This window comes from Columba livia, chromosome 14, assembly GCF_036013475.1.
Source record: "Columba livia isolate bColLiv1 breed racing homer chromosome 14, bColLiv1.pat.W.v2, whole genome shotgun sequence".
Lineage (NCBI taxonomy): Eukaryota > Metazoa > Chordata > Aves > Columbiformes > Columbidae > Columba > Columba livia.
The window spans coordinates 238,868-339,976 of record NC_088615.1 but is presented as its reverse complement, the minus strand read 5'-3'; the positions used below and the strand labels follow the sequence as shown (position 1 = coordinate 339,976).

The 101,109-nt window shown below is 46.1% G+C and overlaps 3 protein-coding genes and 1 long non-coding RNA gene across 11 annotated transcripts; 2 read left to right on the top strand and 2 right to left on the bottom strand.

Annotated features, from left to right (window-relative positions):
* Positions 1 to 742: 742 nt before the first annotated feature.
* On the bottom strand, positions 743 to 51,284 carry KDM3B (lysine demethylase 3B). 7 transcript variants are annotated; one of them, XM_065029348.1, is made up of 25 exons: positions 50,971 to 51,279; positions 39,757 to 39,924; positions 37,489 to 37,602; positions 36,951 to 37,056; positions 34,992 to 35,116; positions 33,548 to 33,616; positions 32,465 to 32,635; positions 32,060 to 32,380; positions 29,257 to 30,499; positions 28,698 to 28,899; positions 27,333 to 27,547; positions 25,623 to 25,775; positions 23,111 to 23,218; positions 21,415 to 21,542; positions 20,763 to 21,042; positions 19,499 to 19,755; positions 18,549 to 18,815; positions 12,039 to 12,210; positions 8,926 to 9,016; positions 8,709 to 8,839; positions 5,972 to 6,091; positions 5,331 to 5,470; positions 4,817 to 4,993; positions 4,169 to 4,303; positions 743 to 2,077 (listed from the first exon to the last, which is right to left on the bottom strand). In XM_065029348.1, the coding sequence occupies exons 1-25, from the start codon at positions 51,139 to 51,141 to the stop codon at positions 1,997 to 1,999; spliced, it is 5,145 nt and encodes a 1,714-aa protein (XP_064885420.1). In that variant the 5' UTR covers positions 51,142 to 51,279; the 3' UTR covers positions 743 to 1,996. The 7 variants fall into 7 exon arrangements, 6 of the variants coding, with proteins under 6 accessions (XP_064885420.1, XP_064885422.1, XP_064885421.1 ...); XM_065029350.1 differs by adding an exon at positions 43,920 to 44,053 and having other exon boundaries at positions 32,060 to 32,635; positions 50,971 to 51,099; XM_065029349.1 differs by lacking the exon at positions 50,971 to 51,279 and adding exons at positions 47,650 to 47,798; positions 48,045 to 48,158 and having other exon boundaries at positions 32,060 to 32,635.
* A 271-nt stretch (positions 51,285 to 51,555) lies between these two features.
* LOC135575391 (uncharacterized) lies at positions 51,556 to 52,525 on the top strand. Its single transcript, XR_010466012.1, has 2 exons — positions 51,556 to 51,798; positions 51,952 to 52,525. It is a non-coding gene; the product is annotated as an uncharacterized LOC135575391 (long non-coding RNA).
* Positions 52,526 to 53,587: 1,062 nt separating this feature from the next.
* Positions 53,588 to 69,349, bottom strand: LOC102096394 (C-terminal-binding protein 2). Of its 2 annotated transcripts, XM_065029338.1 has the most exons (9): positions 64,471 to 69,349; positions 63,732 to 63,886; positions 63,505 to 63,649; positions 60,763 to 60,969; positions 59,933 to 60,147; positions 59,029 to 59,159; positions 58,739 to 58,866; positions 58,065 to 58,185; positions 53,588 to 57,057 (listed from the first exon to the last, which is right to left on the bottom strand). In XM_065029338.1, exons 1-9 carry the CDS (start codon positions 65,051 to 65,053, stop codon positions 56,886 to 56,888), a joined length of 1,857 nt encoding a protein of 618 aa, XP_064885410.1. In that variant the 5' UTR covers positions 65,054 to 69,349; the 3' UTR covers positions 53,588 to 56,885. The 2 variants fall into 2 exon arrangements, with proteins under 2 accessions (XP_064885410.1, XP_064885411.1); XM_065029339.1 differs by lacking the exon at positions 63,732 to 63,886 and having other exon boundaries at positions 64,471 to 64,574.
* Positions 69,350 to 73,766: 4,417 nt separating this feature from the next.
* On the top strand, positions 73,767 to 85,428 carry GFRA3 (GDNF family receptor alpha 3). Its single transcript, XM_065029343.1, has 8 exons — positions 73,767 to 73,917; positions 77,520 to 77,795; positions 78,495 to 78,587; positions 79,012 to 79,357; positions 79,431 to 79,540; positions 80,625 to 80,759; positions 81,722 to 81,852; positions 82,149 to 85,428. The coding sequence occupies exons 1-8, from the start codon at positions 73,875 to 73,877 to the stop codon at positions 82,281 to 82,283; spliced, it is 1,269 nt and encodes a 422-aa protein (XP_064885415.1). The 5' UTR covers positions 73,767 to 73,874; the 3' UTR covers positions 82,284 to 85,428.
* Positions 85,429 to 101,109: the final 15,681 nt, after the last annotated feature.

Below are 101,109 nucleotides of genomic sequence, written 5' to 3'. Positions count from 1 at the left end.
CATCTGGTCTAAGATCTGGATTGCTACGTATTTCTTAATTTTCATCTGTAATTTTTGTGCTGATAATTCCTTTCATTTTGGCTGAATATTGCTTTAGGTTGATCGTACTCTACCATTAATGAAAAAGGAAATTCAGGAGACAAGCAACAATGCTTGACAGACTCAAACCAAACAAGGGTTCAGCATGAGATGCAGAACTTCTGGTGTAGATCCCTGCACTGGAAATGCCCGAAGCTATTGCGTTACACACAGCCAAGTCTGTCTTTTTGATCTTCACATAATTCTAATTGCTGACAACACAGCACAACAGATGAGGGAAACACCTCAGCCACAATTAACCATTCAGAATGGGGTGTGTGCGCAGAGCACAACAGAAGCGCACAGGGAACTCTGCACAACAGAAGGGCCCGTGGGTCTGGGATGACCCTTTTCGTGTCGCAGGGACAGCCGAGCCCGGCCTGGGGGGACGGCGGCAGCCGCAGCCGGGCAGGGAACCACTCGCGGCCGGCGACCACCCCCCACAGCAAACCAGCTGCTGGCGTGGCCGATCCCCCACCACAGCAGCTCTGAGAACCCAGACCAGCTGGACCGGCGCGGCGCCGGCACGGACTGGGGACAGCGGGGAAACGGCCCCGCCCTCCGGCCGGACACAGCGAGAACCGCCAGGCGCCAGCGCCGCAGCGCTGAGAGGACTCCCGGCAGAACAGCCGCGCACGAGCCGCAAAGAAACTGCCCAGGCTGGTACAGTAAATGACTTTTATTTTAAAAAAATGAAATAACCGTGAACATATTAACAGGCCTGCAGGCGGCACTACAGTACAGCTGGATATAAGGTAGATACATTTCCCCATGTACCCGGACAATGAAATCCATTGCATCGATGCTGACATTAGTAAATTCTGAATACAGTTCTATCAAGCGGGAACATTTGACTTAAAACAGTTCTGGACAAGGTTGACACTGAAAGTTAACTTCTCCTTCGCTTGGAAAGGACAGATGTTTTCGGCTCGCACTGGTATCGGGTGAACTATTGCCTGCAGCCACCAGTGCAGGGCGAGATGCACAACATCTCCACGTGAGAACAGAGTTTATACTCCTTTCACTCTCATTCAGAGGAAGCGGGGTGGCGTGGGGCGGGGGAGATGAGTGAGGAATACAGGTAAGGGAGGTGGGGGGTCAATTTCTATTCACTCTCCTTTGGCTGTTTTTGTGCTATTTTGGACTGCTTTCTAAAAATCACTTCTTGATTTTATTGAAAGGAAGACTAAATGTAATGCGCCTTTCCTTGAAAATCCAGGAACAGTTGTGGTACTTCAAAAATACTAAAAATATCTACTTTCATGAAATATTAACTGTTTCACTACAAACCTAGTTTTTCACTAAATACACAACTCTCCTATTTCTGGAGTCTCTTGGGGGGAAAAAAGTGGGTTCTCCCTTTACTTTTGCAACTCTACAGTGTATAGAGAAACGGCTACAAGAAGGGGAGTGCGGAGAACAGCTCTATTTCTTTTCCTTGGCCTGTATCTCACATGGGAAGCTTGCTTTAATTTCTGCAGTTGGGCTACGGCTGGTCACGCTCCCTCAGCAGCTGCCAGCTAGGCCTGCAGCAGGACAGCCGCCCCAGCACGTCCCCTCCGCCTTCGCGGAGACTAACTAGGCGTGAGGAAAACACCCTCCACACTCTTTATACCATTTCTAATCATAATATGCAGGAACACCAACCGGTTTCCATGTTGTTCCAATTTGCAAAAGGCCACAGGAAAGGGGCATGGCACCTTTCATTAGAATCTGGAACTCTGCGTGTAACAGCGCGACCTTCCATTAGACCTTCAGTGTTGAGGCAGCGTAGAAAACAGTGGCTGAGGAGTGTGTGTAATACTGAGCACACCAGCTCTCAGTGAAAGCCTCTGCCCCTGCAGAGACAGTCGTGTGCAGTCCCCGTGTTCACCGTGAGCAAAAGGCTTACTTCACAGGGTTGTGGAATCAGCCGTTCCTACGATCTCGCTAGCTTGGACTCGTGAGCTTTCAGTGTGCCAACAGCATCCTTCACTGCATGGTAGATAATGTTCTTCACCTGTCACAGGAAAAAAGAAGTCAGCTTCTCGGGACCAACAAGGAGAGTCTGACATGCCTACACAGTCAATGACGGCAGAATTCTTGCCAGCCAGCCAGTATACACACCGTACACACTGTCACTGCTCCAGGATACCGGCAGCACACATTTTAACTGTCGCCGTTAGACGACAACTGTTTCAGACACCTGCACTGATTTATTAACTCATTTTCTGGTCACCCAGCAGCACATATTTACTCATGAGAGCTAGGAGGAAATACACTATGGAGTCACACATACGAGTTTGTTCTGAAGAAGTCCTTGTCATCCAAGTCACTTACAGATTCACGTGAATCAAACCCAAAAGGAGCAAGAAAAAAAATATGGTTTAACTCTACGTAAATTAAGACGCCGCAACAAATCATCCTGTTGTCTTTGTATGGGGGCCAGAAATTCTTCCAATCTGTGCACCTTCCAGAAATGCAAACAAGATCAGAGACAAAAATCCCACCAGTACTCGCAGCGGTCTGCTCCATCCTTAGCTTTTTAACCAAAGCTCTGATGAGTTTTCTGATCTAAGCTTATTTGAATTCAGTTTCTAGGTACTGAACAGAACGGTTTCATCTCTGAGTTGCTTCACTGCACTTCCTCAAACTGCCAAGCAGCATCATTTTTTCCTGATGTACATATGATCTTAGTCTTTCGTATCATTTATGTGACAGTTATCGTCTCTGTATTTTTAAATATATATAAAAATACAGACAGATGTTTATGTGAAAATACTATAAAATATACATGAAAAATGACAAAAAAAACCAGTAGGGTTTGGCTGTAGGCACAAATACACCCAGCGTCCTCTCCACAGGAGTGCTCAGTTCCACTCTGCCAGCTGTTGCCTTTTTATATTTTTAAATAAAAAGTATTAATTTGCAACCTATTCATTTACAGAAACGCTTCCAGATCCGTATCACTACAGCTGAGGAGTTGGTGTTAGAAGCTGGATCCCCACAATAAGAACTGATCCTACTTCTGCTTTCCTCTAAGATCCCGTGCAAACCCATACAGAACCCTGCAGCAATCTCTCACGGCATCGTTGTGGCACTCTCGGGTGATGTGCTGGAGGACGGCTATACAGGGTCTTTCAAAAAGACGGACCCAGTTTCAAAGCAGTACATTTCATGATGGCAACATGCTACAATTACAAAAAGATGTACAAATGGTTGAATTCGTTATTAAGTTTTAGTAACCTTTTTATAAATGCTCTATGTTCCTTCCACCTGCTGCAATATTTCTTTCAAAGCTTTTGAAAGGGAACACCCTGTACATCGAGCACTCGCTTCTGTAAGAACATCCACTCTGCGGATCTCCTTCACGTTACAGGCAAGAGATCACACGAGAAATGCTGACAACAAGATCTGCAAACTAAATAGGTACTAACTCTTCTGAAGAATATGTAGGTGAAACCAAAAAAGGTCTCGTATGATCTTCTCCCTGCAGATCTTACTGTTTTACACACAATGTACTACTGCAGCACATACGTTCTGAGCATCATTAGTTCAAGCAGTCACACTCCTTCAAATTTTAAAATCACAGAATCATTTAGGTTGGAAAATACCTTTAAGACCATCAAGTCCAACCACACACCTAACACTGCCATGTCCAACAATAAAGCACAGCCCTGATTTTAATAAAGACGCCTTCACTTTCAGAGCAATTTTTCTTTAGGCAATGAAGAAACAAATGCAAGAGTCCTTGGTCAAACAAACACGTCTCTTCTCAGCAAAGCACTGCCTTTTCCTTTGTAACATGGTTTTGTCCTGCTGTGCTTCACTGTCACTCAGGATCAGCCACTTAAAAACTATCCGTACCGATGCAGGCACCGCTCCGATACTGGGAAAGTTCTCTGGAAACCCAAAAGTTTATTTCTATTTTTGTTTACATAATACTGTAGACACAGGTGCATTAATTAGTTTTGAAATACTTATCAAATGAGAACCTCCAAAGTTGTGGGAAGTTGTTACTTTTTCTTACATTATTAGCTACACGTTTCTAGTACTGAACAAAGCTGTCAAAACACAGGACGTGTTCAGCGACCACTGCCATAAAGCTTACCTGCAGCTTATCCTCGTGGTTCGTGTGAGTATTAGACAGGTGCCTGAACTCCTGGGTCAGACGGAAACAGTGCTTCACGTGCTCCGGAGATACAAAATCTTCTGCCACTTTAATGCAGCTGTACAAGTTATGGACCTAAAACCCCCATATCGAAGGACAGATGGATCAGGATTGAATGACTCACACAAAACCCCCAAAGTGCCCTCACCACACATGTCAGGTTCTTCCCCATTTACTTATCAGAAACAGGAATGGAAGCCTATTTGATCTCACAGAGTTGTGTCCAACAGTAAAACCAGAACAAAATACAAGACATCTCACGGTTCCCTTTCTCTCCCATGCACTAGTGTTCTAAAGCCAGCTCTCTACTGCTCTCCACACGTTTCTGAATGCTGTTCTCTGGGCTCAAGCGTCATGACACAAATGTTTCCCACCATTCGCCCTATTTTTTTTTCTTAATTCCATCACAGTACTGTACACATCATTCAGGTATTTATATAATTTTTACTCATTTAATGGCTAAGCTTAAATTCAAATAGCTCCTGTAAGAATGGCATACACAGAAAACCTAAGTCAGCAATATCAACTACCAGCCATTTCGAAGTCGCAGTCTGGTCGTGCCTCGGACTCAGCTCTGTTTGCACCCACCTGATGGGGAGCACCTGCCGGAATGAACACAGCGTCTCCAAGGAACTGCACTATTGCCCAGCCTTGTACACCGTACTCGTCGTAGAGTCGCTTACGTAAGGTCTGGTCCAGGTACCAGCTTTGGTCATGAATGGGGTCATGATCTGGGGGATTTTCTTGGCCTTGCTCTTCTCCAACCTAGGGCCAAGATATGGGGTGGGGGGAAACCATGACACAGCACCTTGGTATTGCTGGCTCACAAAAAGCTCTGTACCAAAAAACATAAACAAACTATTTCAAGGTAGGACATTACTTTCATTAAGCTCATTTAGGTCTTAACTAGTGACATGTGCAGTAGTATGAAGGTTCTAGCCAAGGCTGAAGATGTGGGAATGCAATAACTATTAGTGTTCTCAAAGACGACATTAGGATACCCATGCACTTGATGCTGACAGCCATTTGTTATCATTCGGCTGCTGCAAGTAAACTGCGCAAGGAATCGTGTAGGTTCAAGACTCCCTTGTACGCAACATACCTTCCGGAGAAGCTCCCGTATCTTTTCAGCATCTTTGGCAGCATAGATGTGCCACAATGCTCCAGGTTTCTCTCTTCCCTCATGGATTCGCTGCTTTGTTACATCATCAGCATCTCCCTCATCGATTGTTTTCAGAACCTCTGAAAGGGAATCCACATCAAAGTGCTATGATTACATGGCTTCTGACGTTTGACATACAGAAGAGGAAGGAGCATTTTTAGCCACTAAATCCAGTCACGTTGCCTCTGCAACTGCTGCATCACCCAGTGCCCTTTGAAGCCCATCAAGCTTCGTTTTAACAAAATTCAGTAAACTGACAGCTAGTCACAAAGCTCAGCAATGAATTCAAACTGAACTAACCCCATGATTCAACACAAGGGGAAGAAGAGTAACTTATCACCCTTTCTACTCCTTTCTTCAGGGAGATACCTTATTTCTAGCAAAACTTTGCTGCTTCCACAGTTGGGAACCAATGAGGTGTTACTGCACTTTTAAATATATGCTGTAGATGTAGCAAACCGCCTTGTATATTCACGTTACAACTCATAGAAATGACAAGCTTAAACAATAAAAGATAGCCGTCTTTCTCACACACACAATTGATTTTTAATGGACAGAAAACAGCTTTCCTCAAACATTACCATCATCGTGGGTCCCCTCCCCAATGGGAATCCCAACGTACACCATGACATTAACAGCATCGGACACATCCAAGTGCAGGTTTGTGGTACCAACTCGTCTGTCTTCTGCAGTAATTAAGCCTGTAATAAAGTGTAAAATAAAACAACGTTCTATTTAAGCTCTAATAGCAACAGCCTGCCTAAAAGGCTTTTCTAGAACGCTAACTTCACACAGCAGTGAGAACGGAAGCCGCCGCCCAGGGGCAGCTGACGTAGTTATTTTCATGTCAGGTGTAGGGTAAGTAAGAATTTTACTGATAACTAGTATTTTTGTTTTACAGGAAATAGAAGTAGCAAATATAGTTCACCCAAGCCATGAGAAAACAAGCATTTTAAAAACAAAGCCTGAACTTCTACCGTACAATTTTGTCTCTTTGAGGGTCATTTACACAGCCTGTAGCTATGAACTCAGCTTTCGTAATACAAAATCAGTGGGCATCCTCCGGCGCTGTTTCCTTTGCCCGAGGCACAGGAGAAGCGCAGCTGCTGCTCCGTGGCGGCGGGAGCACGCAGCCAGCAGCGAGCCACCGGACGCGGACGAGCCTCCGGCGGTCCGTTATCTCCACACACCGGCTGCAGAGCCCGCGCGATCCGCTGAGCTCATAGCAGTCATTTTCCAACCCATCATTCACAATTCAGATTGCAACTGAGTAAGGAAAAAGACCTGAAGACTCTCTAGTTCTTATACTTTTATACAGTGGATGATCTTACCCCTCTCAAGAGGCTATGAAAGACTTAATGTTTGCTTTGCTTTACCTTCTCGTATAACACATTCTTCTCTCTTCCTCTGACCCTTCAATAGTATTCTCTCTCTACTTTGCTTTACCATCTCCTCTAGCAAGTAACACGGGGAAAAAAATTAAGATTAAAAAAGTCTTTGTATCAGCAAACACCAACGTAAGTATGACCACAAGACTACTGGTTATATTTTAGCATCACCATCATATTTATCTAAATACTATTTAAAATATAAGCTCCTGGGGACAAGAACTCAAGTCACCATACAGTACCTACCAGACCAGAGATGGCAGCTCATTTAGACAGTTTGCAACATGAACTTTAAGAAAGCACAACTGAAATACAAACAAGGGTAAACGTAATATATGGGGTCAAACCAGGCCAGACAAATTCAGAAGACAGGTTAATCAGTGAGCTCAAGTAAGGGCCCTTACAACTCCACCTCAAAACTGCTTCGCCCCCACAGCGGGGTGTAATTTAAGAAGTGTCATTCTTTCCTTAATTATTTGCTAGTGGTCTAGCTCACACAGAATACGCTGAGAAATACAACCACAACACAGTTTTCTACCTTAACGCTAAGCACATCAAAGACTTTACCTCACACCATCAAGAACCTTTTTTTCTTTTAACTTGAAGGTAAACCAAGTTTAATACTTTCTCTCTTCAGACCAAGACCTACACATTTAAGATCAAATAGCAGAGAGTTATGTTCTATGCTAAAAAAATACCACCAACACTCCCTCCACAAACTCAGATATAAAGAAAAAGAAAACTTTGCCATTAGGATGAATTCAACAAAACGAACGCATTCCTTCCACTGCGAGCAACCGCCAGTGCGCCAGGACACGCCAGCAGCCCCGAGCACCCCGCTCCTTGCTGCGCTCAGACTACACTGCTCGGCGGCATTCCAAGTCCTCTGCTGTACCGCTTATGTGCCAAGTAACATATAAACCACTCTTAAATACTGAGCCAACCCAACCTGCCTAAGTTCACAAACCTCTGTTCTTTTAACTCTTATTTGTGGTCATGATGCTAACAAATTCCAAAATAACCCTACAAACACTTTATCAGAACTGCAGTATGTCAGCTGACAGCTTAAGTCTAATACGCATTTGGTTGCTGAGCTTTTTTTTGAAAAACACGACACAATGGAAAATCTTCCATGCCCTCGTGTGAGTTGCTACTCTAAGTGTATCAATGATAGAAATACAAAACCTTAAAACCTGCTGCATCCCTGTCTCACCAATATTCAAAGACAGCGACAGAAGTGACAGTGGGGTAAGCTTGCTCCTATGTATTTGCTTCGCGGGGTGGCTGCATCTTTTTCTGTATCAGTATCACCTGATGTTTTGGGCAACAACTTTAAATGTTACTTCTGTTACTTGGAAAATGCAAAAGCACATACTTCCAAATCAGTTGGTTATTTAAAAGCATCCTGGAACTTTTGGCCATGACCTCAAAGTCAGTACATTCAGGAACTGAAATAATTCAGGTTGATACGACAAGCATTAAATTGTTCACATATTCTCCACACTCTGGTACACGGACAATCATTTGAGTTTAATGCTTCACAGCTCAATGCAGGGGATGTGTTCAGAGGTTTCCTCCATTCCTATGCTATTCACCTACTACATAGTTCCAGACTCAAGAGGATGACCATACCCAATTCGGGTAGCTGAACACGGTGACAGTTATGTCTTGCATGTTGCCTGTGGTCTGCGTTGTTAGACATGGATGAAGAAAATGACAAATCATATGTGCATCTCTTGGAAACCACAAGGCAAAAAAGGGCACATCTGACAAAGGGGACTAGCACAGGAACAGATCGCAGGAGCAACCGAAAAAATGACAGCGTGCTCCGGGATAAGCATGTTTTGATTAACACCACAGTCTTGCATGCGCCCTGAAAGTATAACAGAAAGTCACAAAAATCAACATCTGCAGAACTGTTCTCACATACCATAGGCATTGTACATTTTGGGACCCAAGTCAGGACGGACAAAGTAGCTTGGCAGCCTAGATGCCAAATTCAGTCTGCCGTCCCTCTTGGTATACTCAGGAAGAGGAAGGTTTTCCATCAAGTCCTCAAACCTGGAGAGCAAAAAGAGAACAGAGGCACGTCTTCCTCCTGCAGCGCCCACCGCAGCGCGGCAGGCACTGCACTAAGGTTCACTTGCCTTGTGGGCATCATATCTCTGAAGTCCTCCCCTGGAGGCCAGTCCTTCAACTTCAGTACCATGGGCTGACCATCCTCGGACCTGAGCCGCTCTGCAAGAAACAAGTTAACATTTCATCATGTTACACTGTCCCACCACAGCCCATTACCTTCTTCAAGCTCTAAGTCTTTTGTACCAAGACGTCTTACAGTGCACAGCAAAACAGATCCCGATTTTCCTTTGGGCTTCCAAGCATTATCATAGTACAACAGTTCTACAACTAGATCCGCATACCGTTACCTAGAGCAGAAGTTTGCCAGATCTTGTGCAGCTGCTGAGTGTTGGAATGGTTTTTATTCAACTTCGAAAACGGGCCTTTCCAAAGCATTCTGCCTTACTACTTTTACCAAAGTTTAAAGGAGTTCTATCTTTCATTTCAAGAGGAGTGGTGCTTCTATCAAATTAAATTTATGGGTCCATGCTCTGAAATCAATCCTAACCCCAGTATAAAGCAAGGAACCATGCTAGAGCACACTCAAAAGAGCTAAATGGCAGGTGTTACTGAGGAAGATAATCTCTGGCGCTCAAATTAGCAGGACGTCAAATTCAACCAGTTGCTCTTCACTTCAAGAGCTGTACACAAGTCCTGACCGGTACCACAGAAAGCTGGTGGCACACAAAGATGCCATCACACGCACAACGGTGGACGCACAACCCGAGGGCAGCGGCCGCAGCAGCTGCTGCTCCGCGTGGCGCCCGCGCTCAGAGCAGGCCGCGGGGCGCGCAGCGCACGGCTCAGCGCGGCCTTCAGAGAGACAAGGCCACGCTTCCACCAGGTTCCTCACTACGCTACACGAAGCCACCAGCTGGAAAACAGAACACGCTGCAGTCTGACACCTTCGCAGCCCCTTTTCCCCAGAAAGTAACATTCCCCGCTCACCGAGGACTGTCGGGCAAACAAAAAGCAACCGATTTCACCCAGGCCCAGCAGAGCCGCTGGCCGCTCCGAGAGGGAAAGCTGCTCCAAGAAACCAGGACTTGGAGACCTGTGAATCACATCTGCGTTCTATATCAACAGACTACAGAAGACAGCCTCAGTCTGCAATACAACAAATGATCTTATTGACATTACAAAGAATGCAGAGCTACAGATATATAACTAAAGTGACGGATTTAAAGAAAACAAATTTTGATGAGCTACAGATTTTAGAGAGGCAAATGAACTTGCTCAAGGACTTGAATTTAAAGATGTTTCAGAACTGCCCATATTCAAGATTTTGAACTCATCAAGGATATTTGTTCCAAACAAGGAGAAGAGACTTGTAGGAAGGATATTCCGAAAGGACAAAGTGAAGAGCTCCTGGAAGAGAACACACGGACCGGACAAATTACACGAAACTGGACAAAACCGAGGAAACATCTGATCGGTAAAGAAAAGCAGGGCTACGAAGCATCGAAACAAAAGGCCACACCTGCCAAAAGTCCACTAAGAACTCAAAGATGTTAAAAGTAAACAGCATAAGGTTAAAATTAACTAAAGTGTCACATAGAATAATTATGGGATTATCTCAATTCTGCCTCCAAATTCAGGGGCTGTTCCAAATCTCTCCAATAACTTCATGTGAGTGTGTGTGTATGGCAGCGGGTGCAACCAGCCACACGCGACACATCTGCAATTTGTGTCATGCAGAAAAGGCAGAGCAATTTAATTTGCAAACAGTTTTCATAAGAATTAGTGTGTGAACTCTCTGGACTAGTAGCAAATAATACTTTACTAAACTGGGGATCGCACATGGCTGAAAAACACTAAATAAAATGTATTTAAAAGAAACTAGCACAAGTGATCAGGTGTTCCAGCCTAAATCACAAGTGCGGTAAAGGCACCGTCCCGAAGAAAAGCAGCAGCTGATTCTGCTGGAAGGAGCGTATCGCTCTGGAGCAAACTGCAAACAACCGTCTCCAGGCTAACTGACCCATACGAATTTACTATTTTCATTAATGACCCTAGCACAAAAGCGAAGAGTTTGTGAACTTTCCCAATCACCTTTAATATACAGAAAACCCACAGCGTTATATCCTTCTAGGCCATTTATTTCTGAGCAATAACAGAAATAGCATGAAATTTGACAGCGCAAAACAGAAGTCTCTGTGCTCGGAACCATATAAAAAACAAGTCAAAAGCTGGGAGCTTTTTGACTGGAACTAGGGAAGGGAATATTCTTGGTCTACAAATCTATCATTTTGTTCGCTGTTGAACAAACATTCCAAGAAGTCACCCAACAGTTCACCATTTTTGCTACGTGCCGACAGCAAAAAATACAGAAAATGTTTTACGCGCAACACTAAAAATCAGCAACACTGCAACGAACCTTTACAACTCTAACACCTGTACACATCAGAACGCTCTGATTTATATGTGTATAATCTAAAATAGAACACACTGCTTTTTATAAGCTCTTTAATCTGTCCAGTTATATCCTCAGGCATTTTAACCGTTTAGCTTCCACATCCACACTTGACAGAAGGTTTTCTCAAAGAACTCAAACATTAATTAATGTGTTATCACAACAGGTACCCATAAAGCATTGCTGTTTGTAATACATATAAACCTGTGTTTGTACTTGCAGATGATCTACTACAAAAATTCTTTGCAATGTCAAGTTTACTTGGGTGATGTATTCCACCAATTCTGAGCTTTAGCATTAAAAGCCTCAGTCTGTTGTTGCTCTGCAGATTCCCTTTAGTTTGACAATAAATGTTGAGGTGGGAAGGAGAGTAACGGAAGCCAAGTTACTTACTGTCTTAATAATGGCAACTGATGATTAATTTCACTGAGGAAAGTTAAAAAAAAGTAGTTTCCCACGAAATGGATCACGTTTTGACACAAGAAAGTAACACCCACCAACATGCCCTGTACAAAGTTTTCTTGGGCAGCCCTGCCCTAATCTTCACCAATAAAGCATTTTCTAGGGTGCACCACATGTAAGGAGCAACGGCTTCTTTGGATGAGACCAACAGCTATTCAGATTTTTTTTAAATTATTATGTTTTTTGAGAAAGTAAGTGGAAAAGGAGGAGTTGAAGGTAGCGAGACAGACTGCTCAGTTAAACTAGTCAGCCATAGATATTACTTACTAGATATTATCTCAAAGCCATCCCAGAAGTCACGCACTTTCACGTCTGAAATTATGGCACAGTTCCTGCAGTTCACCAAATCTACATCTTGATCTCCAAATTCGAGGCTGAAAGCTTCTGGTTTCCAAAGCTCTGACTTCAACTTCTTATGGACACCAGATACCAGCACGGGCTGAGAATACAAAGATGAATGCTTACTCCACCATAACCACATTTCTTACACATGCAGCCAAACTTTCTTAGAGCTGAGACTCCTGGCTACCATCATACAAAAGACAGCACAAACCTACTTCCATCCATGTCTGGTTTTTGTGCATCAAACAAGTAACCAGAGTCAAGGCAAACTTAGTTCCAGGCCGTGTGCAGTTGCCTCAGAAGCGGGATTGGATTGGATTGGATTGGCCTCGCTACGGCGAGCGTGCCGGCTCTGCAGGAGGTGTTGGCAGCTGGGGTGGGCGCGGGACCTGCCTTGTGCTGGACACACACGGTTCCACCTGGCTCCAGCAGACCCATTGCTGGCCAACGCTGAGGCCACATCGTGATAATAGGAAAGGGTAAAAAATGCTCTGCAGCTGCTGGTGGGCAGGGGGAGGAAACGAAGTAAGAGAAACAACTCTGCGGACACTAAGGTCGGTGAAGGAGCGGGAGAAGGCGGTCCACAGAAGAGACCGTGGCGACAGCAGGTGGCTGCCCTACAGCCCACGGACAGCCCCGGCGGAGCAGATGTCCGCGGCGCGGCCCGTGGCAGAGGGAGACGCTGAGGGAAGCCGCAGCCCATGGCGAGCCTCTGCTGGAGCAGCTCCCGAGGACGGCGTCCTGCGCAGGGACAAAGCGCGAGGAGGAAGGAGCGGCGGAGATGAAGTGTTATGAGCTGACCACAACCCCGGTCACTGTCCGTCCCCCCTGTGCCACTGCGGTACAAGAGCTGGGGAGGAAGGAATACAGTTGAGCCTTTAGAAAGCAGGAGGGATGGGTGGCATAAGGTGTTGTTAGCTTTGTCTCTATTCCCCACCATCCTACTCTGGTTTTAATCGGCAATAAATTCAATTACTTTTCCACAAATTGAATCTGACAGCAATCGCTATGTGATCTCCCTGCATTTATTTCGACCCACAAACTTTTCCACCCTGTTTTCTCCCCGTCCTGTTGAGGAGTGAGAGCGCGGCTGGCGGGGCCGGAGCCGGCTGCGGTCTGTCCGCCTGTGACGGACAGCGGGGGCTGAACCCCACCGCCTCTCCCTTTTTTAAGCACAAATGCAACTACCATGAGAAACAGCATTTGTAGTAAAGCTTTCTCATAATAAATCTTCATATCCAAAATGAGTTTTTAAACTATTTCACTCATTCTTTAGGTATAATCATGGATCACCATTAATTCCCTAGTACAAAACCAAGTAGCAGAAAAGTGACTCCTCACTTGCAAAAGGGGTTTTAAGATGCTTCGGCTAACCATGTATATAACTTCCAGATTTGAGTGGCCTTTCCCCATAAATGTTCAAGCTGTTTGCTAAACCAACAATACCAGGAAAAGGCAAACTGGACAATCCTCCCAGCACTGGCCCAGGCCCTGGCAGCTCCTCTCACCTCGCAATCCCTACAGACGGTTACAAGACTTGAAAGAAAAGGAAAAGAAGGTACGAAGTAGAGTCTATACAAGTAAGAATCAGTTCCAGGCTGTGCTCTATATCTTAGCAAAGATCTGAAGATGGATCTTGGGTTTACTCACATGAAGAGCTCAGCAGAACCCTGGGGAGCACAAATGCCCCTAGATGTTCTAGCAGTATCAACACATCAGGCAAAGCTCTACAGAGCTATAGACAAGCAGCTCCCGAGTCACGCTGCTCTAAAAACACCCCGCTAACGAACCACTGCTTCACCTGGATTGCCCAATGGCTTCTACCAGAGTACCCACTTTAGTCCCTAAAGGGAGGACAATGTTTCATTTGGAAATGAATAGGGGGGAAGAAAAAAAAAAGGGCAACTTTGGGGATAACAGAAATGGCCTTGGTTTTCCAATATAACACAACATAGTCCTTACATTCTAGAAGGCAGCAAAGAGACCTCAACTCCAGAACAGTGAGGTTTAAGAAAACAAAAAGGGGTCGTTACTTTACTCCTGTCACCATCAGGAAAAAAAAAAAAAAAAGGCAAGCAAAAGAACCCCAAAGAATCATTCAGGCTGAAAGGGACGGCCCTCACACCGAGAACCGGGGTTTTAGTCTGTGCCCCCTGCATCTTCTCTTGCCAGTGGGCACTGCTGAGAGGGGTCTGGCTCCCTCTTCCTCATTCCCTCTCCTCAGGTATTCACACATGTGGATAAGATCTCCTCTCCACATCCTCCCAAGCCTCCTCTTCTCTAGGATGAACAGTCCCAGCTCTCTCAGCCTCTCTTCATATGAAAGATGTTCCAGTCCCTTAATCATCTTTGCGGCCCTTCGCTGGACTGCTCCAGTAAGTCCCAATCTTTCTTGTACTGGGGAGCCCAGAACCGGACAGAGCCCTCCAGGGGAGATCTCCACCAGTTCCAAGCAGAGGGGAAGGACCAGGATCACTGCCCATTGCCTGCTGACAACACTCTTCCTGATGCAGCCCCGGACGCCACTGTCCTTTGTCACACGGATACATCCTTGGCTCCGTCGCCTCCTTGTCCACCAGGACCCCAAGGTTCTTCCGGACAAAGCTACTCCCCAGCTGGCCGCTCCGCAGCACGCACCGCTGCAGGGCGCCGTTCCTCCTGAGGTGCGGACTCCACATTTTCCTTCGCTGAACATCATAAGAGTCTTCTTGGTCCAACTCTCTATCCTGTCCAGGTCCCTCTGAATAGCAGCACAACCACGCAAGTGTATCAGCCATTCTTCTCAGTTTTGTATCGTCTGCAAAGCTGGTGAGGATGTATAAGTTCTGTCCCATACAGGTCAGTAATGAGGATGTTAAATAGCATTCAACCCAATACCAGCTCCCTGTGGTACAGCACCAGTGACTGCAACCACAACCCTCTGAGTGTGGCATTTCGGTCAGTTTTAGATCCATCCCCCTCTCTGCTTATCTAGTCTGTACTTCATCGGTCTGTCTGATGACGCTGTCGCAGTGTCAAAAGCCTTACTGAAGTTAGCATAAAAGACATCCAGTGCTCTCCCCTCATCCACCAAGCCGCTCGTCTCCTAATCAGGTTGGTCAGACTGTTGGCAAAGACGTTTCTGCCCCACTTAGATGGATCTCATCTCTTCTAAGCCGTCCTCAATCCTCGAAGAGGCTCCCATGACCATAAAACCAAAAGTCTTCTTGTTGAAACCCTCTGCAGAAACAATGGATGACATGCAGGATAATTCCACCGCTCTACCTCTCATCAGCAGGATTAAGAAAACCACCTGGGTTCCACGGCCTTGACCACCACAGTCACTCTTGATACTGTTCAAGTCGCCATATGGGGTGGTATTGTTCATGCCAACACAGAAGAGCAGCACAGGGTCAATGTCTGAGGGACAGACAAGCTTCGTCAGTCTTTTGACTGTGTCCCAAATGCAAGACCCTAACAAGCAACAAAGCTCCTAAGATGACAGAACAGACACACTGATCCCATGTTTAAATATATTCCCTGATCCCAGCAGGAACTGTAACATCAAGGCAATGGAAAGGTTTTAAGCACACTCTACAAAAACCCAGTGATCATGGATGAGGAGTAAAATAGCAGTACCTTTCACAGGATGGGCAGAAACTGCTGCCAGGTAGACTTCAAACTGATGAATAAACTAGTCTTCTTCAGCCCAGGAAAACAGCGACAGATTTTGATCCCTTGACCACTTGAACATAACAATTAAAAAACCTACTTAAGCTAGCAGAACCCTTACAGCTTTTGAGCAGAGAACTTCTCATGTAAGAAAGAAAACGTTCTCTCTAGTGAAGCGCACAGCTAGAGTTGCAAGATAAAGGGACAGCACTTAGTAGACTTGGTTGGTAGACATTTCCTGCCAGATCTGCTCTCAGATTGCAGGGAAAAAACAAAAACCTCCAACATCACCCCAAATCTTCAGCATCGTCAAAGAAGAGAAAGCCTAGCATGAAAATTCAGAAAAGAACAGGTTGCTGTAGCGTGAGAATCCTCACAGTATCTCCAGATGAGCAACCACCATGTTCAGGAGAGCAAAATGCTCTTGAAGAACGGCTTCAGAAAGAAATAATCCTGTGGTCTCCCAGAAAATTCTGGGATAGGACAGAGTTTAACTTATTTCTGACAATTTCTAAGACAAAGGACTTGAAAAATGTTGCTCTTTCTGCATGACACTGGAAGCATGGCATTCGTTATCCAAACATTAAGCTAAGAGGTTTTTTCCAAACTAACCTTTTCCAGCCCAGAGAACGGGAAGGGGAAGATGGTGGTGGAATTAATGTTCTTGACTTCACTTTTAAAGGTGCAGCTGGGATGTGCAGGAGGATGTCAGCCAGGAGAGAACTGCCACAGAGCAGTGTTTGCGGAGAGAATCCGTGCGTGAATGAATTCTGTTTAGAACAGCCTTGTCAAGACAGCGATGCCTGCCTGGGTTACCTCTTCTCTTGGGTGGGAATGAGAGAGGTTCAGGTAGATCGCTTTCCACATTTCAGCAGGAAACTCAAGTGAGTGCAACATCACTGGAGAATCCTTGACTGAGCAAGGGACTTGCCATGCAAGGGGTCCTCTGAACGATAAAGGCATCCAAAAGCATCGATAGCACGTCCTAGACCGAAGCCTAAAACAGAGTGTCACAAACGGTACATGAGCACAGCAGTTGTGGCCAGAGCCTCAGGGCGTGCACCAGCTTTGAAGGCAATGCACACTGCCAGAAGAGCAGGAATCCCAACTCTGGGCTCCATAAGGAGTCTCCTGGGATTCACTAACAGTGAAGAACCCCAGGGCCACGTGCAGCATCTGGTACCTGGTGATTAACCAGTCTCATGTGCAGAGGAAGTGGCGAGCACATCTTTTTAAGTATTCCCAAAATATTTAGGATCCTCCTTGGAGAGACAGTATTAATTGATGACAGAGAGGGCTGAGAAAATTATCAGAGTATATTGACCAGAAACTAAGGAGCTCTTTGCCAAGTCTGGCAAACGACTGACAACACAACACTGCAAAAGAATGATCTGAAATCCCTCATAAATTAGAAAGATGCAATAGGTTAAAAAAATAAAAATAAAAAATTAAAAGGGACTCTTGTGCACTTCAAAAAAACCAGGACAGGAAGATAACTGCCACGAGGGGGAAGCTGGCAATACCAATAGCCAGCTGAGTTCCTAGTCAGGCAAGCGAGAGTGTGCTGCCCAGTAGCCTCTTCCACCCATTAGGAGCTGACTAGAGGAGTCAGAAACGCGAACTCTGAGGTTGGTGGTGCCACGGTCCTCATGGCTACATGTCAGTTATGCTTGTGCAGTCCCATAGGACACACTAAACTGAACTGAAAAGTACTGTACTTCTGGCAGGAACGGACTCTGAGTGCCAAAAGAGGAACATGCAGCCTGAACTGTCCCTCCACTACAGCTCAGCAGTCCACGTCTTGTGAGCAATCACAAATACGTATGGAATGTGAGTGCCAAGAGCGTTCGCACTGTACCAGCAGAAGAGCTGACAAGGACCTCCCCAGAAAAGATGATGAGGCACACAACTGCCTAGCAACAATGGTCTCAATTCTGATCCCCCAGTGAAGGTAACGGTGTCAGGTGTTGGCAGAACCAAGTGCCAAGAGCACAGTTTGACCACTGATGGACACGACACTCTGTTAGAGCTATGGGTGCACTTCCCCTGCAGCAGCAGCTGCGCCTCCATTTTTTAAGATTCAGCTTGTCTGACCGGGCCAATCGTAAGGACTCTCTGGAGAAGTCTAAGCCTTAGCACTACAGGTCGAGGCCTGGAAAAGTGGCTATGCTGGCAGCAGGTCTAAGGACCAGTCTCTTCACTGAAGGCCTAAGAGTCTGACGACCCCTCAGACAAACCAGGAGATGCTGAATTCAAAACAATAGTTGGGTTCACACAGTCTGTAAGCTCATGATGAGACACTGCATCAAGTACACCCATAAATTTCAGCAGAAACTCAGCAAAAATTACTGCACACAGTACTTTTATTCTTGTACATGCTGCAGCTGGAAGGAACGGACCTTTTGCTGAGGCTACAAAGCATCAAGTACAGGCTAGAGGCCAGGATGCACGCAGAGAATCATAGTGGATTCACTACCGGGCTGCAGCAGCACAGGCTCAGCACGCACCACACCCCAACTAAAGAGACTGCCACTGCAAACACCCTCATACCGGTGAGCTGAGAAAAGCTCAGCGTGCAAGGGCACGGGGGCTCGAGTCAGTACAGCCTGGAGTGGACAGGGCCACTGTGTCCCTGTTTATAGTGCTACAGTTGAAATCTTTATTCATCATATTCACTCAGGAGCAACTGGCTAAAGTCTGAATGGACTTGTCCATAACCAAGGCACAGGTTAAATCTTCAGGATACTTATCAACAGTAAGAGCTGGCTATTTGTTGTCACCCACCTGGCCTTGTTTCCAGCACTCCCTGAAGATCTTCCAGTTGTTTTTGTTGCTAGGATCATGAAGGCAAAGCAGTCTACCATCACAAAGCCACGAGTGGGAAGTGTGTGGATCCAGCACATTTAAGCCCATTACCATTTCCTTCACCTCCCTCTGTGTATCAGCTAGATTACTGGCTCTTTTGGCAGCATCAGATGTCTTCTTATTTTCCACCACAGAAGCAATGATATGGTCTAAGAAGTTAGGCAGGCTGGCTTTACCTTTGGCCCCCTAAAAGATGTGAATCCAGAGGTAAGTTTAATCTTGCAACAGCATATATATTAATGCATATCTGCTCTCATTCAGATTTTAGTCATAGACATCTTGCTATCAGAAAACCACACAACAGTAAACACATCAGCTCAGTGACAGGCACGTATCCAGTAAGAACAGAAACAGCTATGGCCCTGATTTATAACAAACAAACTTAAAATGACCTCCTAGAGGCTAATCAGAAAAATTCTATAGTAAACAGTCATGGAATAGAAAACTTAAGTGATCTAAACTCTGCTACTTTAATGGTAAAAATGGTTTATACTTTCCTTAACTTCATTCACATCTCAACTCTATTTCCCCATTATCTATTACTAAGAAAGTGAATTCAACCCTGGCACAGGTAAGCTGATGAATACGGGAGCATTAAGTAAATACTGACAGAGAGGAGAAAGTGCTTCCTGTATGCAGAACGTCAATAGAGCCGCTGGTAGACAGCCTCTCTGGTTGTGGTGTCCATGCTCAACAAGGGACGTTTAACAGTCACAAGAGATTAACGACACAATCTTTTTTTTAAAGGCCTGCCTACAGGCCTTGCCTATGGCAAGATACTTAAGACACTAAACCTATTTCATATATTCAACAGGAGATAAGCACTAACTGGATCATTATTCGCATTGAAGGAAAACAAAATTATTTACCGTAGAAGCTGCAGAAAAGACCGGAGGAAAGGGGACTCCTGTGTCTAACGGGACCTGAGGAAGCTTCCCCGGCCCTGTGTGTAGCAGATCTCTGAGACTGGAGCCTTCAGCTTTGTTGGCAGATGTCACCGGGCCCAACAAGAGGCTGTTAAACAGCTTTGGGGTTAGTGGGGAAATCTTGGTGCTGGAGTTGAATGAATCCAGTCCAAAGGGTGAATGGGATTCTTTATTAAGCACTGACCTCAGTGACCCCGACTCTGCAAGACAAATATCAACATCAGAGGAGGGGAAAAAAAAGCAACAAAAAAAGAGAAAAAAAATGGTGAAGTTCAAATTATCACAAAGTACTCTGGAATTATCTGCTCTTGTATTAAATAGGATATTGACCAAATCTTGTGGTAAAGGTATATCATCACTGCAACAGTGAATGGAGTGCCTCAAAAGGAATTAAAGACATCATATATTTCATACGGATTTTACCCTTAGTATGCCGTTAAGTTTTGAGTAACATGGGAGATTTGACCTGAAAGTGTTTGATACACAAGAAACCATAACTTTGTAACAGATTCAAAAAATATTTCTTTGACTTTCTGAATTGTTTCAATATGAAATACTTCAAATTTTAACCCTGGTCAAAATGTTTCAGTGACTGAGCCCTGCGAATCTAGTGAGTCATGACCAGCTAACTTTGACATATAGAACAGCTCCTGCTAGACACGTGGACAGGAATAAGCCCCGTGTCAGTCACGCTACCTGACGACCGGGAGGTGTATTCCGTAAAGCTATTTCAGACGGAGAATCACACTCAAACTATCGGCTACTAGCGAAGTTCTAAGCTTTCATCAGACCCTCCAAAGCGGACGCCACTCTCTCAGTTTTTTGGAAATACACTCTTCAGGTGGCAAACAAAACAGTTTTATTTACTTCAATAGTTATAAAGTGACAAAGCTGCATCTGAAAGGAATTACCATAATTTTACATCAGAATACCAGCTGCTTATTACTTAGAAAATAAATACAAGAACTGGTACAGAAATAAACAGAGAGTGACAAGACAGTGTTTTTATCTTCAGCTGTATCATCATCTTCCCAGCTCTGTGTATTGCTAAGGCTGTAAAAGAAACCTGTTTCTAAGGGGCGAAGGAAGAAAAACGACCACGTTCTCTTCTATTTAGGGCTAGGCACTCTCGCAAAGAACAGCAACCAAGCAGTATGCCATCATCTCTCTTTTAATTCCAACCCCAGAGGGCATGTCTTCTGCTCACCTTTTGTTTCTTCTTTTGCTTTCTGCGTTGCTAAATCTGCAAGCCAGTGTAAGGCCGACGACGGAGCTGTTTCTGGACAAAGTGGCCTGTTAGTCTTTATTTCACCAGTGTTATTCGCTGGTGACGTCTCCGTTTTTGCAGATTCTTCTATCCTACCATCAGTTGCTTCAGATTTTGGAACAGTGTCCACTTCTAGTTGCCCCACTCCTGCTGTCCCTGCTCCAGTGGAAAAGGTGCTCTCGTTCCCAGAGACTGACGCACCAGGATTTACAGCTGGAAGCTAAAACAAAAATATAAACACCTGGTAAACGTTGAACAAAGGGAAAAGTTCAACTCGGGAGACATATCAGTTGTATCATGCATTTGGGTTTGCTGGTTTTCTTTTTCATTTGCTTTAACTGTACAGTAGAATTCCTTTACACTTACGTACCAGCAGAGTCCAGGAGCTGCTTCTCCAGGCACGTGAGACCTTGCACTGTGGTGTGAACTCTTACCACGTCATCTTCAACACTAGCCCAGACTTTTCAGTTTCTTTTTTTTACAGGAGGACTTTTTTATGTGAACAGTAACAGAGCTGCTCTAGAGTCTAACATTTTAACAGATCTTAAAAATGTGATGTCAAGCACGGTAATTTCAGCCTCAAATTCCATACCTGTGATATTCCATTAGTGACAGCTGGTCTCAACACCGATTTGTTCTGCCGGCTAATACATGGACAGTTGGCTTTAATACCCCATTTGCCTCGTGCTGCATGAACCATGTCTCCAATATTGTAAAGCGCTAGAAATAAAGTTAAAATCTTTAATATCCCATGTAAAGAGATATAAAAACAAGGCCTTACCTATAATATATATTCAGAGAGGCAGGGTTTTTTAGTATTACTGCTAAATATCTTTAAGATCACATGCTATAACAAGACACTTCCCTCTGAATAGTGTAGAGGACCGTACTAACAGCGCAACGTCACTAAGAGGCTGTCAAACCTGGCAAGTCCTACAGATTATCATCTGCTCCTGCTGTTCCATGTCGGGTCCAACGATACTGCAATGAGGCAACTTCAAACCATCAAGAGAGACAACATACGTCTTGGAGCAATGCTAAAAGGATCTGGAGCACAGGTGGTGTTCTTCCCTGTCCTTCCAGTAAGAGGAAGGAGGTATCAAACTGAACTGGTGAACACCTGGCTGCATGGCTGGTGCCATACTCAGGGTTTTCCTTCTCTGATCATGAAATCGACCTTTGAGAAGCCAGGTCTCTTGGGAGCTGATGAGATTCACCTGCCCAAGCAGGGCTTGAGAGTCCTTCACAACAAGTTGGCCAGGCTTTTATGGAACCACTTATATGTGACCGCTTCCCTGGGGAGCCCGTTCCAGTGACCAACCACGCTCTCAAAGAACCTTTTCCTAATGTTCAGTCTGAACTTCCCTTGTCGCAGCTCCATTCCATTCCCTACGTCCTGTCACCGGTCACCACCCCCCTGCTGCCCCCCCATGAGGAAGGTGCAGACGGCGATGAGCTCCCCCCTCAGCCTTCTCTTCTCCAAGCTGAACCAAACAAGTGAGTCTTGTCCTCGAGACCTTTCTCTGTCTTGTCGCCCTCCTCTGGCCACACTAATGGCCCGAAGCCCTTGCACGGAGGCAGCCAAAACTGCACAGTGCTTCAGGCAGGGCTTCACCAGTGTCAGGTCTGAGACCACCCGAGGAACCTGAACAGGGCCTGCAGTGTCAGGACAAGGGACAATGGTCCTAAACTGAAAAAGGGTGGCTTTGGATTGCACATAAGGAACACAGTTTTTTAGAGTCAGGGTGGTGAGACACTCGAACAAGATGCCCATGGAAGTTGTGGATGCCTCAGCCCTGGAAATGTTCAAGGCCAGGCTGGATGAGGCTTTGAGCAACCTGCTCTAGTGAAAGATGTGAAAAGTTGGACTAGATGATCTTTAAAGGTCCTTTGCAACCCAAATCATTCTATGATTCTATGATCTTCAGGATCAGTTATGTAAACAAGTCAAGTAAATGCTCAGCACTGACCACATACTTTCCCTCGCGCCAACAGAAAAAGATCTTTCTTGCAAGTTAACCAACTTTATGGATACAGCTAAGAACAGCTGGGCAGAAGAAGTCACAGCTAGTATCAGAAGCGTGTTCACTTCAAACCCACAGCTTGATCTTACTTGGGTTACCTTCCCTTCAACCCTTCTGCTGTAGCAAGTTCAAGTCTCCTCTACCTCTGTGCTAGAAAAGTTATCAGCTGGAACACCAACCATCTCAGTGTTTTTTCCACTTGCTTGCTCAGAATTGAGACAAAAATCGGAATTTTTCTCTTTCCTTTCATGTTTCAAGCATTACCTGCACCAGGAATTATCTGCGTCGGCATAAGATTCTCAGGTTCATGAGACTGACCCTTTGCACACTTCAGCCATGAGAAGACTTCCTCATCACCGATCTCCTCTGTCTCTGGAAGAAAGACATAAAACAAGTAAAATTCTATATAAAAGACAGAATGTTTCTGCATCAATATTGTTTCTTTAGGTTCTTCATAGTGCAGAGGATTAACCTGGTGATCTCAGAAACAGGCTATAAATACAGACCATTAGAACAGGACCTACAGCAACTTCTTTGCCTCTTCAGATTATAAAACCACTACAGTAATTCTCCTTTCATCTCTAGTAGCTTGTTCTTTTCGGTCACCCAAAATCTTGGCTTCTAGCCTCGATTTCTATATATCACGCTCTTGTTCTCATTATGCTTTCCTAAGTTAAAGAGTGAGTCTATCTTTTCTTGTCATCGCCTTCCAAGCTTTTTCAACCAAAAGTATCTGCAGGTCAGTTCCAGGAGAGGAAGCTATGCTCTCCTGACCCTGTATCTACCCAGAAAGCTAACAAATGAATAGTTCGGAAAGTAGTCTGAAAATTTCTAATTCTTCACATTTTAAACCAAGTTAGGTCTGCAAATCTGAAGCTGCATAAACCGCATGGCGTTCTCTTTCTTTGAAAAGGAAGGGGAGTGGGAAGGGTGAGTGGGGTAGAATATGAGAAGGATCACATAAAACTTTATTTCAGGGTCCTCTAGACCTGGTACCTGCATAAGTTGTTTCTACAGCACAAAGTTCAGAAGCCCCTTGAGACAAGTAGTTGTATGTAAATAATGCCTCGGTTCTACATTTTGGCCCATTCCAAATTTTCACACTTGATTAATAAACCATAATTACAATACTGTTTTTAGGAAGACATCGAGAAGCACTATATACACACACATGCTTTAATGTGACACTGTAAAACATCGGTCCTCCTCAGAACAACAGTGGGTAAAAACTTCTCATATGCCCTGGACATATCTTCATTTTCACCTGGCACGGGCTGGGTTATTCTATTTATTTCCTTGCTGTGAGAAGAAAAGGGGTTTAAGAGACTGTTGCGCTTGAACCATGGACATCTTTATACCACATTCTGCCAGTGATATATTCAGACCCAAATGTTTCTTCCAAACATGTACAGTACCAGATACAAGAAACCCCATTCTACTTACTTTCAACTATTTCCCTTGTACACTGGCTAATCATCTTAAAGAACGATCTCAAAAGATCATTATGTTCTCTTCTGGTGTATTCTGGCAGTAATTTCACGGGCTTCATTATCATCGTGGGGCTGGCTGGGATGGAGTTCGTTTTACTCCTAGCGGCTGGTGCGGTGCTGCTTTAGACCCGTGAGCAACGCGGTGCTGACAGCACCCGGCGGCCGGAGCTGCTGCCAACGCGCGTGCAGCGTCCAGGTCTGCTGCGGTGCTCCCTGCGCCCCAGCCGCGAACGGGCTGCGGCGGAACACGAGGGGGGGACGCAGCGCCAGCACAAGAGCGGAGTGCAGGAACTGCGGGGGGCAGCCGCCCTGCCTGGGCAACTGCTGGGCTACTCCACCCGTGCGAGGCGGCCAGCGCTCGCTTTGCAGCGCTTGCTCTGTTTTGGTTTCTTTTTCTTTTCTTCTATTTCTCCTTCGCTTATTAAACATCTTTTATCTCGACCCACAAGTTTTCTTGCTTTTACTCTTCCGTTCCTCCTTCCCCAGTTCCATTGCTGTGAGGAGTGAGCAACTGGCTGCCTACTGGGATTAACCCATAAATATGATACAAAAATAGGTGACTCTATCTATGAAAAAAACTCAAAACACACTGCTTTTATGACACATGCAGTGTTCTCTGGCACCTTTATAATAATGAATAGACAGCAGTACTCACACTTATTAACATCCAGTATTTTGCACATCTGCTCCATATAATAACGTAACTGTCACTAATAGCCTTACACTCAGTAAGTCTGTCCACTGTCCACACCCGTGCTACCAACGGAATCTCAATACTGTGAAATACATTAAAAAGCCACCAGGTATTCACTTTTGTAAGCACAATGTGCCTCTATCCATTAGAAACTGAACTTACTGAACTTTTTCCTGAATTACAAACACTAGTGCATCAAGTAACAAAAAAAAAGACCTTTCCAATCTAATTCTTTGTCACAGAAAGGAGTTCTCTGCCACGTCTGCTTACTGCTTCATTTCATGACGGTTCTGAACCATTAAGATACTACTTAATTTTTCTTGTATACCCTCTGAGGAAAAGGTGGAGGTATCCAGAAGCCCGTCTCAGTACACAGCCAAATTCTAACCGAGAGATAAAACACAGGCATCTAAGGAAACGAAGAACTGAAAAGCAGCATATGAGACAGTAGCGCCCAAGCTACTGTCCTCCAGCCTCCCAGGCTGGTAATCACCAACTCTCCCACAAAACCCTCGGCGGCCTCCCCGGAGCTGTCCCCACGGGAGGCGGCCAGTCCAGAGGCACAGGACAGGCAGAACAAGCCAGGACTCACCGCTACGGGGACGATTCTTCCTCAGCCGGTAACAGTCCAGACAGACCCCAAAGCCACACTTGCGACAAACCCAATGAATATTGAAGAGTGTTGTCTCGCACACGTCACACATTTCCCTCACGCCACGCACTGCTCGCTTCCATGCCACTTTCTCTATAAAGAGAAGGAAGATTAGGAACTATTGCTTTAATGTTTTGCATTTCTCCCACCTCATTTGGCAATATGACAGTAACATTGATTAAAAAAAACGCACAGAAACGTGACCTGAGGTTAGAGTACAGAAGCACATACTTTTTTACATCCAGAGACACATTCTCGGAGTTGCTAGTCTTGCAATGCTATTAAAATCCCCATTTCTAAGAGTGGCTGAAGTCAAGCCCCAAAATGCACCCACTACAAAGAAATGGAGCACCTTAGAGAGTTCTGTAGAAACTGAATGTCAAAAAGCACTTACAAATTACAGCAAAATTAGAAAACTTCTGCCAGTTTTAAGAACAAATAACATGAACTTATAAAACTACAAAGAATGTATATTAAGCTTCACTAATTAGATGCCTGTTAACTCATTGGATTACACCTGGAATATTGTGTCCAGCTGTGGCCCCTCAGTTCCAGCAGGACAGGGAACTGCTGGAGAGAGTCCAGCGCAGCCACCAAGATGCTGAAGGGAGTGGAGCATCTCCCGTGTGAGGAAAGGCTGAGGGAGCTGGGGCTCTGGAGCTGGACAAGAGGAGACTGAGGGGGGACTCATTCCTGGGGATCAAGATGGAAAGGGGGAGTGTCAGGAGGATGGAGCCAGGCTCTTCTGGTGACAACCAGGGACAGGACAAGGGGCAATGGGTGCAAACTGGAACACAGGAGGTTCCGCTTAAATATGAGAAGAAACTTGTTCCTGGTGAGGGTGGCAGAGCCTGGCCCAGGCTGCCCAGGGGGGTTGTGGAGTCTCCTTCTGTGCAGACATTCCAACCCGCCTGGACACCTTCCTGTGTAACCTCATCTGGGTGCTCCTGCTCCATGGGGGGATTGCACTGCATGAGCTTTCCAGGGCCCTTCCAACCCCTGACATTCTGGGATTCTGTGATTCTAAACCAGCACGTTTGCTGAGGAAGGGCAAGTCCTCTTCAAATGTCCACCCCTGCACATTCCAGAAGCTAAAGGGAAAAGATCAGCTAGTCAGAGCTATCCATGCAATAGGCTGAACTGGATACCTCCAGGAAATTTCTTCTAAATCCCTTATAGTAGCAACGCTGGCAACTATTTGCTCAGCTGAGCCTCTGCAGGTGCTGCTCCTCCCTAGAGAATCCTGAGCTTTTACGTGATGTCCCTGGAGCATAACAGCAAGGGAATATGTAAGAAAAGCTGCTCATTAAAGCATAGCTGGTCAGTGTGATAAGTGTTCTGGACTTATTTCTATTTTCTTAGGAAAATGGGTCAGCTTATTTCTGCATTTATTTATCGAAAAATAATTTAGAAATGCCTGGGGAAGTTACCATTGGCTTCTTTGGTAGTAATGTTGCACTGACCCAAAAGAAAAATCCCAATGGTGCTCCCACAATTACACCCCAAAGAAGTGAATACACCCTTCTCCTTGGAAGAAAAGGAGAAGCACTTTGACCAGAAATTATACTACACTTGCAACTCTATTCCACTGCACCATACACATATTGCACAGAGTAGGCGGGCAAAAAACACGTCAAAAGCCAAGCTTACGATGTGGCTCCACCATCATCATCGCCTCCTTCTCTGACATAACAAGCTGGCAGAACTGGTCCCCAACATTGGCCAGGATATATTTTGAAGTTTCCAGGTCGATCCCCTCTGCAGGGGAGGAGGAAGGAATCCACAGGCTCATGGCATCAGGGTCACTCTGCTGTGGGTTCAAGAAACCCTCTACTCGTAGGATACCTTTCCGGGTAAATATCAGCCTGCAGAAAACAGGATGGAATAGTTGAGAAGTTGCCTTTAATTAACTTATAATGCCATCTATGTCAGAATATAAACCTAGAAAAGGGGGAAAAAGCTTCAGCTAGAGTGCTACACTCTGCAGCCAGTATAGTTACTATACAAATCCAAATAACACAAAGACTAAGGTACACAAAGGCAACAGCCGCAAAACCCAGCAGAATGAATCCCCAGGTCCCAGTAAGTGTCGTGCATGGTTCTCATTCTCTGTTTTAACGTGGGATAAAGTTATTCCCCAGCTTTTGGTAAACCAGTATTCCAGTTGTGGCTAGGGCCGCTAGCACTTGCTCTGACGGTTCACATCACTAGACACACAACAAGCCTTACTGTACCTGCTGTTCTTGCCACAGAGACAAGCCACAACTGTTTTATCGGTAGCTTTGATCCTCCCACTCTTTGTTTGGTAAAAGGTGTAACAACATAAGTTACAGAACCCTGAACATCTCCTGTTAATATTAAAGGTAACTTCATTTTTGAACAAAAACAATCTTGCTCTTAACCTCAGAGCTAGATTAATTTTTAACGAGTTCAGGAAGAGAAGCAGCTATAATCGTTACTGGATGGGTGGCACATACTAGGAATTCACTTCATCCTTTATACACCAGAAAGTGAACAAATATATATTTTTCTAAACAGATGCATAGCACTTGCTAGAACAGGCAGTTAAGGACGATCAAGAGAAGCGTAACAGGTCAAAGAACCGTAAGACGTGTATGTAACACAGAGAACACACAGGCAGCGTTCTACTCCTAAAAAACAGTTCTGTACTCAACAAAACCCAGTCAAACGTTTGCCTTGTGCTGGCAATGTTTAGTTACTTGTTGACCAAACTAAAATTGTATCTCTGTAAAATTCTACCCAACAAGGCAAATTTGACCTCCTGAGGACGGACTGGAGGCTCAGTTAGTATCGCATGGCTGCGTCTTCCATCATCAGCTCTTCCTGCCCCAGCGAGGGAATTCCAGTCAGGTGATGCAGGGAAATGGAAGACATTCAAAATCTTCATTATTGCGCCCAAATACATTAAATAAGTAAAACATAATTACTTTGTGCTTGGACATGGTCCAAACTCTGCACATAGACTACACATGAAGGAAGGAAGAATTTGAGCACCTCCGGAAATGGAAGAAGCGACACGCCACAGTTGAGTCATCCTGTTCTTGCTCCTTAAATTTGCGGTACCGCTCCAGACGGCACTCCCGGCACTTGTGCAGATGTGGAGCTACATTGATGCAAGAGCCATCCTGGAGAAAAGGCTCACCTGACTGCTTCAGCTTCCTCACCTTGCTCATATCTTTCAGCACAGACTGGCCAACTGGGTGAGGCAAAACAAAAATCCATTAGTTAACTGCAACAGCAAAAGGATGCTGGCCTAAATAAGCAAATTTTCAGACATCTGTGTGCTCGCACTCATGCAAAACCACTAAGCTTGTCCAAGTCTGCAGCATACCACGCTTTGGTCCTGACAAATACGCTTCAACATTTCCCAAAGTGAACATGTTGATTCAAAGACAAGAAGCATTAAGCTTTAGCCTTGTAAATATCCTGTGTGCTGCCTACGAGCATAAATCGGGGTTTACACCTGTGGCTGGTTCACAGAGTTCATCACACAGGAGACACCCCAGTATTCCACCCCACCTGTGCTTCCAAGACACCCTCACCAAGTCCTCACCCTTCAGGGGGGCTGTGCGGGGCCGGCCCTTCGGGGCTTGCTTGCCCTTCCCTTTCCCCAGCAGCAGCTCAGCGCTGCGCTCTGCACTGGAGCCCAGTTTTGCCATCAGGTGGTCTGGGATGCCCTTCATACAAGCCTTGGCCTGCAACTGGTCTTCCGAGTCACTCAGATCAGACAGGTCACTATTGGTACTGGAGTCTGAGTCCTGTTTGGATGTCAAGCTACGCTCATCTAGAGAGAACCTTTTCACAGCTTCAAAAGGGGCTCTGCTCTCCAGTGGAAACTCTGCCTGTGAAGAGAAAAAGCCATGTGGATGTCTGCCAAACACATTAGAAAAAGTTTTCAGAAGAGGATTGTCCTGCTGCCCAGGCCCAACAGCTGGTTTTTCTTCTGTTGGGCTGGAGGAGAGCGTGGGCATCTCAATCGGCTGTGTCAGGTTGCTGGTGGGTGAGCTGGAACGGCCATTGCCCATAGCGGAAGGACTCTGAACACTGGCAGCAACCGCTGAACCAGGAGCACTGGAGATCATCTTGGAAGAGTCAGTTGTTATAAACAGGGTTTTCTTCTTAGCTAGAGAAGAGTCCGTAGAGGTGAGTGATTCTGGCCAGCCAGAAGTGGCCTTATGACCCACAGGTGCAGAGGGAGTGGAAACCCCTGTCTGAGATGAAGATGCGAAGCCACTGAAAGGACTAAGTTCTGCTTTCTCAGCAAATGCGAGGAAAGGGTTTGACGGTTCCTCTCTTGATAGCTTTGGGGGCTGTAAAAATAGGTTTTCATGACTATCTGGGGGGCGAGTATTCAACAGACTTCGTGAAAAGGCCGGAGTGAGGGTAGGCATGGACTCCACAGGCAGCTTCCGCTCCACAGAACTGCCAGACTGGGCCCCCGGTTTAGTGTCCACTGAAATAATTTTACCTTTACAGATCCCGGCACCCGCACTATCTGTACACTGCTTGAACGAGTCCCGACTAGAGGCATCTTCAGCCAAGCTCTCAGAAATGACCGTGAAGTAGTTACTAGAAGGTAGATTTTGGGACATGCATTGAAAAAACAAGTTCTTGGACAGATCAGAGTCTTTCTGAGCCTCTGGTCCAGTACAGCCGAAAGGAAACCCAGAAGACTTGCTTTCTGGAGTCACCACTCCATTTGATTGGTTCCTTCCACTCCCAAATACCGAGGACTGGGAAGCACTTGGGAGAGAGACTCCAAATCCAGAAGAAGCCAAAAGTGAATTTCGGGAATTCTAAAACAAAATTTAAAAGCATTAGCCTATTAGAGGATTCCTGTTTGATTCGGCAATACTTTGGCTCATCTTATTGCACAATTAGCATTCTACTTACCCACCTGTAACAGAAACTTCCAGCAGAATTATCCACAATGACAAAACTTCTTTAAAAATTCTGCTAGACTCATTCTTCCTACCTACAAGCTATTGAAATTAATGAGCTAATGGTGCCCATTACATACTAAAGACACATGGAGAAAACGAACACTTAATGTCTTATCAGGCTTTAGAACAAAAGTGAGACTCAAGACAAAGTGAAATAATTCACAGAAAAGCAAGTTATTTAAACTGCTGATTGCTTTAATTCAAATCAGCAGGAAGGGAACCTTAACTGAAACTGCTTTTCAATCATCTCCCATTTTCACCCTCCCTCAAGATCATCCTGAAAAGCTTCTCCTTCTTAGCCAGCACCCTTGAAATATCTGTCAGTACAATTAAAGCGCTTCCTTAATACCACTGATGACAGATACAATTTTGACCATTTACCTACACAATTTGTAGTTGTTTCCAACTTTGAACTTTTTTCAGTCTATTTTTAATATAACGATTTAATTACGTAACCCTCCTGCCTTCTACAATTCTGTTTCTCCTTTACACCTTACCATTTAGGAACCCTTATCCCAATTTCAACATCTCACCCTTCCCCCCATTCTGTTAGCTAAAACAAAAGAAAGAGATGAAACTAAGCCCTTTAACCTCCTGGCAGTTACCTTGGGCCCTCTAACGTACGTCCCATTTTCTTCTTTTTTTATTCTGCAGACTATGAGTTTCTTAATTTTTGGTGTACTTACTGAGGTGGGTTTTTGGTTTAGTTTTTACAAGCATTCATTTGATTACGTAAAAAGGCTTTTACTTTGTTTTTAAAAGGGCTTCTCTTCTACTTTTCCCCTTGAAAACAAAGACATAACTAAAAGGTTTTCAAGCTGCTTCCAGACTGAGCTCTTGATCAAAATTGATTCTAAAGGTACTCATCTCAAATGTTTTAATTATTTCGGTTTTCAGCCCTAGACAGGACAGGATGCGACTGGTTCATTTTTCTACTGCAGAGATGCCACAGCTGTAACAGACCAGCTGGTCATCTAAGAGGTTGTCTAAATGTAGTCTCTTTGTTTTTCTGGTTTTGAGGCTTTTATTTTAAGAATCTCAGGGCACGTTTTCATACATATTTGTTTATATAAAGGCAAGAGACATTAAGCAGGTTATCTTCCATATGACACAACAAAGGTAATACAATTAAGTTCAGTGCTTGTGTGACTTTAAGGCTGCACTCCTCAGACTAAGGCTGAATACAGGCGGGAGTGCTAAAAAAGTTCTGCCTTACAACTCCACCAAATACCTTTTCTTTTGAGTTCTTAGACCAGATAACAGAAAGGTTTCCTTTGGGAAGGGAGGAATTAAAAAGAGAAAAAGTAGTTTTCTCAATTCCATGGACACACTTTTTCAACAGGAGCATGTTGCAGAACACCTGTTGCAAATATGCATGTATGCCTTGAATATGCTGGGTCAGGGGCTACTCACCTCGCCCTGGGCTTGTGACCGGCCCGTTTTCAGTTTCTCCTGTCCAGTAACAGCTGGCAAACTGGTATCAGAGATTCTCACGGTTGTTGGTGTCAAAGCACTTGTAGTAACTGCAGCTGCAGAAGTCACCGTGCCTTGGCCAACTTGTTCCAGTGACTTTCCTGCCTCTTTACATCCAGATCCAACTAGCAACGCTTGTCCAGCCACAGGGGAAAACGGAGTGAAGGGCAACGGTGTGTCACCACCAACTGGCTCATCTTGGACTACTAGTGTTCGGCCATTCTCTTTGGTGTAAGTGGCAAAGCGAATATTGCGATTAATCTGAGGAATGAATGAAGGCTGTTTGGCCCTTGGATCCAGTCCTGTGTCACTACTGGAGCCTCCTTTCCAAGGACCTCTGCTTACCTCGCCTCCATCACTACCATTGCTATCCACCTCACCCCTCTCCTTTAGCTTCTTTGTTGCAGGATCAAACCCAGAATCTGAAGCATTTTTCCTCCTGCGTCCATCCTTTCCCTCCAGACTTTCTTTCTTCTTTTTCCCTTTCGATGATTTAGCTGCTTTCAGGCCCCCTCCCTATAATACACAAAACCACGCAATCACTATACAGAACAATCAGGAAACCAGTTCAAATAATATTCTTCTGTTAGAACAGAACACATAACGCTACTCTCACACTTAGGAAAATTTAAATGCAAACTGAGACATCTAAGATACCAAGTGAACACAGAGCAAAGGCGTAAGCGCAGTCTTGTCTTTTCTCTGCTAAGACAGGATCCTCGCAGTAAGATTTTTAGCTGAGCTCCTTCGCTGTAGCGTGCTCCACATCATGGCAGAGCCTGGGAAACGTGGCGCACAGCCATACTCGGACACAGTTCTTGCTCATGTGTAGAAACCATGTGCATACTACTTTTTGCTACAAGTCTGATGCTCAGAGTTCTTCTGAAGGGCACTCCTTCTGTCCACTACCCAAACCCTACAAATTTAACTACAGGAGATAGTCTGACCTTTAGCCTAGGGTAAAAACACAGGTTCAAATGTTATCGTGGAACCTCTCCACTAAAGCAATGGAATGCCACAAGCACACACGCCAGCTTCAGAGAAGCCAGACGACAATTTTTAGAAACGTCTGCACAGGTCTGCGAAGCAGCACAAAGTGATCCTGTCAAAAAAGGCACTGAGCAGAGCGACATTCTCTGTCAGAGCACTACCCCTCAAACCGCAGCGCAGCCACCACGGCCACTGAGCCCCTCCAAGACCCGTGCTGACCTCTGTAAAACAGGCCTCAACGAAAAGAGAAGATCGTTTAAGGAAAGCTGTGACCATTTCTCAAAGCGGTAAAGAAATTTTTCCTCTTCCAACTACATTATCAAAAGCCAACAGTGAACATAACATCAGCTTTCAGTTGTTCCCATGCTTTAGATATTTTATATCTAAATCTTTATGAAGTTTCACACTGTATATGCAAGACCTGAATTGCTGCAGTACCTCACTTGGAGAAGTGTTATCCATCACCACATGAATCAGTCGAGGATCCACCGACTTTATTTCACCACTCTAATTTTTTTGCAGATTGATATTGAGGAGGTAGGAGTAAGAAAAGAGTAGGTTAGTTTTTAATTCAGAGCATACAGTATCAATGTAAGAGACCTTAAGCACAGCGTTTCTCTGCAGCTCCTCTCCAATTTGCCTTTTTTTTCTGTCCCACTTTCTTAGCAATACTACAACCTTCCTATTTACCTTCTATCCTTTTGCTCCTTCGCTATTTCAAACACTTTCAGATTTGATTCCTACCACTGATCCCTTGTGTATTTGTTCTACTGAGCATTTCTAGAGGCATTCACTGCATTTAACACCGCTCTTCTTAAATTTTAGTGTTGTTGTAGTCTTCTGCACATCCGCTCTGCTAGATGTAGAAAAGACTAACGGAAGGAAGCACATTAATTTATGCTAAGCAGCACCATCAGCTCCCCACAAGGAGCAATTAATCCCCAATCTCTATAACTGCGCTTGGGTGTTACCTTTTTATTTCACAGTAGACACACAGTTAGATGGGTGCTTCCCGGCATGTATCTGCTGAAAGCACACACTCCACAATTCCAGTGCCTCTGCAAAGCTCTACACTTATCTACCACACATTTCACAAATTTCACTTATTTACCATTGCACTTCTTTCCTGTGTACCAGCAACAGATCCAGCAGTCAGAGTGCAGGACCACTGCAGGGTACCCAGGACTCGCCGGGCGCGTCCAGTGCATTCACTCTGCCCGTGGAAAAGGCTACGGGGACACAGGACAGGACCCGCAGCAGAGAAGGGCGCTGCTGACAGCGCGATTCACACGCAGCACCCCAGCCCTGTTCCCAGCTGCTCCTGCAGAAGGAGCAGGCTGCTGGCGAGGCTGAGCCACCGGCCGGACCGCTCAGGACGCCCCCAGCCGGCCCGGCGCCGCACACATTTTCTGTGCTGCTGACAACGCTCACCAGGTGTCCCGACAGGAACAGGACAAAAGTAAACAGCCTAAGGTAAAATACAGCAAGCGGGTTTGTTTTGACTATGACTTGTACTGCCTGAGAAAAGGCACAGGAAGATCTCAGCATTCCAGACCCAGAAGGCGGCTTTCTGTACATCAGCACGCTCTCCCATCCAGAAAGACACTCCCAATGTTTTTTCATATAGCATTCATTTCCAAAGAAATTCTTATAGCTTCATTTATAGAAATGGGCCGTATATCATCATTTATTGTGGGAAGTCACCATAACAGGAAAAAAAAAAAATAAATCTGTGAATTACAACATGGATAATTACGTATTACTCATCTTCTAAAGCAAATAACAAAGAACCAAAAGCACAAGTTTTGGTGAGGCTGTCACTGTCCACAAGATACTGAGAAATGTATTTTCGGAAACACAAAGCAGTCCTTCATATTCTTACCTCAGTCACAGACACCTCCATGAGACGAGTTACGGGGTCCTGATGGCTCACGACACCACAGAGCCAGCTGTTTTCATCCTCTGGTTGGTAAACCTTAACCCTCTGGCCTTTGACACTGTAAGGACCTGGAAAAGAAGGATTTTGAGTACCTTTTCCAGACAGGCTTTGTGTCATACTAATTAAGAGTAACACAATTAAAAAAGAGTTCTGTGCACATAATTAGGGCTTGGTGTGTGATCCTTCAGGTGGAAGGAAATTAAGACACTAGGGCTTCTGCTGCAAATCCTGCATAAGCCAAGCACACTGTTGTAAAAAGTGAACAAGCCCTCACTGCTGCGACTCAAAGCTATTGTAAAGACAAAATTAACACAGTTTGCCAGTAGAAAAAAATGCAGAAGATCAAAATAAACTCACTCCTTCGACAAAATCAAGCTACATGGGGGCTCCTTGCTAACTAAACTCTTTTGTTTTCTAACCTACAGGTCAGTAATTATGAAGCATCAATCCAGTGGACAGTCCTATCATTCTGACTCAGTTCAGATGTAGCAAATCCCAGTATAAACTGCACGCAGTTCAGAACAGAAACACGTATTTGTAACTGTTGAAAATGTAATATAATTGCACAAATATCCAATATCTCTAAACCAACGAGTCTTAGTTATTTGACACAGGTAATGAACCATCTGCAGAAATATTTCCCGTGAACCTGCCCTCACTCTCCGCATCAGCACGCGGAGCTTTCATCCTGCCCTAAATGCAGACAAAAAACCCGTTAATATTAGATCATCAAAACCCACAGGACCATAGAATCACAGAACAGTTTGGGCTGGAGGGACCTTCACACAGCCCCCCGGCCACGACAGGGACGTCTTCACCAGCTGAGGCTGCTCAGAGCCCCGTCCAGCCTGGCCGGGGGTGACTCCAGGGACGGGGCATCCACCGCCTCTCCGGGCAACTCTCACAAACATACCTACTTCTATATCAAGATATATAGGAGTTTTATGTATAGTTTTTCAATTGCAGCCTGTAATTGGCCTGATACAGACAGCACCTGAGACATCCCCAAGGCAGGGACGATGCTCTCTGTCTGAATCTAGTCTTCCAGAAGATCCCAGCTCCCAGTGATCCAACAGCCTGCATCTGACACAACCTGAGCAAGGTGCTAAGGAAGAAGGCTCCAAACCGGACAATTCTGCAGCTACTTGCCCATGTAAGAAGTATTGTCCCCACAGCATTTTTAGCAATAAACATTTTTTTAACCAAAAGGCACCAAATCCCCATTAGAATTACATCATCCTTCAAAGGTAACACGGCGGGCTACCTCCAGGGTGGCCACCTGGCCCAGGAACTCAAACTCTGCATAGAAAACTGTTTTGGCACTTGACCTAGAGGACCCCAACCTGATCACAAAGTCGCCACCAGGCTTAACCCCAATACACAATCCAGACAACGGTGAAGGTATTAACTCTACACTGAGCAGCCACAGCCTCATCATATTTTCAACTTAAACAATTCATGTATTAATTCTCAAAATGCCAATATTTGAATTTGACATAAGAAATCTTTAAAGATCAGCAACTAGAGAGTAACTTCACTTCTAAATTTCCAGAACTATAAAACAGAACCATAGAACAGGACCAACACTTTAAAAATTCAGAACTAAAACTTAAAAGAAGGGAAGTTGTAAATACATGGATGTTATCGATAAAATGTTGTCCTACTTTAACTACATCTTCAGTGATCATTCCCAAAAGGTACTTCTGGTTCTATCTCAGCAACTGCTTACCTGTATCTATGATAAAATAATGCTTCTTTGTAAAGAATTTGCAAAACAATAGAGAAAATTTACCTCCCAAATCAAACGGTAACAGATACTATCACTATTCTTCTTCACAAATCCCAGCATGTTCTACCTGTTCCACAACAAAGCAGACCTGAGATAGAAAAACACAGTCTCACCTCTACTAAATATCTCCTGAAGTTTCTGGTCACTGATCAACGCATTGACAGATTCTCTTAGCGAAGGCTGCTCCTGAAGAATCTGATTTTGGCTCTCTGTTCCCATCTGCCAACAACAAACTGTTTTAACATAACGGTATAGTCTTTTAAGATAACAGAACCATTAGTTGTTAAAGGCCAGCTCTTCTTGGACTGCTCTCAGAAACTGACAAACAAAAAAACCCAGAAAAGTTAAGAAAAACGTTGCTAAACATGCCAGGAGGAAAGAGAGACCAACTACACAAAAGCTGTTGCAGAACTTCCACTGCAGTTATCAGCTACAGCACGCCTGAGAGCTCGCCCTCCATCTGAGCAGGGTCGGGAGGGGCCCGGAGGAGGTTAGTGCGAGCCCCGCAAAGGCAGGGAAACAAACGCAAACACGTGGCAGGAAAGGAGGAAGACAAAAATCTATAAGGGTAACGGTAAGAAAAAAGTAAACTTATCTACGAAGCACAGCACCAAGTTAAATTTGCACTTTAACTGAACACAGTACAAATACCTGAAACAAACGTAATCCACTGGCATCAGACAGGAAACGTAAATGTCTGTCCAGAAGAAACTCGACTGGGACCACAGAGCCTAAACCCAGCTTATCTACTAGAGGAGTGAAAGTCTGTGATGGACAAAACACAAAGGTTACAAAAATGACTGAGCGCACATACAGGCCAACCATAGTTATCTCCACATGCTATTTAAGTATCACAAAGAATAAAAAGTTTAATTTCTCAACTTGCACCACCCAGTGCCTGACTTTTAATGCCAATTATTCATTATGTCTAAGTCAATAATTCTTGAACATGTGGCATAGTACAAGAAGGAATTACAGAAAATTACCTCCACTTCTTCATTAGAACGTAAAGCAGAACTGAACATACCTGTTGTAGTATTCATTTTTTCACAAGTAAGCACCTTCCGATGCTCAGGTTAAAAAAAAGCTTTGGTTAATGGTTAAAACTATCCTACGTATTTTGGGTGTAGCCTTCTGAAAGCAGTGTTTTTATTCCTGCAAAGATGTCAGGTGTCAGTAATTTATATGCATATTATTAAAGGTAAGCTTTCCTCGCTAGTGTTTTGTGCAAAACCGAAATTCATAACAACAGTACTATTGATATTCAAGCTGCAGGACAAATCACTAAAAATATCTAGCAGAATCAGAATGACAAGCTTACAACATAACTCGGGGATAAGTGGAAGTTGCCAGCCATCAGTCTTAGCAATGTGTTATCTGTCCCACACTCACACAATTTTAACACGAGCGTTCATGACATTTTTCCATTAACAGCTCTCATCAAGTTTGTTCACACTCTGTTCCCCTGTACACAACAGTATGAATATAAGATTTATTTTCTCAGTTTACGTAAAACTATTTCCTAAAATTCAACAGGACTAGAATAAAGAGGTAATGAAGGACTAATACACATTCACAAGTGACATATCTCAAAAAAAATCTCAAAAAAGCCCCAAAGCCACCAAGCAGCCCCCAAACCATCCACCCTGCAAGGCCGAGCAGCTGGCTCTCCAGAACCCCCGGTGCTGCGGCTGCCTCGGCCCGCGACCGCTCCGCGGCCCGGCAGGGCTCCGGGCGCTCGCCTGGCCGCCCAGGGCAGCGCAGGGCACGGCCATGCTTCCTCCAGCAGGGCTGCAGACACGGCTTGAGCTATACAGACACACTCCGGGGCCTGAGTGCACCCACACCTGCTTCCAAGAGGCTCTGACAAGTCATTACACAATCAGTGTGCGGACTACAGTGACGCCCCCAAACTACCCAGATACTGAGATACTTGGGAATCACCTGAAAGAAACTGATCCTGCAAAAGTTTCCCAGATGAAATTAAACTAGAGTTCACTCTTGCAGACAAGCCAGAAAAAGGAAAACTCTGCCTGTGGAAAAAATGCCATACGCATAATCTCTGCTGTAAAGGCCTTGTTCTCTTCGGCCTTAAGACAAAAGCAATGAAGAAGCACCCAGAAAAAGAGGCAGTGCTGAACTTGTTGCTTTGAGCCCAAGTATCCATTTTAAACACTAAATTAAAATTCAGCCAATGCACAAGGTCCATGACTCGAAAATACATGTCAGCATGCCTGTGCACAAAACGTGGTATTAAAAAGCAGACAGCAGGACCCCGGCAGTCCAAGGACTGCAGGAGGAGCAAAGAAACAAAAGAAGGGCAAATAAATACAAATTAGACATCATGACCACAAGGGTAGGGTTCTCGCATACAATGATCCTTCCTCTTCGGAAGCTGCTAAGAGGAGGAGGAGTATACGGAGATAGCGCTCATCAGGGGGTCTGCGGAACGGGCATACCCAGGTACGCTGGCTACAACATATTTGCTTTAGTCTCCATGACGCAAAAACGATGCATCAGCCTTTACCATACAGAGCTCTAGGGAGTTCATAGTAAGTCCAAAAGGCCTATTCTCACAATTCGGAAAAGCCTAACACGTTCCCAGTTCTACAACAGGGGAAAAAATAAGATTTTTGGATGTGTACCATATTTCTTCAGAGACCCACTAGTAAACAACATCCCGTGCCCGTGAGGTAACAGCTCATACTTTCTGGGGCAGGACCCGGAATCATGCTGCCCCCCAGCTGCTTTTCCAGAGGCACTCTACTTCCCAGTTAACTCCTCTACTCACCACTTCAAAAAATCCATCCCCAAGCAATTTTTGGTACCTGCAGAACGGTACAATATCCAAGCCTTGTGCTTCACAGCTGTGCTGACGCAAACCTCTGAGGATACGAGAGCGTTTGGCCGCATACTCACCAGTGCGGGCCACTGGGTCAGGGACACTCGCGTCCCCTGAAGCGTCACCGGATCATTTCGAGGTGCCCAAACCAACGATCCTTCCAGCAGCAACACGATAACTTCTTCAGCATGGACTTTCACCCAGGCGTGTTGCTTCCAGTTACAGCCGTCAAATTCCACAAAGATCTGATTGAAAAAAATTCAGAAGGCATTTCAGCTCTTTTCAGACACTGAATAGAGAAAAAATAGATTCCTACAATCCCTACGGATAAGGAGACAGCAGCTTTAGTCAGAAAAATCAGAATAAGTGTTGTAATGATAACACTGAGATCATCACATCTACATAGCTGTCAAACATTATAAAAGAAACAGGAACCAAACCCACAGCAATTATTAACCTATGAAAGATTATTTATCCCCAAACGCACACCACTGCCTCCAAATGCTATTTCCCCATACAAAATTAAAGATGTAAAAAGGGTTCATCACAAAATACAGCTGAAGACACAAAGCAAGCCTCTTTCACATGGGAATTGTGCAGGGAATTTAGACAGCCTCTACCAGCACGGTAACCGGCATTCACACAATTAAACCCTTCCGCCAGGAAAGCTTGTGAAATCCCTCCTAAATCAGAAACTCTGTGGTGACTTGTCATTACCGAACTCCCTGAACCAAATGCAAATACTGAGATTATGCAGAAACAGCTACTCGCCAGACTTTTCACGACCTTATTTACAGTGCGACAACATAAACCAGACTACAGTTCTAAATCGCTGTTCTGAGATACCATCCTTGTTTTTTCTACCACAAAGGACAAACATTAAAGCCTTATGAAACTGCACAGTAAGAATGCCAAGAACAGGAACACGGTTACAAGTCTCATTCCATGTTCTGACAAGTAGGGCTGTTAAATTAATATGGCTGCATTCCAACCCTTCATCTACAGAACTTACGTACTACACAAACATAATCAAGTATGTCAGATGAACAGCAAGAAATTCCTAGTCAGTTAAGAAACACCATAAGCTGGACAGTCAAAACAGAGTTCTGTAGTAATTCCACGACGACTGGGGGTATTGGGGCACAACCCACAGCCCTCTGATCCCCACCAGGAGGCACCAGACACCCGCACGCTGCTCCCCCAGACCCAGCTCAGTAAGGGAGGGCCCGGACGAGCCGCCCTCCCGAGGGGCTCTGGAGCTGCACCTACCGCTGGGCACGCCGAGCAACAACTCACCCGCCCTCCAGCTCAACACGTCCCAGCAACACGGCGGCAACGGCGCCAAACGCCTTTTCAGTTTCAGGGGGCCTGTACCTTTCTCAATTCATTGGAGCTACTTCGGCAGCAGTATGTGAGACAAAGAGAGGACTACCACACAAGAGTAACAAAACGGTACTGTTTCTTTTTACGTACAGCATTAGTGAAGCAATCATCTTGTTGCGATTCTCTTATCACAGAGGTTATATGAAAAAAGGCTGACGGAAAGACCTATTAGAATAATGTTGACTTTGGAATATATTCCTTTTTGCAAGATATTTAAGAATTTGATGAAAAGGAAGGGAGATTTTCTACATAACTACACAGACAGGACCCATCACTAGCACATGCCCTCAACTGACAGGCATCTCTAAATGCAGACAAATTCAAACAGGCGACACAGTGCAGGTTACCACTCCGTCCCCATCAAATCAGGACAGCTGTTATTTTTCATCTATTGTCTCACACAAGACTTAAACGAGTCAATTTACCTTGTCACACATGTGAAGTAAGACTATAAGAGAGGAGCGGTTGGGGAGCAGCCCTGCAGAACAGGACCGGGGTGCTGGCCGGCTGCAGGCACAGGAGGAGCCGGCAGCAACGCTGGCACCAAGAGGGCAGACCACGTCCTGGGGACACCAAACGCGGCACGTCTGGCCGGAGGCGGCTGTCCCGCGGTGTTCAGCGCTGGCGCAGCCTCAGCTGCAGCCCTGTGTGCAGTGCGGGCCCCACCGCGGCACAGGGATGGGAAGGTCCTTGGACGCAGCCCGGGGAGGGAACAGAGCTGGGAAGGGCTGGAGGGCAGGTCCTGTGAGCAGCTGCCGAGGGCTCTGGGCTTGTCTAGTCTGGAGAGAAGGAGGCTGAGGAGCCACTTCCTGGCTCTGCAACTCCCTGAGGGGACATGGGATCTGCTCCTGGGATCCAGGGACAGGATGCCTGCGAATGGCCCAAACTGTGCCACGGGAGCTTTAGATGTGACATGAGGAAGTGAGGAAGCATTTGTTGACCAAGAGGGTGGTCAAACCCTGGAACAGGCTTCCTGGAGAGGCGGTTGCTGCCCCGAGCCTGCCAGTGTTTAAGAGGATTTGGACAGCGTCCCTAATAACCCGCTTCACCTTTTGGTCAGCCCTGCAGTGGCCAGGCGGTTGGACGAGGTGGTCACTGTAGGTACCTGCCAACTGGACTCTTCTATTCCACCACTCACCTCAGGAAACAGACCTTACAGAATAGTTTCCCTTTCTAAAACCCCAGAGCCATGAACTGGTTCAAAAGGAGAAAAAAACCCTTACATTGTCACATTAAGATCATCTCTCTCCCCTTCAAAACAGAAAAGTAAGGGCAAGTTTGGTTTACATGCTTTACATTCAATATTCGGTTTTCTTACATCTTTGTGAAATCAAGATAAGCAATGGGGTTCTGCCAAACTTGGACTTACAGCTATTAAAAAGGTGTTACTAATTCAAAGTCCACAGCTAACGGTACTTTCCTCCACGCAGATACGCACGGCAGCTGCTCCAGGTCCATGCAACTGCAGCGTGACATTGTCAGAACTGTCAGTAGTTTCCAACAGCTCACGCAGCAATAAACAGCACGAAAGCCCCAACGTGAACAGCTACATTCTCAGTTTCTGTTTCCAGAATGTGCGACAGAATCACTTTGTGCAGGAAATCACTTTGTGTCGGAAGCAGAAGCACAGCACACTGCATGTTTGTGTATACGCCACTTTGTATTACTACAGAGAAGATCTACAGCACATTTATGAACTCACGTGGAACATACTTAGATTGTACAAGAGAAAAACACTAAAGCAAGGAAAGTGAGAACAGATGAGACAAACTTGAGAGCGAATAAACATACTTTCTTTTGATATTTAAAGTGGTAAACAGAAATACCCCACCTGAGTTGTAAAACCCAGAAGCCTTAAGCAAAGTGGCCACATTATAACTGAGAATTTCCTGGCTTTTTCCCACCTTAATTTGAAAATGGTGTAGTTCTGAGTCAAGAGAGAACCGTGAACGCTAAAGCCCTGGCTGCATGAGAACAAATTGCCTCTCAAACGTGTGGATGGCCCTACAACCCGCCGAACGACACGAACCGACCCTCCCAGTCCTGCCCGGTCAGTTTGCACTGACCAGAACAGCAGCGGCGCTTTGTTAATACCATTACTTTCAAAAGCGCTGCTGCTTATGGCAACGAGATCCGCAGTTAGCGCAGATTAGAATGTCTGTATCACATTAAGAAAATTATGCTGCTTAGAAAAAAATGCACGTGCAGGATTTCCCAAGTTCTGCTATGGGGAAAAACGCCTTCCCTAAGCATTTCTAATTGCAAACAATAAACATCTTTGTGTTTTGTTTGTTTTTAAATCTACAAGACCTTTTTTCCCCCAATATAAAAAAAGGATGGTGCATAAACACCTGTTACTCTTTCCTTCCCGTCCCCATTTTTTGCCTGTCCCAACAAAAAGTGCCACTAGAACGCAGCTGTTGCTCGGCTTTCTCTGATACACAAAGACAGCCTGAACCATTTTTTTCCAGGAGACACATTCTTGTCTGGCTGCTACCCTCACCTTCAGGCCTTAATACGTCCTAAAGACCTAGCGGCTGGTTCAAATGGAACCTCCCCGTAAGTTTTCCAACATCAGTTCCACTATAAAAGCAGCAACAACAGGAAGACCATAGGGTAGATAAGACAGATATATTGGTTGTTTTCATCGCATGACACACAGGCTCTAAACACGATTTATAAGAGAAAAAATACTGCAGTTTATTGCATTAGAAATTGCACAATGTAGATGTCTAATGTAGATGCCATCTATTAGAAACAAAACCTTTACCTTTTATAGTTTTATATATTATAAAAAGCAGAAGATGGCAAATACTCGAAGTTCAAAAATATCCCTTAAAATGGTCTTAAATTTTACCTAGTTTGGAAAGGAAGGATGGTCCATCAGTTGCAGAGAGCAGCCAGAGGCCCAGGTTCAACTCCCTGCTTCCTCAGAGGCTTCCTGCATGACCTTGGCCAAGCCACTTAGTCTCACTGGCTGAGCTTCCCCATCTGCAAATTGGAATAATAGCACTTATGCCCAGAAAACAGGCACTGGGTAAAACTGGGTAACAAGTCAGTCCATGACCTCTTACGCATGATGTAGAAAGAACTACATTGTCAACACGTGGGAGAAGAAAAAAGGGAAGGTAGATAGTGAGACTTCAACTTGGGAGACACATTGGAGATCTCACGCAGCTAGCAGCACCATGAAATGAGATTAAAAAATTAAACTACGGTAGTTTTCTAATGCAATCAAAGTATTGTTTTGGAATCTGTTATGTAAGACAAAGATGATGTCACACTGATGCTTAAAAAACCTTCAGCTTCCAATACAGTAACTAGGCTTCAAAATATTTCTTACAAGGAAAGGCAAAAACCCCAGTCTGAAATCCCACTGCTCGCCCCGGACTGCACAGGGTGTACGTGTATGAACACGTGGCCCAGAAACGAAGCACACACAAGCAACCGGTGATTTCCTGCAGCCTTCCTCCATGCTGTTTGCTGAAAGGTCCAGGGAAGCATCATGCACAAGACACAGGAGGGAAAACTACGTTTTTATAGCAGCTAGCTACTATATTGACTTAATAAGAACACCAGACCAAACGCTTCCGCTGAAGTCTTCACCAACAAGTTTTTTCTTACCCATGAAGGAAAGCAACACAAACGGAGCTACTGCCTCTTCACACGCTGCACGGCTTTTTTGCACTTTATCCGATAAGACCCAGGACAACGGTGAAGCAGCTGAACGCTTCCAGATATGAGCTGATCCGGAGATCTCCGGTTAGCGCCAAACCAGAAAGTGACTGTGCCAGGTCTCTCTCCTGGGTAACAAACACTACCCAAGCCGCGTTTGGGACCAGCAGTCGCCTCCCAGCCCCGCAGCCGCGTGGCCAACACACGCCAGCGACACCAACCGCCTCCGACGCGCGGAGCCGTGCCCGACGTGGCACCGCGCGCTGCGGCGGCCTCCAGCCCCCGCCCGAAAGCTGTCCAGTGACCACGGTGCATTTCACACCCGGCACAGCCAAAGGCATCAACCACCACACCGCGCTTTTTAAGAGGAACTTTATTTCAGAAAATGTTTGCATTCCTACTGAAACCTCCAGCCCCTTCTGTACACCAAGAACCGAATCTCAACTCCCCAGGCCCGTCCTCAAAAAGTGACACCTTTTTTCCTTAATTTATACTAAAATTAACAGTTTTAAATGTTCCCTGCTATTAGTAACTTGAAATATTTGAGCTGTTGGAAAGTGTGAGTTTCACACATACATATTTTTGTCAAAGCAAGGTGAAAATTATTAGTTTTAACACTGAAAGTATTGGAGCAGTAGAATTATTATCGCAACATAATTAACAATGCCACTGATAAAGCTGGCATAACAAAAACCAAGTTTCTTTAGCCACACTCCTGGCCTCGAGCGTAACGGTTCCTCACGCAGACCAGGGAAGAATCCGAGAAGCTTGTGGAGTTTTTACCATCACAGCCCCTTAAAATTTGCTATTCTAATTGCTAATTCTGGTTTGCCTCATGCCCCTTCCTTCCCTTTCCAAGTTCGGCACCTTCCTCAAAAAACCCGTTAGTGATAAAACTAGCAGTGTATCTCATTTTTCCCGAGATTCACAGATTAAACTGGACACAGTAAAAACTTTATTTTAGGTTATTAGATGATAGACCACACGACTATAGTTAAAGTAAATCCAATCTCAAAGAAAAGCTTTAACACGAAGCTTAACGCCACATTCTCAACAATCTGAAAATAAGAAACCAAAGTTATTCATCTTAAGTAGAAAATCACAACATTCTTTAGAAGAATGTCTAAGAAACTATCAGCCCCTTTCCAAAACCACCCACCTCAATGTCATTTAGCACACTAAGCAACCCTAACAAATGAAATTAATCTCTGAATACAGTTATTAACGTCAAAATGGACAAGGTGGACATGGACAAAACCGTGGCTTTTGGAGGAAATTCAGGAAGATGGCAAAAGGTCTGCAATGCACACGAAAACTGCAAGGAAAACCTGGCTCCACAAAACCCTTCCCACCTGCCTCTGCGCGCTGCGAACGAGCATCGGCACCCAGCGCGGGTGAGCCGGCGAACGGGGCCGAGCCGCGAGCCCGGCACGGAGGCAGCGGCTGCCGCAGGACCGGCTCACCAACGGGAGCCAGACACAAGTGCTAACGCTTCCCAGCTACATACCAGCCTGCAGTAAGGACGGTTTCAAAATAAAACAGAAACTACAGAAGAAAATAAATCTGCCACTGACTGAAAAGTTGGGTGCCTTGATTAGACAGAGCACTAATCAAGAAGAGGCAGCACAAGCGAGGAGCTGCGGACACCAGCGGCCTCGCGCAGGTACCAGTCACAGCACAGCGGGCCCAGGACAAGAGCTACGTGGAGGTGAAACTGAGTTTGGGTTTGGTTAGAACTGGAAGCATTAAGACTACTGAGAGAGCACTCTAACACTGCAGAGAGAGCAAATGTATTTTATGACCACATTAAAAAGCTATTCAGCAAGCAAACATAAACATGATATCCAAACTTTCATTAAACTGGCTGAATGTCTTGGAAAGACATTTCTTCAAATGTTTCTATAAGAACATGATGTGGCTAAATAGAAATATTTTTGAAGCCACCAATGACCAACTAATGATCAAGGAATTCACTGAAGCATGGAATAAGACCAGCCAAAAGAAAATAGCTACTCGGCACACAGCACTTGCCCAAGGAATGTGCGTACAGACACTACCTGCAGGAGACGGCTTTCCTGCAGAAACAAACACACACACTAACGCTTTGCACCTCAAGAAGTAAAAACTACAAACCAGATGTCCTGAAGCAGTTTCTCAGTTTAAACACCGGCCTACTCTCTTCACGCAAAATGTTTAGGAAGTGGACTGCCAAAGCAGAGAGACGTAACGCAGTAATAACTCCAGACAAAACCCCAAAATAACTTTGTCATAACCACTTGCATTTCGAGTAGAAGTTGCTCCATATTCACAAGTCCCTGTATCTTCACCTTCTACAAAACTATCAGTCTTCTATTTGAAACCTGACAGAAAAGGTATGCGAATGCAGTCCGTGACTGCGTGTGCTCCACAGGAGCCCCTGCACCAGGCAGGGCCCTGAGCTCACACAGGCACACAAACAAAGGGACCTTTCAGACTCCTGCGTCTCCCCCGAACACTGAGAAGGCATCTCGCTACGGACACTACAGAAACCTGCACTTCTGCAACCACCTCAACGACAAAAGGGACTCACAGCTGCCAGCCTGAGGCTCTGAACCCGCACCAGCCTCAACTACTGCCCTCACCCGCGTGCGGTTCAGCCTTGGGTTTTGCTTGGAGCGTGACACAGGCATCCGCCTTCGAGAAAAACACACCAACAAATGCGTCAAGACAGGAACCTAAATTATTATTATACCTACTAGTATTCAACTTTCTAAATTTTACTCTATTTGCACAGCTGTTACTGAGTCTACTGCTTCCTGCAGCCATACCTACAAATTCAGCTACACGAACTGATTATATACTCACCAAACAGACCGTTTCTACATTCCCAGCTTATGGCATTTTATTTGGTAAAAAGCAAGCCATGTACATACCATGTCAACACCGTGCACCCAGGAACACAAAAAGCCAAAGGAAAAAATACACTATGTTTTGACAACGACGGGAAAAAATCTGAGGTCTCGCCAAAGGACACCTTGTTTTCCTGGCCTCTTCTCCGCGTTTGTGTCGTTACACTTCAACACTACAAAACAATATACCAAAAAGTCAAAACAAATAATCAAGGAGGTTCCTGCAGACAAACTTTGCGCAGTATCTTTCACCTTTCACTTGCAAAAGCTGGGTCTGAATACGTCTATGAATCAAACACGCAAGAACGCTACAAGTTTTCATACTGTTTATCGGTATAAATAAAACGTGCAGAGGCTATTACCGCTAAGTGGGAAGAAAATGGGTTAAGTCTGGTAAGAGATTTCTTGACTATACGTGCCTACTTGAGCAGTTTTCCCACGCCAGACAGCCAGGGTTCGCTACCCCTGCTGCACCAGACGCCGGGCAGGAGCCGCAGTTCCCGCGCAGCCCGGGCCGGAGCGGAACCGCCGCAGGCGCGCGCTGCGCCAGCCCGCGAGCCCGCCCCCGCCTCGCGGGTCCCAGTGCCCCACCCGCACTTCCGGCCTCCGGACGGGAGGACGCTCCCTCCCAACGGGACCCACTTCGAAAACTGCTTGAAATACCGTTATTTACGGTTAACTCAAACAGTTCTTATACTTGCACGGTAAATGAAGCTTATTCCACAATTCAGGCAGTTTCTAAATAATTTCTAAATATCAGCTTTATTCAATAAAATCCCTTATGAATAAGATACTTCAGATTACTATGTTTTCGTGGAGCTGTGCAATCTACATATCACCTACAAGTGCAAATGTCTTCAGAGCACATTCAGTTATATGTGCAGGTTACTGTAGGAAATACATAAAAACTCAGACATAGAAAACCTGTGTGAGACGTAATTTAGTATCCATAAAGCAGGAAAGAAAATAGACCCAAACGTGACCTCCTCCTCTACCACCTACTGTAAAAGCACACGTGGTTTATTCCACACCAAAACACCCAGAGTCCCAGGGCTCCAAACTCCGCGGGATTTGTGCAGCTTGCCTATGCATTACAACGCTCATCTCACATACGTTCTGTTCCACTTAAGCAAAAGCAGCACTGCCTCACACGCGACACGTTGAGCTATTCTGCCACTGACATGTAACGTGCCCTTCCACAGCTTTAGGACAACACCAAGCTAAGGCCTGGCAGGTCTTCTGCGATCCTGTCCTGCCAGGCAATGCGAGAACAAGCAGCACAGACTCTCCTCAGCATTCTCCCAGCTGCTCCGAAGATGGCACAGCTAGGACCGACCGCTACATACAGTTTTCATGGACTAACCATAATCAAAGTATTTCAGGTTTTTCTCAAAGAAAGAATATTTAAGTGCTACTCTCCATAACCAAATTCATACAGGGAAAAATAGCAAAAGGCTTCACCACACCAGAACAAGTAATAGTTCCCTAAAATTCCAATATTAAAATACCCCCCCCAAAAGCTATTTCAGCTGCTTTGTTAAGTTCTGTACCTCTTGTCTGCTCCTGAGTGTTCTGACTCAGAAAGGTGCAGACAATTGGCTGCAGTTTGGTATTTCTAGAAGGCCAACACAGGCTACGGGCCATGAGTGGACCCGTCCCTACGGGACGTCGCGAGGCAGCACAGGCTTCGGCAACCCAGCGGGCACAACAGAGTTTTTATTTGCTAGCCTTTTTCAGGCCTAGTCCACATTATTACTTCACCGTGGATAAGTATTTCCTAAACTGTGGCTGACTGGTACCAACTTGTCATTTTCTTCTAGCAGAATGGGTTTAAAAAGATGACGTATTTTTCTGATAGTTACCACTGTTACAGTATTCATTATGCATGGAAGGTTCCATGACAACACTAAATATTCCACGTGACGGAACTCTGAAAAATCTGCCCTAAGTGTTTTACACAGTTCACATCTAAGAGTTCTTGTACAGATTTGGAGAATACACTGTTTCGCGGCAGCTGCATCACTGAAGCTGTGCTAAGCGAAAGGTTATTGACGACAGGAACCGGGGTGAGAGCTGCAGGGCTGAACGAAAGGAAGGAATTCACACACCAAAGAAGTCCTGTTCTTCCCACGCCACCAAGCGCAGACGTTGACTTTTACGTGGTTAGGGTTGTATGGCTGGACAGCAATGACTAACCGGGAAATAAGGGACTACCTTTCACTGGACAGAGATCCACAAGCAAACAAACACACACTTCACCAGTCCTGGCACCGAAACAGTAGTAAGATCAGGTGCACACCAAAAGTCCAGTACATCACACGCATGTTTGAGACGGATGATTCCACAATGCAAGAATACTGATGATACATATGGCAAACACAGTCTTCCCCAAGAGCAGCTCTCCAGACCACGTTTTAGTCAGCCCCAAGACATTTTCATATTTCTGACAGAGTCTCAAAAATCTGCTCCGTTTTCCTTTTGAAGATCCCCTTTCTGCATGTTTTCTCTCCCTCCTCAGATAAATAGAGGGGCAGTCAGAGCGCGTCACCGCAGCTCTCGAGCACGGAGCCACGCGCGAGGCCGCCTGGCTGGCACAGCCCTGCTCGCAGCTCTGGGACAAGCGCAGGGAGAGCGGCCTCCCTGCAGGGCGCCAAGGGACCGCAAAGAAGCCCAAAGAACTTATCGTAACTACAACAAGTTTTTAAAAAGCCAGTCATCAGGAGAACTAACCAAACTCTTCAGACAGAACCTCACTCCGCTCCCATGGGTCATTTTAACAGCCGCGGCCCTCGGGCCTGCAGTCTGCCACTCGCAGCGGGGACCTGCAGCACCGGCACAGACTCTGAGGCTGCAGCCAAGCGCTTAACGAGCTACACGAGGCAGGACCCGAACACACGTAAAGCGTGTCGAAACACACCACGCAAAGCACAAATACCTACAACCGAAAACAAAATCTAGGACGGAACTAAATCAATAATCTCCACTCAAAATTACACCTTCAAACAAGGGGCGGCGTTTAGGCTGACCAGAAACACGTAACGCCTTCCGGGAAAACAACCGCCCGACACCCGGCAGTTACACCCGGCTCAGCCGCGCTCGTCCCGCGACTCCACCCGCCGCCCCCGGGGCTGCCGGGCCCCCACCCGCACTCGCCAGCCCGGGGCGCGTCCCGGCGGGCCCAGCGGGAGCGCCCAGGCCGCCAACACGGCGCTGCCGCGTCCCGCCCGGGGAGGCGGCGCCCCGCGCCCCGGCCTCGCCCCGCAGCCCTGCCCGGCAGCCCGAGGCCGCGGCGTCCCCGCCCGCGGCTCCCGCGCCCCAGCCCCGCCCCCGCCGCCGGGCCCTCACCGCCAGGTCCTGGGGCACGGCCCCGCTCATGGCCCGCACCGTGCCGCTCCGCCAGGCCCGGGACGGCAGCGCAGGCCCCGGCTCCGGCCCCGCCGCTTCTCCCTCGCCCGGCCCCGCCGCCAGCAACAGCAGGAGCCGCTTCCCCACGGGGGAGGCCGCCGCGTCCGCCATCCCCGACGGGCAGGAGCCGCCTCCTCCGCCGCCGGCCCGAGCGCTCCGATCGCCGCCGCCCCGAGACACCGAGCGAGCGGCCGCCCCGCGCTGGGCCTCCGAGCGCCGCCCCCGGTCCCGGCATGCACCTCGCCCGCAGGCCCTCCCGATCCCGGCATGCACCTCGCCCGTAGTCACCCCCCCCCGGTCCCGGCATGCACCTCGCCCGCAGTGCCCCCCCCCCGATCCCGGCATGCACCTCGCCCGTAGTCACCCCCCCCCCAATCCCGGCATGCAGCTCGCCCGCAGTGCCCCCCCCCCCCATCCCGGCATGCACCTCGCCCGCAGTGCCCCCCCCCCCGATCCCGGCATGCACCTCACCCGCAACTCCCCCCCCATCCCGGCATGCACCTCGCCCGCAGCGCCCGCCCCCCCCCCCCATCCCGGCATGCAGCTCGCCCGCAGCCCGCCGGTCCTGTGCCCCACCAGGCCCCGGCACAGGCCCCGGGCTCGCGGCTGCCGCGCGAAGGAGCCGGGGCGGTCGCGCAGCTCAGCGGGCGCCGGGGGGCCCGGGCCCAGCCCCGGTCAGCGCGGAGCAGCCGCGGCCTGTTGTCCTCAGCGCCACGCTCGCAGTCCGAACTTGTCCCGGAAAAGAGGCGGTTTAAGCGAAACCTCGCGGTAACCACGCACAAGAACCAGCTCAGCAGCCTGGGGCGCCGGTCCGGGTGCCGTCCCGAGTGTCCCGGGCTGGCCTCGGGAAGCACCGCGGCCGCAGCCCGCAGCCGCGCTCCTGAAAACGCGGCTGTAGATACAAAATCTTTGTGTTACTAGGACGCGGCTGTCGCAGTTGGCTGATACATTTGAACGGCGGTCAGCGAGATTCTCTAGACCGTTTCAATACAGTCGGACAGCAAAAAAATACTTGAGAATCCTGCACTGTGAGAGAAACGACGTGCAACCTGGCAGCATTCTGGCGGCGCGGAACGCAGCACCGCGAGGCGGCAAAGGGCAGCAGGCGCCGTGCCCCGCCGAGCGGGAGCGCCCGCGCGCTGCTCCCGGCGCGGGGAGTCACGCCCGACCCGCCGCCGGCACCAGCAGAGGCGAGGTGCCTGCTTTCACCTCCCTTCCTTCTCAGGGGTTGTCCCAGGTGGCTTTAAGTAGGTGATAGTGTTTCGTCCTGGTCCCTGCCTGGTCGTAGCGATGCGGTTTACTGTCCTGGGAGATGGGCAAAGCGATGCCCGGTGCAGGGCTGCGCAGCGTGCCTGTCCTCAGAAGCGTATTTCATCCCTTCGCCCCATTGCCTGTGCTCTTTAACGTGTGATTTTAGCCCTGATGTGGCACACAGATAAAATACTGAACAGATTCTGAGACACATTATTATATCAATAAAAGGTTCCAGACAGTTTTTTGGATGTGTGGTCTATATTTTGGTATTTCAAACAACTACGTATAATAGAACGTAAGAACAAACAGGGACATCCGAACTCTGCTCTAACCTGTGCTGTACAGCGTCTGTGGGTTTCTATTTACTACAAGCCACCAGCTTTACTAGCCAACTGCCCCTCTTTTTTTTGTATTTGAAAAACTTACAGGAGCCACTGCATACATGAGACAGGACCGAGGGGCAGCAGAGCCGTGACACCCCGTGTCTGAGCGACGGGGAGACCCAAGATCAGTACTGCATCCTTTGAAGACCAGGCTTTGCCCTCAATGTCTTAAGTTCCTTCACTGAAACGGTGAGATCATCAGCTACACGTCAGAAATAAGACCACCACATAAAAGATCCCCTTCCCAGTCCACCAGCTCCGAGACTGAAATTGCCGTGACGGAGCAGACCAGCGTTTCCCATGTCCCATCTGCTGAGCGCGGTGCTGGATATTGCAGAGGTGCACAGCACCAGCCAGACAAACAGCGATACAATCCACCAAGAACAGGAAGGGATTTCGTGACCTTCATTGATGATTGACACAGGGAGCACAGGCCGTAAACCAGAAATTAACTTTCATTTATGAAACACCTAACCACCTTTCTACGCTAATTTTGCTGCACCAACTTCTATGAGTGTTGGGGGCTGATTTTCTGTATGTATTTCACGTACCATTTTACTGTAAAACGCTGAAGACAGCTACTGCTGTTTACACAGGTATATTTAAACTACACACAGGCTGCAAAACAAGCTACCACGATGTGAGAAGTCACGTAAGTGAGCACCAGGCTACATCCGAAGCTGTCCCTTACCACTCACACGCTGCTTCTCCAGCCTGCCACCTTCACAGCCTTGCTGGGTGGTCGGTGCTCCAAATCCAGACATCATTTGCCAGAGTGGCAGATCCAGGGACGGTGTGGAAGATCCAGCTTCTCTAGCTTGAGAAAAGCAGGACTGAATCAGACGCTCACCTGTGCAGGTTTTCAGCCCTCCCCTTCAATACTGCATCTAAGGGCACCCCTTCCACAAACAGCAGCCATGTTCGTTGGAGAACTTTATTAAAATATATCCAAGAAGTAATCAAACATTTTCTAATGAGTCAGGATAGATCTGAAGTGAGAAAAACATCTGTACAGAGGACAGTGCTGTAAGTTTTTGTTTACATGCTTTATTTCAATGTTTCACAGTTTAGTCATTGTCTACAAAAATATATTTCTGAAACTCTGAGTCCTCTATAAAAAAGCTGGTCAGCAGCAGTGACCCTGACAAACAGAATGTACCTTGGGACAGTGCGAGCACCTCCTGTGCGCAGATCAGTGCGGCCAGGGCACTCCTGCCTCGCCCTGGGAGACTTCTGCTCTTTGGGATTAAAGCTCTGCGCTAGTTCTGAAGGAAGAGCCCTTCCGCTTCTGGACCCTGCACTGAGCTTGGGGTGCTGAGCGGCAAGGCTGCGTACCAGAGGAGAGAGCGCTGGCGGAGGACTGGGCGCTCGGGGCGGAGACCACCGGGTACGTCAGTGCTGGGAAGTTCTTTGAGCTATCTGTTCAGGACTGCCTGTGTCTGGTGGTAACAGGTTCAGCCTGTAAGCAGAGGTACGAATTGCATACAAGCACAGTAATCCTATAAGCACAAAGAGAGTCACGATAAGGGTTCTGTTCATTTTTACCTCAACATTTTCTGCTGTGGCTGTAATCAAGGGGAGGATGGCGATCATATCCAATCGCAAGCCAACATAGTGTTGGACAGAACAGAGCCACTATCAATGCTGTCAGCTTCAACTCCCTGGTACCCGTAACCAGAAATATTTCTTACAACATCAGTTATTTAATTCCTACACTTAATAGCTACCAGTATATCTAGGCACCAAAAATAAGAATTGAGAAACTCACGTGTCCCCCAAATGAGATCTTTCCACTCTTCCTCTGCTCAGTTATTTGACTGGTCTATAGAGATATTTGCAGCAAAGAAGGAAAAAAAATGCTGCCTCTTAAAAAATAAATCTCTCTTGCATTGTGCTCTAGAAGAGACAAGGTCCATGTACTGTGATCCTCTGTACTCACAAAGCTCATAACCAGAAGCCCCTTGCCACAAAATAATCGCAGTCCTGCACCTCTGAGCAGGGCAGGAATTTGCAGCAGCAAATAAGGAAAGAGCAGTTATTGAAAGACTGCTTCCCAGTGCGGTAACGGAAGACGAGCTCAGTCCACCAAAACTTCTCCCTATCTGCCTGTCCAAAGAACAGCTTTCTGAGCTCCTAGATAGTAAAAATTTGATTTCATAGAGATTGGAGAACTCAAGAAAGTGCTGCTGGTTCTTTTAGGTACAGCTGCAATCAAAGTGCTTCTGAGCTCTAGGCTTTTGTTCAGAAAAAACTCCTTCTGTAACTTGTGCCTACCACCAGTCCCGGTCTGATCTGCTAAACCTGAGCAGCCAAGGAGGTATATGAAGTTTAAGTAGAATCAGCATCATCCATGAAAACACAGAAGCCAAAAACCTTCGCTGAGACAAATATCTTATAAAAAAACCCCACTCAACACCAGAGAACTAATGTCGTCACACTAATGCTAAAAAGTTAAAGTGTAAAAATCTGTAAGGAAACACCTGAAGTTTACTTCTTGCCTATTTTCCTTTCTTGAATTGCTGGGGAGTATTAGGGAGGCGGGGGGTCGAGGAGAAAGGAATCAATCACTTTACTGTATCAGTAGTAAACCATTACGTGAAGGCAGTATTGGAGAAAAATGTAAAAGCAGGAAAAAATCTGCAAACGCGGTGACTCGGAAAGCTTTCCTCAGCCCCGCAGCTGTGAACAGCCTCAGCGGGGATTTCGTCCACGCCTCACGGTGCGTTTCCAGCCTGTTCCCAGCTGTCCAGCCTCCAGTCACAGGCACAGCCCAGGCAGAGCCACAGAGTGCCTCCCACGCAGCACCTCCTTGTACACACCCGCACAACAGGAGCACATCGATCAGAAATTGTAACACCTTGTGCACAGAAAGAAAACAAACTAAAGTGTAACAATGAAATTAAAGGAAGACACTTGGAATTAAGGAAAATAATCTCCTGTGGAACTTGTTTTGCTGAAGACTCCATACCCCTTAAAGCAGCAATTCATATTCAATCATTTGGGAAATGGTAACAGACTTGAGAGCAACAATCCTGTCTTGGCTCCAGGTCACAAGCTGAGAGCGTTCTTTCTCCTTCAGTACCACAAAGCTTATTTGTGTACCAAAAAGTCTTGCCCTGCCCGCTACTGGCGATGCAGTATACGCTAGCAGAGCCAAAGCAGAGTAATTTGGTCAACTGTTAAAAGCCGCCTTCTCCATCAGCGCAGAGAAATGTCGCTAACGCTGGTACGTTACCTCTAGTTAATGCAGTTATGCCAAAAGCAACAAAAAAAATCTGTAGCACAAAGCTTAGAATTTTAACATGACAGATACCCCGTGGATAAACACCGCCGTCAGACTGTGAGGAACGCGTGTGAGGAATCGGCAGCTGCAGCTGCAAGGTATTGCTACTTGCTGTCTCCCAGCGCAAGTTTATCCTGCTTGCGCATTCTCTTGCCTTCTCCAAATCGCACAGACTCCAGGGTGAACTATTTTGAGGCCTCACAAACACAGTGGCCACCAGAACACATTTGATGACATTTTAATCTCTTTCAAATAATTTATCAGGCTGGCTTGGAGACTGTTAGACTGTTACTTTTAACTTCAGGCCTAGTAATGCATAGACAAAACCTCGTATGGTCAAGAACTCGCAATGCCAGCGCTATGTCTGTTCTCATAGGAAACCTTAATTGAAACAAGCGAAGTACTGCACAGAGCTGAGCCTAGACTGCATTCTACCAAGGGCATAATAAAGACAATATTCACGACTTCTCCAATTCACTAATATTTTTCTAATATTCCCCATGGCTACGCTTAGAGAGGTTCAGCCAAATTAAATTCAAGCTACAAGTCACAACTGAAAAGTGTGCACTCAGGTCTGGTGTTAGGGACACCAAGAGCCACCGCTGATCAGGCAGCTCCACTTCTGTTTTCAAGTGCACAAGGACAGTCTCCCGTCACAGACAACCAAGGCAGATATATGGGAAAAATCATTGGTTAAACCAAGGATCTCCGAGGGGACGCAAGGTCACTGCTGCCCTGCCCCAGACAAGGAGAAAGATTCATCGAGAGATTAAAACTAAAGGGTTACAAAATAAAGGCAAGAGCTAAAGTTTGCCAGTAATGAAATGCATTCTCCTGTCCTTTATAAACAGGAACCAGTCTATGCAGGCTGCTAAAGAAGGTCCTAGGAGGAGATGCCCTCCTTTTTTCTGCTGCCAGAGGAGAGGAAGATGCCGCTACTGGTCAGCAGGAATCTCTCTGTCTGCATCCAGTTTGCTCGTCTCTCCAGGGGAAGGCGTACGCGGCGCAGAGTGAGACACCGAAGGGATCCCGTGAGCTACAATCCCTTCCACTACTGGTGGTTCTGGTAGCCCAGGGGTGGCTACTCCCACTACTCCTGGAGGAAACCTAAAACCAAGAGAAACATGGAAATTACAAGCTTGTCCAACAGTTATGCAAGGGGAAAGGAGCCGTGCCCTCAGGCACCTGCTGAATACAAATCTCTCTTTCTGACAGAAATGCTCTGATATGGAACACAGGAAGAGTCTCCAGAGCTGAAGAGCAGCAGCTATATCCTGATACCAAATGACACCAGTTCTCAGACAGGCAGGCAGTCTCAGGTCACACACTGAAAACAGATACCAAGTTTATCTCCAGTGAAAACCGCCAGAGGCACTGTAGGAAGGTATCGTGAAGGGCTGGAAATTCCCTTCACCAGCCTCTCCGACAGAAAAGCTAAGGAGCTGAACTCATAAAGCAGCCAGGCCTAAGATGAAAAATCGGAGAGCGATACTCATGAAATGCTAATGAACCACTTCCACTACATCCGTTCTGCCTCACTGTGCCTTCTCCATAAATGTAACTGAACCTCCGCAGATCCCTCCGAGAAGGGAAGAGAATAAATTTCCTGCTTTCCAGATGGGAGAAAAACAGAGTGGAAGCAACCTGCCCACAGTCACGTGGCACATCTGAAACAGACAAAACCACCTGAAATACACCCTGTTTAGGCCACTGCCCAAATCCATTGCTCAATATCTCTTTAGAGTCCACATTCGGGCTACAGATACGAACTGTACTTTGTTTATACAGCCATAATGATATGCACAACTTCTAAATGTTAAGATCCAGACCTCTTTTCAGTCACACAGCAGGCTTTCTTACATCTTGGGCAGGTCTTGCAAAGATTTGGAAAAATTAACCAGTATGCAGCTGGAACTAAATATCACCAAATAAATATTAAATCCTAGTACAGCTTCAGAAGTGCTGTGGTCAAGTTTCTGGAAAAAGCTCATGTAAGGAGGTTACAGGAACAGAAACGTGCCTGCCTGCAGGTACAAGCAGCTCTCAGACCCAAAGGGATGTTGGCCTGATTCGGCAGAAGACAGGCCGCAACCTGGTCAACCTACGTATCTCACCTGTAAGCTGCAGCTCCGTTGAGTTCTGGGTGGACAGCTGAAGGATCAATACTGGACCACTGAGCTGCTAACAGTAAGTACTCCTTATTAACACAGTTCCTCAGTGCGTCAGGTATGTGACCTGCAAGAGAGCCAAAAATGACAAAGAAACAGGACATAAGTAGGAAGGGCTTGTTCCCTGAAGCATTTGCAAAGGAATGTAGAAAGGAAAAGCGCAACATTTTTCCATCTACCTCCACAGAATAACACGTGCAGGGGAGACTCCTCTGAACACCTGGTCTCTGGAGAAGACAAGAAACTGATCCTTCCTTCCCACTTCTGTGATCTGGTGGGAATTATTTACCACAAGCTGCAATTGCCCAGCCTCACCTTCCCCAAGAGACAATATGTCCTACTCCAGAAAAAAACGGTCTAGAGTGTAACTGTCAAAGGAATTATTGTGAAGGATTTGGAAGATGTACTGGGTACGAGGCTTTCCCAGGGAGGGAAAGTGCCACTCCAGCATTAATTCAAGATTCTCAGAAGGCAAAGAGACAATTCTCAACTTACGCTCCAGTTCCAGAAACCAGTAACAGAGTCCAAGTGTTCAGAACAATCAGCACAATTCTTGCACTGAACTAACGAAAGAATAGTAATTCAGCAGCAGCTGCAGAGCACACAGTCTTCCTCATTACCTGTAATAGCTCTGCGGATCTCTTTAGCTGCATCTTCTCTGGATTCAATGGAAGCCTGTTCACTGTACCAGGCAGTGTGAGGGGTGCAGATCACATTGGGTGCGTCTTTTAAGGGCCCCTGAGCAAAGCTGTGGAGGGGAAAAAAAGGAAAGAAAAGAAATACCTTACTCTCCAGAAGTGATACTTCCATCTGTCCTCTGGGGTACCAATGTAACTCAGTTTAAAAAAAGAAGAATCATGCAGTGTAGGTGCGTCACAGGACAGCAGCAGGCATGCAGGGGCACCGTTACCTGAAGGGCTCAGACTCGTGCACATCCAGTGCTGTTCCTCTGATTCTCCCCTCTTTCAAGGCTTGCGCTAAGGCTTTCTCGTCTACCAGCCCTCCCCGGGCTGTGTTCACTAAGAAGCAGCCCTGGCGCATCTGGAAGAAGAAAAATATTAAGTGGGTTGAGAATGAGACTTTTCACAGAAGCTAAGCGAATTTGGGAAGTCTACTGGAAATGAGCAGGAGCCTGCAGTGATTAGATGAGGCCTGGACGAATTAGGAGTGCTCTCACTGCAAAGCTAACCACAGGGGAAATGCCTGCAAGCAATGCTTGAGAAATTGCTTTAAAAATGAACAAACAAAACCACAAGACAACAAGGGCAAAAGTGGAACTCTCAAGTTCTGCACTCCATATTCATCCTACTACGTTAAAAAAGAAAGAGGAAATGATTCAAGTATCCAGCTACACAAAACTGGACTACAACGTCCAGATGTCTCTCATGAAAGCACTGAAAAGCATTCATAGACTAGTGGAGTAGAGCCCGAGACTGACTTTGCAGTGGGCTGGGGCAGAGAGGATTTGGCAGAGCTACGTAAAGAAACTCACAGAGTCCCTGTCACTCCACATCTGGCTCTAACCAGGAAAGTCAATTACGCATTGTAATTTGAAATTATTGGATCACATAAACCATTATTTATAAATGAAATTACTTGGCAAAAAGAGCCAATCCTATTCTTCTCTTAACATGAAATTCTATACAGCACAAAGCACAGGCACCCGGATCCACACGCCCCAGCCTCCAAAGGCAGCAGGAGGCACGCGGCAGAGGCAGCAGGATTCACACGCTCTCAGCCTCTGTGAAAGCAGCAGTTTCTGTTTGCATTCATTTCCACAGTGCTCTGTGGGGGAAATCAAGCTCCTGCTGCACCTGTTTAATAGTGAAGTCATTGATGAGGTGATGGTTATGTTCATTCAGGCTGCAGTGCAATGTGATGCAATCGCTGTGCATTAGTAGATCCTGCAGGGTTCCTACTCGCTGTAAACCCAAGGATCGCTCCACTCCATCCGGCAGATAGGGATCATAGAAAATCACGTTGAAGCCAAAGGACTTGGCTCGCAGAGCCACTGCCTGTCCAACTCGGCCTTCACAAAAGAAAACCCACAATCATCAAGGAAAGGTAAAACAAACTTTAAAGACAAGATACTGGGGTAGACTGGGAGCCTACACTGGAGTTTACTGCCAGGGCCTGAGGTACTGCAGCCCTGGAAACCCCTGGGATTGCCATAGGGATCCAGAGGCGGTTCCTCAGCGCTGATCCCACGTGGTTAATTCTAGTCCTTCCCCATGCAGTAGCCAGAGCTTGGCCTAGAAGGGGCTCTGTTTTTCAAAGCAAATCTGGACCCTGAGCAAGCAGCAGTAATTATCTCACTACAAGACCTTGGCGAAGGAATTGGTAGCTTTCAGGTGGCTTTGTTACGGATACAGCCTAGCACACAGGGAAACTGTCACCAAGACAAGCTGCCTGAACGTTTCAATTCTTCTAGCCATTTGAATATGAAAAAAAATCCCCAATCCCATGACATACACCCATATCTTGAAGATATCCAGCATCACAGAACAGGACACTAGCATTCCTTATATGCCAGTGTATTCCAGAATTAATAGCTGTAAAATTATCACTTTTTTCAGTCTGTGACTCTTAGGTTCCCAAAAACTTCCACAGTTCACTTTTCAATCTAACTATTCCCATCACTTACCGAGTCCAATGATGCCCAAAGTCTCCCCACGGATACGCACAGCGCCTCCAGCCACCTCTCGAATCTGTTCCACGCTTGAGGCTCGATTCCCTTCCCGCATGGCCTGATGGAGCCAAGTAACACGTCGATAGAGGTTCAAGATGTGGCAGAGGGTGGAGTCCGCAGTCTCCTCTACTGAGGAGGAAGGGATGTTGCAAACTGCAATGCCTACAAAGCCACAGAGGTCATACAGGACTTTTAGCATTGCAACACTAAACCAACATAGAGATCTTCAGGCCTAAGTGCTGAAAGACAATTCAGTGCTCCAGAACTACTGCCAAGAAACATGGGATTCATTTCAGAAGCTCATTCTACAGAAACACAGATGAGACCAGCCAGCTTTTTAACCCCAAGGAAATACTGTTCCTTCCTTATAGATTTCCATTTGACTGACACACCAGGAAAAACTAACCAACCAACAAACCCACCAAACCCCAAGAAACCCCAATTCAAACCAAACAAAAAAAAAACCCAAAACAGGCTGACATGAGAAAACTAGGTCATACAAGTGATGCAATAAACTGTCTGCTTTAGAGCATCCGCATGCAAAATGATGCACTCGTTCCAGAGATACCCCTGCCAGAGGATGGGCCGACTCTAGAAGAATTAAGACGGATGGTTGAGCTCTTTCGTGCCTCACACTCCAGGTGTTCACTGCAAGCACCAGCTTCCCCAGGAGCAACAATAAGCAACTAACTCATTAAATGCAGAGAGATGCCACAGGAGCCTCTCTAAATCCATGTCAAGTTACACTTAAGAACAACAACAGATAACACTCCCACTCTAGAATAACACACAACCACAAGGGACCATAAAGCCCATGACTAGAACCACCAGGTAAATTACTCATGCAAACAGAGTTAAAGTCCTGGCAGCACAAATTACTGTCAGAAAAGGGAAGATGGAACACTGTAGCAAAACTTGGTCGCTCCTGAGCAATCTATTAAAGAAAAAGAAGGACGGGTGTGGGAGGGGGCTGGCAGCGTATCACTTCTCACTGCTGCTATCCTTCATTCAACAGACCAGCCAAGAAACAAAAATAACTAGAGGAAAAAAAGGGTCTCTGCCCAAATGTAACCCTTGCTACTTGCCAGACGAAGGAAACTCTTCCTCCTCAAAAGCCCATCACCTATCTAAAAAACTAGGAATAAAATCCAGGCAATGACTGAAAGCACACAAAGTTCAGCAATGCACCACGCGCTTGTAAACCGACCACAGAGGACACATTCGACTGAACTCAGACCACACTCTCCGAGAGAACCAGGAGAGCAATGGCCGCACACAACGCGAGATATCTGACTCCTTTTCGCTATCAAATCCTTTGCAATTGTGCCATAATGCCACACAGACCACTCGGAGGACGGGAGACAGGGAAACTCATTTCTTTTAATCTCACTGGATGCCATCTCATCCGTCCTCAGATGCCACATACATTCATCTCCTGCACAACTAGACACAAATTCCTGTTCACATGCGATATTATGCCTAAATGTAAGAAAATGCAAACACACACAACAGCCCTTTGGTCTGATTTGAAGATCCAGAACACACAGTAAACAGTATCTTACCTCAGAAAGAATTACAGGGCCTGGCTAAGCATGAAAATAATCATTAATTGTCCATGAAAAAGCAAATCTGGCTATGCTTACAGGTCATCATACTATCGCTCCAAAGCAAAAACGCCAAGCAGCAGTCTGATAGTGAAAGAATCTTGACCCACTTCTCCTCGAGCTAATGAGTGTGGAGTGGAGGGAAAGAGAAAGCTTTGAGTGTGAATGAATCTGATATGGATGGTGAATTTAAGTAGAAAACTCTAAGAGTAGATTAGGTCCCAAACTCAGCCCAAAATTGTAATGGCTAGATGAGAGATGAAGAGCTTGCCGGGAACTCTTGAGACTACTCCCTTGCATCATTCAGATAAGACTCTTTAGATCAAATTCAAGCACTAGACAAATACGCACTTTTCATTTGTTTGCAGTTCATCTGTCCTTACAGATCTAGAAACTGTAATGGCTATTTCAATTTTATATGTAAATGCTTGTGTTTGATTTAAGCTTAATCTGATCTGCATTACATTAAGCAAAATTTCAAACCACTGACACAAACCTGAAAAAGAAGGGGAAGGGCACGGAGGTGATCCACCTCATCTAGGGGACTACAAGGTCCCAAAGTCTCACAGCCATATGTTTAATAAATTGCAGCTTTTTGTCACCTGATCCAGAGACTCTTTACCTGTCTGGGGCTTTAAAGGGATCAATAATAAAGTTGAATCAGAACCTTCCTGCATATAAAAAATTAACCAGAAAACTCACTTATCAAGCATTTACAGTGAGTTTATCCGGCATCAGCACTTGGAGGCTGCTTTCAGACATCAGACTGTGCTCAATTCCTTCCCCACACACAACTCAAAGCTGCCTGACCAGAAGTTATCTTGACACCATATTCAAGTTTCTGAATCCCAAATAGTAGCAAAGACACCAACATCCACAGCAGAGCAATCTGAGAATGGAGAATCAGTCTTTCAAGCCACCCACCAGCTCCAATACCGGTCAGCTTCCTAAAGATGCCTGATACTATGGAGCTCCCAATCTTTTTACATAAAAAGGTTTTAAATGCACTTGGCTACAAAGCAGAAAAACACGTGCAGTGTTCCACTTCATATTCAGTTCTGATCACAGCAGAGCCCTAATGGTGTCATCATACCTAATTCTGCGGCGGATTTGATGTCAACATTGTCATAGCCACTGCCAATACGCACAATGACCCTGAGGGCTTTGAATTTCTCCAGATCCTGACGAGAAAGGGTAATGGTGTGATACATCAGAGCTCCCACCGCCTCGTTCAGCACCTACAGCAAGAGACAGCCCAAATCAATCACACTGTAAGAGGCAAAGCTCTATGTTTGAATGCTTGCACATTTTCTTGCCCACCTTTTCATGGATTTCCTGAGTTGACTGAGCATCACAAAATGCCACTGTAGCAACATCCTTCAAGATGGGCATCTCCACAGTGCAGTCCCGTCCATCCAGGAGCGCGACCAGGGGCCGCGCTGGCATCGGGCCGTTCACAATGGGCGGCCGTATGCCTATTAAGAAAGTCAGCAGGAGCGACCACATCAAAGACAATAATTCTGGAACCCTCATTTGCTGGCCCAACAAGTCATTAGTTCTGTTAGGGTTCTACAGTATTTAGGAAAGGATCAGTCAAAGCAAAAGAAATAAATAGGAAACAAACGCAGGGAAATGAAGCTAGGAAAAATAAAAGCCTCTGCCACCAGCATCTCGTTTTATTGACAATGAGACAACAGAGGTGACTCGGAAGCGTGCCGCTTTACTCTAGGCTGCTGAAGCCTGTTGTAAACCCGCTAACCTGCCCCCATCTCGGCATGCCAGGGCACGGACTGCTTCCTCCGTAACCGAGCAGAGCCGGTGAGCTCACCGGGCGCCAGCCGGGCGTCCCCCGGGCTCTGGCTCGCAGCTCCGACCGGCCGCGGCACCGGCGCCCCGGCAGCAGCAGCGCTGGGCCGGGCCTCCCCGGCGGCCGGGCCCGGAGCCGCGGGGCCGCCCCGCTCGGCTCGGCTCGGCAGGGCCGGGTCCCGCCGGGCACGGGCGCGCTGCCGGGCCTGGCTCGAGGCGGCGCCGCTGCCGAGGGGCGCGCGCCCCGCCTCACCTTCGCAGATCCGGTCCAGCCGCTGCCGCTTCACTTTGTGCCGGTCCATGGGCCGCTGCCGAGGGACGCACCACCCGCCGCCGGCTCCGGGAGGAAGCGGAAAAGCCAGGCGGCGGCCCCGCCGCCACCGAGGCGCCGCTGCTTCCGCTTCCGGGGCGCGCCCGCGCCGCGGCACACAGCGTCCTGAGCGCTGCCGGGCCTGTGGACGGCGCCGCGGCTGCCGCGCGTGGGCGGCTCGCGGGCTGCGAGGGACAAGAGGCTCGAGCGGCGCCGAGAAGCGGCGTCTCCCGCCCTCGGGCCCCTGGGCCTCGCTCCGCGCGTGGAACAGGATCTCCCGCTGCCCGCGAGCGGCTCCCGCCGCACGAGCGGGTCCGGGTCCGCGCACCGGGGGCGGCGGGGCCCGGGCCGGCTCTGGGACCGGGCCGGCGGGTCGTGGTCTCCGAGCTGCAGGTGCCCGGCACGCTGGGACAAGGCAGCAGGGACATGGAGGAGGTGAGTTTTCTGTCAGGCGAATAGCACGGCGGCTCGAGAGGCTCTTCTGGGCTGCGGGATCCCAGCGCGCGCAGCTCTCGCTGAAGAGCATCTGGCGCTTCGCTCGGCCGTGCGGCCGGTGCCTGTACCTCTCCTGTCTCTGTTACATTCTTGGACGCAGAGGGCCTAGGAGGGCTTCATACAGTTACATAATGCTCTTCTCCGTTTTGTTGTTTATTCTTCATATTTGATTATATCTTGGTTTTGGCCATCGTAGCAGGAAGTTCTGTGGAACTCCAAAGATCTCCCTCCCAAATAGTCTGCGCAAAGCTAGTAAATTTTTTCATGTAAAGCTAGGATTGTTTTCTCCCCTTAGGAACTGATGTAGCTAAAGAGACTCACGGGCTTCCTGACTCCCAGCTTGTTTTAGCCAGGGGACTGTACTGGTGTCTCAGCTGTAGGTGCTGGCGTGGATGAACAGTGATTGTGCCCACACTGAGAACATTCTTGCTCTTGGGATAAACCATGTACTTTTGTCTGCCCAGAATCTCCAAATACCAGCCACTCGACATTATGCATTTCTCCTCCGCTTACCAGGAACTGTGTGAACCTCAGGGCCATTGTCCAGTGCACCATCAGGACTTCAAAGTAGAGCTGCTGAAGTTCTGCACCAAGTGCAAGTCATGGACCACAAGGCAAAGGAAGCAGGGACAGATCACGCGCTTCAGGAAACTGGGGGCACCAAAGCAACATCTGGAGTAGAAGCTGCTCAAAAGAGTTGTGTCTTCCAGCACAACGTTCAGCTCCCCGCAGACAGCTGGACTGTGACAGTGAAAAAAAGAGAAAGGGCACCTGCCTTGCTCTGCTGAGACTGCGAGGACAAATTAGGAGGTCTGTTTAAAAAGGCTTGACCCTCCGCAAGACACTGGCTGAGCGTGAAGCCAGAAATAAGAGCCCCGGAGCCACCTCAGGAAAGAACAGGCTTTTTTCACTGAAGACTAAAGCAGCTTTTAGGCTGTCTTGCCTCAAGACTGCGAGGCAGCGTATGTCATTGCTTGAGCTCTCGCCATGGCTTTTTCAATACTAAACATCGCTGTGGATTTTGTTGTTAGTTGTGACTTCTGACTGGTAAAACAGAGAGTTGGAACAAACCAAAGTGTTTGAGCAGTGGACCTTCCTCCCTGTGGCACTTCAGTGTTAAGTGAAGAATGCAGGATGCCTAAAATGATGATTTCTAAGCCCATCACAAGCCAGGATCAGGTACGCCCAGCAAATAAGTCTTTATTCTTCCATAAAGATCAACAATGAAAACTGGAGAAGGGTAACTCCTCTGTCACACCTGCTAAGTCCTTATTGACATGTCAGCCATGGTTTTCCCAAGCTGCAGCTGTTAAACTAGAACTACAGTTTTGTTTTTGAGTACTGGCTCAGTGTAACAGAATTGCTGGTATCTCCACTTAGAGTCTGGGTGGGGATGACAAAGCTGAAAATCGGACATGTTTCTATGGCGCCAGCCAACAGATGAGGTGAGCAAACAGCTCTCCGTAAGGGCAGGCTACTCCAAGCTTCCCTTTTGGATGTTTTTATGGCCTCCTGTGGAGCTGTTTTCAGAGACAGACCAGGGCGAGGATGAACTCTGTCCTGCTGCCTTCTGCCACTCCAACGGTTTGGCAGGGGTTCTGAGGTGGTATATAATACGGAAGAAAATTATCAAAGTGAAGGAATACTAATGCTAATTGAGAGTTAATCATCATACCCGATGAACTTGTACGTTCTGCTTTACAGCTAAGTTACCTGTCACCACAGAGCTCCTGACAATTAAAAAAGTCATGGGGGTGATGACCATGGAGTTAAAAAAGGAAATACTGCTTTTCTGTTAGATTTCTATTGGGTGCCAGATTAAAACGAACTGCAACATACCAGCCAGGTGTGTTTTACCTTTCTCCTGCCCTATGAAGCAATACTTTTGAAGACTATGGTTCTCAGAAGATGTGTCTGTATTCATCTATCAGCTCTTATGTAACAAAACCCACCTGAGAGCAAGAGACCCTGAAGATCGCGCTCTCTAGGAAAAGAGCATCACCTTTTCTGCACGTCCTCTGGAGACGGTATAAATAAACACAGCATTGTCCCTCAACACCGCTCGGTGCGTGCTTGTCCGTAGAGGCTGTGGTGACAGAGGGTGCTGAGTGTGCACCCCGGGGCTCAGTCCCGCGCTCCTGGGCACAGCGGGGGACGGGGCCCGCGCTCAGCCCTGCTGCAGTGCCAGAGACGCGGCCACCGCCTGGGACAGCTGCCTGCTTTTCTAACACATCCTGCTCCCAGCGAAGGGGGATTAGGCTAGAAGTGGCACAAACAGAAAGTGAAGAGCCCTGCGTAGTATCTGGTGTTCCTGAGCCTTCTTAGGGCTACGTGAGGGTATTTTATTTCACCCCGGGGCATTAGGTGGGCTGCAGAGTCCAGCACGGCAGCCCCCGTGCGTGCTCACGGAAAAGTGCTGCTGCTGTGCTCCTGTGCCCTCTGGCTGTCCTGCCTGCCCAGGATTAGCTAGAACATCTACCTTTTTATTACAAGTCACCTAGATCGTTGGGGTAAAAGAAGTGCATAAGCATACCTGCGATGGTGCCTCAGCTTGACACAGCCTCCCTTCAGCGTAGGTTAATTAAAATAAAAATCCCAGCAACACCACAGTGTCTATATACTGTTACTAAAAAAAAAAATGGACAGCTTTACCCATTGGTTTGCATGCAAAATCTCACGGGAAGCCTTACCTTCTCCTCTCTTAGCCAAACAGCCTTTGTGTTCTGGAACACTCTGCATACGGCACACGGAGTCTCCCTTTATTCTGACACTGAGTGACCTTCACTTCTGTATAAAAACTTAAAACTCCTCTGAGTACAGTGAGGTATTCTGGACAGCCAACCCAACTTGATGATTGCTCTTAAGGCAAGCAATTTTTTTGATGCTTTAAAATAACAGGAGGGAAAGGAGGGTTTTTTTTAAGGACAGACAAATTGGAAATCCCGGAAACCTTGTTGCCAGGGGCAGAACTAGCAGAGAAAGCCTTGTCCATCTGGACGCAGCAGCTCTCTGCTGTGGTCCAAAGTCCTGCCATGTGGGAGCGGCTCGTACCTGGCTCTTTCCTGGTAGTCTCTAAAGCACCTAATGCTGTTGATAAGGTGTAAAGTAAACAGCCTCTGTGCTGCTGCCCGCCATGTGCCCATCTCTTTTACAAGCAAAGAGGAGAAAATGTTCAGGAGTGATTAAAATAAAAACCAGCAAGCAGCTGGAGCCTGCTGCCCCAGGTTCTGTGTAAAGGCCATGAGGGTGGCAGCTGATCCTCGCTGCCGAGGAGCCTGGAGTGCTCAGTCTCACAGCCTGAACGCGTGGAAACTCGGTCCCTTCACTGCGGAAAGCGGCTGTAAGGCTGCTACCGAATCAAGGGAAAATAACCTTATACATGTTGTGTAAGCTCTCCTACCTGTTTAAGTACCTTGCCAGCCTACAGGAACAGTAAAATCTTGTTTCCAGGTCCATTGTTTTTTTGTCTGTTATGTTCAGTGTAGCACACGGGTGTGTGTTGCCACTGCCAGCTCCACTGGCCTGCATGTGAATTTACTTCAGACGAGGAGAGAGCAAGTAGCTGCTCTGGCCATATGCCTCGTGGATATTCCTGGGCCAGAACAATGGGCTCACAGTGAATTACTTAAATGTCTTTGGATAAAAAAGTAGTGTAATGCATTATTAAAGCTACTTACTTTTTCTATGTTCTTGTCTCTGAAAATATTTAGAATTCAAGTAGTAGAGTAGTGCTGTTCTAAGGAGCGACTCCTTATCTTGAAGAAATATTTTGCTTTTCCTTTTACAAATACTTTTTCTTCTGAGCTGCTCATGACTTGGATTGCTTCTGAATCTGTCATCCAAGCATGTGCACACTAACCATTGCCTGGACTAGTTGGTGGGCAGGGACTTAGAGTTTCTAATAAAAAACCTGTGTGCCAGGCAGTACCACCACCCACACGAGAGCAAGTCAGCTGTGGCTTTTTCTACGAGTTTGGATACAGACTCCAACGCATCTCGGGATAACCCATTCTAGCACTGCACCAACTTCTTAGTAAAAATGTTTTTCATAGTATCCAGCCTGAGCAACCCAAGCTAGAAATTGTGGCCATCATCACTTCTTGCATCACCTGCCGTTGCCAACATGAGTTTGGGTTTGTCACCTTTGCAACTCACCTTGAAGTAGCTATGAAACGCCTCTTTGCAAGCAAACAAGCCCAGCTCTGTTACCCTCCTTGTAGGTCACATGCAGATTATCCTGTAGGTCATCTTGGTAGCCCTCCACTGGATCCTCTAGGGCGCTTCCACATCCCGCTCGAACTCCAGGGCAGGGAGCTGCACACAGCAGTTCAGATGTGGCCATGCCAGTGCTAAGTAGACAGGAATAACTTCATTCAGCCTCTGGCCATGTTCTTCCTAGTACAGCACGGTGCCTGGGCCGCCCTGCTCAGGATCAGAGCTTGCTGGTGTCCACGGCAACTTCCAGGCCCTTTCAGTGGGGCTGCTCTGCAGCCAGAACAGGCATAAGGGCTCACTGTCCTGTCACAGAACTCCAGCTCCCTCCTAAACTTCACCAGGTGGCTGTTGACCCAGTCCTCTCATTGCTGAAAGTCCCTCTGGACTGGAGTTCTGTTGTTTGGCATGTCAATCGCTCACCCTAAATTGTTATAATAAAAAAACTACTAGTTCCTTTTTCTTGTAGGATGATGTACAGACTGTTATTCTCACCAAATATACAGTCTATCCATTAAGGTATATGACTTTGTACCTGTCCAGACAGACACCTAAATGTCTCTGATCTTCCTGCTGTGAGCCACACAGAGGCTAAAATACAAGAGCAGCTTTGAATGCTTTATTGATAGGGACAAAATAATGAAACTGTCTGAGCCAGAAGTGGCCAAATACCACACGTATTGAAGCAGAAAACTACGTGTAGCTGCTGTGGATGTAAAACCCCTGAGCCTTCTTTGGCAATGAGCAGTGAGAGCTATTTAGGGCACTAGCAGTCGTGCTAGGAAATGAAAGAGGTTTTTATTTGGTTTTCTGTGAATACAGACATTAACTTCTGCTGGGCTGTTTGCATTAGGTTAATATTTCTGTAGTTTACAGGTGTTAATATGAACTGTGTCTGCTGTCTGTCTCCAGCCCTGTAAAGAGCAGAGCGTGGCGCTGTCAATATTAGCCCAGGCACAGCAGTCAGTGTTTGCACAGCCTCTGCACAGGACGCTGGGGCCCTTCAGTGAGCCTCGCCACCTTCCGCACTGCGCAGTAACATGTCCTGGTTTTGACTCAAGAAGGGCTGTAGCGATCAAATCCTGAAAAAAGCACCAGAAGCACCAGCGTGCTATAATCTTCATGAGATTAGTACTACACAAAATACGGTACAACTAACGCAGCACATACTGCAAACAAAATACTTGCCTGGTCAAGCCCACTCTGGACTGGCTGCGGCAGTCGCAAATGTTCAGGAGAAATGCCTAGCACATCGCTGAACTGCTACTTGCAGTGATGTACAGTCATTTCAGAGGAAAACTCGTAACGTGTACTCTCAGTTTGTTCAAAAGGGCTTCCCAGTAATGGAAAGGACTGTCCAGTGCTGTCTATTTGAACAGAAGAGGAAACTGAAACTATCTTCCTGCAGATACTGTAGGGCTCTTCCTGCCACCGAAGACAGGAGCAACTAATGAGGAAACAGCACCAGTGCGGTGAATGAATTTCTTGTTTCACAGAGGATCCTGCATGCGCCTCACACACAGTCTATGATAAGGCATGACATAGATGTGGCCTGCCTTGTGTCCGAACCTGCTGAATGAGTTCTTCATGTGTTAGAGGAAAAAATTCCGTGCACTGGACCAAGTCCTTCATAGCCTGAAAGCAATATGAGGAAGATGAACAATGGTGGCTCCAATAAATTTCAAGAATGTGAGGTTTGGTGCCAGTATTTTCCATTAGAGGCAGCTGGATTGTAATCTGCACTTCAGGGTACAGAGGATCCAGACTCATGAATGATAAAACACAAATGAAAAGCAAAGTAAGGCAGTATTCCTGGGCAGGGAGGTGGGGTGGTGAGGGGAAGAAATGTACAGAGCTCTACTGCTCATGCTGCCTGCAATGTTCCAGGAGGGGGACAGAGTTCCCACTACTGTTGGAAAAGCAGTTGCTCTCTTAGCTGATGATTCTCAGTGTAACAGTCAATACTACACAACCTCCACGAGGATGAAATCGTGATGAAACACACAATGCAAACCTGATGCCTGATCACCTCGCATACAGCTGTCCTCTTCAATCTCAATGCGCACCGGACGGAGCAGCATTCACCTCCGAGAACGAAGGCAGAGGAAGACGGTTCACTCTGGAGTCAGAGCGCAAGCTCTCTCTACCTAGGATTCAACAGAAAGGAACTGCAGCTCTGTAATAACATTGGCTCTGGTTCTGTAAGGTAAATGATTGCCCACCTGGCCATGACAGACTACTTTACGGAATGTTTCCCTCAGCTCTTCTGAAGTGCTGCCCATCACTCATGTATGTGCAGGGATTACAACCTCCATGCAGCTGCTGAGGAGCAAACTCTCTAGACTCTAGGAAAAGTGTGATCACACGGATGAGACTGCATAGCTCTGCACTCAAAGAATCTGCCAGCAAGCTCATTTTCTTAATGAGTCTGGGCAACTCTGTGCCTCAAGGTCCCATGTGTGAACAGTAACAGTTCTCACAAGCTCGAGTGTGTTCAAGAACTTAAGTGATGATATACTTAAGTGATGATATACAAAGCAGTCCAGGTGCTGCTTTGCCTTATGAACAGAATGGTGCTTACTGCAGTAGGTGTTGACAAGATGCTATGGATAAATCTGCCAGGGCAAGAAGAAAAGGAACAAGGTGTCCAGTTTTTGCATGTGTTTAATCCCCATGCAACTTTGATGCACAAGGTTAACACTTGAATTTTGGGTAACACAAAATACTGGCAAAGATGTAACAAGAATTTACTTACTATGAGACTTAGCCACAGATCTATTTCATCACAGGACCTGCTGACACCACTAACCCCAAATCAGCCAGGACCTGTATGAACCTGCAGAGAGCAACAAAGATCACATAAAACATAGAACTGGTGCTAAAAGCTGAGGAAAACAGATCAGAGTTGACCACTGTTTCTGCAGCTGTTTCAGAAGGTCAAAGGCCTGGACCTGGCATGAAATTAGAGAAACTGATTTCTGAGATATTACGCATTACACTGGTATATGACCCCCGTAGGTCAGAGCCGGCCTATACAATTTCAAATGGAAAGAGTGATGAAAGCCCTGGTTGTGAAAGGCTGGCAATTATCCAACTCTGAGACCTGTGTAACGAGGTTACAGCACTGCTCTGCATGTGTGCGGGGAAAAGGGAGTAACCAAATAACCCTGTATGTCATGGGTCCCAGGCAAAGACACAAGTACATAAAAATGGAGAAAGGGACCATTCCACTGCAGCCACAGGCTCTGCTGACAAGGGAAGTGCAGCGAATTGGTCAGCCCTCCACCGAACATTAAGTCTGGGTTCCTCTACTCGGTCTCTTGCCAAGGCAACCTGAAAACCCTGCTGCAGCATCCAGCTTGGACATGGAAGGAAGAATTTTCCCTGTGTTTTTTTAATCTGCTGCAGAGCATAATTCAAAGCTGAGTTAATGGATCATTTCAGTGGGTCTTGGGTGAAGATTTATAATCACAGAATCAGAAAAATCAGTCTGGAAAGAAACTTGAAATATCCTCTAAACTATTCTCCTGTACCAAGCTGGACCGATCCATCCGTCCCACTTTTCTTAAGCTTCTCCAACTACTAGACTTGGAGCCATGGTGAGAATGATTTTTTCCTCCTTAAGCATGAAATAAGAGCCTCCAGCATCTGAGGACAACTTGTTCACGTTCAGAACTCTCCCACAGCAGTTTCCTACAGTAAGCAGAAGGACTAATCTTTTTCAAAACCCAGGAGGAAGGCACCACTGAGTTGGACTGTGAATATTTAATGTGTTTGCACAATAATTACTCTTCCTGTTGGGCTTTTGGGGCAGATGGGGCAGGTCTCTCTACTTGTGCAAATAATTGAACTGCATAAGGTTTGCCTCATTTTCGTATACTAATGTTTGATATGCAACGTTGGACTGCTACTTTTCGCATCGGTTAATTTGACCTTAGGATGCAAACTAAAAAGCAGGACCTGTTCAAACTGAAGCCCAGCTGCCTAATGCCAGGTGGGCTGTCAGAAACACCATCCTTACTGTGGATACAGACAAACAGCTCAGCCAAGGAAGAGCCAGCAACAGGCAAGATAATGAAATAAGACCCTTCACAACAAAGCCAACAGGAAGGAGCCAGAAGTTCATTCATCCCTCTTGCAGACCAAAGAAGCACAAAGGGCATTTATTCAAAAGCCAGTCAACATTCGTCCCCTCCAACAACACTCCCTCTGCTGGGACTTTCTTTTACCGAAGTACAGCCCTGTGGGTGCTCCTCCCTGCGCAGTCCCGGTTCCCAGTTTTGCCTCAGTGCTACGATGTGCCATGCACCAACGGTCTTCCACAGCCCCTTTCAAACGCCCCTTTTGAAACGTCCTTGCCAATCTGGCCTGGGAAGCGCGTCCCCGCGCCGCGGGGCGCTCCGGGGACCCCGCGGCGGGCGCCGCAGACCCCGGCCCGGCCCGCCCCGGGCACGCGCCTCGGGCACACGCAGCGGGCCGGGCCGCGGGGCGGCGCTCGCCGCGCGCAGCTGGACGGGGCGGGCCGGGGGGCGCCGGGCCGGGCCGGGGCGGGGCGGGGCGGGGCGGTGGCTGCTCCGCCCGCGGGGGCTGCGCGGGGTACGTGAGCTGCGCTCCAGAGCTCGGAGCGACCGACCGCGAGCATGGGGCTCGCCCTGCTGCTGGGGCTGCTCCTCACCCGAGCCGGTAACCGCGCGGGGCGGCGAGCGGAGCGGAGCGGGGCGGGCTGGGCTGGGCTGGGCTGGGCTGAGCTGAGCTGAGCGCGGCGGGGCAGAGCGGCGCGTCCCCCGTCCCTCGTCCCTCTCCCGGCTAGGGGCGAGCGGGACCCGCGCCCGGTGCGGGGTGGCTCCCCGGACCGCCCCTCCCTTCCCCGGCCACCGGCCCGGCAGCCGCGAGCGGCGGGGAGAACTTGCTCCTCAGGCCGGGCAAGGCGAGCGGCTGCCTCAGCCGGAGCCGAGAGCGCTCCGCAGGGGAACGCTTGTCCTGCGGGGGAGGCGGGAGGAGCTGCCCGGGTCCCCTCGAGCGAGACGGGCAGGTGCCGGGAGCCGTGGAGTGGAGCCGCTCCACTGCCGAAAGCTCGTTCTGATACCAACCCTCCTTGCATTCCCTCTCTGAAATGCTTCAGGCTGATAGCTTCCGAGATGAGGCTCAGTTTGCAAAGACCAACGCAAGGGGCTCCTGCAGAGATGCAGCTCTTCGTTCTAGTCTTCTGGTACTGACAGGTCACAGGAGCTGAGGATACAAATTACTCCTCTTCCTAATTAATCTCTTTTGCAGTCTTCACGGCTGATGTGACTAGAAACACAGAAGTTACAAAACTGCTCTAAAGCGTTCCTAGACTGGCAATGAGATGTCAGCGCTTTATATTCAGAAAAAGCTGCAGCTGCTGAATATCACAACAACTGATATAAAACCGGGTGACTGCACGGAGACCTCACTACAGCACTCACAGCCACAATTACAATAGATTTCCCACAATCTTCCATGTGCAAATACTAGCGCTTCTTTGGTAACTGTGCTTAATGAAGGAAAGGTTTCCCTTCTGCAGTCATCCTCTACCAATAGCACAGTGCACCAAGGGCACTGAAATAATACATATATATTTGATAAGACATGGAGTGAAAAGGGAGAATAAAGGTGTGTTGTATTACCTATCCCTCTTTTCTAAGGTATAAATAATCATAGGCTGTGCATTGATTATCACATTTTATCAATTTTTTTTTCCAGCTACAGAAGGGACTCTCATATACATGCACCTTTCACATGTTCTGCAACCAAGGCCATAGGTCTAGGAAAGAATTAGCTTTCTCATTCTTTCACATTATTATCTGAAGTACTAAGACAAGGTTTTAAAAATGAAAGAGCATGTCAAGTATTAGGGATTAAGACAATGCATAGCTATTAAATTATGTCTGTAGAGGCGGACTTTTATATTTGAGGTTTACAGCACCTTCACCTGAAGCATCTGATAGAGGCCTGTGGTAGCAACACAGTCCATCCGCTTACACCCAGCTCTGCTCTACCTTGGCAATTACCATATCACTTTAAAGTTCTAAAAATGTCACTTCAAGCTCAGGTCGTTGCTGAGCAGAATTCTTAAGGCTAGGAAAGTACATCGTGTCAGAGAACAGTTTGGGTTGCAGGGCCCTTCCCAGCTCCTCCAGTCCCCCCGGCCATGACAGGGACGTCTTCACCAGCTCAGGGTGCTCAGAGCCCCGTCCAGCCTGGCCTGGGGTGTCTCAGGGATGGTTCATCTACCCCCTCTCTGGGTACCTGGGCCAGGCTCTTACCACCCTCAGGACAACAATTCCTTCCTCATGTCCAGCCTGAATCTCCCTCCTCTAGTTTAAAACCATCACCCCTTGTCCTGTTGCAACAGGCCCCGCTAAAATGTCTGTCTCCATCTTTCTTATCAGCCTCTTTTAAGTACAGAAAGGCTGCAGTAAGGTCTCCCTGGAGCTTCTCTTCTCCAGGCTGAACACCCCAACTCTCTCAGCCTGTCCTTTTATGAACTTTCTACAACAGCTGCTGCAAGCCACTGTTGGACACGGGATGCTGCAGAGATGGCACTTTGGCCTGGCCTGGTGGGGCAGACCAGTTCACTCAGATTAGGGTTCCAAAAGCTACTGGAGGGAATGGACTGATTTGCTATTGGGAACTTGCACTGATTGCAACCTTACAGGATGTCGTCACACTCAGAATGTTCATTAAGGTTGTGTCCAGGTGTAATGCCTAACCAAAACTTACTGTGCTGGGTGCAAAGCATTTCCCATGGGAGATTTGTTTTTCAGGGAGCTTACCGAGTCATACAGTCTCTGTGTCACAGCCAGATGAACAAAGCACACTAAGTTGCTAGAAAAACAAAGAAATTTGCCAAGTGAGACAGAGACACCTAGATAGTATTACTGGGCTGTAGGAAAAGTGGAACGTTTGAGAAGCAGACTAGCATGGAATTATGCAGCTTACAGCAAAAAAAAAAATAATTATGAAGCCAGCAAAAGCGAAGGAAGTGAAAGAATAAATAGATGGTGAAGGTGGTATACCAGGTAATATAAGCCGTACCAAGATTTCTTTCTAATCTGTAGAGAAAGCAGGCTGAAATAGTACTATTGTACCTGCTGAACAAGAGAATGATAGGAAAGCTCATGTACCCAAAGACCATTAAAGGGAGATGTAAGGCTCAGCAGTGTCATTTCCTAAAACCAGCCAAGCAATGTTACCCTGAAGGAAAGAAATGTACTATCCTATATATACATTCTATTAGCAAACAGTCTTGTTCCAGGTGTTCATTGTACTTATACTGTAGACACAGATTCATATACTACAGAAATGAAGAAAGATCATAGACTGAATTCACCTATTTGTGACAACATAATGCTAGGTATCCTTCCAGTATTACCCTTAGGAGACAGCAGTCCATATAAAAATTGTAAAAGCTGAAAAAAAGACTAGTTTTAAAGATCATATTGTTAGTTCGAGATTACTTAATACTTCCACATAAGGCGGTGCTGGGGTGTGTCTGTGTGTGTATGTAATCAATGCATGTGTTACACAAATATACCAACACACAGAGATACAGTCGGAGTTCACAGTCATGAACAGATGAAAGCTGGAAGGCCAAGCCTGCATCCCTGTGTTTTTGGCAGGGAGCTCAAGAACTGGGTTCTATATACTTAAACTGATTGCATATCAGCACTTCTGTACAAAACTACTTGCATCTTATGTTTAAGATCTCTGCGATTATGCAAAAAATACGCATTCTTAAGTTTCCAAGCTCAGTAGTTGTTTTTACGCTCTACAAACGGCTTTCTCAGCACACCTCTCAAGGACGGGTGTGTAGTTCAGCCACGGCAGCAGCACGGACCCACAGCACACAGGGTGGTGTCGCCATGTGCTTCTTGCGCTGCGGTTTCCATTACCCAGACAGAGGAGCGTCTTCAAAGCAGGCCTCAGCAATGGCAACGTTTCCACAGGGATTTACCACTCCACAGAACGCAGAGCCGTCCCTGATCCTGGGCAAGTTGAAAGAGTTAAGGGTGATAAAAAAAGGGTTTGCTAAATAAAGTTATTTTTGAGACTTTTTAACCTTTTGATTCCTCCTTCAAGCATTAATACTCATCCTTTTGTTTCTAAATGGAGGCAGCTTTTGTTCCTTACTATTTCATATGAAGGACCCCGGGCAGTTCTGCCTCTTGAGAGCAGTCCTTATTGAACACAGAACACTGACAAGGTGCTTGTGCGGTGTTCGTCATTACTGTAATCCTAACAATGTGTTTTTGCTTGACCAGGAGACCTCCTGGCTCTGCCAAGGAGTGACTGCGTGGCAGCAGCACAGCTGTGCCTCTCGGACTCCACCTGCAATGCCACATACAGGACCCTGGAACACTGTGCCCTTGCTAAGACTCGCTTCCTTCCCCTGGACCACGAGAGCAGGGTCCGATGTCTGAACGCAGAGCTAGGCCTGGCAAACAGCTCTTTGCTACACTGCAAGTGTCACCGGCGCATGAAGAGACAGGAGCACTGCTTACGCATTTTCTGGACCGTTCACTCCAGCATGACAGATGGTGAGATGAAATAATATGAATTTACAAGGTACTAGTAAGGCTTGCACTTGTCCCCCATCTGAACACAACTGCAAAAGGCCACGTCCCAGCACTGCAGGTATCGCTTTGGGACCACATCTCCTCGTGAAGAGGAGTCACTACTGCTCTGTTTGATAAGCAGAGAAAACTGATCTGGTCTGGGACCGGCCCTTCAAGTGCACCAGGGACCCTAACAAACAAAGATAGCTACTCTGAGACAGTTGGATTTAGTGCTGTGAGGAGAGACCGCCCCGAAAATCACTTCAAAATATTCGTGTCTGTCCATCACTGGAAATGGACATGCATTTATGACACACGGTGTAATGGCATCCTTGAGCATGCTGCCTTTTTCCAGCTTTAGTGGGATGCTTCTGCTTGGCCTCCCACTAAAGACCACCTGTGCTGCACATCTCACTAGTACTGACGCTGAAAAAAACAAGTGGCAACACAGACCGAATTCCAGCCAGAGGGAATCTGATGGCAAAATGTAATGCTGTTTTTACACAGTAATACCTTTGCATCTCCAGCAGAACCATTCTTGGCATTTGGCTTTGAGCAAGACAGAGCATCTCTGAACTCCAGCCCGAGGAAACAACCTGGTACAAATAAGACAGAAACAAAACCAAAAGCTGGTCACAAAGCATTTCTCGCACTGCATAAAATGTCTTGTATCTTGCCTAGGTTATTTCCATTTGGAGACCTCTCCCTATGAGAATCCAGCAAACGAAGAGCACTGGCAAACAGATTATAATAAACTGGCGGCTCTGTTATCAGGTAAGGACTGCAATGCTTACATGATATAATGCTGCCCTTTCTTATATTTTCTGGGGCTGAAAATTATTAAGGACAACAAGTTGGGGTAATGGCCCCTTTAATCAGAGGAATGCCTGCTCTGGATACTTGCCTCAATTTCTGCCCCCTGCTGAATGTAAATATAGCCACAGATCCAGGCCCATGAAACAGGGAATAACCCACAACGATGCATTCTCTGAAACAAACGCCCCAATGTGAACCAAAAAAATAACATCTGTAACCAGTATAACTGCCATGTCATACTACAGGCACATAGCAAGACTAATCTGCTGTGTTCCTTTGGATGTTCCCAATCTGACCATCCAGTCAGGGCTGCTCCTGTTTCCATGCAGAATCTTTTCTGGAGACTTGCTTCTTTGTTTCTGGCTTTCTTTTGGCTTTATAGGCTCACAGTTATCAGGAGATGCAACAAATCCATGCCTGAAAGCAACTCATGTCTGCAATCTGAGCAAGAAGTGTGTTCGGCTGCGCACAGACTATGCCTCTACCTGCACCAAGGGAGCGGGAAGCGAGGACGTGTGTGACCGTCGCAAATGCCACAAAGGGCTAAGGAATTTCTTTGAGAAAGTCCCTGAGGATTTCACCAAAAGGATCCTATTCTGTCCATGTAAAGATGAACTCTGTGGAGAACGACGCCGGAAGACTATAGTTCCCGATTGTTCCTTCCAGTACAGCACCAAACCAAATTGCCTCTGGCTTCTGGACTCCTGCTTAGAAGACCATATCTGCAAGTAGGTCCAGTAGCAGCAGACATGAGCCAAGAGAACAGCATCGACGCTGATGGTCTCATTTTCCTTCCCACAGATCCCGACTGGCTGACTTCCAACAAAACTGTCAACCTGCAGACATGTCTCCAGATGGTTGTTCTCAGCACAACCGTGCTGTGTGCCTGCAGGCTTACATGGGCATGATTGGTAAGTGATACCCACAGAAACACACAGGCTGGATGCTTTCAGGCCACAGCCTGGCAGACATACGCTGATGCTGCGGAGGAACGTCTTGCTCTCCTGCAGGAGACAGTGCTCAGTAAACTAGTGAACATGCCTTTGCCTAAGTGATGCTAGTGCTCCTCCCTCTTGCTCCTGAGGTAAATGCAGTCCAAGGAGAGCTCTTTCATGGCATTTGCCACACTTTGTCCCATCCCCTGCTGCCGAATCAGCAGCACTTGATGGAGATTTTTGAACATACGTTTACATCCTCAGCTGCTGCATTGTGCTTTAAATGCCGAACCAGCAGTGATCTCTGGGCCTGCACGAACCAAGTCATTCCTGCTGCAGAGTCCCAGTCACAGCAGTGATTAAACATGACAGCCCCTCACTACCTTTTAGACTCCTGATGATTTGTTAGTGTTGTACACACTGTCTTCTCAGAGCCAGCCAAAATGTGGCACCACCAGCTGTTAGAAGGGAGGTTGTTTTTGGTTTTAGGCATTCGCTGCCAACCCGCTAATACTTTTTCAGAGTGGCTCAAAAGAGGAGCTGTAAAGAGCAGCAATATCTCAGAAGCTGTAAATCTAGCCTGTACCCTCTGGTTTTCTAGACATCTTTTTTGTTTTTGTGCCAAAGGAACTCTGGCTGAATCGCACACTACAGATGTGCAGCATTCCTTTGGCACAAGGCATTTGGACACACAGTGTTGCCAGGTACACAAGAAGAGCACCTTTCGCTGCCATGTGCTCGTACCACAGTTGAGTCCCTGCAGATGCTTCACATCCTTCAGTCTAATTCTAGCGCCAGCCTCAGGTATTGCTGCACCCCACCACCGGATTGCCTGAGCCAGGGGGGTGATCTCTGCGCTTCCCCACAGCCCAGCAGACTTAGACAGACCCCCCAGGCCTGGGTCAGCTCGCAGGGCTCCTGACCTCTCGTGGGTCACGGGCATATTGCAAAGGAAGGCTTCTGCCCCAGGGCAGCGTTTCCTTTCATGGAACGGGGCACGCAACGTGTCTTTCATTTGGTGAAGTAAATCCTGATTGCAGTTTCTGGGGGTTTGGGACAGGCACGCCCATGACACCCAACTACATCAGTAACTCCAGCGTGGAGGTGTCCCTGTGGTGTACGTGCGAGAGCAGCGGGAACCAGAAGGAGAAGTGTGACCAGATACTCGGCATGTTTGAGAGCAACAAATGCCTTGGTAAGCTTTGACTGTATCACAGAATCAGAGAAACAGCTCAGCACAGAGAAATTAAAATCCTCTTGACTTTAAGATCCTACATGGCATTGCCCTTGTGTATAGTTCTGTCTGCTGCAGTGTCTCCATAGTCTCCTATCCAACCCATGGGACCAGGCTGGATCTGCTCTCAGAAGTGTCTCTGTCTTTTGGCAACACTTCTGTTCATCTCAAACACCATGAAGCTGTTTCCGAAGAGCATTCAAATGAAGGGGTTGCAAAAAATTCACCAGGGCAGGTCAGACATGCTGTGTCCATAGGTGGCTGAGTAACCACATCAGTGCACCAGGATCATGGGCTTTAGGTTCCCCTCTTCCCCATCCTTTCCTGTGCTTGCCTTTGGCTCTCACTTTGTCAAGATAAGTAGTTCCTGACACACCCCATGATTAGATTCAACAGCATAGCGGTTACAAAAATCCTGTTACATGCAACTATGTAATCCTAAATCTTTATTTTTTTTTATCTCCCTAGCATTTTAGCAACAGACATTAATAAGATTTAAATATTTTATGTTTGTAAAAGCTTCCAAAGGCTATCAAAGAAACCAAGATCATTAGATAAATGATTAATATTTAAACCTACCTCCTGCTGTATAGAAAAGCCTTACACCCAGCACTGTCGATACACCTACAGCCTAAACGCCCCATCTGAGATACTATATACCTGCCCCTTACCAAACAGACAGCTGGGAAAGTCCCAGAGGCCCTCAAGTACAGCGCCAATTGCCTTTGCAGTCTGCTCAACCTCACGAGTGAACCCACAAACTGACAGGCCATCCACGGAACAGAGAAAAGTATATTCTAAATCAAAGCCATACAGCCCGTGAGTGCATTTCCTAAAATAGCTCCCCTAGACTTCTGTTCAGCAGACTCCAAGGTGTACGAAAGAAAAGCACAATGAGACTCTCGCTTTACTTCTGTTTGCAGAAAATACCATTTGGTCTCAAATGCACCTGAAGCAGACAGCTCCAGAAAGACAAGAGGACTTGTTTTATTCATCCTCCCTAAGCTTCCAAGGAGACAGTGCCAGCACATCTCTTGCTTCAGAAATGTCCCAGGTATGCATTGCTTTGTAGCTTTCACAAAGCAGCGAGTCAAATGGCTTAGAGATGGTACTTGATCTAGAAATGTGTGATCTTGGACATCAAAGCGAGGGATGCCACATGCATGCAGAACCCTGGACCATTTCACCTCAAGCTATTTCTCCCGCAGACGAGCAGAAATGAGGCTGTGCTGCCTGGCCACAGGAGTTTCCTAAAGTCTCACACCAGTGCTCAGAACTGCGGGTTCTGCAGCCAGACATTTGAGCATAAACGTGTCTAACTGGGATTCATTCCTCCTTTTCCTTTCCTAGGTGGCTGAGGGGAAGACACAGCGAGACATCTCCAAACACAGCAGTTTGCCTATGGCCTCCTCTGTATATTCTGGAGCTGCTATTTCTTGGCCGTCTCTGGCACTGTTGCTGCCCTTGTTGCTGAGCCCACGTTAACTTTGCATAAATGGCATCTTTCTTTCCCATATTATTAATCTTATTCTATATCCAGGCACCTTCCACTACTGATTTATCTTTGGGAAACAGGCGGCTTCCAGAAAAGAGGAATGGAACAGCCTTAACCCAGAACAGCAGCCACTGGAAACCTCCCCCGTCTTGCACCCCACTCTACCCCAGTCAGTTTATGCCGAGCTCCGCTGGTCTGCTGGGCAGCCGTTGCTTCCACCGTGTCAGCGTTTTCAGTAGCAGTCAGACTAATATTCCAGGACAATTTAGAACAGAGGTCTGAGTTCTGACAGAACTTGTGCAGGGTTTGGTTTCTGACTCCAGGGAGGGACCTGACAGCGTGTCCTACCACCACCGCTTCTGGAGCTATTCCTCAGGCATACAGCCACAGAATAACTGGGGTTGGAAGGGACCTGTAAAAATCATCTAGTGCAACCTCTCTGCCACGGACAGGGACATCTTTAACCAGACGAGGTTGCTCAAAGCCTCATCCAACCTGACCTTGAACACTTCCAGGGTGGGGGCATCCACAAATTCTATAAGCAACTTGTTCCAGTGTCTCACCACTTCCATGATAAAACATTTCTTCCTTATGTCTAATCTAAACCTACAGTTTTTCAGTTTAAACCTGTTGCCCCTTGTCCTGTCACTACAGGCCTTAGTAAAAAGGCTTTCTTACCCCCTTCATATGTGGAAAAGCCACAGTGGGGTCTCCCCAGAGCTTCTCTCCAGGCTGAAGTTCAACAGGCCTTGTTGAACTTGATGAGGTTTGTGTGGGTCTGTCAAGGCACAGAACACAGCATACCACCCTGAAGACTAGAAGGCCATGTTCCAGGGTGGGTTGCAAGTAAAGCTCAATAAACATGCACATAAAGTCCCTGGTAAACACCAGTTCTGGATTACTTTCAGTTCCCTTGTCAAATTCATTCAAGTATATGAAAAATCCCGTCCCAGATCAAGGACACCATACTCCAGTTTATATGCTCGCTCTTTTCTGTTTTGCCCCTTGCAACAGATATATATATCATCCATTATGACAGCTAGCAACAGAGTTAGGCTTTGTGGTTAAAGATGGATTTCTGTGCTCAACTCCAGTAAACTTAGTCTTATCTAGCAAAGGATGACTGTGCCTGGCTCCAGGACAAACCTTCTCAGTAATGCTGAGAGGATGCACATAGCTCTTTGAAGCTGTATTTACCACAAAACCCCTGGGACATTCAGTTGCAAAAGATCTCTGGGAGCTGCAACTACCTTGTACCTCTTGACGTACTCAAGCTGTCATTGTCCCCTTCCACACTGCCTGCCCACCCTCCTCCCTCCTCTGCAAGTTCTATTTCATGACCTGTTTATTCTGTGTGTAAATGTGTGCACTGTGTAACTGCTGTTATTTGGTACTGCATTTGCCTGTTAAAAAGTGATGTTAAGTGAATATTGATTTCTGAGCATAGGTTAATAGTCCACAATCAATTGTGTTCAAGACTTGCCTCATCAGCCAGCCTACGCTTTCAGGATAGCTAGAAACTCAGCCTAACGCAGCTCTTGCTGGACTTGCCCCTTGCTCATCCTATAAGCTACAACAGATCTCAACAATACTACACACAGCCTAACACTATTACAATCCTGAGTAGATGCAGAACAAGTGGATATTTTCTTTACGCTGTGCTTTATCTGTTGCCAGGAAAGCACCAGCTCGGTAGAATGATGTGGTTCCCAGTCGCTGTCAGACACCTTCGTGTGACAGAACCTCACGCTGCCGCGTGTCAGAGTAGCTGTCCTGCAGTGCTAACATGTCCGTTTCAAATTCCAGCCTTCTCTCCACTTCCCAGGCAGGTAGGGCAAGGAAAGCACTGCCTGAGACAGAACCACCTCCTTTCATACAGAGAAGCAACACCTTATTTCCATGCAGTATGAACAAATACCATGTTGCCTCAATTAAGAGGAGTACAAATGCTGGTATTTCAAATTACCTACTGAAATGCAGCTATCTGGATCAAGAGACAGCACTGTTTCCATGTTTGCTACTATTCTTTAATGAAAACAGAGTCCATGTTACCATATTCTAATATCTACATTGGACCATCCTCCATATGGTGGGACCAGAAACCTGTCAAGACTCTTGACCGTAGGGTAATAGCACCTGTTATCTGCAGAACTCAGTAGAGAGTGACAGGGAAAAAGAAAATCTTGTTCTTTCCAATATTCCACAAATCAGTGAGGATATTTGGGAGAAGCGTGGACTAGATTTCCCTGAGCAGCCTGTACCCCACACACGGTGTACTGCATTCATCTTCCACTCATCTGCACCATCATCTTCCTTCCTTCCCCACTTCAGTGTTTTAAAACAGGTTGATGTGGAAAAAGGTGTCAGCGTTTTGTTGTTCATATTCACAGCACTGTGGACCTTTGGCCCCTTATCCCTACTAAGAAGGTTATTGATTGCAATTGCAGCCTCCTGTCATGTTCTGGATTACACAGGAAAATGCTTGACATTCAGAGAAATCCTGCTCTAGACTGAAAATAAAGCAAAACATGTAAGTTTGGGTTTTTCTCCCGATGTCCTATGTCCCTTTCACGTGTACATAAGTACCTTTATATACACACTGCCTCTTAGGCTTGTTCATCAATAACTGCAAACAAAATTCACCTCTTCATCTGCATTCACAGGTACTCGCACTGCTATGAGTACAAACCCATTTTTACATTGGCTTTTGTAACACCCGGTCTGCAAATATCAGTTTTTCAACGACACAGCATACATGCATGCACAGGTGTAACTACTACCAAGGAATGTCATGCTGCTATCAGTACCAGTTCAGTTCTTTCAGTATCACTGATGTTCGAAGACTGGCCAAGCTACCCAAACGCTTTCAGAGCAGTTCTTACTAACCATACTGCAGGGCAATTTACAGAAACCCCTCAGCTTCTGTTCCTCAGAAACTGGAATACAAAATCCTGTGAGTACCTTTGGTCTAAACAAAAAATAATCTAACAAAAATTCTCTACCCTGACAGTCTTAACATTGAGCTCTCAGCAAGCATATAAAATGAGGGAACCTTGTAATTCTTGTAATGTAGAGTATTTTTTAAAATGTAAAATAATGCCAAATCTCGCTAATAAAATTTATCTTGCAACTCTAGAAGTCTGCCTTCCTTTGCATTTAATAGCAGCTACATTCCTTGTCTCCTGCTGCTGGAGGCATTATGGGAAAGAAATTTAAAGAACTGAGGTAGACAGAATCTCTTACAAAGCGACCTTAACAACAACTTTTACAGACACTGTCAGGGACTTCAGATGCGGCCTCTAGAACTCTGACACAGCTTTAGATCCCTTAGCGCGCTCTGATGTAGCATTTACAAAGGGCACCAACATAGTCCTTGTCCAGCAGCGAGCTCAGTCACTGTGTGAGATCAATTGTTTCTTGTGTGACAAGTGACACAAGCAATGCACATCTCCTGCCTCACGTCATAAGGAAGGTGATGCTGGAGATAAGCCTTGAATTTGGAAGTCCAAAATTATTGTGTCCTTGCCTCAGTAAAACCATTCTCACTGCCTCCAGGAAACGCATGTTTCAGCAAGCATCCAGAGACTGCAGTTTTCCTTTTAGATGCCTGGCATGAATCTTAAGACCTCACAGTAAAAGCTAACTTCGAATTGACAACGCTACAGGTTCAGCAGTATTTTTTCAATACATCCTAAAAATCATAAGTCATTCTATTTGCTAAAATGGTGGCTAAAATGGGCAACTTTGCACAAGAAGGAGAGCTTTGAACGTGACGTTGGACGTGCCCACGAGCCAGCCCGAGCTGCGGGGCCAGCAGGGAGCGGCGGGCGGCGCCGGGCGCTGGAGCCGAGCAGCTGCCGCGCTGCGGGCCTGTGAACTCCACCGGAGCGCCGCTCGGCCGAGCCCTTCTCCCGGGGAGAGCTGCTGCGCTGAGGCCGAGCTCGGCTTAGTCTCTAATGGACGCTCTTCCCAGCGGCGATGAGCCCTCCTCCAGGAAGCCGCTCGGTGTCTGGGTTTTTGCGAAGCTGGGGGTTAGCGGGGTCAGGGCAGGCAGCACTTTCTCCAAGTGCCTTCATGAAAATAGCCCCACAGACTCTCCATTTACAGCTGATCACCTCCATTATCCCCAGGCCAGGAGGAGATGATCAGCAATTGTTAAGTGCTTGATTCAGACTAATAGCTCACTGCTAATTCCCCCAGTAATGCGAATCTAAATTCCTGGTAAACAAACTGACTGCTTTTCACACACAGGGATGAATGCCAAAAGCCTAATATTAGAGCTCTGGAGCTGAGGCTTTTAGAGTAATCCTGTCCACTTAAAGATGTTTAATGACATTATATTATGTACAAAATAATTAGAAAATGAAGGCCCACTTGGAATCAATAGGTTACTGTCTAATTAAGATGAAAAAGGGGCTCTACCCTGCTTTAAACAAGTTTATATAAAAACGGTGTACCTGATAAATGGTGCTGATAACTATGTCTTTACCTTTGGGCAGAACAAGGCAGCCATTAAGCTAGCACAAAATAATTGTGTGATTTTTGGCTCATCTTTCTTCTTATTGGTCCCACCTGTTTTCCTGTAAGGCATGAGATTTAGCTGTTCTTCTCCTCTCCCCAGCAGATGACAAAATGTATTAAACAACATTAAAATAGCTTATCCTAATAGAGAGAAAAAGAATCTTTGCCTTTTTTCCTGTGTGGCCAGGATCACCGAGTTCACACCACTACAGGCTTCAAGAGCTGAGCCTCCAGAAACACTTTGCAAGACCCGCTAGTGAGCTGGAGAATGTTACAATTACCTCTGCGTGTAGATAAAAAGACTGAGAAATGTTCTGCTGATTATTTGACTGAAATAAAATTAATTAGTAAATTAGTCTTTGACTTAATGATATATCAACAACCTCTGATCAAAACAAAGAGCAAAATTCTAAAAAGTGCTAAGCAGAGTTAGAGCAACTGGAACTATATATCTAACAATTTTTATTGCACTTCCACTACACAACACACACATACACTGTTACATGGAACACCCTCTTCAAGATCATGCGAGAAGAGAACAGCTGCGAGACAGCAGCTCTGTCTCTCCTGCCACGACCATCAAGGATTCCACATTCGCATCCAGAAATACAGATTTTGATCCTTCTGTTCCCCCGTCCTCCTCCCAGCAGACTGCTCTGCTGGGGACAGCAGAGGTGTCTTCCTGGAGCGACGCTGCTTGTTCTGAGCTATGTCCATTCCTATTCTTCACTTTTTGGCACTGGCTCAGGGAGGAGCGTCACATGGCAACATCTGCACTACAACACATACAGAGTCAAAACTAAGGGTTTGTTTTACAGTGGCATAGTCAGCAAGAAAGAGCTGCAAGCTGTTTTATAATGCTGGAGTTGCTGTTGCAGATAAATTCCCCTGGCATCCACAAGTGCTAATTTAAACTCCACTGAGATAAAAGCATTTATTCTGCTATTGTGAGACATATAAATCATAGCATACTTGCTCTCAGAAAAAACAAGTATTATGTGACAGATTACACGCACGAAGTTGTGACTGTGACAACAGGAGATTGGACCTGATGACACAGGATGTTCTTTGCAGCCCCAAGTCCCCAAACAGAGCAAGTGGAACTCAAAACCGTTTTCACAATATTTGTCCTATTTTAGTTATTCTGGCTTTGCTCTTATACTATCAGGCATTCCAGTGGGCTATAGAAAGGGTGATACCCCCTTCCCGATTTCTCAAAACATCTAGGACTCAACAGCTGTAAGCAGAACATACTAAAATGTGTTTTCTCCTAAGGAAAGGACGCTATTAAAACCAAGTTGACTGCAAATCTACATGCCAGTTAAGAATCCTGCATCACAGGTTTCACCGTGAGCTCTTCAAAAAATTGCCAAGGACCTTCAAGAACTGTGGGGTATCAGTTGTAATTCAGTGCTTCATTTCACCGAGGACCACAGGAAAATGGCATGACAGTCAGAACAATGGCAAATGTTTCTTCAGAACGGGGCATGTTAATATTGCAGACCACGTGCACTGGACAGCTCTGTTCTCTTTGCAATTACCATTGCTGTAGGCTCTTGTGTGCTTGCAGATTCGCACATAACCCATTCAAGAAATGTTTTAACAAAGAGCAAGCAAAGTGCCACTCTGCTCTCCTCCCTTTCCCTTTTTTCCCCACCAGTCTAGAACCTGGATTACTTCTCCTTCTGTTTCAGTTTGCGCATTACACAGTGTCAATTACAGGTCACTGAGCCCACTGCAAGGAGCTGAAATTTCTTCAGCCATCCCCGCACAGTTACTGGTTCTGCAGCTTTCCCAACCAGCAGGTTTGTTGTTGGGTCTTTTTTTCCTTCCTCTCCCTAAAGAATCTCCTGATTAGCTGAAGTCAGTTTTGCTAAGTGCCAGTGGCTCTGAGAAGCTTGTTGTGTCAGTGATCCCCAGGGCTCCATTAGGTTTCCAAGGCTATAAACCAAGAATTGCTCAGTCTTTTTGTAGAAATGTGAGATTAGCAGCTAATTCTTCCAGCCTCGAGCTCTTTGGATTTCACTCCTATCATTCCAAACCAGAGCATGTGCATGTTTTATGACAGTTCTAGCAGAATTCAGAATTAGTTAAGAGATTTCCCGTATTTTTTCTCAATTTCAATCCAGCCTTGTGCAAAAGTTTTAATGCACTAGTAGTCCAGGTCCTCAAATACACTACACAACAGTTTGCTATTCTACATCCAACTTGGAAACGCAGTGCTATCACACCAGAACACTTCTGGTGCACCGAACACTTCGTTCTTCATACGCAAATAGAAATCACAGTGCAAATGCACGTTCTATATATTTTTCCAACGCAGAAAGGCCCTCAGGCAGAGAGAGATTATGACTTGTCATGAAGGAATTTATTAACAAGTTTGGGGTGAAATCTCAGCCATTTCATCCATACTACAGTGGACATGTACTCCCTCTCCGGGGCTGAGATGCTAACACTAGGAGCTCAAGGCTGGCTTCTGTTCTCAAGCGTCATCAAGTTACATCTTCCGTCTGGTAAATCAAGCACAATAAAATGGTAAGAAAAGGGAAAATATAAATAAATTTACTAGATTATTATAAATTTATTTTTTACCAATCTCAGCTTAGTTTCAGATCTCACCAGAAATCCTACGGTCATTCACGATAGCATAGTATTTATTATCCACCTGAGTCTTGTATTTTAAGTTTGTATAATCTGTTATGTTATAAAAAAATACAAATGCAACTTTTCAAGTTAAGCTCAGTCATACCCCGTTTATCCTCAGGTTTTCATTCCCTATCTTCACCTAAATTTCCACATTTCTCAGCAGCCTCAAATCAGTCAAAGGGGCAAATCACCCACTGAGAAGGATTAGAAAGGCATCCATTCACTGAACCAGCTCTGGCCAGGCTCACCAGCCACATCAGCCCTGGACAAGCAGGCAGCAGGAAGATAAATTTGCCTTACAAGATATTTAAAAGAAAAGTCAATCATTTAGATGATCTGTTTTGCATAGATTGAGCTAATCTGGACAAAATCTAACATAACAGGAGGACACATTTCAAAACACAAACAAGTGGACAGCCTCAAGCAGGGGGCTCTTGTTCAGCCTAATGCAGATGTCAGTTAATTAGAATAAGAGGTTATATCATTACCAGCCAAATCAATATAAAAGGAATTAAGAGCTCGGAGAGCAAGCTGCCCTGCTTTCCAGCACAGCACCCGGGGCTGTATTTAGCTAAAATTCAATACACATCAGCGGACAATCAATGCAGTCTTGTATGGGGATGTCTTCTTGAAATACTTTAATTGGACTCTCTAGTGTTATCAGTGCTAAACAAGATGTCAGATTAATGTAGAAGCCTTCCCAAATGGGACTGGCAGCCTGCAGTCTGGAGAAGCCACTTTTACTTCTATTAAAGTCTCACTGGCTTTCCAACATGTATTAATAGTACTATTTTCACAGTTATCTTAAGAAAGAGTGACTGAAAAGCATCTTTTCATACAGATGCTCCATCCTGTAAAACCCAGCCACCTCCACACTGCAGGAGCAGATCCGCCCTGTTCCGCAGCTTCAGTCCCAGGCTCCGTTAATCAAGAACCTGCCAGTCACGCTGCACGGGCAGTTGTTACCGTGAATTTGCAACCTCTGCAGAGAATACGAACGATACTGAAATTAGCAAGTGTCAAATACTCAAATGACAACTCCTGTAACTGGTATGACATTTGACAGGGCAGTATTACACGCAGCAGCGTACACTTTTCATGACAAAAATTTTAAACACTTTTCGTTCTGTATATTCCCTAAGTAAAACTGCAGTATCATTTTATCACCTAACCATGAAGTTATTTTTACTGAATTTAATTTTACCTTCGTTTTAAAGGTAGCGCACAGCACCTATGTTACAAATTTCCTGCATACTACAAAACAAAGCAAAATCTTTCCTCTGAAATGTTTTATCTAATGAGATAAGAAACAAGTAGATCTACAAGACGACAGTACTAAGAGAAACAAGGCAACATTCACATCACACAGATCTGTATAACCTAGGGCTTTGACATTTCAAACAGAAGAAAACATTAACTGTATCTAAAATGCCACAGAATATTTAGTTTAAATATTTTCTGACAGAAATTTAAATTCCACAGCCAGCTCGGAACAGGCAGTACTGCAGCTAGCACTGACTGGCACTATGATCTGACAAGGCTGGTGACAACGTCCACAACATGCTAAGGAAGACAAGCATCTGTAAGGCAGAAAACAGCAGTAACATGGAATTTTCATTATTCCTGTTTAGATGGGTAAGCATGACAGCATGGAACATCAGAGCAGACTGAGAAACACGCTGTCAGAGAGACTACAGCACAGAAAAACCAGAAATAACAGTGAACTCAGGAATTTTAACTACACGTGAAAAACAGTAAGTGCCTTCAAAGCAGAAGTGCCCAATGTCCCAGTCAGCTTCTGATCATCTTCTCTTAACTGCGAGCTTCTGAGTCTGCCCAAAGCCAAACCAGAAGTGTACCTGAGGAGGAAGAGCAGATGAATAACCATCGAGAACTACAAGGGCATGCCAGGATGTGCAGATGCAGACAGAAAAGCAAAAGTTCAGCTCAGATTGAAATTGGTCAGAGATGTCAAAAACCACAAAAGGTTCCTAAGGTACCCTGCACTTGGGTCATGAAACAACCCCATGAATGCTCCAGGCCTGGGGAAGAGCAGCTGGAAAGTTCCCGGTGGAAAACCTGGGGCTGTTGGTGACAGCGACTGAACGCGAGCCAATGTATGCGAGGTGGCCAAGAGGCCACCAGCATCCTGGCTCGTATCAGGAATAGTGTGGCCAGCAGGACTACAGAAGTGATTGCACCACTGTGCTCGGCACTGGTGAGGCCAAACCTTGAATCCTGTGTTCAGTGTCGGGCCCCTCATCATAAGGACATTGAGGCACTGGAGCGAGTGGAGAGAAGGGAACGGAGCTGGTGAGGGGCTGGAGCACAAGTGTGATGGAGCGGCTGAGGGACCTGGGGGGGTTCAGCTGGAGAACAGGAGCTGAGGGGAGACCTTCTGATCTCTGAACTGCCTGAAAGGAGCTTGGAGCCAGGGGGGTCGGGCTCTGCTCCCCAGGAACAAGCGCCAGGAGCAGAGGAAACGGCCTCAAGTTGCGCCAGGGGAGGTTGAGGTTGGATGTGGGAACAATTTCTTCCCCAAAGGGCTGTGGGGCATTGGAACAGGCTGCCCAGGGCAGTGCTGGAGTCACCAGCCCTGGAGGCATTTAAAACGCGTTTAGATGAGGTTCTTAGGGACATGGGTTAGGTTATGGTTGGACTTGATGATCCTGAGGCTCTCTTCCAACTGAAAAGATTCTAGGATTCAAAACACCCAGCATAAACAGAAAGAAAATATTGTCCTGCTGTTAAACAGCAGAGATGAAGCAGTCACCAACAACGCTGAGCAGGCAAAGGGTCTCAGCACCACCTTCACCTCTATCTTTACCAGCGCGGCTGGGCCCCAGCCCTTGGGAACAGAAATGAGGTCGATGCCAATGCAGACCCATCATCAGCAAAGGAAGGGTTGGTACGGGAACCATGACAGGAGCTCAGCCCCTACAGATCCCTGGGCCCTGACAACATCCACCTGAGAGCGTTAAGAGAGCTGCTGACATTGCTGTGAGGCCGCTCTCCATAACCCTTGAGAAGTCATGAAGATCAGGGGACGTCCCACAAGGCTGGAAGAAGGCTAATGCCACCACATCTACAAGGAGGGCTTGAAGGAGGACCCAGGAAATTATAGGCCCCTCAGTCTTACCTCAGTCCCTGGGAAAGTTATGGAAGATATTTTAAGGAAGTGTCATGCCTGTCAAGAACTGGCCATCAATTCACAAAACAACCTGACACAAGGAATGGGATTACAACCAATGGCTCCACTACTGACTTTTCTAGTATTTGTCAAATGTGCTTTTTAAATAACAGTACCCCAAACTCTTCACACAGGCCACCAGAACTCATTTGTTTTGGATGTACAGTCCCAAAACCAACTCAGCATAAAGAAAATTCTCAAGGTTATATCAATATAATCTGTGTAGCTTTCAAATGTTAAATAGCACTTTCATAGTGTGTCCTGGAAAAACATGAAGCCACTATTTCTCCCAAGTAATAAAACATCTAAGCAATGTAGTACTTTCTATAATGGAAGAGCTACACTCCCTATCTTCCATTACCTTCCAGTTTAATTAAATGTTCCTTGAATAAATCTCGTGCTTACACTCTCATGACATGCTACCAGTGCTGACTTCTCCGTTTATAAACTGAATGGATTCAGCCCCGTCATCCCTGCTTATTGTACCCGTCACTCACAGAAAACTCCATACTCTTAGAATCAGTCTTCTCTGGGTCCTTCTTTGTTAGTTATTAATTTGATATGTCTATAGAACTGAATTAATTATATGAACTAGGTACCAACAGACCTCTTTTTACTTGTTTAGAGTGGCCAATAGGTTGAAGTAGAACAGGACACCAACCTTCCTTGAAGTGAAACTACCAGAAAAAATTCAATTTACTAAGCAGGAATACGTGCATTTGATTTAGTTTCAGTTTTCAGCTAGGCAGAAAGCATTGGTTCAGGGAGCACGAAAAGCCTCCTCTTTGGCTTTGAATATAGAACCTTCTTACTTATCTATAACGACAGCAGAATAGCACTGTGGGAAGTGCTATTATAAAACATGAGTATCCTTCAGTCCACTGAAACAGCATGGTGATTTAAGCTAACCTGTTTTAATTAGAACAGATGAGAGGAGAATGTATGTTCAACTGCCATCCTTCAGCAGAGGAAGGGATATGCTCCAGAGGAGATGCAGTAATAGTATAAATCACTATTGACTTAATGATTACCAGTCATCTGACCAAATGCCACTAGGCAGCCTGGAAAGAGAAGGTGTCAAGTACCATGAAAGTTCTTCCAGATCTTGTCAGCACCTAATAAGACAGAGTAAGAATAAGCAGTAAATCATATACCTCTAGCAGTAAACCTATATGAGGTAATATTTTCCTTTCCTGAACTAAGACTGTTACCAGGAATTTTAATGTTGTATCTCAAGATGCACTCCATGATGATCAGGAGTCATCCTAACTTTTCACAATGATAAGAAAAACAATGTAATCTACTTTCATTAGAAACATCCCTACAAATTCCCCTATATTGCATCTCCATTATATTGATCTAGTGGGGTTTGTGGGGTTTTTATATGCCTTGCTCTTAAAAGGGAGGAGAAGAGACATATTCTGTATATATATATATATATATGTATATATATCTGTATATAACAACCTGGGCATCTAGAGGCGATTCACAAAAAACTCTCAGAAACACTTTAAAAGCATGGATTACATAAATTATTAAATTAAGTACTTCAATGGCTCGAGCTAACACTCAACATACCAGTGTTCAAGTTAAACCACCGGTTAAACAGAAGGTACTTAAAACCCCAATTTCTGTTGAACTGTGGGGAACTAACCAGAAACAAGCTAAATCATAGAAGTCACTACTGGGTTTCTCAGCCTTTCTAATCCACCATAATGCAGCTAGAACCACGCAAGTTAGATGTACTAAATTGTGTTTCAGAATGGCATCACTTTCAGTTAAAGAAAATAAAGTCAATTATGTGCAGAACATACTTTAGTAATATTTAACTTCATTTTCCTTAGGATGTCTAGTATAATCCGCTGTTACAGAAAGGAAATAAATTTTGCATTTGTATCAGATCCAGTGGCAGCAGAAACCACTTTTGCAGCAATTCATCAACATGGTAAAAACCTACATGTGTGCTACTTATCTTCCATCCAAATCGGTACAGCTCTGTTAACAAGCTAGGAATTTTAACCTGGTTAGCACAGGTAATAAAATCCCTGTAATATAGTGTTGCTGTTTACTTGGACATTCACAACGTCCTCAGAAATTCTTCTCCTGAGCACGGCTTACAAATCATTAAGTTCTGGTGAAATCTGAGGAGTCACCACAACTATACTAGGAAGTTAATTAATTTCATCACTGCCATAGGAGAACTTAGCCTGCTAAAAAAAATTAAATTCAAAAAAAAAAAAAAAAAATCAGGCCCCTAAAGCAGAAAGAAAATTGCTTTAATACTTGCACCACTATATGCTGGGGGCCACCCAGCTGGAAAGCTGCTTTGCAGAAGAGGACCTGGAGTCCTGGTGGACAGAGCTGACAGGAGCCAGCAGCGTGCCCTGGCCGCACAGAGGGCCGCGTCAGGCAGGTCAGGAGCGGACCCGTGCCCTCTGCTCGGCGCTGGGGAGCCCACACCTGGAGGGCTGGGCCCAGCGCTGGGCTCTCCAGTGCAGGAGAGACACAGACATACTGGACAGAGTCCCAGAAAGGGCCACAAGGATGATGATGGGCCTGGAGCACCTGTCATATGGGGCAAGGCTGAGAGAGCTGGGACTGTCCAGCCTGGAGAAGGCTCTGGTGGATCTCATCAATGTGTACAAATACTCCAAGGGCAGGTGCAAAGAGGATGGAGCCAGACTCTTCTCAGTGGTGTACAGTGACAGGACAAGAGGCAATGGGCACAAACTGAAACACGGGACGTTCCCTCTGAACATCAGGAAACACTTTTTTACTGTGAGGGTGATCGAGCACTGCAGAGGTTGGTGGGGTCTCCCACCTTGGAGATAATCATAAAACATCATCCTCTTTTCTCAAATGGAGAGTAAGTACAGTGAAAAAGGGAAAAAAAATGCCCGGACAGACCCAATATAAATAAAGATATACAGAAAGAACTTGTAAGAATCTCCTGACATTAGAAATCTGAACTGACGTGCTCAGTAAAAAAAGCTCTGATGCGTAAGGAAACTACGAACAGCTTTGGCCGCTATTTTATTTCCATGCTCCGTTCCTAGGGGGAGGGAAGAAAAATAAAAATCATTGCATATCAATAGCTTCTACTTCTTCCAGTATGAACTTTGAGCAATAATGAAAGGGGCAGTTCTGCCTCCCCACATTCAATTCCCTCACTCTTATGTTGACTCCAGTGGCCCCATGAATGGATTTTCAGCCCAATTAGTTCTTTCATTAACATCTAGATGTACAATCACTAGTGTCAAAACAAGGATGGAAGGTATAGGACTAACCTTTTCAGCATACAGAGCAGGCTCGGGTCAGAGGGCAGTGCCAGTGGAGCCACAGACAGCAGTGTCTCCGTGCTGACTGGGCTCTGATCAGCCACAGGTTCCTCCTGCTCACCTGCAAGATCAGGACCACCACTCAGAATATTGTCTCCAGCCTCTCTTCTCCTCAGTGACTTCTAGGATGCATAGCAGCACACTAAATGCAATCCAATCAAACTAATATAGTTTTACAATTCAGCCTAACCATAATTTTTGAAGACTGGTTAAAACAATTGTCTTGGTCTCTTGAAATGGGAGCAAGTCTCTTCTCCCATAAGTCAGGAACTGCAGTTTAGCAACAATGTGAAGGCTCTTGAATAACAGAACCCTTCAGAATCGGCATAGCTCTTCACAGTTTCACTGTGATACCTAGGGGTGTCAGTGGGCAATATGCTAAGCAGACGGTGCATGCTGGTTTCCTCAGAGCACCTGGGCTAATTATGCATGCATAGCAGATACTACATTCAAGCTCATCAGAAGCTGCAATTAAATAAAATCTCTTCAAAACAGAAAACATATGGCATGAGTCAATGGACTTCTCAGATACAAAGAAGTGATTCAGGCACAATAAACACTTTTGCTGCATGACTCCAGGGTCCTCATGGGTATTCTATGTCACCTCATCTCAATTAACCTCCCAAGAAAGCAATTCAGATCTGAGCAAGAGAGAGAAAAAAGACATTACTGACAATACACAAAAGCCTACTCTGATGTCATCATGCTGTATTACTTGAGTCACAGGCAGATTTCCTGGAATTCAGTTTTGAAGCAGGAAAGCAGACAATAAACAATATAGAAAGAAGAACACCTACCTGCTGTGAATCAAAGCAGGAATGATTTCAGATGCCCATGAAGTTAATATTACTGCTGAAAGCTGAAGAAGCTTTCCAAACTGCACCTTAACACGCTATTCAGCTTCAAAATATTCCCCACGGCAATTCTGCACATACTGCAAATGAAGAATACAGTAGTTCTAACACTCTCACGGCAGCTTCTGGGTTACAAGATGGTTTCCTATCTCTTCACTTCCAAAAAAGACAATTTACTGTAAACTCATACCTGCCACTACCTGTTCTGACATTGTTCCAGCACCACCCTTTACATACCAGCAGCAACACAAATAACCATCAATACTCCATTATATTATTTAGAGACGCTTTTTTCATTATGCTACACTGCATTGCTCACAGGAAAATCCAGTTCTTCCTTTGGAGCGGGGATACTTTTTGCTTTCACGTGTCTGAGCCTAGTTATAATGACTTAACATTCACAGTCCCAAAACGCAATTATTTTTGCACCAGCTAAATAGAATACATCATAGAAGGTAAGATCAAACAAATGCCTTCTGAACTCTGCTCAAAATAGTTACAAAAATATGGCAAGTATCTAACAAGTTCTCATTTTATAGCAGAGAAAGAATTCTCTTTAGAAATGTGCTGTTGTCACACTAAGACCTTCTGAAGTATAATTTTTCAAGCCACAGAAATTACATCACTGCTAGCAGCAGTCTCTGAAATGGTATTACCTGGTAACCTGTGCCCTGCTCTTGAAGAATGAGAAACATCTTGACTACTGCATGGACAGAATAGTTATATACGTATGCATACATTCCAAAGTTTGTAGTTCTAAAGAAGTTACCTTCAAATTTCCCTCGAAATAACACAGTTCAAGTATCCAAAACCCAATTATAGGACACCCAGTTTAAGAAGATTCATACTACTTTTTTTTTTTTTTTTAAACCAAAGGTGACTTAAAGAGGTGTAACATAGCATACATATACAGCCCAGACAGAAATATAACTCTCATTTCCAGAAGAACACTATTAGAAAGAAGAAATATAAAGACTATCTGAAAGAAAAGCTTGTCGCCATGGGATTAGAAGTTTGACAAGAGTTCCCTTACATAAATAAAAGCAATTCCACACTCAGGAACTCAATAACTGTGTCACAGAGCTGAGAGAAATTTCTGGGTAAGCTTTTTCACTTCTGACAGGCAATCTCCTTTATTTCGAAACTATCCACAGTTTGTGAGAATTTATTCTTCAGCCTTGATGTAAATCAAGTATAAATGGCTTCCCTCACATCTTAGGGTCACATGGTTTCCAAGCGCTAATCTTAATGATGTCCTGGCAGACTGCACAACGAGCAAAAACAAGAGGTGCATTAACTGTGCTAAACACAGAATACAAGCAACAGCAGGAAAGAATTTTTATTACCTCAAATTTCTCAGTGTAAAATTATACAAAAACCTGTAATCACAGCTGATTTTTAAGCAAGTTAAAATGCACAGTTTGATAGCATCACAATGAAGAAGTTGAATTCAGATAACACAGAAGTCTGGATTTTCTCTGTCAGCAGACTGAATTCCCTCTATTGGCAAGACTTGGTAAAGGCCGCTTACACCAGACTTCACTGAGCAAGATTTTTAACTCTGAAAAAAAAGACCCAATCCTTTTAAAGTAACAGTATCGACACAGCCCACTTCTATGGCGGACATAATTCCCCCTCACACACAGACCTTCACCGGTTTTGTCACCATGTTTCCATGGGGGACTAGAGACAGTGTCATCCAGGCAGCTGCGCAATGACGTGCTGAACAAAGTCCTGCTCCTCCAACAGCACCCAGTTAGTACAGCCAAATTAATCTGTATCACCCTAAGATATTATCAGTTTTCATGCACAGAGGATTTAATTAGTCCCCTGCTCTAAAAGCCAGACCCGGGTGTCACTTAAAAGATGCATCTATTACACAGTGGCATGACAGGAAGAGTTATGAGTTCTCATTATGAAGCAAGTCTTGAGAAATTGAATTATTGAGCTCTTAGCCATCATTAAGTACCCTTTCCCCTCTTCTTGCTGCTTCAAAGTAGAGCCCAAAGCGCCACCTTTTGCTGAAGAGTTGGAAGCACAAATAACAAGTTCAGAGGCTGGTGAACTCCTGCAGCGACAGCTACTCACACACTCAAATCTACCTGGTTCTGGACCAGAAAGTAAACCTGTCTTCTCACTGACCAGCTCGGAATGTCAGACCTGCCCAAGCTGCTTCACGCAAACAGCTGGGGCACACCTGCCCAGGTGGCACACGGCAGGAACCTGACGTGAAGGGTATTTTGCCCAGAAAGCATCCAAATAAGTGGCACTTTATGCATTTTTGCAGAAGGTTCCGTATTTCTTACTGAAATCTCATAGAGCACTGCAGACATATTGCTACAAAATCCAGCCAGGAAAACAGCACGCAATACCCAGTGGGCCCAAAACTGGAGATAAACAGACTCTGACAAAATCACCTCCCGGTCTTCACACACACACACAAAATCACTCATTGGATTCTTGTAAAACTGAACAACCTTAAATGAGAACAGTGTAATTATCAACCAGCTATCAAATACAAAATTTAGGAGAACAGCCCACTCTAACAGGTGAACTCCAGAGAACACAAAAGAGACTGTAAGGACAACAACAATTTATTTTGAGGAAAAAAATATTCTGAGTCTCTTTTCATCTGTGTTTTGGGACAGGGCAAGGAGAGAAGGAACAAGAAACAAGTCAGGCATTTTGTGTTGACTAGACCCATCTTTGTAGTAAGAAATAAGTTTTTATTTGTATCTTGGATATACAGGCTGGCAGAGTAATAGAAGTATTTTCTGTGAAAACTACAACTGGACTTGCAACATATTTGGCTAAAATTAATAAAGGAAATAAATACATAATATTAAAATCAGACTTCAAACGATGGACTAATTTGCTCTGTCTATTTGAAAGACCAAGAAAGACTATAAATAATTGGCCACTTAACCACCTGGGCTTTTCCTGTTTCTGTCAGCCTTTGCAGAACGACCCGTCCAGCGGCGCACAGACACTCAGAGAAGCACTGCAGCAGGCTGAGCTCCTGGAAAGGGTTTGGGGCATTTCCCCATCACGATGTCTTTCAGGCACTTCCTTGCTGACATTCAGCTGCTGGAGGTGACCTCACTTAAGCCTCATTTTGTTGGTTCTGTGACCCCTTCCCCTCATGTCACCCCACGCCATTTGCTCAGTGATCCCATTGCATTACACCATGCCCTTTTTTCATCCCTATACCCTTGATTTCGTTAGGCTGCTCCAGATTAGATGGTTCCAGATCAACACAGTCACAACCCAGAAACTGTCATAGTAATCATCAACAAACTGAAGGCTGGAACCTAAACCAGAACCAGTGTAATGAGAAATAGTGACATTCAGCGGCTCGCCAAAAAAAGAATCTTTCATTATGATCATAATATATCAAGTGTGGTGACATCATGCTAATAATCAATTACACTCCTTTCATTACTAGTGAACTTGTGGCCAATTCAAACACTGGGTCCCCTGATTCAACTCACTCATGTAAAAAAAAAAAAAAGGTGATTATGAAGGACATAATACTAAGAATATACTGCCCTTAGCATCACAAAAAAGGGAAAAAAAAGTGTGATCTGTAAATGGCATACGAAATTAAATTGTACAGCATTCTTTCTTAATTTCTCTTTAAAAATAAGGAGTTAAAGCTGACATTCTGATACTGGAATGAGCACAAAGGCGCATTATTACCTTTCTGGAAAAGCTGAAAAAAGTTATGGAGCATAATGATCCCAAAATACATGCTTAAACTTCTGTACTGTTAGAACCAAATAGCATAAAAATGATACGGAGTTAAATTACCAGAGCATCAGAGGAAAAACATAACATGAAAATAAAGAGGCTGAGATGAAGAAGCAAATACTTGGTTAAAAGTACAGGCTTGAGAGACCAGTATTAGGACTGACTCTACTTCATGTTTTCAAATTACTATTTTTAGCACAGGAAGTGCAGTATTTGAGTGAAAATTTTCTAACGATACTAAGTTAGGAGGTGTTATCAGCACAAAGGCAGATTGAAATACCCCATTAAGAAACAATCTGATGACCTTGAAGACTAGAACCAGAGGACAAGACAGCACACAGACACTACATAACGAGTATTTCTGCTATCAGCGAGGAACCAATCAACTAGAAACCAGAAAGCCTGGCATTTCTTTATCTCAGAATGATTACGATGCTTCAGTGCTACCGGACTCGTGTCCTCAGCTTTCACCCAACAGAAGGCACCACCAGTCTACAACTCACACCAGAGAAATTTA

What these genes read in the sequence shown, in the direction of transcription:
- GFRA3 (XM_065029343.1), top strand. Translation starts at nt 73,875, where the DNA reads ATGGGGCTCGCCCTGCTGCTGGGGCTGCTCCTCACCCGAGCCG. An exon ending in GCTGCTCCTCACCCGAGCCG is followed by an intron (nt 73,918 to 77,519) that starts GTAACCGCGCGG and finishes TTGCTTGACCAG; the next exon opens with GAGACCTCCTGGCTCTGCCA. An exon ending in GGCTTACATGGGCATGATTG is followed by an intron (nt 79,541 to 80,624) that starts GTAAGTGATACC and finishes GGTTTGGGACAG; the next exon opens with GCACGCCCATGACACCCAAC.
- KDM3B (XM_065029345.1), bottom strand. Translation starts at nt 51,141, where the DNA reads ATGGCGGACGCGGCGGCCTCCCCCGTGGGGAAGCGGCTCCTGCTGTTG. An exon ending in TCAGGAGATATTTAGTAGAG is followed by an intron (nt 35,117 to 36,950) that starts GTGAGACTGTGT and finishes CTTCTTTTCCAG; the next exon opens with GTCCTTACAGTGTCAAAGGC. An exon ending in AGTGCTGGAAACAAGGCCAG is followed by an intron (nt 12,211 to 18,548) that starts GTGGGTGACAAC and finishes TTGTATTCTCAG; the next exon opens with CCCGTGCTGGTATCTGGTGT.
- LOC102096394 (XM_065029338.1), bottom strand. Translation starts at nt 65,053, where the DNA reads ATGCTCTTCAGCGAGAGCTGCGCGCGCTGGGATCCCGCAGCCCAGAAG. An exon ending in CTCAGGAAATCCATGAAAAG is followed by an intron (nt 63,650 to 63,731) that starts GTGGGCAAGAAA and finishes CTCTTGCTGTAG; the next exon opens with GTGCTGAACGAGGCGGTGGG. An exon ending in ATGACTTCACTATTAAACAG is followed by an intron (nt 59,160 to 59,932) that starts GTGCAGCAGGAG and finishes TTCTTCTTCCAG; the next exon opens with ATGCGCCAGGGCTGCTTCTT.